This window comes from Gorilla gorilla, chromosome 20 (assembly GCF_029281585.2).
Source record: "Gorilla gorilla gorilla isolate KB3781 chromosome 20, NHGRI_mGorGor1-v2.1_pri, whole genome shotgun sequence".
NCBI classification, from domain to species: domain Eukaryota; kingdom Metazoa; phylum Chordata; class Mammalia; order Primates; family Hominidae; genus Gorilla; species Gorilla gorilla.
This window is the reverse complement of record NC_073244.2, coordinates 13710060-13840667: the sequence shown is the minus strand read 5'-3', so window position 1 is coordinate 13840667 and position 130608 is coordinate 13710060. Positions and strand designations below refer to the sequence as shown.

Here is a 130608-nt window from a genome sequence, read left to right as displayed (position 1 = left end):
AAAAGGCTCAACCCAAAAGAAACCATTTCTTAAAAAAAAATTTTACATAGATCAGTTGTATTTCTATTTAGCAAAAATGAGTGCTCTGCTTTTATTTGGGAATTTCGATGAAAAAGCGTTCAGAGTAGATAATGTTCATTTATCAAAAATCTGGTTTGGGAAATACCAAAGAGGCTTTGATTGAATTCCCTTTTGACCCGTGTGTAACTTCCTCTGGTAGTTAGACCCCAGGCAGCTCCGAATTTGTGAACCTGCTTCCTGATGAATTCTCCCTTGTTCCCCCTTGGCTCTGCCATTATTTCGTTTTCAGTGTAATTTGCCAAGCCGCAGTTTTCTGTGCTGGCTGTGCCTCTAGTCGCAGCTCTGTGACTGATTCCCTCCCGGGTGCTGAGTCCCCTCCCCGGCCACCATCCTGTGTGAATATCCTGAAATTCATGGGCTTCCTCGGGAGCCCGCCCGCAGGTGGTGCTGGGTGGGTTCCGCCACCTTCTCCTGGAAGGTGAGCCTTTTCCTGGCCAAGGGCAGCTGCCTTAACCTCTGAGAGTCTGCGCTTGGCCTTAGTCCTGGAGACCTAGCCTCCAGGGACTGAACCGTGCTGCTGCTGGGAGCCAAGACCGGCCCTTTGGAGCCGGCAGCCCAGGGGTCCCTGCTGGATCAGAGAAATAGAAGCACCCGAAGATTGTTAGTGGCAATTCCTTGACCCGGTTTGCTTCCAAATGAAGGCCATTTGTCCACCAGGCATTGAAAAGACATGACTTACCCAGTCCGGCATCGGACTTGAAAAATCGAAATTGACATCACTCAGCTGTTACATTTCACATCCGATTCAGCCCCCTTTTATTTCCATGTGCTTTTTGCAGCCTTCCTGTGTTGGATGAAAGAGAATAAGAATTCAGCTGACAGGAGGCCTCTATCCTGTCCCTCCACCCCACCCTCCACCTCAATCCCCTCCCATCTTCCCCAGACCTACCTCACCTACTAGGACCTGAGGCAGCTCCTTAGCAGAGACCCCTGGGGTTTAGCAGACTCTGGGGGTCAGGGGTTCCTGTCCCCAAACTTCGCAAGACAGCCCTGAAGTCACAAGTGCTTTCTTTTGAGTGGCATTGGCAATTGGCGTGTAACGATGGCAGTAGAATCTGAATCTCGGATCCCAGGCAGGGTTCACATTTCCAAACCTTTTTGATTTCCCCTGACCTCTAATGGCTGGATCCTATTTTTCTACAACCTTTCAGTGACATCGTTCAGGTTTCTTTCTTGGCCATTTAAAAAAACAAATTTTTTTTTTCTCACTTGTAAGTCACCGCCAGTATCTAAGTTAGGCTAACGGAGACTTTGACAGGACTGGATTTTTCTTCCACCAGAAGAGAAGGCTTTTCCGTTGGTTTGGGGCCACCTCTTTGACCATGACCATGTGATGTTCCGTTTACAGTGACTTGCTTTGGGGGAGGGGAGGCTCTCTTAACCGATTCCCATGTTGTACAGTAGATGGTTAGACCTTTTGTATATTAGTGTGTTTTAAGTTATTGATTTGTTTTATATAAAATAATTTATTTTTCAGGTACCATTTTTCATTTTAACTTTGTTTTTACATGGGTTTGTTTTCAATAAAGTCTGACACTGGTGTCCAAAAGTCAACAATAAAATGAATCCCATTGTGTTCTTTTGAAGATGCCTATGTAACTTTTAAGCTTTTTAAATTATTTTCAGAAAAAAAAAAGAAAAGCCCTTATCAGTTTTCCATCAGCCCATTGCCTTTTTATTTTTTTTTTAATCCTTGTGAATAAATGTTCTTTAGTGTTTTAGGAGGAAAAAGCAAACCTAGATTTTGATAACCCAGAAGACTTCAGATTAATAAAGAAGCTTTGAAAGAAGACCATTTTTCAAAATTTTAGTGAAGTGTGAATATTTTTTGTCAATGGCTTTCTCAAAGAGAATGAAACTTTTGCACCATTTTCAGAGTTTTTATAGAGATGCCAAATTGATATATTTACATGTAATGGAAACATGAAAAAGTTTTATTAAACAATTGTTCATAGCTGTGTAGACATTTTAATTCAGTTTCCAAAGCTCTCAAAAAAGCGTATTTTTGAAGTACGGAGTGATGCGGTTTGGGGCGTGGCTTACAGTTCCAACGACTCAATTGTCCGGATACTCAGTTCTTTCTACAGGTATCAGGTTCGTGTTAAACGCTGTATGTTAACTATGACTGGAATTCTGTGATATTTTGGTAATAAATGAAGTGGGATCATTGCGATGTGCTGGTGTAGGGGTGATGGTGTATGACTTGTGAGCAGCCCAGTAATAGAGTGACAGGGGATGGGGACCTCTTCCTTCCGAGGTAAGCCTGTGCCAGGTCCCGGGAGCCCACGAGGGGACACCCAGTTCGGGTGTGCCCTGTGCTGGCTGACACACGGCCCTTCAGCTCCCACCCAGATGCCCCTCTTCTCCAGGTCCACAGGTCAGTGGGCCCACCGAGTGCCCCCTGGGTATGGCCCCCCTCCATCTGCTTCCCACACCAGTGCTCCCCCAACAGTGACCTGGGGATCCTGCCTCTTCCCTCGTCTGTATGTGGAACCATAGTCACTCCCGAGCCCTGGGGCCATCCTGAGCGTCCCCTCCGTGAGACTGATCTCCTTTGTCTCCTTTGGGATGGGAATGGTTAGGGGTCTCAAGGTCAGAGAGTCCAGGTTCAAATCCTGGCTCTGACACCACTCCCCAGCGTGCCACCCAGGGGAAAGTCCCTGGCTCTCTGAGTCTCTGCTGTACCCTCTGTGAAATGGGTCCACGCTGCCCACCCCCTCCAGATCCTCAGGAAAATGAGATCAAGTAGGGATGGTGACAGTTGCTACCAAGAATCAGCCAAGGACTGGATGGTCGCGCCCAGCACCCAGAGAGCTGAGCTAACATGGGCCCGCAGCCCGGTCTCTCGGAAAGCATTTACGGAGCCCGTTTTCAAGTTGCTAGTTTCTCTATTGCTTGTGTGTCTTGTGGGTCTGTGTTCATCACCTTCTCTTCCAGACGTGACTAAATGATCCCTCGGCTTCCAGGAAAAACCCATGTTGTCTGACACTACCTGGGGCCAAAGGACCAGGGCTGTGCTCCAGCCAGAGCCCTGACAGCGCTCGGGGCCATCCCTCAGGTGTTCAGACCCCAGGGGCCGACAGCTGGGGCTCCTGCGGCCTCTGGGCAGCTCCACTGGCTCAGGCTAATGGATCTCCTGACCGCCCCACCTGTGAACCCAGGAGAACGGGTCCGGGCGTCTGCGCCTCCCAAACTTAAGAATGCATCTGCCTCCCATGGGGAAGCATCATTTCAAAGCAGATTCGGCTTCTGCAGGTCTGGTGTGGGCCTGGGAATCTGCATTTCTTTCTTTCTTTTTTTTTTTTTTTTTTTTTAAGACAGAGTCTCGCTCTGTTGCCCAGGCTGGAGTGCACTGCCGCGATCTCGGCTCACTACAACCTCCGCCTTCTGGGCTCAAGCAATTCTGCTTCAGCCACCCGAGCAACTGGGATTACAGGCCCATGCCACCTGGCTAATTTTTGTATTTTTAGTAGAGATGGGGTTTCACCATGTTGGCCAGGCTGGCCTCAAACTCCTGACCTCAGGTGATCTGCCCTCCTCAGCCTCCCAAAGTGCTGGGAGTACAGGCGTGAGCCACGGCGCCTGGCCTGAGAACCTGTATTTCTCCCTGGTGACGCCAGTGTCAGAGACTCACCTTGAGAAGCAAGAAGTTTAGAAGAGTCCCTTGTGTGGGACGAACCTTAATGAAACCTGACAGCCCCCATCTCCACCTCTGCTCCAGGGATGGCTTCCATCCCTGCCTCACCCCAGAATTCAGAGCCCAAGAGGCCCAGCGAGGCGCCTGTGCATGGCAGGCGACAGTTGCGTTCCACCAGACCTCTCCAGACCCCTGCCTCTGTGGGGGCTAGTTTCATTGCTCCCTTCAAGGTCAAGGGTCTGAGGCATGCATCCTTTTGTCCTTGGGTTTTGCGTGTGTGTGTTTCAATCTCAGTAATTTCTTAGCACACTTTAAAAGGATTTCTGGAAGAGAAGGAGAAACAGATGCCTGCGTTGTCCGGAGAACCACGGTTTGTGTTTAGTCATGCGAGAGCCAAGCTGTGACATGAGGGGTGGGGGGGAGCGCAGCGAATCTCACCCTCTGCTGTCCCTGATCCTCTGCCACAACAACTTCAAGAAGCCTTTTTTTTTTTTTTTTTTTGAGATGGAGTCTTGCCCTGTCGCCCAGGCTGGACTTCAGTGGCGCGATCTCGACTCACTGCAACCTCCACCTCCCCAGTTCAAGCAATTCTCCTGCCTCAGCCTCCCGAGTAGCTGGGATTACAGGCGCACACCACCACGCCCGGCTAATTGTTTGTATTTTTAGTAGAGATGGGGTTCACCATATTGGCCAGGCTGGTCCCAAACTCCTGATCTCAGGTGATTGTCCCACCTCGGCCTCCCAAAGTGCTGGGATCACAGGTGTGAGCCACCCACCTCGCCTGGCCAGGAAACCATCTTGACGTCCCACAGCAGCCCTGTGGACGAGGGAGCGTTGGTCCCAGGTTAAGGGCTTAAACATGTTCTACTCCACCCAGAAGGGCCCACCCACTGGGCAGCAGGGAGAACAGACTGGGCACGCCTGCCCCACACAGTAGGGGTGCTGAATGCCGGGACGCTCTGGGCAGCAGGGGCACGGCCCTTAAGGGAGTGACGTTGGAACAGGAAGGACGCAATAGTGAATGTTAGCTTTTTGCGTTACACAGTACTTTACCGTTCATGCACCTATTTCACAGATGACACAGCAGAACTTGGCGGATTGGAAAACACGCTGTGCTGGTGATTATTTTCTTAGTTTGGCGTAGAGCATCCTGGCTTTTGGCCGCCCCCTTAGTTTTGTGCCTCTGAACTATCTGTTTCAGGGTTTAGACATGGATGGGAAGTTGAGGGTGGGCAGGAGGCTGAGTACTGCCTGCATGACCTGCAGGGGTAGACAGGGCTCAGGGGCTCAGGATCAGACACCAGGGGGCCTGGACACCCCCCATGCTCTCACCACAGGCCTTGCGGCCACCGCCAACCAAGCAAGGAAATCCACCCCCCCCCCCCCTCCCCGAGCTCCTCCAAGGAGAAGAGACGGCTCCTGATCCCCGCCTCACCCCAGAATTCAGAGCCCGAGAGGCCCAGCCCCGAGCCAGGGCCCTGTGTGTTGTGGGGGACGTTCGAGTTCCACCAGTCCCCTCTGGACCCCTGCCTCTTGGGGGGGCTATTTCCATTGCTCCCTTCAAGGTCAAGGGTCTGAGGCCTGCATCCTTTTTCCCCTGGGCTTTGTGTATGTGTTTCAACCTCAGTAATTTCTTAGCACAATTTAAAAGGATTTCTGGAAGAGAAGGAGAAACCTAGACACCTGCGTTGTCCGGAGAACCACGGTTTGTGTTTAGTAATAGCCGAGTTCTGACATGAGAGTGTTTTCGCTGGAGGGCAAGGGGCAGGGAGAGCGCGGGTTCCCTCCCACCTCAGGGGGCGAGGGGCGGGGAGAGCGCGGTTTCCCTCCCACCTCAGTGTCCTCAGAGCCTGAGGAGTTCTCAGCAACCTGTCCTGAGAACTGGTATGAGGAGGGAGGATCGCCTGAGCTCAGGAGTTCAAAACCAGCCTGGGCAACATCATGAGAGCCTATCTCTACAAAAAATGTAAAAATGAGGCCGGTTCACACCTGTAATCCCAGCACTTTGGGAGGCTGAAGTGGGCAGATCACCCGAGGTCAGGAGTTCGAGACCAGCCTGCCCAACATGGTAAAACCCCATCTCTACTAAAAATACAAAAATTAGCTGGGCATGGTGGTGTGTGCCTGTAGTCCCAGCTACTTGGGAGGCTGAGGCAGGAGAATCGCTTAAACCTGGGAGGTGGAGGGTGCAGTGAGCCCAGATCATGTCACTGCACTCCAGCCTGGGTGACAGAGCAAGACGCTATTAAAAAAAAAAAAAAAAAAAAAAGCTGGGCACAGTGGCTCACGCCTGTAATCCCAGCACTTTGGGAGGCTGAGATGGGCAGATCACCTGAGGTCAGGAGTTCAAGACCAGCCTGGCCAACATAGTGAAACCCCGTCTCTACTAAAAATACAAAAATTAGCTGAGCGTGGTGGCGGGCGCCTGAAACCCCAGCTACCCAGGAGGCTGAGGCAGGAGAATCGCTTGAACTCGGGAGGCAGAGGTTGCAGTGAGTCGAGTTCACGCCATTGCATTCCAGCCTGGGCAACAAGAACGAGACTCTCTCTCAAAGAAAGAAAAAAAAAAAAGGCCGGGAGTGGTGACATGCACCTGTATTCCCAGCTACTTGGGAGGCTGAGGTAACAGGATCACTTGAGCCCAGGAGTTCGAGGCTGCAATGAGCTAGAAAAGAAAAAAAGAAAGGAAAGGAAAAATGTGCAGGGCCTGTTGGTCGAAGATGACTAAGAATTTCAAAATTGTTACTGGGCGTGGTGGCTCACGCCTGTAATCCCAGCACTTTGGGAGGCCAAGGCAGGTGGATCATGAGGTCGGGAGTTCAAGACCAGCCTGACCAACATGGTGAAACCTGGTCTCTACTAAAAATACAAAGATTTAGCTGGGCGTGGTGGTGTGCGCCTGTAATCCCAGCTACTCGGGAGGCTGAGGCAGGAGAATCACTTGAACCTGAGAGGCAGAGGTTGCAGTGAGCCAAGATCGCACCACTGCACTCCAGCCTGGGTGCCAGAGCAAAATTCCGTCTCAAAAAAAAAAAAAAGAAAAAAAGAATTTCAAAATGGCAACAGAAAGCAACACAAGCCGGGGGCCCTTGAGCACCTGCCAACCTCCCCTGCACTCCCTCCGCCTCCAGGGCAGCCTCCTCCCCGCAGGGTCCCTCCCGGTAGCTGCTGAAGGCCCTGGCTGGGGAATTCTCTCCCAAATACCTGATGCAATCGAGTCTCCGCTCAGAATTTTTCAGTTCATCTTAGGACTTCTTGTAGACCGTGGCCTTTCACCTTCATTGCAAGGATGGCATTTTGTCTGTTTGGTTTTCTTACGGTGAGGGATGTTAATGCTGGGGGATGGTGAGGGAAGAGGAAGAGGAGGACAGGGAGGAGGGGGAGGAGAGGAAGGAGAGGGGAGGGGGAGGAGAGAAGGAGGAGGAGAGGGAGGAGGGGGATGAGAGGAAGGAGGGGGAGGAGGAGAGGAGGGGGAGGAGGAGGGGGAAGGAGGAGAGGGAGGAGGGGGATGAGAGGAAGGAGGGGGAGGAGGAGAGGAGGGGAGGGGAGGGGGAGGAGGAGGGGGAAGGAGGAGAGGGAGGAGGGGGATGAGAGGAAGGAGGGGGAGGAGGAGGAGAGGAGGGGAGGGGAGGGGGAGGAGGAGGGGGAAGGAGGAGAGGGAGGAAGAGGAGAAGGAGGAGGAGGAGAGGAGGGGGAGGAGGAGGAGAGGAGGGGGAAGGAGGTGAGGGAGGAAGAATAGGAGAGAGAGGAGGAGAGAGAGAAGGGGGAGGAGGAGAAGGAGAGGGAGGAGGAGGTGGAGGAGGAGAGGTAGGAGGAATGGAATGGCAGCCAGCCGAGGGCCCGTGGAGTGAGTGGGGCATGGGTAAGGAGAGGAAATTGCAGCTGAGAGAGCCAGCGCATGGAGGGAGGAGAGGAAGCAGGCCTGGGCAAGGCCACTGAATCAGGCTCCTTTCCAGTTGACGGAACCCAGGATAAGAGATTGGGGGAAGGGTGCACCTAGGAAGGGGCAGTTGACAAGGGGAGGTATGACAGGACAGGCCCCAGTGCCAGTTTCTATCAAGTCAAGCCTCATGGAGACAGGCCTGCGGGTCCTCAGCGAAAGCCACGGATCCCCCAACCCACAGCCCATGGCCGGCCACTGGCCAGCGTCAAAGAGCTGGGGATGTCGAGACCGTGGAAATAGCCTGTAATGGACCTGGGACCTCTCAGGAGAGATGCCCGAACTGCCCCGGTAGGGCCAAGGGCCTCCGGAAAGTCGGGAATCCAGGCAGGAGGAAATGATGCCTTGGCCACAGCCAGTTTTGAATTTTTTTAGAGACAGTGTCTCACACTGTGTCACCCAGGCTAGAGTGGACATCATCATAGCTTACTGCAGCCTTGACTTCCCGGGCTCAAGCGAGCCTCCTACCTCAGCCTCCTGAGTACGTGGGACTACAGGTATATGCCACCACACCCTGCTATTTATTTTATTTTATTTTATTATTGTATTTTATTTTAATTCTTTTTTTTTTTTGACATGCAGTCTCACTCTGTTGCCCAGGCTGGAATGCAGTGTCACAAACTCGGCTTACTGCAACCTCCGCCACCTGGGTTCAAGCAGTTCTCTGCCTCAGCCTCCTGAGGAGCTGGGACTACAGGCACCCACCACCACGCCCAGCTAATTTTTGTATTTTTAGTAGAGACGGGGTTTCACCATCTTGGCCAGGCTGGTCTTGAACTCCTGACCTCGTGATCCACCTGCCTCGGCCTCCCAAAGTGCTGGGATTATAGGCGTGAGCCACCGTGCCGGGCTTCTATTTTAATTTTTGAGACAGGGTCTCACTCTGTCGCCTAGGCTGGAGTGCGGTGGTGCAATCACAGCTCACTGTAGCCTCGAACGCCTGGGCTCAATCACTCCTCCCACTTCAGCTTCCTGAGTAGCTGGGACCACAGGCATGTGCCACCATGCCCAGGTGACAGATTCTCTTTTACATGCTAGCTGCGTGGCCCTGGGCAACCCCCTTCCGCTCTGGAAGCCTTGGGTGCTGCATCGCTTTGGTATAAGAGAGCTAATGATAGCCCCTGCCTCCCAGGGTTACCGGGTTGGTGTTAAATAAGATACGGCCTCCGATGGCCAGGAACACACTTTGGCACAGAGGAGACAGGCACTAGTGCCAGCAGCTATAATTATACCTCGAGAAGGAGAACCGGAGATGGAGGAGTCCGCTGGGTAGAAGGTACAGAAGTGGAAAGGAAGCCAGACAGAAGGCAGACAGATGGCAGAGGCCTGCACGCAACAGCCAATGCGAGTGGGTGGGGCTGGGAGCCAGAGGGAAGAGGCTGAGGGGCACCTGCATTGGTTTGCTCGGCCTGCAGGTAACAGAGCACCCAGACCGCGTGGCTTAAGTAGTAGAAATGCATTGCCTCACAGTCCTGGAGGCTGGAAGTTTGAGATCAAGGTGACAGCAGGGTCTCTTTCTTCTGAGGCCTGTCTCCTTGGCTTGCAGATGGCCGTCTTCTCGTGTCTTCCCACAGTCATCCCTCTGTGTGTATCTGTGTCCTAATCTCCACTTCCTTTTTTGCAGAGGGGACAAAGTCTCACTCTGTCACCCAAGCTGGAGTGCAGTGGCGTGATCTTGGCTCACTGCAACCTACATATCCCAGGTTCAAGTGATTCTCCTGCCTCAGCCTCCAGAATAGCTGGGACTACAGGCGCCCACCACCACGCCTGGGTAATTTTTGTACTTTTAGTAGAGATGGGGTTTCACTATGTTGGCCAGGCTGGTCTTGTACTCCTGACCTTGTGATCCGCCCACCTCAGCCTCCCAAAGTGCTGGGATTACAAGTTTGAGCCACCGCACCTGGCTGATCTCTGCTTCGTTTGTTCATTTGTTTGTTTTGTTTGTTTTTGAGATGGAGTTTTCCTCTTGTTACCCAAGCTGGAGTGCAATGGCACGATCTCAGCTCACTGCAACCTCCGCCTCCTGGGTTCAAGCAGTTCTCCTGCCTCAGTCTCCTGAGTAGCTGGGATTACAGGCGTGAGCCACCACGCCCAGCTAATTTTGTATTTTTAGTAGAGACAGGGTTTCTCCGTGTTGCTCAGGCTGGTCTCGAACTCCCAACCTCAGTGATACGCCCGCCTCAGCCTCCCAAAGTGCTGGGATTGCAGATGTAAGCCACCACACCCGGCCCAATCTCTGCTTCTTGTAAGGACACCGGTTATGCTGGATTAGGGCTCATACCCTAATAACCTCATTGTAATGTATTTATTTATTTATTTATACTTTTATTTTATTTATTTATTTTTTACTTGAGACAGAGTCTCACTCTGTTACCCAGGCTGGAGTGCAGTGGTGCGATCTTGGCTCACTGCAAGCTCCGCCTCCCGGGTTCATGCCATTCTGCTGCCTCAGCCTCCCGAGTAGCTGGGACTACAGGTGCCCGCCACTACGCCCAGCTAATTTTTTGTGTTTTTAGTAGAGACGGGGTTTCACCGTGTTAGCCACGATGGTCTTGATCTCCTGACCTCATGATCCACCCGCCTTGGCCTCCCAAAGTGCTGGGATTACAGGCGTGAGCCACTGTGCCTGGCCTCTATTTTTGTTTTTTGAGACGGAGTCTCTCTCTGTTGCTGAGGCTGGAGTGCAGTGGTGCGATCTAAGCTTACTGCAACCTCCGCTTTCCAGGTTCAAGTGATTCGCCTGACTCAGCCTCCCGAGTAGCTGGGACTACGGACACCCGCCACCACACCCAGCTAATTTTTGTATTTTTAGTAGAGACACGTTTTAACCATGTTGGCCAGGCTGGCCTTGAACTCCTGACGTCAAGCGATCCACCCACCTTAGTCTCCCAAAGTGCTGGGATTACAGGCGAGAGCCACCACACCTGGCCCCATTGTACTTTAGTTACCTGGAGTGCAGTGGTGCAATCACTGCAGCCTCTCACTCCTGGGCTCAAGCAATCCTCCCACCTCAGCCTCCTGAGTAGCTGGGACCAACAGCCACTCTCTACCACACCTGGCTAATTTTTTTGTGTTTTTTTTTTTTTGTAGAGACGGAGTTTCACCGTGTTGCCCAGGCTATTCTCGAACTCCTGGGTTCAAGCAATCCTCCCAAAGTACTGGGATTACAGGTGTGAGCCACCGTGCCCTGCCTATTTTTAATTTTAGTGGGTACGTAGTAGGTGTATATACTTATGGTCTACAGGACATATGTTGATACAGGCATACGATGTATAATAATCACATCACAGTAGCCGGGCACGGTGGCTCACGCCTGTAATCCCAGCACTTTGGGAGGCCAAGGTGGGTGGATCACCCGAGGTCAGGAGTTCAAGACCAGCCTGACCAACATGGTGAAACCCCATCTCTACTAAAAATACAAAAATTAGCCAGGCGTGGTGGTGGTTGCCCGTAATCCCAGTTACTCGGGAGGCTGAGGCAGGAGAATCGCTGGAACCCGGGAGAAGGAGGTTGTAGTAAGCCGAGATCGTGCCACTGCTCTCCAGCCTGGGCAACAGAATGAGGCTCCGTGTCAACGACAACAAAAACAAAAATTTTGCTAAGAGAGTAGATCTCACATTAAGTGTGCTTTGGTTTTTTGTTTTTGTTTAAGACAGGGGTCTCCATCCTCTGGGCCACAGACTGGTACCTGTCTGTGGCCTGTTAGGAACTGGGCCGCAGAGCAGGAGGTGAGCAGGCAGGCAGCAAAACTTCATCTGTATTTACAGCCGCTCCCCATCACTGGAGCCTCCTGTAAGATCAGCAGCGGCATTAGATTCTCATAGGAGTGCAAACTGTTAGGAATAACGCTTAAAATTTTAAGGAAATTGAACACTTGAACGAAGAATTTTTAGCAAAGTAATTTATTTTTGTGCAGGGGGATGTTTTTTTGGCCAGTTGTTATGAGTATACTTGAACAAAGGGGCACAAGAGCCTTTATTTTTGATGCAAGTTTTGTTTTTGTACCCTTTTTTATTGGCTGGGGTCGGGTTGTATAATTTAAACTAATTTTGGTTGGCTAAACATTTGATCTTTTTTTTTTTTTTTTTTTTTCTGAGACGGAGTCTTGCTCTGTCGCCCAGGCTGGAGTGCAGTGGCGCGATCTTGGCTCACTGCAAGCTCTGCCCGCCGGGTTCACGCCATTCTCCTGCCTCAGCCTCCTGAGTAGCTGGGACCACAGGCGCCTGCCACCACGCCTGGCTAAGTTTTGTATTTTTAGTAGAGACGGGGTTTCACCATGTTAGCCAGGATGGTCTTGATCTCCTGACCTCGTGATCCGCCCGCCTCAGCCTCCCAAAGTGCTGGGATTACAGGCGTGAGCCACCGCGCCTAGCCAATATTTTTAAAATTTTTTTGAGATGGAGTCGGAGTCTCACTCTGTCACCCAGGCTGGAGAGCAGTGGCAGGATCCTGGGTCACTGCAACCTCTACCTCCTGGGCTCAAGTGATTCTTCTGCCTCAGCCTCCTGAGTGGCTGGGTTACAGATGTGTGCCACCATGCCTGGCTAATTTTTGTTTTTGTTTTTGTTTTGTTTTGTTTTGTTTGTAGAGACGCAGTTTCACCGTGTTGGCTAGACTGGTCTCGAACTCCTGACCACAGATGATCCGCCCACCTTGGCCTCCCAAAGTGCAGAGATTACAGGTGTGAGCCACCGCACCCAGCCCCGTATACTATTCTTGCAATTTTTTTTTTTGTAGCTTTGAAATTTTGCAAAATAAAAAGTTGGGGAAAACAAACAAAGCACTCTCGCTCCTTCCCATATGTTCTTCCAGCTGCCATCATTTCACCTTCTGTGCACAGTGAATATTCCTGGGAAGAGTCTGTGTTCTGTGTCCCAGTATTCTCAACCACTGCTGTGCTGGTGAAATGTTTAATAACTGGCTCACCAGAGAAACAAACCAACCAAAGAGCTCCTGACTTGGAATGTCTGCCAATTCCTGTGGTGTAAATACTCCCACCACTTGTGGCTGATCTGCTTGTAGGTGATTTCAAGCTACAAAGATGGCATCATCAAACAGAACTGGTACACAATGCAGTGACTCACATAATATAGTATTTCCAGCACGCAGACATCATATATGTAAATAACCCCAAGATAAGCCAGGTGCAGTGGCTCATGCCTGTAACCTCAGCACTTTGGGAGGCCGAGGTGGGAGGATCAAGTGAGCCCAGGGGTTTGAGACCAGCCTAGGCAACATAGCAAGACTCTGTCTCTACAAAAAGATTATTTATTTATTTATTTGAGACAGAGTCTCACTCTGTCACTCAGGCTAGAATGCAGTGGTGCAATCTTGGCTCACTGCAACCTCTGCCTCCCAGGTTCAAGCAATTCTCCTCAGCCTCCCTCCTGAGTAGCTGGGATTACAGGCATGCACCACCACATCTGGCTAATTTTTGTATTTTTAATAGAGACAGGGTTTCACCATATTGGCTGGGCTGGTCTCAAACTCCTGGCCTAAAGTGATCCACCCACCTCGGCCTCCCAAAGTGCTGGGATTATAGGTGTGAGCCACTGCACCCAGCCTGTCTCTACAGAAAATTTTAAAAAGTAGCCAGGCTCTGTGGCTTGTGCTGGTCATCCCAGCACTTTGGGAGGTCAAGGTGGGAGGATCGCTTGAGCCCAGGAGTTCGAGATCAGCCGGTACAACATAGAGAGACCCTGTCTCTACAAAAAAATACAAAAATCAGCTGGGCGTGATGGTGCATGTCTGTAGTCCCAGCTACTCGGGAGGCTGAGGTGGGAGGATCACTTGAGCCTGGAAGGTCGAGGCTATAGTGAGCCGTGCTGGTGCCACTGCACTCCTACCTGGGCGATAGAGTGAGACTGTCTCAAAACAAAAACAAAAACCCTCAAGAGCACAGATAGTAGTAACATGTAGCAGCATAATTAGGAAGTGATGAATTTTGCATATTTATTACTTTTGTTCTAATATAATCTATTTGATCTTAAGTTTATACAATTAATTGTTTACACATTGGCCACGTTTAACAAGAGGCTTTGAATTCTTGAAGATGTGCCGGCTGGCTCTTGCGAGTCAGTGCAAGCTGGCCCCAGCATGCCTCTGTAAAACCATCTCCACTCACTGAAATCTGGCTTCCAGGCCCACCACTCACCCAAAACCCCTCCTGCTTATCTCACCAATGACCTCCATATTGCAAAATGCAATGGCGGTGGCTACATTTCTGTCCTTGCCTTGCCTGAACTGTGCAGCACTCGCCTCTGCTGTTTCCATCTGCCTTCTCCAAGTTCCTCCAGATTGTCTTCCTTCTTTTTTTTTTTTTGATGGAGTCTTGCTGTGTCCCCCAGGCTGGAGTGCAGTGGTGCAATCTCAGCTCTCTGTAACCTCCACCTCCCGGGTCCAAGCGATTCTCCTGCCTCAGCTTCCCAAGTAGTTGGGACTACAGGCACATGCCAGCACGCCCGGCTAATTTTTTGTATTTTTAGTAGAGATGGGGGTTCACCATGTTAGCCAGGATGGTCTTGATCCCCTGACCTCATGATTTGCCCATCTCGGCCTCCCACAGTGCTGGGCGCAGTGGCACACGCCTGTAATCCCAGCACTTTGGGAGGCCGAGGCAGGTGGATCACGAGGTCAGGACTCGAGACTAGCACGGCCAAGATGGTGAAACCCCGTCTCTACTAACAATACAAAAATTAGCCGGGCATGGTGGCGGGCGCCTGTAGTCCCAGCTACTCGGGAGGCTGAGGCAGGAGAATGGCGTGAACCCGGGAGGTGGAGCTTGCAGTGAGCCGAGATCACGCCACTGCACTCCAGCCTGGGTGACAGAGTGAGACTCAGTCTCAAAACAACGACAACAGATGGAGGTCTCGAGTGGGCACGGTGGCTCACACCTGTAATCCCAGCATTTTGGGAGGCTGAGGTGGGAGGATCACCTGAGGTTCAGGAGTTTGAGACCAGCTGACCAATATGCAGAAACCCCGTCTCTACTAAAAACACAAAATTAGCTGGGCGTGGTGGCACATGCCTGTAATCCCAGCTACTCGGGAGGCTGAGGCAGGAGAATCACTTGAACCTGGGAAGCAGAGGCTGCGGTGAGCCAAGGTCGCACCCTTGCACTTCAGCCTGTGCAACAAGAGTAAAACTCCATCTCAAAAAAAAAAAAAGGCCGGGTGCGGTGGCTCACGCCTGTAATCCCAGCACTTTGGGAGGCCGAGGCAAGCGGATCACGAGGTCAGGAAATCGAGTCCATCCTGGCTAACATGGCGAAACCCTGTCTGTACTAAAAATACAAAAAATTAGCCGGGTGTGGTGGCGGGCACGTGTAGTCCCAGCTACTCGGGAGGCTAAGGCAGGAGAATGGTGTGAACCTGGGAGGCGGAGCTTGCAGTGAGCCAAGATCGTGCCACTGCACTCCAGCCTGGGCGACAGAGCAAGACTCTGTCTCAAAACAACAAAAAAAAAAGATGGAGGTCTCATGCTGTCACCCGGGGTGGAGTGCAGTGGCGTGACCATAGCTCACTGCAGCCTCTAACTAATGGGCTCAAGAGATCCTCCCACCTCAGCCTCCTAAGTAGCCGGAATGCCAGGCGAGAGACACCATGCTTGGCTTATTTTTTTATTTTTGTAAAGATGGGGTCTCGTTATGTTGCCCAGACTGGTCTGTAACTCCTGGGCTCAAATGATGCTCCTGCCTCAGGCTCCTGAGTTGCTGGGATAATAGGACTGAGCCACGGATCCTGGCTTAAAGGAGTCTTCTATCTCCACTTTATCTTTGGGTCTTTGACATGCTTATATGACACACTGCCTCTGAGTGTCCCATGCTGTAGTTTTCTTTCTTTCCTTTCTCTCTCTCTCTTTCTTCTTTTTTTTTTTTTTTTTTTTTTGACACAAGGTCTCTCTCTGTTGCCCAGGTAGTGTAGTGTAGTGTAGTGGCACGATCACGGCTCACTACAGCCTTAACTTCCCAGGCCTCAACGATCCTCCCATCTCAGCCTCCTGAGTAGCTGGGACTACAAGCACGTGCTACCACGCCAAGCTAATGTTTTGTATTTGTTGTAAAGAAGAGGTCTTCACTATGTTGCCCAGGCTGGTCTCAAACTCTTGGGCTGGAGAGATCCTCCCGCCTCAGTGTCCCAAAGTGCTGGGATTATAGGCATGAGCCACCGCACCCGGCCAAACTCCGTACTTTCAACCACAACTAAGAATCCATATTTCTAGCCCAGACCTTATTCTTAGCAACACACCTGTGTACACCAACCGCTTAACTAGTTTGCTCCTCTTGGCATCAAGACATCTCGAACAAAGCCAGAGTGGAAGCCCTCATCTCTTACCCCCACCTCGAGGGGGAGCTCCTGAGATGGAGAACACAAGTCTATCCAGCGCAGAAGCCAGGAATGCATGCTCTCCGGGGCCAAGCTGCCTCCCTTTGAAATAATGAAGTCCCATAAACCCATATCACAGGTTAACAATGCAAAAAGACCGGGTGCGGTAGCTCACGCCTGTAATCCCAGTGACTCAGAGGCTGAGGCAGGAGGATCGCTTGAGCTTGGGAATTGGAGGCTGCAGTGAGCTAGATTACGACACTGCACTCTAGCCTGGGTGACAGAGCAAACCTCTGGCTCTAAAAAAAAAAAAGGATCCAATAAGACAAACAGCAACAGCAACATACATTAGCTCTCCCAGGGGACCAACCCTCCTCCTCATACCCGGATTGCATGGCCATGTTAAAATACCGCCACTTGGCGGCGGCATTCTTCGAATGGAAAATAGCATCTGGGGTGCTGAAATGACAAAGGCCTGGGCTTCTTCAGGTCAGAGTGTCAATTCACACTGAATCGAAGTAGGACTGGACCACAGTCAGCCCGCTCTCAGCTTCCTCTTCTTATTCGGGGTCAAAACCAACAGGCATCTTCCCAAAGCGCCGCACAAGAGTGGGCTCCTTTGCTTTCTCGGAGCGACTCACTTGCTGGTCTCTCAGCCATTGTCAATCAATCAGTCATTGCAGGGACAGCCATAGACAATTACTCTGGAGCTGGTCCGCCGGTCAATCAGAATCCTATCGAATCCATCCTTGTGGTCGGTGGATCCACGTGCCTGTACCTCCTGCGCCCGGCGTGTTCTGTAGCCGAATCACCGCAGGTGACGGAATCCACGCCCCTGGGCTCCGCCCCCTCGTAGTCGCGCCCAATCACAGATCTGACCCTCCCAGGAGTGCCCTCCCCCGGGCCACATCCAGTCACGGGCCCCGTCCTTCCAAAACACTGCCCTATCAGAGGTTAAGCTCTCTAGGAATTCCCTACCCTTTTAATGCCCCGCCCTATGACGGACCCAATCGGAGGGCTTTCCCTCTCCGAAACCCCGCTCCTGGACCGGCTTTTCTCAGGCTTGCGCCGCTCTAGGCCGAAGCGGCGGATGACGCAACCGGGCCGCGCCGCGAGAAGGTCACACGATTCTCCAACATGGCGGCGGCGGCCCTGCGGAGTGGCTGGTGCCGCTGTCCACGGGTGAGCGGCGGTGCGGCGCTGGCAGGGCGAGCTTAGGGGTCTTCTGGGCCTTCGGCCACCAAGGCTTTCTTCTCAGACCCTTGGCCTTCGCGACCCTTGCTTGGGCTCCGTAGAAAGCTTGGGGTTAGATCTTTGGGTAGCAGAGGCCAGGACAGGGGGCACAGAGCGTGGCCTGAGGGCGGGGACCGAGCTTACCGGGCAGGGGGCGGCGATGCGCGGAGCCTGGGAGGGAGCTGATCACTCTTCGCCCTCTGATCAGACTCCACGTATACAGGAGAGTGAATGGTAGCCGGGGCGGCGGCGTCCCGTGGAAAAAAGTAGAGGGGAAGGCAAAAAAACGTGAAATTCACAGCTCGCGGTTAAATGCCAAGTTCTCTACCAAGAGCATTTCTTGTCTCGTTTCTTCTAACGTTCATTGTGGATGTGCGAGAGGTGGTTCGCGCCCTGGCAGGCTCTTGGGTCCACAGGGCAGTGGCAGTCAAGACGTGTAAGGCGCACTCAGAAAGTAGTACTTCATATTGCTCGTGCTCTTCGTTTTTTCGTTTTTCTTTTTTTTTTTGAGACAGAGTTTCGCTCTTGTCGCCCAGTCTGGAGTGCAATGGCGCGATCTCGGCTCACTGCAACTTCTGCCTCCTTCTGCCTCCGGGTTCAAGCGATTCTCCTGCCTCAGCCTCAGGTGGATCACCTGAGGTCAGGAGTTCGAGATCCACTGGCCAACATGGTGAAATCCCATCTCTACTAAAACCCCATCTGTACTAAAAATACAAAAAAATTAGCCGGGCATGGTGGCGTGCTCCTGTAATCCCAACTACTTGGGAGGCTGAGGCAGGAGAATCACTTGAACCCGGCAGGCGGAGGTTGCAGTGAGCCGAGATCCTGCCACTTTACTCCAGCCTGGGCGACAGAGGGAGACTCCGTCTCAAAAAAAAAAAAAAAAAAAAAGTTATCCTCAAGTAAATACAGGAGATAGTAGGCACCTGTGTAAGTTTGGGATGTTGCATAGGGTTCTCAGAGGTAGGAGGCAGAGAACAGAGAGAAAAACGACCCAGGAAATGTGGAAATGGTGGAGAAGTTGTACCTGGTCTTTTGACATCAACACGCCAGGTTCTGTGCTGGGTGACAGGGTGCCGAGTTGAACAGGACCTGCATAGAGCTTTTTTTTTTCCCCCCCAATTTTTTATGGAGGCAGGGTCTAGCTATGTTGCCCAGGCTGGTCTCAAACTCCTGAGCTCAAACGATCCTTCCGCCTCAGCCTCCCAAAGTATCGGGATTACAGGCATGAGCCACCAGCTCAGTGCCTGCACAGAACTTAAGGCAAGATCTCGGCTCACTGCACCCTCCACCTCCCGGGTTTAAGCAATACTCCTGCCTCAGCCTCCCGAGTAGCTGGGACTACAGGTGTGTGCCACCACGCCCGGCTAATTTTTGTATTTTTGGTAGAGACGGGATTTCACCATGTTGGCCAGGCTGATCTCGAACTCCTGACCGGGTGATCCTCCCACCTCAGCCTCCCAACGTGTTGGGATTACAGGCGTGAGCCACCGCGCCCAGCCAGCAAGTGCCTTTTACATGAGGTCAGCCCAGTCTTTGCCCAGAGTGACTCCCCTAAATTACTCTGTTGATAGCCCAACCCTTGAGGGGGACATTGTAGGTTTATTCCAGAGTTGTCCCTGGGGCAACACATTATCGATGTTTGTGTCTGAAAAATCCAGTTCTCTCATCTTTGGAGGCTGGCAGAAATGGGGTGGGCTGGCAAGAGAAGACTGCTTGCCACTAGTGTAGAAGCTTAGAGTGCCTACTTTCAGACTAAGGGATTAAATTGTACATTTAGCCTTCTTCCCCCCATGGGTTGGCATTTCCTGGGACCTGTCCATTTTCCCCCCAGTTTCAGGGGCACGAGGATAGATGTAGGCCCTGGAGGTACAGACACAGCATTTTCTCTTTCCACCAGCTTCTACTTGCTTCTCAGACTTTGGGAAGATTACAGAGTGCCCGGCATGCATCAGGCATAAGATACAAATTGGCCAATGAGGCCAGGTGCAGTGGCTCATGCCTGTAATCCCAGCACTTTGGAAAACCGGGGGAGGGGTGGATCACCTGAGGTCAGGAGTTCGAGACCAGCCTGGCCAACATGGCAAAACCCCTTCTCTCCTAAAAATACAAATATTAGCCGGATGTGATGGCGCATACCTGTAATTCCAGCTACTCGGGAGACTGAGGCAGGAGAATCGCTTGAACCCGGGAGGCAGAGGTTGCAGGGAGCTGAGATCGCAGCACTGCACTCCAGCCTGAGACTCCGTCTCAAAAAAAAAAAAAAAATGGCCAGTGAGTTGCAGGTGACCCTGCTGTTTTGTGTGTGGTCTGCTTACTTCTCAGTCAACCTCTTGTTAGAATGGATCTTTCTCTTCTCTCCCCCCAATTAGAGATGCCTCGGCAGTGGAATTCAATTTCTTTCCAGCCACAACCTACCCCATGGGTCGACCTATCAGATGCGCCGGCCGGGCGGAGAGCTGCCACTGGTGAGTGACTCAGGATGCTCGGGCCAGCAGACACAGGGGAGGCCCGAAAATTCAGATCCCATTGGCAGGAGGGAGGGGTGGGGCTGTAGAGGTGGCTCACACCATCTCAGTGGTGGGCCTTCTGTGTCCGGGGCTTTCAGAATGACAGATCCCAGCGTGCCTGGCCTTCTTGGTCCCAGAAACACTTGACCTGCCTCTTGCTTGATGTCGTAAGGGGATAAGGTGCTGTCAGAGTAGCCCTTTATGTTGGCTCTAATGCTTGGAAGAGACCCCTGTATTGAACTGAATTCTACTTCCCTGTGACCTCTGCCCGTGGGTACCTCACCAAGCATGGCTATTTCCTTTTCTAGAAGATAGCCCTTTGATCATTGGTACAGAGTCACCTTGTCACAACCAGACCTCAGTTTCTCCTGGTCATTCCTCTTCAACTGTGCTTCTGTTGGTGTCTCAGCATCGTGAGGACAGAAGCCCAAAACCTGACTCCCTTCCCCAGACCTGTACATTCGGGCAGCGCGTACATTCTGTCTCCCTCTCCCTCTGCGCCCAGAGCCTCAGCTCAGCTGCCTCCTTGCAGGCAGCTACCTACCTCTCCAGTCCTGTCCTGGGGCCATCGTGGGTGTGGGACAGGACCTGTGACTCTTTCCCTTTCTTGTCTAGTCCCCCGCCACACACTCACTCCCATGGTTTGTAGCCCAAGAGTCTCTGGTAGGGCTGCGATAAGGTTGTGTGATCCTGGATGATTTTACTTAGAACCTGGGTTTCCCTTGGAGAAAGGCTGGCCAGGGTGGCATCTGAATGGGACTGCAGCCTGCTGACAGGAGGCCTGGCCACCTGTCCTGGGGAGCAGCACTGGGCTTTTTTTTTTTTTTTTTTTTTTTAAGATAGGGTCTCACTCTGTGGCCCAGGCTGGGGTGCAGTGGCACTATCACGGCTCACTGCAGCCTTGAACTCCTGGGCTTAAGCGATCCTCCCACCTCAGCCTTCTGAGTAGCTGGGACCACAGGTGTGTGACTCCACGGGGCCTGAGCACCAGGCTGGATGCAGCTTTCTCTTGTAGCTTCACAGGAGCCAGGGAGGGGGATCCCACCTGGAGCTGGTATACCCAACACAGCTGTGGAAAAGTTGACCACAGACGGCCCCTTCTGCCTGATTGGATTATTGTATGATCATTCATTAAACTGTTTCTCTGTTGTTTTTTTGAAACAGAGTCTCACTCTGTCACCCAGGCTGGAGTACAGGGGTGAGATACCGCTCACTGCAACCTCCACTTCCCGAGTTCAAGCAGTTCTCCTGCCTCTGCCTCAGCAGCTGGGACTACAGGCACGTGCCATCACACCTGGCTAATTTTTGTATTTTTAGTAGAGACAAGGTTTCACCATGTTGGCCAGGCTTGTCTCGGACTCCTGGCCTCAAGTGATCCGCCCACCTTGGTCTCCCAAAGTGCTAGGATTACAGATATGAGCCACTGTGCCCAGCCTGCTTTTTTTTTTTTTTTTTTTTTTGAGATGGAGTCTCATTCCATCACCCAGGCTGGAGTGCAGTGGCACGATCTTGGCTCACTGCAACCTCCAGCTCCTGGGTTCAAGTGATTCTCCTGCCTCAGCCTCCTGAGTAGCTGGCATTACAGGCACCCACCACCACGCCCAGCTAATTTTTGTATTTTTAGTAGAGACGGGGTTTCACTATGTTGGTCAGGCTGGTCTGGAACTCCTGACCTCAGGTGATCCACCCACCTTGGCCTCCCAAAGTGCTGAGATTACAGGCAGGAGCCACTGCACCCGGCCTTGTTTTGCTTTCACAAGGCTTTATCTTTTGAGCAGTTTTAGGTTTACAGAAAAATCCAACAGAATGTCCAAAGAGTTGCCATGCCCCTCCTCTCCCATCCGGCACACAGTTTTCTATTCTTCACGTCTTGCATTAGTGTGGTGCATCTGTTACGATTGACTGGATGTTGATACATTATTATTAATAAATGCATGGTTTACCTTCCGGTTCCCTCTTGGTGGTGTACATTCTCTGTGATTACAGTATCATAAGAGTAGTTTCACTGCCCTAACATTTTTCTGTGTTCCCGTTACTCATCTCACCCTCTTCCTACCAACCCCTGGCAACCACTGATCTTTTACTGTCTCCTTAGTTTTGCCTTTTCCAGAATGTTCCATAGTTGGAATCAGACAGTATGTAGCCTTTTCAGATTGGCTTCTTTCACTTAGTGCAATATACATTTAAGGTTCCTCTGTGTCTTTTCACAGCTTGAGAGCATATTTCTTGTTTGTTTTTTAAATTATTTTATTTTATTTTATTTGAGATGGAGTCTCGCTCTGTCACCCAGACTGGAGTGCTGTGGCATAATCTTGGCTCACTGCAGCCTCTTCCTCCTGGGTTCAAGCAATTCTTGTGCCTCAGCCTTCTGAGTAGCTGGGACTAAAGCACACACCACCATGCCCAGCTAACTTTTGCATTTTTAGTAGAGATGAGGTTTCACCATTTTGGCCAGGCTGGTCTCGAACTCCTGACCTCAGGTGATCTGCCCGCCTCAGCCTCCCAAAGTACTGGGATTACAGGCGTGAACCACCGCGCCTGGCCTGTTTTTTAAATAGGGTGCTGTGTTGCCGAGGTTGGTCTCAAAACTCATGACCTCAAGCAATCCTCCCTCCTCAGCCTCCTAAAGTGGCTGAGAGCTCATTTTTTTTCAGCACTGAATAATATTCTGTTGTCTGGATATACCACACTTTTATCACATGCTGTTTCTTTGTTTTTTATTATTATTATAAAAGAGATAGCTAATCATCATTAAATGTATATCAACAGAAAAGAGAACATTTAAAAAAATCCCTGAGTCCCTCTGTGGGGCATTTCATTCTATGTTCTACTATGTTCTTTAAATTTTTTTTCTTGTACATTCTTTCTAGTCCAAATCATATTCTTCTGGAAACAGAAAAGGCTTTCTGTCCGGCTTGCTAGATAATGTCAAACAAGAATTAGCCAAAAACAAAGAAATGAAAGAAAGTATAAAAAAATTCCGTGATGAGGCCAGAAGGCTAGAAGAATCAGACGTGCTCCAGGAGGCCAGAAGGAAATACGTGAGTTTCTTTGCTGCTTTTTTTTCCCCCGCCCAGGCTGGAGTGTAGTGGTGCGATCTTGGCTCACTGCAACCTCCGCCTCCCAGGTTCAAGTGATTCCCCTGCCTCAGCCTCCCGAGTAGCTGGGCTTACAGGCACGCGCCACCACGCCCAGCTAATTTTTGTATTTTTAGTAGAGACGGGGTTTCACCATGTTGGCCAGGCTGGTCTCAAACTCCTGACCTCAAGTGATCCGCCCGCCTCAGCCTTCCAAAGTGCTGGGATTACAGGCGTGAGCCACTGCGTTGGGCCCCTTTGCTTCTTACCTTTCTTGGTTGACGTGTTTGTTTCCAGGGCCAGGGTTTCTCCAGGCCAGGGACAGCCAGAGGAGCTCAGGGCTGGACGGTTGGGGGCAGGGTGGCTCGTGAGGAAGTGAGGTCACTGCTCTGATGCACTAATGAGAGGGAGCCAGGGGACAGGTACCGGTCTCCAGGCCTCTGGGTTCTGCCATGAGACCATGCAGTGTTCTGTGCAGCTTGAAGCATGGTCCCCAGACCAGCAGCAGTGGCTGCTCCTAGGAGTGGATGAGCAATGCAGAGAGGCTCACACCCTCCCAAACTGCCAGGCCAGCGCCCGCATCTTCACAGGCCCCCAGGCAATGCATGCACACCAGCTATGGGATGCAGCACTCCTGAGAGCTCCCAGCTGTAGCCCTCTGAGTGGAGCCTGGTGGAAACTGGGTGATGGTGCTGGTATTTTATTTTATTTTATTTTATTTTATTTTATTTTATGAGATGGAGTCTTGCTCTGTCATCCAGGCCGGAGTGCAGTGGCGTGACCTTGGCTCACTGCAACCTCCAGCTCCTGATTCTCCTGCCTCAGCCTCCCGGACAGCTGGGATTACAGGCGCCCGCCACCACACCCAGCTGATTTGTTGTTGTTTTTTGAAGCAGAGTCTTACTCCATTGCCCAGGCTGGAGTGCAGTGGTACGATTTTGGCTCAACACAACCTCTGCCTCCTAGGCTCAAGCGATTCTCCTGCCTCAGCCTCCCGAGTAGCTGGGATTACAGACACACACCACTACTGCCCAGCTAATTTTTGTATTTTTAGTAAAGACAGGGTTTCACCATGTTGGCCAGGCTGGCCTTGAACTCCTGACCTCAAATGATCCACCTGCCTTGGCCTTCCAAAGTGCTGAGATTATAGGCGTAAGCCACTGCGCCCAGCCCTATATTTCTTTTTATAGAGACGGGGTTTCACCATGTTGGCCAGGCTGGTCTCAAACTCCTGGCCTCAAGTGATCTGCCCGTCTCAGCTTCCCAAAGTGCTGGGATTACAGGTGTGAGCCACTGCTCCCAGCCTGTCATTATCAATTGTCACTTCTCTTCTTGAGCAGCTGCCAAGCCCTGGCTTCTGGGAATGGCTCTGCATTCCTTTATTTGTAAGGGCCCTGCGAGGCAGTTACAGTGTCCCCATCTTACCAATGAGCAGCTGAGCCTCAGAGATGCAGGCACCTGCCACGGGTCCCTTGGATTTTGGTTTGGTTTGGTTTCATTTGTGTTTTTTTGTTTGTTTGTTTTTTGTTTTTCTCTTTTGAGATGGAGTCTTGCTCTGTCAGCCAGGCCGGAGTGCAATGGTGCGATCTCGGCTCACTGCAACCTCTGTCTCCATGGGTTCAAGCGATTCTCCTGCCTCAGCCTTCCAAATAGCTGGAATTACAGGCGCCCGCCACCACTCCAGGCTAATTTTTGTATTTTTAGTGGAGATGGGGTTTCATCACTTTGGCCAGGCTGGTGTTGAACTCCTGACCTCAGGTGATCCATCCGCCTTGGCCTCCCAGAGTGCTGGGATTACAGGCATGAGCCACCGTGCCCAGCCTAGTTTGGTTTTTTGAGACAGGGTCTTGCTCTGTCACCCTGGCTGGAGTGCAGTGGTGTGATCACAGCTTACTGCAGTCTTGACCTTCCCATGTTCAGGTGATTCTCCCACCTTAGCCTCCTGAGTAGCTGTGACTAAAGGCATGGGATACCACGCCTGGCTAATTTTTTTATATTTCTAGAGACAGGGTCTCACCATGTTGCCTGTGCTGGTCTCGAACTCTCTGGGCTCAAGCGATCCTCCCATCTCAGCTTCCCAAAGAGCTGGGACTACAGCTCACATGTCCAGCCCCTCTTTATCATTAATGCAGGGGTCATCTGAAGACACAGCAGGCTGAGTTTGGAGTGGGATGGATGGAGCGGGAGACATAAGACCAAGCTGTGGTGGCTGGAGGCTGGATGAGGAGCACAGTGATGACAGGCAAGGCCACCTCCTACCACCCGGTGAAAGGCGAAGGCTGGGCCTCCTGTTCTCAGGAGGTAGCTGCCAAGCGGGGACCCGAGTCTGCCGGCCTTCTGAGGAAGGAGCTCACCGCTGCTGAGACCCTCAATCCAAGCCATGTGGGCAGCCGGGGGCCCTGGAGGCAGCGCATGCTGGCAGGTGTGGGGAGGGAGGGCTGCGGAGAAGATGCTTCTTGGACCTTTGGCTGTAAGAGAAATGTCACTGCCATGTCAGAACATACAGACTTAAAGACACAACGGTTGGCCAGGCACAGTGGCTCACACCTGTAATCCCAGCACTTTGGGAGGCCGAGGCGGGTGGATCACTTGAGGTCAGAAGTTTGAGACCAGCCTGGCCAACGCGGTAAAACCCTGTCTCTACTGAAAATACAAAAATTAGCCAGGCATGGTGGTGGGCCCTGTAGTCCCAGCTACTCGAGAGGCTGGGGCAGGAAAATCGCTTGAACCTGGGAGGAGGAAGTTGCAGTGAGCTGAGATCGTGCCACTGCACTCCAGCCTGGGCAACGGAGACATTGTCTCAAAAAAAAAAAAAAAGGACACGACGCTCTTTACCTAGAAAACCATCGAGTCAGAAACCGTGCGGACGAGCGAGGTGCTACGGAAGAAGCTTGGGGAGCTGACGGGCACCGTGAAGGAGGTAACAGTTCCACGCCCGCCTGGAGCCGCCGGGGCCATCAAAGTCCCCTGGCCGCCGGAGGCTGGAGGAAGAGTCGGCTTCTGGGTGGGGGTGGCTTGGCAGCAGTGGGTGGCATGGGGCGTGCTGCCACCCTCGGGAAGGTTTCAGGAGTTCCCGGCACATGCAGGGTGAGGTCAGACTGGCAACCTTGCATGACCGTTGACCCAGGGAGTCAGCAGCAGTAAGTGCTGCTAGCCAGGACTCGAGGAGAAAATGAAAATGTTTTTCCTGCCTAAAAATAGGAGGGGAGGGGCCGCTTCCACCCCCTCCCGAGGGTAGAGGCGGGAGGCAGGATTCCTGGGGTGCTGCGGGCTCTCCTCGGTTGTCTGTTCTGTCCAGCTTTGTGCAGCATGGGGCACCCTCACCGCCGTTCTTTCCCCGGGGTCCCCTCCTTGGGAATCCTTGCTGCCAGGCAGTTCCTGGGTCTCCAGAAGACTCCTGCCCATTTTGGAAAGGGGCCAGTGGATCCAGCGTCTCACCCAGAGCCCAGGGCCAGCATCCCGGAAGCCGTGGCGGTGTGCTCGTGGCTCTGGGGGTGCCGGTGTGCTCATGGCTCTGGGGGTGGCGGTGTGCTCGTGGCTCTGGGGGTGCCGGTGTGCTCGTGGCTCTGGGGGTGCCGGTGTGCTCGTGGCTCTGGGGGTGCCGGTGTGCTCGTGGCTCTGGGGGTGCCGGTGTGCTCGTGGCTCTGGGGGTGGCGGTGTGCTCGTGGCTCTGGGGGTGCCGGTGTGCTCGTGGCTCTGGGGGTGCCGGTGTGCTCGTGGCTCTGGGGGTAGCGGTGTGCTCATGGCTCTGGGGGTGCCGCATACCACATGAGCACAGAAGGCCTCTGCCGGCCTGGGGGAGTCAGATCCGCCCTTCTCTCCGGCAGGAATTCATTCCTCCTGCCCAGTCCCCCGGCCGCCACGGCCGGTGCCAACGCCCCCTCTCTGTGTCTGTCTCAGTAGAGCCTTCACGAAGTCAGTAAAAGTGATCTCGGCCGGAAAATCAAGGAGGGCGTGGAGGAAGCAGCCAAGACGGCCAAGCAGTCGGCCGAGTCGGTATCCAAAGGCGGGGAGAAGCTGGGCAGGACAGCGGCCTTCAGAGCCCTCTCCCAGGTGAGCCCAGTCCTGGGCTAGGGCGTGCAGCCTGGGGCGGCCGAACCCAGACACCCACCCCAGCCCCGCTGTGCCTCCCTCGCAGGGGGTGGAGTCCGTGAAGAAGGAAATTGACGACAGCGTCCTGGGACAGACCGGGCCCTACCGGAGGCCCCAGCGACTCCGGAAGAGAACGGAGTTTGCGGGAGATAAGTTCAAGGAGGAGAAAGTGTTTGAGCCAAACGAGTAGGTACCAGCCCGTGGCCCTCGCTGCCCCCATTTTGGGCAGCTTTCACTGCTGTCTATTTCGGGAGCCCACCAATGGTTCCCTCCTGAGTCCGTTTCTTGAGTTTGCCTTCTGCCCAAGATTCCTGGCTCCCTCGAATTTGAGGGTGAGAGGCGAGTGTGGGGTCCTCAGAGCCCCTAGGTTTGAGGTCTCAGCTGCCTGCTGTCCTCTGCTGCCCCTGCCTGCAGCCGCAGGAGGGCACAGGGTGGCCCCGGGGCTGCCGCTCACCTCAGGGCCCACCCTCTTCCCCAGGGAGGCCCTGGGGGTCGTGCTGCACAAGGACTCCAAGTGGTACCAGCAGTGGAAGGACTTCAAGGAGAACAACGTGGTGTTTAACCGTGAGTGAAGGTGTCTTGGAGGGCAGGTGACTCTGTCCCGGGCAGTTGGTGGACCGCAAGGTGATCTCCCTGCATTGGGCACAAGACAGCCCCGTTTTGCAGAGGAGGAGATCGGGGTCAGAGTGGGCCGGTCACTTCTTTGCGGTCACACGTTGGTGCGGCTGTAGATTCTGCCGCCAGAAGCCAGGTGCTCCCTCATAAGCACAGTCAGGGCCCCGAAACGAGCCGCAGGCCCCTGTCCCTTGTCCTGTGAGGACTGCTAGAGGCCTGTGTTTCCTTTGTAGTGAAAGCAACAGCCAGCGGGGTGGCGGCCCATAACTTATACAGCCCCACTAGGGCCGCAGCTGAGGGGCCTCTGCGCCTGGCCAGGTAGGTGGTCAGGCAGCGGTCCCCAAGCACAGATGAGGATGCAGGTCCACAGCCGTCCCCTCCCTGACCCCACCCGTGTCAGGGTGGATCCCGCAGGGGTCACAGGGAGCCCCTGGAAGCTGTGAGGGAGGGTTATGTTTCTGGAAGGGGCCCCTTCTCCAGCATCTGCCCCATCTTCCACAGGGTTCTTCGAGATGAAGATGAAGTATGACGAAAGCGACAACGCGTTCATCCGGGCATCCCGGGCCCTTACGGACAAGGTCACCGACTTGCTGGGTGAGTGAGTCATCCCTGGACCTCGCAGGCTGGTGGTGGGGCGGGGTCCCCGGCCTTCCCCCCGAACTCCCGGCTCTGCTCCCTGCAGGGGGCCTGTTCTCCAAGACAGAGATGTCGGAGGTGCTCACGGAGATCCTCCGGGTGGACCCGGCCTTTGACAAGGACCGGTTTCTGAAACAGTGCGAGACCGACATCATCCCCAATGTCCTGGAGGTGGGTGCCACACCCCCAGGACCCCTCCCAGGTGGCAGGTCCTGGCTCCACCACCTCCCCTGCCCCAGCCGGCACCCTGGGTGCTGCCAGGGAACTCTGCTGCCGAGGCTGTTTTCTGAGGAGGCTGGTTGCACACGGGCTCCTGCCAGGCTGCAGCTGCCCCATGAGCTGTGCCCGAAGCCCTTCCTGGGCCTTACTGGCACCTCCGGTACCTCCAGATGCTGTTTCCCTCACTCCTCCTGCCTGAGGCTGTTGTTCCTTTGAGGTTGCTGGGAGCAGCTGCTGGAGGCTAGGGATTGTCTCAGGTGCCTGGAGCCCCTCACCCCTTGGGAGAAGTGGGCGTCTGTCTTCAGACATCAGAGCTGGCCCCAGGCCACGTCTGACCCAGAGCTGCAGCCGAGGGGGTTCCCTCACGGTGCTGTCCCTGGCAACTAGACCCTCGTTGGGCTTATAGATGAGGGTATCTTGCTCAAGGTCATGCTGCAGCCTGCCCCCTACAAGCCTCTCCCTGAGGTTGGTGGCCTCTTGTCTTCCCTGCTGCCTCTGCCTCTCTGCAGCCCCCAGGATGCAGGAGGAGCCTGGACACCTTCAGCCCAGTCGGGCCAGGCCTCTGGAAGGCCCTTCATGGGACTCTCCATCCTTGGCCCCGCCGGCCTCCGCCCAATGTCCTCTTCCTCCTCCAGTTTCCAGTATCCTTCCCGCCACTTCGGGCAGGGCTGGGAGGCGGTGCAGATGGGCGCCATGCCCCAAAACAGCAGCCTGAGCACCGCAGTGCCTTCCGGGATGGGTGATGGGTGCCAAGTGTTCTGGCCACCCACCCCCTGCCGCTCACAGCTTTCACCACCAGCATCCGGCTCCTTCCCGCTCTTCTCCCCGCTCCAGGCACCTCCCTCCCCCTCATCGGATCCGGCCCAGGCTCCAGGATCCTGTGGAAGCAGCTCCCAGCCCAGGCATACCCCCTGCAGCCCACCCCTCCCTCTCGCTGCCCCCAGCAGTTAGGAGGCAGCCGGTCCCATGGTGGGCCTTGCAGTCCGAAATGTGGTCCCCTGGGGGGACAGAGGACATGGGCTCACTGCGGGAGCCGGAGTTGGGTCCTCATCTCCCTGGCTTGGATTCCTGACCAGGCTGAAAGCTGGGTCCCCAGCCACCTTTCTCTTCCTCCACCAGGTTCCAGGGGGGTCCCCCTGTGGGGTGCCTCCTGGGTGGTCGCCCGCAGGCTGTCCTCCGCCTGTGCCCAGGCCAGAGCCAGGCACTGACACCAGCAGGGACGGGCCTGGGGAGGGACACCCAGTGCCACAGCTCCACCCGCGCCCCACAGGTGGCAGCCGGGGGTGTCTGAGGAAACTCCCCACCCCGCACCACTGGAGAATGTTCCTAGGACCTCGCCTGCTGCCTGAAAAGCCCACTCTCGTTCTGGTGCTTATTTTCCCTTCCTTTTTAGGCCATGATTTCTGGAGAGCTTGACATTCTCAAAGACTGGTGCTATGAAGCTGTGAGTACTTCCTTTTTTTTTTTTTTTTTTTTTTTTTTTAAGGCCTAAAAAATCACCATGGAGAAGTTCCACTTCGGTGGCTCGGTTGGGGTAGCTCCCAACAGGCAGGACCTGGGCTCCTGGTGGGGGAATCCTCACGTCTCACCCTCCGAGAGCCTGACATCCCCCCCTACCCCTTTCCATTCCTCAGCGTGTGACACATCTGGGCTCTCAGGCTGGACACCGGGTCACCCGCCAGTCCTTTGCTCCCAGACTGTAAACTTTGTTAGGGAGATTCCTTCTCTGGGCTGGTGTCTAAGAGATGGCTGGTTGGGGGTGTCCCCTGGGCCCGTGAGAGATCACAAAGCTGCCAATTTTACTGGGCCTTTTTTTTCCCTCCAATCTTAAAATAATTTTGGTTAGGTCTGGGCGCAGTGGCCTATGCCTTCAATCCCAGCAGCCCAAGGCGGGAGATTGCTTGAGCCCAGGCATTCAAGACTAGCCTGGGAAACATAGCAAGATCCCGTCTCTACAAAAAAATTTAAAATGAGCCAAGTGGCAGGGTGCGGTGGCTCATGCCTGTAATCCCAGCACTTTGGGATGCCAAGGCAGGCGATTGCCTGAGCTCAAGAGTTCGAGACCAGCCTGGGCAACATGATGAAACCCCATCTCTACTAAAATAAAAAGTTAGCCAGGCATGCTGGTGCATGTCTGTAATCCCAGCTACTGGGGAGGCTGAGGCAGTAGAATTGCTTAAATCCGGGAGGCGGAGGTTACAGTGAGCTGAGGTCGCGCCACTGTACTTCAGCCTGGGCAACAGAGCAAGATTCTGTCTCCAAAAAAAAAAAAAAAAAAATGAGCCAAGCGTGGAGGCAGGCACCTGTTGTCCCAGCTATTAGGGAGGCTGAGGTGGGAGGATCACTTGAGCTCAGGAGGTCAAGGCTGCAGTGAGTCATCGCACCACAGCACTCCAGCCTGGGTGACAGATCAAGACACTGTCACTAAGGAAATAATAGGTCAGGCACGGTGGCTCATGCCTGTAATCCCAGCACTTTGGGAGGCTGAGGTGGGCATATCACCTGAGGTCAGGAGTTTGAGACCAGTCTGGCCAACATGGTGAAACCCCGTCTCTACTAAAAATACAAAAATTAGCCAGGCCTGGTGGTGGGCGCCTGTAATCCCAGCTACTCGGGAGGCTGAGGCAGGAGAATCGCTTGAACCCAGGAGGCAGAGGTTGCAGTGAGCCAAGATTGCACCACTGCACTCCAGCCTGGGCAACAGAGCGAGACTGTCTTAAAAAAAAAGAAATAATAATTTAGGGAAGGAGAGTCCCAGGAGAGGTGATTGCAGCCATGAAGTAAAATGAGGTGTCTGGGGGCCAACTGCCCTATTTCAGGTGGCTGCAGTGGCCTGGGGTGCAGGCTGGGACCGGGGGTCAGGGAGAGTGTGGGTCTCCCACATGACTTGGGGGGCTGGGAGTCAAGTGGGGTTTGAAGGTGTCACCCACCCCACTTCCCAGGCCAGAGCAGAGTCCCTGTGCTCACCTCCCACGGGTCGTGAGAATGAAGTGTGATCACAGAAACCAGGGCAGTGCTGGCCCCTGGCCAGAGGGAACCCACAGAGGTAACCCTGGTAACCAAACAGCCCCTGGAAGAGTTGGGGGAGCTTTCATCGGTGACCCAGGGCCGCCACCTATGGGGCATGGATGGGGTTGCGGCACTGGGTGCCCCTCCCCAGGCCCTGGGAGCCTCTAGCTGTCCTCACGACATGATCCTGAAACATAGATCCAAACAAAACATCGATAGTCTTCCCACACCAGGACGGAGCTGTGTCCTGATGAGGTCTCGACTGCTTCTCAGAGTCAAGGCTTGGGGTTCGGGGGCCACCAGCAGCACCGCGTACCTGGGGTCTGGTCTAGCTGTCTGCCCCATCCCTGGCAGCCTCCCTGTCCCTGCCTGAGTCCATCCCTGTGGGGCTCCCAGCTCTCATCTCCTCAGGCCACCTCATCTCACCCTATTCGCTCCCCGACCTGTGTGTTTCTTTCCCCCGGCTTCTTCGTATTAAGCGATCCAGAATCGTTCTTGGCTAATTCTATTCTGCACCCAGCTCATAAACAACTTGGAAAAAGCAGAGGAGAAGATGTCAGATTTTCTTTTTAAATACTCCCCTGCATGGTGACTAATCCAGCAGGCATTTATGAGTTTCAATGTGGATTTTTTTTTTTTTTTTTTGGTTTTTTGTTTTGTTTTTACCTTGGGACCATTACGCCACAGCTGACTCGCTTTGCCAGGGAGCTGCTGGTGCCCTGGAAACACAGCTGAAGTTCCAGCCACGTCCACAGAAGTGTTTTTAAAATGTCACCTTTAAGAAACCGAACAAGTAGGATTGGCTCTGTTTTTTTTTTTTCTCTCCCCTCCGCGGATCAGTCATTTCCATAAAAAGTAGATGCTATCAGAACATCTTTTCTCTTATGGTTTCATGCCAAGCCCAGAGAAACCTCCAGTGAAAACGTGTCTCGGGGGCTGTTTCCTGTGCCTGGCACAGGCGCAGGGGGTTGAGGGTGACACTGGGGGCTGGTCAGTGACAGAGGCAGCCTCAGGCTGAGGGACAGATCCTAGAAGAGGCGTTTGATCTCAGGCCAAGATTCAGAGTGCGGCGAATATGGAAGTATTAAAGATCAGCCAAGGGGCTGCCAGCTTAGCCCTGGGAATAGATTTGGGATTTTGTTCCAAGAGAATCACCCACTTTGCTGATTAATCCTGTTTTCATTGGGTCATCTGGATAGAGTGTTGTTCCCAGGAGAGGGAAGCGTGTGATCTGGGCCAATAAGTGGGTGGCACCTGCCTCCCCACTTGGACCTGGGTTCTTGGCCTCTGCCATTGCTGGCTGGCGGCAGGGCACCTGGGCACCAGGGTGTGTGGGCAGCAGCTCTGTGTGGCGTGGTGCCCGCCCTGGGTGGCATCACGCAGGCGTGTCGGCCTCTCATTGCAGACTTACAGCCAGCTGGCCCACCCCATCCAGCAGGCCAAGGCGCTGGGTCTCCAGTTCCATTCTCGCATCCTAGACATTGACAACGTCGACGTAAGCACCTCGCAGTGGGGGCCTGGGCCACCATCGGGGGTGGGAACTATGGCCCAGACAGGGCTCAGGAGGTGGCCTTGCCAGGGGCTGGGGGCCATGGGCTGATCCAAGAGGTCTTGGGCTTGTCCAAGGGGAGGTTCTCGAGGGAGGCCTGGTCCTGGCCTGAGAGGCAAGGCCCACAGGGAGGGACCGGTGCTGGGCCTGGTGCTGGAGCCTTCTCCCAGCAGGGCCTAGGCGCAGGGGTTTCACCTCCAGGGGAGCAGCCGGGCCGTCCTCTGAGGCACACCCCCCCTCTTGGCCCCTCTGCAGCTGGCCATGGGCAAGATGATGGAGCAGGGGCCGGTGCTGATCATCACCTTCCAGGCACAGCTGGTGATGGTGGTCAGGAACCCCAAAGGCGAGGTGGTGGAGGGCGACCCGGTGAGTGAGGGAGTGGGATGGGGCAGGCACACGACACCGCCTGTCCCCAAGATCTGTGTGTGGCCACCTGGCAGAGACCCCAGCTCAGAGCCCTGAAGCTCTGGGACTGGGTGGGGATGTGGAGAAACCTCTGGGCCAGAGTTTGGGGTTGAGGGAGGTCGGAGACCAGCAGACCTGTCTGTTTTTACCAAGGCCTGAGTGGTTCCTGAGTCTAGGCAATTGTGCTGGCCTCTGCTCCCAGCCCCTGGGGAAGTTGTCGGTGGCTCCTGCCCCACAGAGCCTGGCCCCCCCCAGAGCTGCCTGGGTCACCTCAACCCTCTCAACAGTGCCCTTCCCACCCCACCCTGCAGGACAAGGTGCTGCGGATGCTGTACGTGTGGGCGCTCTGCCGAGACCAGGACGAGCTCAACCCCTACGCGGCCTGGCGGCTCCTGGACATCTCGGCCTCCAGCACCGAGCAGATTCTCTGAGTGTGGTGCCGGAGCCAGGGAGCCCCGGGCTGGGTCATCAGGCACAGAGGCACCGCAACACCACCTGCGGCAACTCCAGACCTCTGGGAACAAGACTGCGGGCTCTGCCCCCAGCTCTGCCAGGACGGCTGCAAGACCAGCTGGCCCGGGAGGGGACAACGGGCTGTTGCGGGTGCGCGGCAGCTGGAGACACTCCCCCCAGGGCCAAACCCTGCCCTGTTGCTCTGCCCTGCAGGGGTCCCGGCGCCTGGTCACCTGGGGTGCACACAGGTCACACAGTGCCAAGAGGCCCCAGGGCCCAGGGATTCCCCCCACAGCAGGGTGGGACCCGGGACCCGCGGCTCAGTGGTCCGCTAGCCACGTCAGCCAAGCCACTTTAGGTCCATTTTTTTATTTTAACAGTGCTGTTCCATCTTGTGCATAAGCCTGAGATTCGGAAAGAATAAAACACCGAATTGCAGAAGAGCAGCTACGGAGTCTTAAGTGTCTTCTCTGGCGCGGGAGTGGCCGAGGCGATGGTGGGGGTGGGAGCGGGCGGCTGCTCTGGGAGGCGGTCAAGGTCGAGTGAGGAACTGCAGCCGCAGTGGGTGGACGCCTTGCCCAGGGCTGGACCCTGAGTTGGAAGACGAGGCCAGTGACAGACAAAACTAGGGGGACTTACTCATCCCAGTGACCTGCCTGAGCTCTCTGAGAATTGAGGTCCCCAGGGCCGGGGGAGCTTGAGTGCCCATATGAGTGTTTTAGGGACACAGGTCCCCCCACAAACAGGGAGTTTCGAGTGGGGTCTATCGCGGAGGAGAATGCGGGCACAGGGCAGGCTGGGGGGCCCGAAGTGCCAGGGGAGGTGGGAGTGGCAGCTGCCCACTCCCCGGCGAGGTCGTGGGTGCTCGCGGGTCCTAGAGGCTGGGGTTCCGTCCTCCCGCAGGCCCGGGCGGGGTCGCTGGCTCGCGCGCCGCTCCCTGCGCAGCCTCCGCCCCCTGCAGCCCCGCCCCCCGCGGCGGCCCCGCCCCCGTCGCCATAGGAACAGCCGCGGCGGCCCGGCTCGCGCGCTGCTTGCCTGCCTCGGTCTCCGCCGCTCCAGGGGCGGGTGGGGTGGGCTGAGCCGGAGCCCGGGCCGCCGCCGCCGCCGGGGAGAGGCCGAACGCGGAGCCGGCGCGGGTCCCGGAGAGAGCGCGGCCGCCGGGCGGTCGGTCCCCGTCCGGGTCGAAGCCAGGGTGAGGGGCGCGCCGGGGCGGGGGCGGTGGGGGAGGGGGTCCCAGGCCGCCAAGAACAAAGGGAGCGGGGGCAGGGGCCGCGGGGACCGTCCCCACGCCGCGCGACCGGGCCGCGGCCGCGCTTTCGCACCTGTTGTGTGCGGCCCACGCCGGGCGCGGCTCCGTTTCCCGGCTCTCAGCGCCCCCACCTGCGCGCACGGCCAGAGTTGGGTCCCCGCGTGGTGGTGGCGGCGATCCGGCGGGCCGGGCATGGGCGTAGCCCGGGGACCGAGGCGCGGGCGGGGGATGGGGTCGGGCACGTTAAGGGGGGCGGCGGCGGCGGCAGGAGGGGGCGAAGCGGAGGAAGCGCGGGAGGGAGGTCGCAGCCTCATCCCCGGCGCCCGGGGCGGGTCCCCTCCTCCGCAGGGCGCGCGGCGATGTGAGCCATGAGCGCGACGTGGACGCTGTCGCCGGAGCCCCTGCCGCCGTCGACGGGGCCCCCGGTGGGCGCGGGCCTGGACGCGGAGCAGCGCACGGTGTTCGCCTTCGTGCTCTGCCTGCTCGTGGTGCTGGTGCTGTTGATGGTGCGCTGCGTGCGCATCCTGCTCGACCCCTACAGCCGCATGCCCGCCTCGTCCTGGACCGACCACAAGGAGGCGCTCGAGCGCGGGCAGTTCGACTACGCGTTGGTGTGAGGGGCGCGGCGCCCCCCAGCCGGCCCTGCGCGGGGTCTCAGAGAGCCGGCCCGGCGGGGGGCGCCGCGGGGCCAGGACTGCGCGCAGGATCCCGCCCCGGAGCCCCCAGCCCGGGGGAGAGGGGGAGGGAGTTGGGAGAAGCCAAGCCCCTCCCCCTCGAGACCCCTCCCATGTCCCTTCCTGACCTGGCCGGAGCCCCACCTCGTGCCTTTATCCGCCCTGTCCCTTCCTCTCTGCGCATCTCACCCGCCCGGCTGGCCCCCCACCCGACTCTGAATCCCGGGCGGGAGGAGGACCCCCGCACTGCCCCCTCCCCAGCGTGTAAGTGGCTCTGCTATTGTGCGTCCCTGGAAGTGGGGACCCCCTTGTCCCTCCTCCCTCCCCTGTTGTCTGGCCGTCGTCAACCCCACCTTGACTGAGTGTTGAGCCCGTCCTTGGGCTCTGGCCCTGCGGGGCAGGCTCTCCCGGCCCCACGGGGCGGACGCTGCATACCAATTTGCCCTGCACCGCCTGTCCCGGAGACGGAGCCCGAAGGCCTGCCATGGCGGCTGTGTCGAGGATGCGTGGCGCCTGCCGTGGCGGGACAGCGTGGGCAGGCTCATTCCTGCCCCCAACCCGGGCCCCAGGACAGGTCAGCGCGCCCTGCCCCGGTGCCCACCGCTGCCCCCCATCCGCCCTCCTGCCACTTGCCCCTGACCCCCCTGCCATGCCTCCCGCAGCCCTCCCATGCCGTTCCACTCCTCCCTGCCTCTGAGCCGAACATGATAATAAAAGCTATTATTGAGCGCTTACTGCATGCCAAGCAGCGTGCTGAGTTGGCACCTCCTGTTTATAGCCTATCTCCTCTTCGGGATCGTGAGAATGAGCCAGGCCCTGTTAGCATCCCTATTCTACAGGCCAGGAGACCAAGGGCCAGGCAGCTCCAGTGACTGACTTGCCCACAGTCACATGGCTAGAGTCTGGTAGGGCTGGAAGTGGAACCCAGGTCTGGCTTTTGCATGTTTTTAAAGCTTCTCAGGGCTGCAAAGACACCAAGATCACAAGCACCTTTCACCAGCTTTGGGGGGGGGGGGGGGGGCGCTGATGTGTAACCCCCAGCTGCCTCCCCTCCACACACAATTCTGTTGATCTGGGGAGGCGCTGGGGGTGGTGAGAGAGACTCAGCCCTGTGGGGAACTGGGAGGGGCACCCTCCGCCAGCCCTGGAGGGAGGCTCCGACGACCGACCGTACCTGCAGCCTAAGCCTCCTCCCCCTGCCCACCACCATTGGCAGCGTTTGTGGGTCTGGTGCGGTGGGGCGGTGACCACGGACGGAGTGGGCTGGCTGTGCTCCAAGGCCCTCCCAAGAGATGTGCACCCCAGGGGAGCCGTGTGCAGTGTGTGGGGGGAGGAATGAGCGTTTCTATAAAAGGAAGGCTGGGTGAACGCACAGGCTCCGAGAACGGAGAATTTACCGACTTGGATTACTAGCTGGGCGTGGGACGCGGTGCCGTGGGAGGACATCTGCTTCCCTCTCTCGGACCCGACCCTCAGTCCACACCCACAGGGCGGGTGAAGCTGACGGAGGGGGCCCCAAGCGGGGGCCCAGCACCCCCAGGGGTTTGAGGTCAGCCCTGACTCCAGCACCCCTCCCTCCCCGCCTTCTAGGGATCCTTGAGGTCCCAAAGCCACCCCAGGGGACACACTCCACTCCCACTAGCCTCCTGCCACTCGGGGCAGCCCACCCCTATCTTCCTCTAACTGCCCAGCCTGGGGCTCGACTCCTTCCACCGGGTCACCCCCACTCTCTGCTGCCTTCTCCCCGGGTCACCCCCACTCTCTGCTGCCTTCTCCCCTCCACCTGTGCGATGTGATTTTGCCCTACTCTGAAACCCATCCCTGACACCTGTCCCCAAGGTGCCCTGCCGGCTCTCCCCATCCACACTTGTCAGCTTCACAGTCACCAAGGGGCTCCTCACCCCAGGCCTCATCAGACCAGTCAGGTGGCAGCTCTCCTCCCTGGCACACACCGCCAGCCCTGTGACCCCCAAGTTCTGACACTTCAGGGCCCCCACTTCCATCTTTAAGTCACAGGCAAAAGAGAAAGAGAATAACTTTATTCATGGTCACAGAATACCCCCGGGAAGGGGAAGGACCTGGCAGCAGGGAGTAACCATAACTGGTCAGTTGAAGAAGGTGAGGATGCTGCCCCCGAGGTGTACATGAAGGAGGAAAATGTGCGAGGGCCTTTATGGTGGGCAGTGCCAGCTATGGCCCCCAGCAGACAACAAGGCACAGTGGGGCTTGGGGACTGGGGGAGGCCAGCCCTGTCCGCCTGTCCTTGACGTCAGGAGGCTTGTGAGTGGAGTCCTGCAACCCCCACCCAACCCCTGTACAACGGGGGTTCCATTTCTGAGACCCCCAAAGTATGGGGCATCTTAGAGGCCCACCCCACAGCTGAGCATCATCTCAAGGACCTTCCCCCATGACGGGATCCTCAGAAAGAGCCAGGGCCAGCCGAGCAGAACCGAGGGGCAGGGCGGGGGGCCTGGTGTGGCCTCCTGCCCGCCATGCCCCTCACCTGGCAGGGGTGGCTGCCCGACCCAGAAGCTCCAGGGGCACCAGGAACGGGTTCAGGGGACAGATCCCAGCTGCTTGCCAAGGTGATTTCAGTTCGCTGTGCTCGGCCTTCTCGGTGGCTGGGGGGGTCTCCTCTGGTGCCTTGGAGCCAGCCCCGGCCCCTTCTGGCACAGGCCCCAGGCTCCCTCCAGCGGGAATGGGCTGGGGGGCTGTCAGGCGTAGGTACGTCTCCATCATATGCTCAACCAGGGCTGTGCAGGGCAGGAGTGGCAGCTCCTCTGGAAGTGACATGAGCAGGTCGAGGACCACAGCGGACTCTAGTGATGGATGGGAGAGGGGTAAGGGGACACCCCTGCCTGCCGCCAGGGACCCCTGATCCCTCTGCTCTTGCCCCCTCCCTCACCCTTCTCACCAGCTGCTGAGAGCTCGGGGCTGCGGCCACTTCGGGAGACAGAGGACAAGTACTTGTAGATCTTCTCAAAGTCCACAGCAATGTCTTCTTCAGTGGAGGGACCAGCCGACGACTCAGAAGGTTTCTCAGGGGCAGGGTCAGGAGTCTTGGGTGCGGAGCTAGGTGCAGCAAGGGCAGAGCTAGGTATTTCAGGGGCAGGGTCTTCCTGTCCTCCAGGGGCGCTCAGGAGCAAAGGCTTTCCACGGGCCTGCGTGGGCTTGGGGGGCTTGGAGTGCAGGAGGGTGACCGGTTCCGTGGCCGCGATGGTGAGCACCTGGCAGGCAGAACAATCAGGGAGGAAGGGGAGCTGGGAAATCTCACCGTCTACACATTCCCCCATCCTCCCTGCCACCCTAAGATGCTTCTCAGACAAGAGATGGCCTCAGAGCCAGGGACACTGAGGCTCGAGGTGTCCAGTGACTGACGGAGTCCACAGAGCTGGCAAAAGGGCCCAGGACCCAGGTTCACATGATTTGGCCCATGTGACCCTGTCCTCTGGGACACCCTGACCTGCCTGGGGGAATGGCGGTACCTGCGAGAAAGCCACTGTCAGGGCTTCTTCCAGTGGCCCTGTTATCTTCTCAGCCAGATCCGTCCAGACCTGAGTGAAGCCAGAGGTACAGGGTCAGCCCAGGGATCAGCCTGCAAAGGCCCCCCAAGCCCTGCTCCTCCTGGGGATCCCCTAATCAGGTTATCCCCCGCAACTCCCACCTACCCACCAGGGACCTGCCCTGGACAGCCTCACCCTGTTCATCTGCCTCACCTCTATGGGGGCTGGGGGCTGTGCCTCCCGGCGCCTTGGTCCCTGAAGGCCGCCCGGATGCACCTTCTGAATGGCCTCCCGGGCCACGCGGCCCTTGAGCTGCTGGAGGAAGACCCGGATCTAGAAAGGAAAGAGGCGGCCGAATGAGGCTTCTATGAGCTCAGGGCTGCAGCAGAGAAGCCAAAGCCCAATCCCTTGCATGCTCTGGGCCCCGCTACTGCGCCTTAGTCTCCTGCTGGCCCGGTGTTACGAGTCCCAGTGACTGCCAAGGCCCCTACCCTACCCAGAGTGTGACCAGCTACCTAAGGAAGGTGTAAGGCCCAGGCCAGTTCCGGCTCCTTCACGCAGCCAGGGCCCAACCCTATGCTGACTACTACCCCGTTCAACTCCCTTCTTCGTCCCCTCTTCTCTATTCCCTCTCACTTCAAGCTCGTATCCTGTCCAACAGCATACGTTGCTTTTCGCCCGGCCTCGGCAGCATCTTACTCCCAGTTCATTCCGCCCGTTTAGCCCTCGCCCCACCCACGCATTACCCTGACGCTCGCCCCGCCTTTAAAGCTTGCCCTCATCCCGCCCACGCCCCCGCCACGCCTTACTCCCAAAAGGGCCCCGCCCTTAAGTCTTGCTATTAACCCGCCCACGCCCCGCCCCCAGGCTCGTCCTGCCCCTCAAACTCACCCACCCACTCTCCAACCCTCAGCGGCACGCACGCCCCGCCCCCGGCATCGCCCCGCCCCTCCGCTTCACTTATGCCCCGCCCAAGTCTAGCTCCCAAGCTCGCCCCGCCCCTAGGTCCTCTCTTCCCGTCCACGCCCCGCCCCTCAGCCCGCCCAGGCTCACCCACTAACGCCACGCCCCCGCTCGCTTACATTCCTGGCCCCGCCCCGCTGGCTCCTGCCGCAGCCCCGCCCACCCTCCGCCCCACCCCAGCCCCGCCTCCAGCCTGGCTCCGGTCCCGAGAACCGCATCTCACCTCAGCCTCGCTCCGGCCCCGCAGCTCCCGGGCCAGCTCGGCGGCGTCCGGCTCCGGCTGGCCCTGCCGCGCCTGCAGGAGTCGCACTAGCTGCCGCTTCTCGCGAGCGCTCCAGGTCGCGGGACCGGTCACCTCGCCCAGATAGCGCGCCGGGGCCGCTCGCCGCCTGGGAGGTGGCTTCATGCCGCTCAGAAAGAGGCAGGCGCCGTAAGGTCGCTTCTCCGATGGGCGGAGCTACGGGGGCCGCCGAGGTCAGAAAACACCGCGCGGAGGAGTACGCGCGTGGGGGCGTGGCTTCGCGTTTGGATGCCCGGGAACCCGCCCCAATGGAAGTGAAGGGGAGATCGGCACCGGAACTGGGGCGGGGCGAAGGAGACCCTCAGCCTGCACTTTATCTCATTCATGAAGTGGAGAGGACAGCTTGGATCCCAATGCCCTCCCTCTGTTGCTGGACTAACTCATGAAGCTACTGCTGTGTGCTTTGCTTCTCGCAGAGGGGTGGGTTCTGGCCGAAAGGTCAAGTCCGAAGATCCAGTCGTGGTCAAGAGCCTGGGCTCTGGGGTCAGACAGGCCTGGGGACTTTGGGCAAGTGATTTAGCCTTGCCGAGCCTCAGTTTCCTCCTCTGTAGACTAGGGCTGATAGTCCCACTCTTGTCTGTGTAAGGTAGAGTGGAGCTCGGGCAGGAGGGATTTAAGGAGCTCTAGACTAGACTGACAATCTAAGAGGAGGGCGAAGTCCAGACCAGGAGGGAACTGGAGCAGAGGCAGAAGGTCGAAGCCGAGCTAGGGCAGGGTCGGGGCGGGGGTAATGGAGAGCGGAGAAGGCCTGGCTTGAGAAAGATCGCAGGAGGCAGATGGGCAGGTGTCCGGGTAAGGAGAGGAGGGAGGGGGAGGGTTTATTTTAAACTTACGCTTGTGGGGTTGGGTGCCGCTTTTTTTTTTTTTTTAGACAGATTTTTGCTCTTGTTGCCCAGGCTGCAGTGCAATGGCGCGATCTCGGCTCACTGCAACCTCCGCCTCCTGGGTTCAAGCGATTCTCCTGCCTCAGCCTCCCCAGCAGCTGGGATTATAAGCACGCGCCACTACGCCCTGCTAGTTCTTTTTTTGTTATTTTTTTAGTAGGGACGGGGTTTCACCATGTCGGCCACGCTGGTCTGGAACTCCTGACCTCAAGTGATCCACCCACCTCGGCCTCCCAATGTGCTGGGATTACAGGCGGGAGCCACCGCGCCCGGCCGGGTGTCGCTTTCTGTTTGAGACAAAACGCCCTACAGTCTCCCATGGCCTGGGAGTGCACACGGGTATATGGGCATAGGGGCCCTGTCCCCAGGCTCCACCCCTCTAAGTCACGATTTCTCAGGAATACCCCCCAAGTCCTGCTCCCAGCTTTCTCCCCAAGCCTCCCCACCTATCCCCCACCCCGCACGTTGCGCGCTCACTGACTGCACCAGAACTTAGCCGGTCAGTCCAGAGGTTTATTTTGAGCACAGGTGGGAGGGACAGGGGGAGGAGAGAAGCGCAGGGGTCGTGGCCCCATCAGGTCCGAGGTCCAGGGAGGCGGGTCCGGTCCTGTTGGTCCTGGTCCCGAATTGGTAGCTGGGTGTATCTCCGGACCACGTTGGGGGCGCACCATCCCTGGGAGGGGTGGCTGAGGCTCAGCGAGGGAGGGGACGCTACGCGGGCCACTTCCCTTCCCAGCAGACCACTGGCCTCTTCCATCGGTCTGCATGCCGGGGTGAGAGTGGGAGCCGGGTCTGAATGCTGAGTTCTCCTCGCCTAATGCCTCTCCTCACCTAATGCCCCTGGCTCGACCCAAAGCCCGCGTCTGCCGCGGGTGACCCACTGCCTGAGTTCGAATCCAAGCTCCACCCAGTATTGTGACTTTTGACAAGTTACTTAATTCAGAGAATGCCTCCTCATTCTCGTCTCTAAAATGGGGATTATAATAGTGTCCGCCTGGAGGTTAAGGGGATTAAGTTAGTTCATAGGCGTAAAACATTTACAACAGTGCCTGGAGGCTGGGCGCAGTGGCTCACGCCTGTAATCTCAGCACTTTGGGAGGCCGAAGCGGTAGGATCACCTGAGGTCGGGCGTGCGAGACCAGCCTGACCAACATGGAGAAACCCCGTCTCTACTAAAAATACAAAATTAGCCGGGTGTGGTGGTGCATGCCTGTAATCCCAGCTACTCAGGAGGCTGAGGCAGGAGAATCGCTTGAACCCCGGAGGCAGAGGTTGCGGTGAGCCGAGATCGCGCCATTGCACTCCCGCCTGGGCAACAAGAGCGAAACTCCGTCTCCAAAAAAAAAAAAAAAAAAACCACAGTGCCTGGCACGAACTAAGCGCTAGGAAGCGTCATTGTCAGATCTCCTACCTCACCCAGCTCCCTCCACCTCCATACCTACCTTCCTCACTGGGACCTCCTGGGCTGGGGACCGCTGGGCGAGGCTCTTGCGGGCGGGCCAGGGGCGTGGGGCGCTGGAAGGGAGAGGCGAGCTGCAGAAGGGCTGCTGCGCGCCACGCCAGGCTAAAGGCGGCCCCTGGGGGCTGCTGCGGGCATCGCGGAGGCAGGCCTAGCTAGGGTTGATCAGGCCCCGCAGGCGGGATGGCGGCCGCCCCGGGTCCCGACGCGCGGGATTAGACTGGGGGCCCGGCTTGGCGGAGGTCGTCGGTACCTGAGTGCGCACAGACGAGGCCCAGCCCGGCGGCCAGCGCGGCGCCCAGCACGAAGGCTGCCAACACCAGCGCCACCACCGGCGCGGGTTCCAGGGCCGCGGGGGCCGGCGCGGGAGGCTCAGGGCGCACGGCGCGGCCGGGGACACTCTTGGGCGGCCCTGTGGGAAGTGCCACGCTGAGACTGGGTCCAGCTCCCAGGCGTCCTTCCCACCCGCTCTGCCGCCCCACGGCCCCATGCGGAAGGAGGACTGCGTGCTCACTGGGGGGCGGCCGCGGCACGGTGACCACGATAGGCTGCGTCAGCGTGTGCAGGTGGCGGCCGTCAGCAGCCAGGCCCTCGGCGCTGCCACTGCCAGTGTCGGCGCACGCCTCGTCCTGAGGCAGACACTGGGGGAGAGGAAGGTGGGGAAGAGACGGGGACATCAGGGCACCGGGATCGTGGCTCTGGTCCCCAGGGCCCCCAAGAGAGACCTGAGTCCAGCTCTCCACCACAGCCAAGATGGGACCCCTGGAAATCCGGCCCCTTAGGGTGCCCTGAGCCCAGCCCCTACGCATACAAGTGGCTAGCCGCCCAGCCCCTAAGGACCCCAAATCCCAGCCCCACAAGATCGCATGGTCCGCGTCTCCCAGCACCTAGCATGTGAGGCCCAGCACCAGGTTCCCAGAAATGTGTCCCCTTAGTGGCCTTCTGCATCCAATCCCCAGCCCTGAAGGATTCCAGAGCTGTCCATGGGGGAACCCAGTGTCCACACTGTCCCCGGAGAAACTCTGTCGGCAGAGATGGACCCTTGCGCCCCACCTCCCCCAAACCCCAGATCCTCAGACCCCGAGAGTATCCTCTTTCCACTGCCAGAGTCGCTCGTGCCCAGCCCCCGAAGGGCCCCGGCGCCCGGATTCCAGGCTCTGCGCCCGCGCACCCGCGATGGCGGCGGCGCCGGCGTCAGAGGCGCAGGCGCCCGGCGGACTCCCCGGAGGCGGCGGCAGCGGCTCAGCTGGCAGTGCAGGAACTGCACCGAGGCGTTGAAGACCGGGCGCAGGCGGAAGCTGAAACGCGCGGGGCGGGTGGCACCCGGGCTCGGCGGCGGCGGTGGCGGGAAGGCGACAGAGGTGTCGGCGGGGCAGCCCTCGCGCAGCAGAGCCAGGGCGGGCCCCGGGGCCGGGCGTGAGGACGGCGTCACTGAGCAGCGGTGCAGGGCCAGGCCCCAGCGCGGAGAGGGACGGGCCAAGGCCGCCTGGGGGACGGAGGCGCCATCAGGGATCGCCCGTCCCCACCGGCCCTCATCCGCCCCTGGTGTCCCCGGGGTCCCCACCTGCACGAACACGCGGCTGTCGGCCGGGACCTCGAGCGGACCCGCGCGGCGAGGAAAGACGTCCTCTGTGTCGGACAGTTTCAGGCTGAAGAGGGGTCTGCGCAGCCAGGGGCCGGGCGCCGCGGGGAACGGGGGAGCTGGCGGGGCGGGGAAGGGCGGCCCAGAGGAGAGAAAACGCGCGCTGCCCTTTAGGCCTCCGGGAAAAGTGACCCGACCACCTCGCCCCCGCCGCCGCCTTTGGAAAAGGGATGCGGTTGCGGCGGCCGATTCACCCATGATGGGCTCCGCGCCACGTTTCCCCCTGACGGTGATGTGCCCCCTGGCGACCCCTGGGACCCGCACAGCCCAGCAGCTGAGCCGGTTGCAGAGCCATGCGCCCCTAGAGAAGCCTCCGAAGCTGGCGAAGGCCTCCCTGGGGCGGAAGAGAAGCGGTGAGGAGCACCCGATGGTGGGGTCCGGCTGGGTGAAGTCAGAGCTCCCCCACCTTCCCCAGGGCTGCTCTTGGGGACGCAGCAGGACCGGCGGCTCCCCTTTCTAAGGGGAGATAGGTGCTGTCACCAACGAGGAAGGGAAGTGAAGAGGATACCCTCCCTAGAGGCTCTCCTGGGCACAGCCAAAGCTCAGCCAGGCCACCAAGATCTGAGACGCTTCCACTTGTCCAGGCTGAGGCAGCCATGGGATCCCCTCCCCTCTCCGTGCCCCTAAACACACGCTGATGTCTGCCTTCAGGAGGTGCTGAGCGGGGTCCTGGTAAAACGGATAATCTCCAAATACGAAAGACTGCCTGCACATCCATTTTTCTTGTTTTCTGAGACAGGGTCTCCCTCTGTCGCCCAGGCTGGAGTGCAGTGGTGCGAATACAGCTCACTGCAGCCTCCACCTCCTGGGCTCCAGCCATCCTCCTGCCTCTCGAGTAGCTATGACCACAGCCACTCGCCACCACGGCCATACGGGGTCTATGTTGCCCAGGCTAGTCTGGAACTCCTGGCTTCAAGCGATCCTCTCACCTCAGCCTAAGTGCTGGGATTACAGGCATGAGCCCCCTTGTCCATCCCCACACCACACCCACTTCTGAAGAGCACCTGGGTAGACTGGCCCCCTCCCACAACTCTGGCCCTCTCCGTGGCTGCAGGGAGCTTTGCCGAAGTGGGGATGTGAGCCACCCTTGGGATGGGGGACAGAGACCCCACCCCACTCCCCTGCCCTGTCCCCACCCCTGTGGGGACCACCACCAAAGGTCTAGTTGAAAGACAGTGACATCGGTGGGGCGCGGTGGCTCACACCTGTAATCCCAGCACTTTGAGAGGTTCGAGGCGGGCGGATCGCCTGAGGCCAGGAGTTCGAGACCAGCCTGGCCAACATGGGGAAACGCTGTCTCTACTAAAAATACAACAATTAGCCAGGCGTGGTGGTGCGCGCCTGTAGTCCCAGCTACTCAGGAGGCTGAGGCAGGAGAATCGCTTGAACCGGGGAGGCGGAGGTTGCAGTGAGCGGAGATTGCGCCACTGCACTCCAGCCTGCGTGGCAGAGCAAGACTCCATCTCAAAAAAAAATAAAGAGGGTGACACAGGGATAGAAGCATGACAGACCCGTCACCTCCCTGCCCATACATACCAGGTGGCCCGCTGGGCAAGGTGGTGATCCCTGGGAGCAGGGCCAGCAGCAGCACGGTGCCCAGCATGCTGGACCAGCTGAGGTCGGAGTGTTTGGGGCCAGAGCAGACACCAGCTGGGCTGCACCCAGTTCCTGCATGTGGGCAGGCGGCCCTGTCCTTGGCAAGGAGGGAGGCAGGGAGCGGGGGTGGCAGACTGAGGGGCTGACACCAGAGCCAATGCCCAAGGCCTGAGGGGATTAAGGGATCCTCTGCTGCCCGACCTGTGGCCAATGGGGGCAGGGGGTCCCTCACACCAGCTGCTTAATACCCATCGGCAAGTCACTACAAACACCTCCCGTCTAGCTCCCCTCAATGCAGAGACCTCCCCCCGCAACCACCCCCTTCCCAGCTCGCCCTGCCAGGCCCATGACACACCACAGACTCGGTGGAAGAAAAGGAAGGGGTTTATTCTCAAGCGTCTAAGGGTTTACAAACGAGGGCATTTTGTTTTAAAAAGGGGCAGGGCGACACTGGCGGCCTGAGGAGGGGTCCATTGGCTGGTGGGCTGGCCCGAGCCACCCTCAGGCCCCTGCCAACCCGGTCCGCCCTCTGCCTGGTCCAGAGGGATGGCTGGTGACGAGGGGGGAGGTCTTGGGAGAGGCTGGGAGGCAGGAGAGACTCCCCCAGGGCTCCCCACTTAACACTGAAGGGGGTGGCGGTGGGCGGACACACACTTATAAAACAGAAAATAAAGTTAAATAAAAATAAAACCAGGCAGCCCGGCCTCGGGCCTGTGCTGGCCCTGGGACCAGCCATGCAACCTTCCGGCAATCGCAGAGGCCCCCATGGCTGGATGCAGGGGAGGAAAGGGCCAGGCCTGTTGGCACCCCCACCCAGCAGACCCCTGGCCCCTGACAAAGGGGCCAAGGGGCAAGAGAAGGTGGCTTTCCTCCCTGGGGGCAGAGAGAAGATGACATCTATGACTTTTTAAACATGCGGCGTTTTGTGAATATCATGATAATAACAAGAGTCAACAGGCTAAGTGAGAGGAGAGGGATGCTACGCCTACGCTGCCCTCACCACGGCCAGCCGGCTTCTGCGCCTTTGGTGTTGGTTTTTCTTTGTGATTTTACGGGGTTTTGTGTTTTTTTTTTCTTGTTTTTTGTTTTGTTATTTTTTCTTGTCCACTTGATTTGCATGCAACACCCACAAAAAGGAAACACACCCCCTCCTGCTCTGGCCACCCCAGCAGGCTCCGGGGGGCACCTGGCCTGGGTCCCCGGTGCACTCACCCGGTCCTTCCCAGTCCTGGACCTCAACGTGGACTGGGCCAGGAGTGGGTGAGTGGAGGGACGGCCAGGGGCACGATGGGAGTGACTGCCTCGCACCCCCACCCTCAGCCCGGCCCCCACCCCTGCTGGAGCTTGTCGCACGTCCTCAAACCCCCACATCCACTCCCTCTGCCCTCCATCCCTGACTCCCTCCGGACCCCTCCCTTGGCCCCGCTCCGTCACCGATTCCCTCCGGTCACCTGCTCTGCACCATGCCCCAAGACCACCTTCCCTGAAGGCCATCCTGCGCGGCCAGGGCCCCACTGACCCCTCCGCATCCCCTGAGGTCTTCAACTCACCCCAAGCTGTGGCCCCCGGAGACCCCAGAGCAGCGGCCCCAGCCCAGCTCCCCAGTGCCCGAGGGCGGTTGGGGCCCCACCACAAGCAGCTAATCGTGACTTTGGTAAAAGTTTCTGAAGGTACCGACAACCCCACGAGAACAAGCTCTCCTCCGCCTCCACCCCAAACACCCCACCAAGTACAATAAAATACAATAAACTCCAAAAAGGACCCCCTGAGATCAAAGAGAGAGAGAGAGAGAGAGAGAGCGCAAGAGCGCAGCCCCGTCCAGCCGCAGTGGCAATGCCCACACCGCCTGGCTGGGGGCCACTGACTCATTGCGCCATGGGAGACCTATGCAGACCCAGGGGACCCGTCAGGAGGTGGCTGGGCCCAGGCTCAGGCCAGAAGAGAGACAGAGGCAGGGAGGGTGACGGGAGAGCCAGACAAGGACAGAGAGGTAGAGCAGGGGACAGAGGGCGACGGAAGAGGAACGGGCGCGTGGGAGTGGCGAAGGACACAGCACGCTGGGAGCGTGCATGGTGGCTGCGGGACTCCGGGGCTCTCTCTTGGCCCCTGGGGGCCACCCCGGCCCAGAGGCTGCGGCTGAATGAACAGCGACTCTGCTCGCCGCCTGCTGTCTTCCGTTCACAGTGTCTGTCGGGGGACGCACACGGCCGGCTGACCCCGGGGTGGGAAGGGCGGGGGCTTGGTAGGCCCGGGGCGGGGGGTGGGTGGGCACCCCCCACTCTCTGTCCTCAGCCCTCGGTGGCCGTCCAGGTCCCAGGTCTCCCCTGGCAGGCAGCTGGGTGGCCAAGTGGGGAGGGGGGCCTGTGGCCATGCCCCTGGCCCCCTGTGGGGCTGGCCGCCACCAAGTAGCTACCTGAAGAAGGGCAGGTGGGGCTGGCTCAGGACGCCGCTAGTCCGCGGTGACTCAGTCTTCGCCATGACATCCTTGAACCAGGACGCCACGTCCACCTCCAGCGTCTCGTAGCGCTTGATGAAGCTGTGTTCCTGTGGGCCCGAGGGGGTGGGGCTTAGGAGGAGAGGGTCTTCCCTCCTGGCCTGGCGCCTCCGCAGGGACAGGACGGGGACCGGGAGGGCTCAGGTACTCACAAGTAGCTTATTATACTTTGGTCTCTTCCTGTGATCTTTAGTAAGGCTAGAGCAAGAGAAGGGAAGACAGATGTGAGAGCGAGGGAGGAGGGGATGCCGGCCCCACCCCTGTGCTCAGGCCCTCCCCAAGGGGCCAGGGGTCCCCAAGATGTGTGTGGGGGAAGGAGCTGTGGATGTCCTCAGGACCCCGGCTGACAGCGGGGAGCAACTGTGAGTCCCAGAGCCTCCTGGCCTGGGGCCAGGTGGCAAGGGCCTGGCTTGGGGGGCCAGAGCTGGCTGAGGTCCCCCAGAAAGGTGGGTGGGGCTCCCCAAGAGAATCGAACATGGCCCTCCTGAACTTGTAGCTGTGCTTGTTGCAGAAGCGTGCTCACAATCTCCAACAGCCACCCTGCCAAATGCCACAGGGCTGGCTGTCCCCTCAGGCTAGGTCCAAACCCAGCTCATGGCTCCCCGGGCACCAGCTCCAGCTCCTGTCGCAGCCGCCAGCCAGGAGCCCACCCACAGTCGCATCCGCCCATCCCAGGGTGCGGCCTCCATTCCCCTCCTGCCGTTGCCTCCCCAGCTGCCCAGAGCAGCGGGCTGTCCCTGACCTCCCAAGTGGAGGGAGGTTCTCACCAGTCTTTGACGAAGGACTGGAAGTCCCCCGAGAAGCCCATGTGTCCGGGCAGAAGCGGGGGCTCTTCCTGTAGGACTTTGGTGAGGACCTCAAAGTCCGTCTTGCAGTTCTTGTAGGGAAACTGTCCTGTTGCCAGCTCCACCTGGGAGGGAGACGGGCAGGGCTGGACCAGCCGGGACAGGTTTATGTTCTCCTCCCTCCGAGTCCCCCAGAAGCCCTCACTCCTGGCTGGAGGACAGGGGCAGGGCCCCAACTCACCAACGAGATGCCCAGGCTCCATACGTCGGCCCGGATGTCATAGTCCGGCTTGGTGGGGTCCGGGGGGTCAATGCGCTCGGGCTGCAGGGGGAGGAGGAGAAGATGTATCTCCAAGGCTGGGGCCGGCCTCCCAGCCCCCACCCCCTCCCCCGCTGGGGGGCCCCCACTCACTGCCATGTAGGCGGCGCAGCCGGCGCTCCGCGTCTTGGCTTTGGAGTCCACCAGGCGGCCGCTGATGCCGAAGTCGCAGAGCTTGATCTGGCCCCGCTCGTCCAGCAGGATGTTGGAGGGCTTGACGTCGCGGTGGATGACACCGTGCTTCTCCTTCAGGTAGTACAGCGCCTTCACAATCTGCAGGCACGCGGAGGGGGGTGCATGTGGCAGGGGGCACAGACCCAAGGCCACCTGCCCGGTGCACGCCCCACCTGGCCACTTACCGCCTCTGTCATCTTGCCCAGTGCACACCCCGCCTGGTCACTCACCGCCACTGTCATCTTGCCCAGAATGCGCTCGGGGATGGGGCCCTGCATCCGCTTCTTGAGCTTTTCAGCGCAGGTGCCCATGAGCTCCATGGCGATGAAGACGTCCGTCTGCAGGAAGAGGGGGCACCCGGGGGAGCTGTGTCTTCCGGCCCACCCCCCAGAGGCTCTGCTCCCTAGGAAGGGGCAGGGGTGAGGGAGGAGGAGATGCTGCAGGGCGCGGCCGGGGACTCACGTTGGTGATGAACGTCCCAAAGCACTGCACGATGTAGGGGCAGTCGTGGCTCTTGAGCACCACATCCAGGTCCATGAGGATGCGCTTGTTCTCCTCCTTGTTCCCCGAGCGCCGCATTTGCTGCACAGGCAGGGACAGGAGGGAGCCTTAGCACCGGCCTGGGGTGTGGGGCGCAGCCGGGGTAGCCGCCAAGGCTCACCTTAACGGCAATGACGTGGCCGGTCTTCCGGAAGCGCATCTTCCACACCTGGCCGCAGGTGCCGCTGCCCATCTCGCCCAAGTTCTCCAGGTCGTTGATTTCTGCCTGGTAGCGCTGGGAGGAGAGGGAGGGTTGGAGGGTCCCTGGGGCCTCTGCCACCGCCCCCTGCCCCCCACTGGCGCCCCCAGGATGGGTCCAGCCTGGCTGGGCCTCCTCCCTCTCCCCGCCATAGTGAAGGTGGTACCTGGCCCCCGATGGTCAGGTAGCCCGTCTGCTTCATGATCTCCTGCAGCTTCTGGTCAATCTCAATGCTGGGGACATGGAGCAGGTGCCGGTGGAGGTGGGTCCTGACCTTAGGTTGGCCACCCCAGCCTCCCATACCGGGGTTCCCACCGGTTTAACCACCCTCCTCCCAGGGCTGGCATGGTGGCCCCTCAATGCTGCTTCCCACCCAACCCTGCTGGGCCCCTGGCTCACCTCTCCATGCTGCGGGGTGTGAACAGGGTTGACGGGAGCCCCAGCATGTGGCGGGGCCGGGCGGGGGGCGTGGGGTGCTGCGGGGAGCTCTCTGAGGATGGCGAGCGGCTGCCCCCATCGTTGGCCAGCGGGAGCTGCAGGGCTAGGGGGGTGAGAACCAGTGGCAGGGAGGGGGGTCAGCGCCCAGCTGGTCTCAGCTCCACATCTGGCACTCCAGGGAGGGGTCGGGACCCTCACCTTCCCCTCCTGGGTTTCCCGAGCTAGGCTGGCACAGCCTCCTGCCCTGCTGGGCTGGAGGAGCTGGGGTCTCCCTCCCACCCCAGACTGTTCTTAGGGTCCCTTGTCTCATCCCCTGACCTGGAAAGAGATGGAGGAAGCTGGCAGGGGAGAGGGAGCCCTAACTCTATGCTGACGGAGAAACGAGATGGGGACCTGAGGTGTCCCTCGGCCAGGGGGCCTCCCTGACAGGTGTGTGCACTTCCTCCCACTTCTGCCCAGGAAGCAGGCCCAGGGCCACAGCGCCCACAGGATGGATAGGCGAGGGCGGAGTGCCTGCCAGGGCTGGCCCAGGCTGTGGCTCTGCTGGTAGCACTGAAGTTGGCTCCCAGACAAGAGCGAGCAGGGCCACACTGGGGAGGCAGCGGGCACGAGACCCAGGCTTCAGGCTGCCTTGCCCTATCTTCTGTTCCGGGGTCAGGGAGGGCCCCCCTCGGGCCAGTGGGCTGACATGAGGGCCTCCCGGCCTGGCCTGCAGAGCTGGGGCCCATGGGGGCAGGACAGGACCTCAGGGGGCCTGCATCCTCTGGGAGGAGAGCTCGGGGGCACAGCTCCTGCAGGGGCTGGCGGGACCAGGTGGGGCCAATGCTGGGCCAGGCGGGGGTTGGCTCATCCAGCAGCCTGCATGCGGGCAGCTCGGGCATGCTACAGCGGGTGGGCAGGCGGCGGGCAGGCAGCAGGCACCCTGGGGTGGGCAGGCGGCATTAGGGGTGGGAGGGCAGGAGACAGACAGACAGGAGCCAAGACTAGGGCCCAGGTGCCCAGAGGAGGCGCTGCAGAGACAGGCCAGAGAGGGGCCTGGGACAGGAGGGCAGCTTCCCGGAGGAGCTAGGGTCTCCCTGGCTGGGCTGGAAACGGGGTGCAGGCACAGAGGCCAGGATGCTAACGTGGCCTCCAGAGGAGCCAATCCTGACACCTCACATTCTAGAGGCCCTGACAACGGCTACACACACCTACCAAGGTGCCCCTCCCACAGGAGCTGGGGCCTGCTGCTCTCCAAAGCCCTCAGCGAACAAGCCCGTCTCCCTCTCTCTTCCTCCTGCCTCGTCCACCTTTTCTCCCCACAGTTCCGCAGGCTCCTGGTGACTGGTGCCCAGGAACTAATATGAACAGACAAACCCACTCCATGCTGGCAGCTAAACCCCGTCCCTCCCGTGTGCCCGGGACCCTGATCTCAGCCAGTAGGAGGGGCAGGAAGACGCTGACCTCAGTCCCAATGCAGGAGGCCCAGCATCGCCCCTATCTGGTCCTGCCAGCCCCTGCAGGAGCTGTGCCCCCTAGCTCCCCTCCTGGAGGACCAGGCAGGAGCAGGGGAAGGGCTCTGGGGACCTTGGGACACAGCCAGGCCCAGCGTTCATGACTGGCCTAGAAGCCTCACCTCCCGTGCCCCTCCCGCTGTCCTGGCCACTGCCGCCTCTGCAGCACCACGTCACCTCCCACTGGTTTTTTTTTTTTTTTTTTTTGAGATAGGTTCTCGCTCTGTCACCCAGGCTGGAGTGCAGTGGCGTGATCTCAACTCACTGCAACATCCCCCTCCCAGGTTCAAGTGATTCTCCTGCCTCAGCCTCCTGAGTAGCTGGGATTATATGTACACGCCACCACACCCAGGTAATTTTTGTCTTTTTAGTAGAGATGGGGTCTCGCTATGTTGGCCAGGCTTCTCCCTCTGCTTCTTCAGGTCCCTGCGCCTCTGCTCTGTCCATGGCCCGAGCCACAGCCCCAATCCCCTTCTGGCTCCCGAGGGCCTGTGCTCCCCCCCACCCAGCCCCCAACCCCTGTGCACCTGGCATCTCTTGAGACACTGCCTAGTTCCCGCCCTCAGAGAGTATCCGAGTCCCGCTCACACCCTGCACTCAGGGGGTGAGGACCACAGCCTTTGAGGAGTCCTGTGGGCCCCCTCCCTGACAGAGCCCACCAGGCCTTCTGAGGGTGGCCCCAGAGCCTGGGGAGGAGGCTGCTGGACCACAGACTGGAGCATGGGGGGATGGAAGGGAGGGCTCAGGTAGGCACTCGGGGAAGGAGGTACACAAAGGCCCTGAGAACAGAGGCCACAGAGGTGGTGATGGCCACATGGCAGCTCAGGAGGGTGGAGTGAGAACAAGAGGGTGAGGATGAGAAAGAGAACGGATGAGAGCGAGCGAGCGGCTGGAGGGCATGTGTGTGCCGACAGGAGCCACAGGTGAGCCGGCTGCCATGTCAACATGCACGCACACGCCGTGCAAGTGCACGCACGCACAACACACACCCGGGACGTGCCGTGGACCCAACACCCATGCAGCCGGGACAGAGTCCCCCTTGCCCTTGGACACACATACTCACAACCACTCACAGGGCCAGGCACCCCACCTACTCTCTCTCCCAACACAGGCGTGGGGCACAGCCTGCATGCCCAACACAGGCTGGCGCTGTGCTCAGAGCCCTGGCGGCCCTGTCTTCTCTCCCCCCCAACTCCTTCAAGACGCTTTTTAAATTTTTTTTTTTTTTTTTGAGACGGAGTCTTGCTCTGTTGCCCAGGCTGGAATGCAGTGGCGCGATCTCAGCTCACTGCAACCTCCACCTAATCTTTTCTGTTTTTTTTTTTTTGAGATGGAGTTTTGCTCTTGTTGCCCAGGCTGAAGTGCAATGGTGCGATCTCAGCTCACTGCAACCTCCGCCTCCCGGGTTCAAGCGGTTCTCCTGCCTCAGCCTCCCGAGTAGCTAGGATTACAGCCTCCCGAGTAGCTGGGATTACAGGCATGTGCCACCATGCCTGGCTAATTTTGTATTTTTAGTGGAGACGGGGTTTCTCTATGTTGGTCAGGCTGGTCTCGAACTCCCGACCTCAGGTGAGCCACCCGCCTCGGTCTCCCAAAGTGCTGGAATTACAGGCATGAGTCACTGTGCCTGGCCTAATCTCTAGTATTTTTAATGCAGACAGGGTTTCACCATGTTGGCCAAGGCTGGTCTTGAACTCCTGACCTCAAGTGATCCGCCCTCCTTGGCCTCCCAAAGTACTGAAATTACAGGTATGAGCCACTGCACCTGGCCCAGTTTTTAAATTTTTGAGACAGGATCTCGCTGTCACCCAGGCTGGGGTGCAGTGGTGTGATCATGGCTCCCTGTAGCCTCAACCTCCCGGGCTCAGGTGACCCTCCTGCCTCAACCTCCCCGAGTGTTGGGATTACAGGTGTGAGCCACCGTGCCTGGCCTCCCCAGAGGCTTTGTTCAATTCCCACCATCTCCAGAGGTTCCCCCAGGCTGGCCCCCTGCAGGGCCGCTCACCCAGCTAGAATGTTCTCTCTGGTGGGAATGTGCTCCTTGTCCAGTGGGCCCCCCTATTGCAGCCCCCCGCTACAGAGGAGAGGGGCTCCATCTGTTCTATTCACTGCTGTGTCCCTGGCGCCCAGGGCTGGTATGGAACCCGGGGGGGTGCTATGTGTTCACCTAGTTGTTGAGAGAGATCCATAGGCACAGGCCACCCACCAGGCCCAACTTTATCGTTCTCTCAGTTACACACACACGGGCATGCACCCCCCCACCCGGAGGCCACAGACTCCTATTCAGTGGGGGAGCCCACCTCCTCCTCCAGGGAGTCCAAAGTGGAACTGGGAGGAAGGGAGGGGGAGGAGGAGGGAGGACACAGAGGAGGCCGGGCTGGGCTGACCGCTGCTTGAGTGGAGTGAGAGAGAAAGTGAGAGTGAGGGGAAGGGACATGGGGACACACACAGAGCATGGGGGCTGGGGGACGCCATTCTGCGGCCGGGGCAGCGGTTAGGTCAACGGTGCAGATGTCCAAGCAGCGATGATAAAAAGGCTGGTACCTGCTCGTTGGGACGGGGCAGGAGCAGGGCTTAGAGTGATCACAATAACTGGATGGGGAAAAGGAAGAAAAAAAACAACACCACGATAAATCACAACAGAAACGACCGATTCGTCCAAAAGAAAAGAAATCAAATCATAAACAAGGAGGAGGGGGAGGCACCGAACTGCAGAGATGGCTAGGAACCGACAGAGATGGGGAGGGTGGGGAGGATGGGATGGAGCTGACACAGACACAGACGCCTGGAGGGGACTCCTCGGGGGCCTGCCTGCCACCAGCCTCCTAGCTCTGCATGGGAATGGCCACCCGTGAAGGCACCCGGGATCCTGGACTCAACCCTGTCTCATCCACTCAGGGGCCAGGGAGGGTGGCCCCCAGGGGCTAGCAGGGACCCGTGTCTTGGCTGGGTTTCTTGTCCCAGGCAGTGTCCTGCACCAGAATCCCCACCTCCATGATTTCTCTGGACCCCCAAGAGACTCCCCAAGGAGGAACCCACGCTGACTCAGGTCAGGAGAGGGAGGGACAGGAGAGTGTCAGGCTGTGAAGGTCAGGCTGGGTGACGAGGGAATGGGTGGGGTGCCCAGATACAGGGGGTACCTTTGTCGCCTGCCATAATGACTCCATAGAGAGAACTAAATAAACTACGAAGGTCACATCAGAGGAGACAAGAGAGAATTTTACTGGGTCAAGAAAGACACAAAAAGGATCACGGGTCGGGGGTGGTGTTCACAGGGTTTGAAAATCTGATTCCCTCCAGGCCAGAGGATTTAGAGACCAGGCTCTTGGGGAAAAAGCCGGGACACTAGATATGGTCAGTGTTCCCAGGCCAGGTGTGTGTGGAGCAAGAGGTACTGATCTAGGATGACAAGGTGTCAGGGAGGTAGGTACCGAGATGGTGGGACTGATCAGAAAGCAGGGGGATGTATGCTGGGTGGGGGGGAGCAGGCCTAGAGTCACACTGGCCTCAGGTGTCCCCAGGTCAGGTGGGTGTGGGTGTGAAGGGAAGGGGAGCCATCACTTGAACACAGGTGACAAAGTCACCGGGCTGGCTGGGGGTCGATGTGCATTTCTGGAGGTCAGACACCACACGCTCACCAAGATGGTGGCAGTGAAACTGGTCACAGGGATTTGAGGGGCCTGGTGTATGTGGGAGAGGGTCTGCTGAGCCCAATGCCATGGTCACTGTCGCCAAGAGGGGGAGAAGGGACCCCCTCCCGTCCCCCCACCCCAGACACGGTCACAGGGAGAGCGAGAGGGAGAATCCCCGGGTCAGAAAAGATGGGGAGGGGCTCTATGTGATCAAGTAACCTCAGGTGTCCCCGAGCCAGGCGTGCGCGTGTGCGAAGATCGTCGCTGCACGGGGCTGACAAGCCCCCAGGCCGGGGGAGGGGGGCGCCAGACAGTCCCTGAGATGACGAGAGTGGTAGCATCAGGTCAAAAGGGACGTGTGTGTGTTTTCGGGGCGACCTGGATGTGGTCACTGTCGCGTGGAGTCGGGGAAGCCCGACCCAGAGGATCACGGCGATGGGGGCGGGTCATTAGCTGGGGGCCTCGCCTGGGTCCGGGAACTGGGCTCCCAGGCCCTGAGGGTGCGAACCCCCCGGAGCTCGCCGGCTCCACGCCCCCCGGGTCACCGTGACCCTCGCCCCGCGAGCCCGCAGCGGGAGGGCGGAGAGGAGCGCGAGCGCCCCGGAAGCGGGGGCGGGGCCTTGTGACGGGGGCGGGGCCTCCCGCGGCGCGCGCCCCGCCCCGCCCGCCCGCCCCCTCCCCCACGCCGCCGTGCTTACTGGGCCTGGGCCGCTGGGGGCTGATATCCAGGTTGAGGTCGATCCTCCGCCGGGCCTCCCGGTTCTCCTGCTTCAGCTTTGCTTCCAGGCGGGACAGCTTCTGCTCCAGGGAGGACGCCGCCATCTTCCCCGCCGCCACCGCCGCCGCGCACCGCCCGGCCGCCCGTCAGTCCGGCAGACAAACACCGCACTGCGCCTGCGCCCGGATGACCCCGTCGAGCCGCCGTCTCGCCCTGCACCGCGCATGCCCGCGGCGAGCACCCGCCCCTCTCCGCGTGCGAACCTCCGCGCGTGCGTGCTTCGGCTCAGCCCGAAGGATGACGCCACCTAGAGCTCGAGGCAGGCAACGTGCAACCCCCGCCTTCGTCGCCGCCACCACCGTAGTGCGCATGCGCCAATTCACGATCGCTCCTGAGAGAGGCGCTGCGAGGAAACACCATTCTTCTGAGGACGGTGGGCGGGGAAAGCGGCGCGCATGCTTAGCGAGGCGAAGCCGTGTTCGCGCGCGTGGCTTTTGCGCATGCGCATTCCTGGAACCTCGTTCCCAAAGCGACAGTCGATCCCTGCTCTCCACGGCGGTGCAGCCTCGGCCTCTTCGCTTTTCACGGTCGGCTTGGGCGTCCCTTCGGAATGCCTTCCTCACTGATGGTGCTTTATTAGGATTCCTCTTGTGCTTAATTACCTCCTAGCCTCCTGCTGGCAGCGGGGTGCCGCCTCCTCACCGTAATTAGACTCCGTCGAGAGCCCTTTCCCTTCTTGCCAGCCCCAGCAGGCTCAGAGTTGGCCGAAGCCAGGGGGGAGGGGACGGCCATGGGAACCCAGCGGTGTGACCCCTGCCCTCGGCGACGGGGCCAAGGTCAAGGCCAGAGTTGTTGGCCAGACCCACATGGAGCCTCAAGACGCCCCCCTTATCTCTCTCGCACCCGGAACGTGAGCCCAGCGCCTGGACGTGCAGAATTCCTATCTGAGGAGGGGCCCTGGGGTTAGGTGCCAGTGCTTGGGCCCCCGGCAGCCTAAACCACTCCTTTATGTGGTACGACGGGTGCTGGGGAAATGTCCCATCTGGAACCCAGGGATCCCCCCAAGAGTGGCTTCCCTCTGCTCTTAGATGAGAGAAGGAAGTTCTGATTTTGCGGACACCTGGGAGGTGGCCAGGGCCAGGCAGGCTCTGCCAAGTGCCCTTCCAGCTTCTGGTCCAACGAGGGAACACTTTGGGATGAGAGTTACAGGCTTGTCGGAACTCCTCTGGTGACGACTTGTGGGTGGAACACACGCAAGTGTAGAGTTATAGCTGAGGTCTTTACCTTTCCGTCTTCCAGGCAGCCTTCTGTGCCTCTGCTCTGAGAACATGAGACTCATCCTTGATTCTGGCACACGGGTGTTACTTGGTCACATGAAATAAAAGGTTACGGGCATGGTGGTTCACGCCTGTAATCCCAGCACTTTGGGAGGCCGAGGCGGATGGATCACGAAGTCAGGAGAGGACCAGCCTGGCCAAGATGGTGAAACCCCGTGTCTACTAGAAATACGAAAATTAGCCGGGCATGGTGGCAGGCGCCTGTGATTCCAGCTACTTGGGAGGCTGAGGCAGAGAATCGCTTGAACCCAGGAGGCGGAGGTTGCAGTGAGCCAAGATTGCGCCACTGCACTCCAGCCTGGGTGACAGAGCCAGACTCCGTCTCAAAAAAAAAAAAAGAAAGAAAGAAAAACAGGGTCTTGTTCTGTTGCTCAGGCTGGAGTGGAGTGGTGTGATCACAGCTCTCTGCAGCTCAACCTCCTGGGTCCTGGGCTCAAGCAATCCTCCTGCCTCTGCTTGCCTAGTAGCTGGGACCTCAGGCACACATCAGCACACCTGGCCAACTTTTTTTTGTATGTTTTTGTAGAGATGAGATCTCACTATGTTGCCCAGTTTGGTCTCAAACTCTTGAGCTCAAGCGATCCTCCCACCTGAGCCTCCCAAAGCGCTGGGATTACAAGCATGAGCCACTATGTCTGGCCCTAATGGACGGTGTTAGACAATGACAGGAGTGCACATAAGAGATCAAAACTAGAACTTGCATAATTAGTATTATTTATTAAGCACCCAGGGAACAGTCAAGACCAAAGTCCCTGCTTGTCCTTGGAAAAATGTCACCTCTATAGCAGGTGTCCTAACCCTGGAGTCCACCCACCTTAGGAAGTCCTTGAATAGCTCTCTGGGGGAAATCTATCAGCTGCCTGAAGAGCTTTGTGTGTGTTTGTACACCAGCATTTTCCTGAGGAAGGAGGTGCCTGGCTTCATCAGTTTCTCAAAGGGTCTAGGACCTCAAAAGGGATCAGAATCTAGATATTTGGATACCCTATTTTTTTTTTTTTTTTTTTTGGCAGAGGTGGGGTCTCGCTATGTTACCCAGGCTGATCTCGAACTCCTGAGCTCAACCATCCTCCTGCACTGGCCTCTCAAACAGCTGGGATTATAGTCATGAGCCACAGCGCCCGGCCCTGATACCTTTACATCAGCATTTCCCAACATACCGTCTCAGGGCCACTTACCTGCACCAGAACTACCTGGAATATTTAGGAACAGACTCCTGGCCCCCAACCAAATCTCCTGAGTCAGTGTTTCAGGGGAGGGGACTGGGATATTTTGTTTTGCACTGACTCCCTAGGTGATTTTGATGCTTAGCCAAATGAGAACCATTGTTCTGAGCTAACATATATAACACAGCAAACAACTGTGTCTTGTGTCCTCTCCTTGGGAGAGAACCCCAGAAGTAAGTTGCTTTGTTGCATGGGGAGGGGGAGTGTTGGAAATCCCACTGGGATGTGTCGTTTCCCCCATATGTGGCACTAATTGAGCTGGAATATCCAGGGAGAGGCAGCAGTTCTAGGGATGGGAGCAAGGCCAGCCAGCCTGCCAGAGACACAGGTGTGGTTTTGGTCGGAGAATGCCATGACTGAGTTAATCCCTCCATACCAGGTTCCACCCCAACTCCATAACATCCTGTTTGTCTCCCCAGACAAACCAGCCCAGATACTCCTGGGCCCCAGAAAGATGACACAGCTGCCCCCCCCATCTCCTGGCCTGGACCCACTTGCTTCCTGTCTTGGAAGACAGTGGTTGAGATTCCAGGGCAGAAGCATTTTTAGGCTCTACCTAAAACGGCCCCACCCCAGCTTCATTCCTCCTCCATCTTGTCCCGCACTTCTGCCGGCAGACCCTGGTAAAGCGTGTCTTCCACCAGGAGCCCCGCCTTCTTGAGCCCCCCACAGTTGCCAAGTTCTTCTGGCAGCGCCTCTAAGCGGTTGCCCTTGAGCTCCAGACGGCTGAGGGCCCTGAGGGCACCCACGTGGGGCGAGAGCTGGCTCAGCTGGTTGTCGCCCAGAAGCAACGTCCGCAGCTTGCGGCAGAAGAAGAGCTCTTCGGGCAGGGCCTCCAGGGCATTGTAGGAGAGGGCTAGGTGCTGTAGGTTCTGCAGGAGGCCCACCTCGGGTGGCAGGGAGTGTAGCCCGTTGTGGGACACATCCAGCAGACGGAGGCCTGAGCACAGGCCAAGCTGGGAGGGCAGGGTCTCCAGCTTGTTGTAGCTCAGGTAGAGCTGCTCCAGGCTCCTGAGCTTCCGCACGTGCTCAGGGACGTAGGCGATCTGGTTGTGCCACAGCCTGAGCGTGACCAGCTTCCGGCAGTGCTGGAAGCTGAGGATTTCCTCGATGGAGCGCAGGTGGTTGTCCTTGAGGTCAAGTTCCTGCAGCGCACCCAGGCTGAACACTGCATGGGGGATGCGCTCCAGCCCACAGGCCACCAGCTCCAGCTCCCGCAATGCCGCCAGCTTCTTGAGGCTGTTCAGGGCAACCAGACGGGCCCCATCATTGTGCAGGCTGAGCCTCTGCAGGTGGCCGGCAACGTCGGTCACACTGGCTGGCACCTTCCCGGCGTTGCTCCGGAGGGACAACACCTTGAGCTGCTTCAGCTCCCGGAGGCTCTCCAGGGTGGCCGCCCGAGCTAGCTCCTGGGGGAAAAGCCCCTCCAGGTGCAGCTCCTCCAAGCCCCGCAGCCCAAACACCCAAAGCGGCACCTCGCGGAGCTCCTCGCATTTGACGCGCATCACCTTCAGGTGGTCCCGCAGGAAGACCTGCAAGGAGAAGGGTAGCCTGGCGGGCGAGTGGAGCAAGCTGAGCTCCTGCAAGTGCACCAGCTGCGACAGCCCCGGGGGGAAGGTGATATCGCAGATGGCCTCCAGCCGGAGTGACTCCACCTCACTGAGCTCAAAGACGGTGTCGGGCAGACCGGGAAGCATGCAGAGGGCCAGCTCCAGCCGGCCCACGGCATTGCGCTGCAGCTTCTGTCGAAGCTTCTCGGGCGTCCACTCGTGGTTGAGATTGAGCTGCTTTAGACGGCTTTCGCTGACCTCGGACAGGAAGACGGCGAAGCGCTTGGAGTAGAGGGAGTCGTACTGATCGATGAGGTGCAGCATGAAGGCGAAGTCATTCTTGACGTCAGGAATGTCCCCCATGCCAGTCTCCTCCCGCACGGAACGGAAGGAGTACTCCTTGAGGGGCCGGTGGAAGAGCCAGTAGAGCGTGTAGATGCAGGTAAGTCCGTAGATGCACACAAAGGAGATGTAACAGAAGGCCAGCTTGGAGAAGAGGTGGGCCTTGGTGTGGTTGCAGCAGAAGCTGGCGTAGCCCGTGACCTCTGACGTTTCCACCCTACAGGCCACCAGGAAACTGATCTTCTTCACATAGACCAGGTTGTAGACCAGGATGGCCAGGAACTTACATACTTTCAGCACCGTCTGTCGGATGTACATGGTGTACAGGATGTCGCCCTCTTCCACGTGCATGCGGAACTTCTTCACCTTCTCAAACAGGGCTTTGGCTTGCTCACCCTCCTTCTTGTCCAGCAGGGTGACAACTGGAGGCTCGGTCACCACCTTCTCCGGTTCCGCCAGCACTTTCTCCTTCTCACCCTCCCCTGCCTTCCCCGGCCCGGTCCCTGCCGTGGCCACTATGGTGGCCGCGGCCCGTCCAGTGGCTGCTGGGCCCTTCTGATTCTCCCCGGAGACCTCGGATAGGGCCCTGGTGGTCCATGGAGAGTCGAAACACTTGCCCAGGATGGAGATGAAGTGTTCAATCTTGGAGCTGGTGCCAGGGAACTTGAACCAGAAACTGGTGCAGACCATGAAGATGAGTGTGTGAATGACCACGAGGTAAGGGAAGTACTTGGCATACCAGTGCAGGGCCGTCTCATAGCACAGCTGGTTAATAAAGCTGTATTGCTGCAGGTCCAAATTGTTCTTAAGGCCTTTAACCTCCTGAAGGGCCCCAATCTGCTCAGGGATCCCCCGAGGCAGCAATTGCTGGCACGGGGCCTCTGATAAGTTCTCCTGGAGCTCATGATTGGGTAGACAGATGATCTTGTCCTGTGTCACCTGAGGAGCAAAAGAGAATGAGGGCTGTAATCCCAGCACTTTGGGAGGCCAAGGCGAGTGGATCACTTGAGGTCAGGAGTTCGAGACCAGCCTGGCCAACGTGGTGAAACCCTGTCTCTACTAAAAATACAAAATTAGCCGGGCATGGTGGTGGGCACCTGTAATCCCAGCTACTTGGGAGGCTGAGGCAGGAGAATCGCTTGAACCCGGAAGATGGAGGTTGCAGTGAGCCGAGATCGCGCCATTGTACTCCAGCCTGGGTGACAGAGTGAGCCTCTGTCTCAAAAATAAATTAATTTAAAAAAGAGAGAAAATGAGGGGGATGGGGAAAAAGCAGGCTGAAGGTGGGAGACCCCCTGCACCCCCCATCTCTGACTGTTGCCAGCCAGCTGTGATTTTGGAAGAGTTTTGCTAAACCTCTAAGCACTGTTGTTGTTGTTTTTTTTGGTTTTTTTTTTTTTGGTTTTTTTTTTTTTGAGACAAGAGCCTCGCTCTGTCAGGCTGCGTGCAGTGGTGCAATCTTGGCTCACTGCAACCTTCCCCTCCTAGTTCAAGCAATTCTCCTGCCTCAGCCTGCTGAGTAGCCGGGGCTACAAGCACGCACTACCACACCTAGCTAATTTTTGTATTTTTAGTAGAGATGGGGTTTCACCATGTTGGCCAGGCTGCTGTTGAACTCCTGGCCTCAAGTGATCCCCTGCCTCAGCCTCCCAAAGTGCTGGGATTACAGGAATGAGCCACCGCAACTGACAAAGTACTGGTCTTTGAGAAAAGGAGCTGGGTTGAATCGTGTCGCCACAAAAGATGTTGAAGTCCCAACTCCGAATCCTTAGAATGTGGTATTATTTGAGCTGCGTCAGGCAGCTCCTGTTTGGTAATAGGGTCTTTGCAGAGGTAGTCAAGTTAAGACAAAGCCAGTAGGGTGGGCCCAGTATGACTGCGCCTTAGAGAAAGGGGAAACATAGACACAGAGACAGACACAAAGACAGAAGATGACGTGAGGATACAGGGAGAGGCTGGGTGTGGTGGCTCAGGCTTGTAATCCCAGTGATTTGGGAGGCAGTGGGGCGGGGGGGGGGGCCAAGCGGGGGTGGTAGAGGAGGATTGCTTGAGGCCAGGAGTACAAGGTTACAGTGAGCTATGATTGTGCCACTGCACTCCAGCCTAGGTGACAGAGCTTGCTTAAAAAAAAAAAAAACTGTCTCAGCCAGGCGCAGTGGCTCATGCCTCTAATCCCAGCACTTTGGGAGACAGAGGCAGGCTGATCCTGATCACGAGGTCAGGAGTTCAAGACCAGCCTGGCCAACATACTGAAACCACATCTCTACTAAAAATACAAAAAAATATTAGCCGGGCGTGGTGGCACACTCCTGTAATCCCAGCTACTTGGGAGGCTAAGCCAGGAGAATTGTTTGAACCCGGGAGGCGGAGGTTGCAGTGAGCCGAGATCGCACCACTGCATGCCAGCCTGGGCGACAGAGGGAGACTCTGTCTAAAAAAAAAAAAAAAAAAGAAAAATACTGGGAGAATGTCATCTACAAGCCAAGGAACTCTTGGAGCTGCAAAAATCTAGGAGGGAGGCTTGGAAGATTCTCCCTCACTGACAACTGACGCCTTGATCTCAGACTTCTGGCCTCCAGAACCAGACCCAGAAGAGGAAACATTTCTGGTTATTTAAGCCACTCAATCCCTGCTACTTTGTTACAGCAGAAGTAACAAACTCATATAGCAACTGCAGTCCTTTCCAGATTCTAGGGATAAAATTGAACATTATGAAAATATGGGGCCGGGCACAGTGGCTCACACCTGTAATCCCAGCACTTTGGGAGGCCAAGGTGGGAGGATGGCTTGAGGCCAGGAGTCCGAGACCAGCCTGGGCAACATAGCAAGACCCCTGTGTCAACAAGAAATTTAAAAATTAGCTGGACGTGGTGGTGTGTGCCTGTAATCCCAGCTACTCTGGAGGCTGAGGCGGGAAGATCGCTTGAGCCCAGGAGTTCAAGGCTGCAGTGAGCTGTGATCATGCCACTGCACTCCAACCTGGATGACAGAATGAGACCGTGTTTCTTTATTTTAATTTTCAATTATTTTATTTTATTTTATTTTAAGATGGAGTCTCATTCTGTCGCCCAGGCTGGAGTGCAGTGGCGTGATCTCGGCTCACTGCAACCTCCACCTCCCAGGTTCAAGCAATTTTCCTGCCTCAGCCTTCCAAGTAGCTGGGATTACAGGTGTCCACCACCATGCCTGGCTAATATTTGTGTCTTTAGTAAGGACGGGTTTTCACCGTGTTGGCCAGGCTGGTCTCAAACTTCTGGCCTTAAGTGATACTCCCACCTTGGCCTCCCAAAGTGCTGGGATTACAGGTGTGAGCCACCATGCCCGGCCCCTGTCTCTTTTTAGCCAAAAAAAAAAAAAAAAAAAAAAAAAAGGGTCAGGTGCAGTGCCTCACGGCTGTAATCCCAACACTTTGGGAGGCCCAGGCAGGCAGGTCACTTGAGGTCAGGAGTTTGAGACCAGCCTGGCTAACATGGTGAAACCCCATCTCAACTAAAAAAACTACCAAAATTAGCCAAGCGTGGTGGTGGGTGCCTGTAATCCCACCTACTCAGGAGGCTGAGGCAGGAGAACCGCTTGTACCCGGGAGGCGGATGTTGCAGGGAGCTGAGATCATGCCACTGTACTCTAGCCTGGGTGACAGAGTGAGACTCCGTCTCAAAAAAGAAAAAAAAGATATGGAATGGCATAGCAATGTGGGGACTCCGGTGCTCCTGGCTATGGAGGTAAGGAAGATAAGGGGTCTGGATTGGCCTTTGAGTGGGGCTCTGTCTTCAGTTTCCTCTCTTTCTTGGGTGATGAGAAGGCTTCCCGACTTCCCCAGACACCTGCCCCGCCCCTCTGGTCACGCCCCCTTGCCAGGGGAGGGCCTCACCTGGAGGGTGCAGCCAAAGACCCCAATCATGAGCATGGCCACGGTGAGGTACTCGGCCAGCACGTCCCACCAGGGTTTGAGCACCTTGAACGCAGGCTGCTGTTCCGTGAACTGCTTGAACTCGGCCACTGGGATCATGCTGCCTGTGGGACGGGACGAGACGGGGGGTGTAGAGAGAGACCCTCAGGATGGGAGGCTCTGCAGGGGGTCCTCCGAGGAGCCGGACACAGGCAGGCCTGTCCTCCTCATCTGCCCATGACCCTCCCTGCCCAAACTTGTCCAAACCGCCGAAGTGTGTGCCCCCACTTCCCTCTTAGCCTGGCCTCAGTCACCCTCCATGCAGACGTCACCACCTGCCCAGAACCAAGCGGCCACTGTTCCCCTCTGGGCACCCCTGCACCTGATCTGACTTGTCTGACCTCGAAGAGCACAGGAGGGATAGTCCACAGGGCTGCCGCCCTCCAGCCTCCTCGGGTGGCCCCCTCCCCAAAACCAGGCATCCCTCTCCCACCCCTGACACCAAGGCCTGAAAACATCTGCCTCAATGCTCCCTGACCGCAGACACTCAGTGTCTGGGCCAGCCCTGGCTCTCACCGCCACCAGGCCTGAAAGCGTTCCAAGGCTCAGGACTTCCGGGGTGTAGGCCCCTCCACCCCCTCCAGGGGCACTCTGGGCACCACCTCCAACCTCTAACCGGAAAAGCCGGCTGGAGCCTGGCTCTGGTTACCAGGGCCCCAGGGGCAGGGACTGCCAAGCTGAAGGCTAGTCAGCCCTGGGGGTAGGAGGTGACCAGGACACCTGAGTTTCTAAAGGGGCTACAGCCCAGAATCACAGGCAGAAACCAGAGACCTGGGCTCTGAGAGGGGGCAATGGGGTGTCCGGATGTCCGAGGAGGAAGGAGGATTTGCAAATGGAAAGTTGTCAGGTGACATCTGCGACCAGGCTAGGGCTGTGCTGTCAGGCTCCTGGCCGGCCCACTCTGTCTGTTCCCAGGGTCTCCTTTTAGACCAAGCTATCATTATTGCAGATACAGACAGGCCAGCCACAAATCACACTGGGGCGTGGGGCACGAGCTGAGATGTCACTCTCCCAGGCAGGTACCTACATCCCCAGAGGCTGGAGGTGGAACAAGGAAGGTGGGGAACCTTAAACCAGCCCACTTCTGCCAACATCCAAGTTCCCCCCAGTCCTGGGAGCCTCCTGTCCTTGTCCAGATAGATAATCTGTAACTGGGGCTGGGTGCGGTGGCTCATGCCTGTAATCCCAGCACTATGGGAAGCTGAGGCAGGTGGATCACTTGAGGTTAGGAGTTCGAGACCAGTGTGGCCAACATGGTGAAACCCAGAGTCTACTAAAAATACACAAAAAATTAACCAGGTGTGGTGACGCACACCTGTAATCCTAGCTACTCTGGAGGCTGAGGTGGGAGGGTCTTGATCCGGGGAGGCAGAGGTGGCAGTGAACCGAGACCGTGCCACTGCACTCCAGCCTGGGTGACAGAGTGAGACTCCATCTCAAACAAACAAAACAAAAGACAAAGATAATCTGTAACGGGACAGGAGTTGGGCCAGGAAGGAGGGCATCTGCCCATCAGGGAGTTATCTCTGGCTTCCCGTCCATCTCCCCAGGAAGAATCCAGGGAAACCCTGGTCCCCTGACCCACGACTCAGCCAATGGTTCTGACACGTCTGAGCCTCCCTTTTCAGTTTGTGTCCCCCCCATATTTTGGGGTGACTCCTGGGTTAAAACAAGGTAGGATACAGGCTCTACCCACCAAGCTAAAGGCCAAGCAGTCCTGAAAGACCACATCCTTTTACCCCCTCAGAGGCCCCCACTTCAGTCTGGGGAATCAGATAGGCAGGCAAGGGTGTGGGTACAGCCTGCCCACACTGGGACTCACCATGCAAGTGTAAAATGTCATCGGTTGGGCCAGGCGCAGTGGCTCACGTCTGCAATCCCAGCACTTTGGGAGGCCGAGGCAGGCGGATCACAAGGTCAGGAGTTCGAAACCAGCCTGGCCAGCATGGTGAAACCCCGTCTCTTCTAAAGATACAAAAATTAGCCGGGCATGGTGGCATGAACCTGTAGTCCCAGCTAGGCAGGAGAATCGCTTGAACCCGGGAGGCGGAGGTTGTGGTGAGCTGAGATCGTGCCACTGCAATCTAGCCTGGGAGATGGAGCGAGACTCTGTCTCAAAAAAAAAAAAAAAAGTCATGGGTTCCCTGACTCAGGCAGTGACTCACCCAGACCCAGATCCATGCAAGGGGGTGCCCAAAGCACAGGGTCCTTCGCACCATGGCCTGGCCCTTGTGCTCATTCACACTCCCTGCCCTAAGCAAAAAGCCAAGTATACTTTGGGAGGCCGAGGTGGGCGGATCACTTGAGGTTAGGAGTTCAAGACCAGCCTGGCCAACATGGTGAAACTGCGTCTCTATTAAAAATACAAAAATTAGCCAGGTGCGGTGGCTCGCGCCTGTAATCCCAGCACTTTGGGAGGCCGAGGCAGGCAAATCACAAGGTCAGGAGTTAGAGACCAGCCAGGCCAACGTGGTGAAACCCCGTCTCTACTAAAAATACAAAAAATTAGCTGGGCGTGGTGGCAGGTGCCCGTAATCCCAGCTACTAGGGAGGCTGAGGCAAGAGGATCGCTTGAACCTGGGAGGCAGAGGTTGCAGTGAGCTGAGATTGCGCCACTGCACTCTAGCCCAGACAACAGTGCGAGACCCTGTCTCAAAACTAAAATAAAATAAAAATAAAAATACAAAACAGCCAGTCATGGTGGAGGGTGCCTGTAGTCCCGGTTACTCGGGAGGCTGAGGCACGAAAACCCCTTGAACCCGGGAGGCGGAGGTTGCAGTCAGCGAAGATTGCACCACTGCATTCCAGCCTGGGTGACAGAGCAAGACCCTGTCTCTAAAAAAGAGAAGAGAAGAGAAAAGAAACCCGACTACAAATATCCCAGTCTGCCTGGGTCACCAGTATCTAATCTGGTAGAAACATACCAGGACAGCTCAACTGTCCCCAGGGGATGAATATGTACATTGCACCCACCAAAATGGACGCTTGGGGTCATTTTGGGTCATGCATATTTGTGCACGAGGGTATAAAGTCCAAGTACACACACTGAGCTTCGGAGGGACCCAGGACCAGGGACCCTCACATCCTGTTTTGGTTCCGGCCATCCATTGAGTCCTCGAAGGATCCTGCAGGGACACTGCTCAGTTGCTTTACCTAAGAACGCTGACCCCAGGCTGGGTGCAGTGGCTCAGGCCTGTAATTCCAGCACTTTGGGAGGCTGAGGCAGGAGGATTGCTTGAGCCCAGGAGTTTGAACAGCCAGGACAACATAGACCCCATTTCTACAAAAAAATCTAAAAATTTGGGCCGGGTGTGGTGGCTCACACCTGTAATCCCAGCACTTTGGGAGGCCGAGGCGGGCGGATCACGAGGTCAGGAGATTGAGACCATCCTGGCTAATGCGGCGAAACCCCATCTCTACTAAAAATACAAAAAATTAGCCAGGCATAGTGGCAGACGCCTGTAGTCCCAGCTACTTGGGAGGCTGAGGCAGGAGAATGGCGTGAACCTGGGAGGCAGAGCCTGCAGTGAGCCAAGATTGCACAACTGTACTCCAGCCTGGGTGACAGAGCGAGACTCCGTCTCAAAAAAAAAAAAAAAAAAAAAAAAATCTAAAATCTTGCCAGGTGTGGTGGTGCATGCCTGTAGTCCCAGCTACTTGGAAGACTGAGGTGGGAGGATTGCTTGAACCCAGGAGTTAGAGGCTGCAGTGAGCCATGAACCAGCCTGGGCAAGACCCTATCTCAAACACACAAGCAAAACACTACTGACTGGGGCCGGGCGCGGTGGCTCTCGCCTGTAATCCCAGCACTTTGGGAGACCAAGGTAGGCGGATAATTTGAGGTCAGGAGTTCCAGACCAGCCTGGCCAACATGGTGAAACCCTGTCTCTACTAAAAATACAAAAACAATTAGCCAGGCGTGGTGGTGGATGCCTGTAATCCCAGCTACTCGGGAGAGTGAGGCAGGAGAATTGCTTAAACTCGGGAGACAGAAGCTGCAGTGAGCCAAGATCTTGCCACTGCACTCCAGCCTGGGCGACAGAGCGAGACTCCGTCTCAAAAAAACAAAACAAAACAAAAACTCCTGACTCTGGGGGCTGCAGAAGAAATCACACAACACACACACACACACACACACACACACACGCACCCGAGCAGGGACCAACTTCCTGTCCTTGCCACCCTGGTGTAAGCTCCACCAATAGCCATCCCAGGTGCACAATCGCAGACAAGAAGGCAGCAACACTCAGGGGACCGGGGGGCAGCCGCAGGGGCTATCATTATCTGTCTCCATGACTCAAACTTGATCCTCACAAACCTGCCATTAAATTTCCACAGACATAAAATAGGCCCCCACTTTGTCTGAGCAGGGCTGGTGGGAAGGTCCAGGAACAGGGGCTTGAAGAATTGGGGCAGAGCCAGGGAAAATAAAACGATGGGACGTATACGCTCAGCTTCCTCCACCAGACACTGAATGCCTCATTTTATCCCAACCCAGGCAGCGTGGATGTCAGAGACTTTGCTTTCCAGACTCAGGGGAGAGAAATAACTTGCTCAAGCTTCTACAGTTCTAAGTGGCATTCGAAGCCTGACCCATCCAACCTCCAGGTGCTGCCTGTAGGATTGCAACTGCTCTGTTCCCTCTTGGGAGACAGCCTCTAATTAAAATGCAGCATCTTGCCGGGCACGGTGGCTCACGCCTGTAATCCCAACACTTTGGGAGGCCAAGGTAGGCAGATCATTTGAGGTCAGGAGTTTGAGACCAGGCTAGCCCAACATGGTAAAACCCCATGTCTACTAAAAATACAAAATTAGCTGGAGTGGTGGTGGGCACCTATAATCCCAGCTAATGGGGAAGCTGAAGCAGGAGAATCTCTTTTTTTTTTTTGAGACAGAGTCTCACTCTGTCGCCCAGGCAGGAGTGCAGTGGTGTGATCTCAGCTCACTGCAAGCTCCGCCTCCCAGGTTCACACCATTCTCCTGCTTCAGCCTCCCGAGTAGCTGGGACTACAGGCGCCCGCCACCTCATCCGGCTAATTTTTTGTATTTTTAGTAGAGACGGGGTTTCACTGTATTAGCCAGGATGGTCTCGATCTCCTGATCTCGTGATCTGCCCGCCTCGGCCTCCCAAAGTGCTGGGATTACAGGCGTGCGCCACCGTGCCCGGCTGAAGCAGGAGAATCTCTTGAACCCAGGAGGTGGAAGTTGCAGTGAGCCGTGATTGCGCCACTGCACTCCAGCCTGGGCAACAGAGCAAGACTCTATCTCAAAAAACAAACAACAAAAAAAACCCACAGCATCTTTGCCAAAAGCACGTAAGAGCAGTGTTGCATTGTGGCAGGCCAGGATGGAAGGCTTTCCAGCCTGAGACCGTGTGGCTCCCACCAGCCCTGGCTCCATCCACCCATGCCTCACCCCCTCCTCCCTCCCAGGTCCTCCTCAAGCCACTTGCCTCCAAAAAATGTGGTGATGAGTTCTTGCTGGGGGAAGGGTGGGAGAGTGAGACCCTCCACACCCACAGCCCATGCTAAGAGGCAGGGAAGAAGCAAGAAACATCCAGCAGTTTTCAGCCCTAAGAGGGGTTTTGTAGAAAACAAGGCCCAACCTTTTTTTTTTTTTTTTTAAGACATAGAGTCCTGACAGACACAGTGGATCATGCCTATAATCCCAGCACTTTGAGAGGTTGAGGCAGGTGGATCACGAGGTCAAGAGATCAAGACCATCCTGGCCAACATGATGAAACCCCATCTCTAAAAATACAAAGATTAGCTGGGTATGGTGCTGCATGCTTGTAGTCCCAGCTACTCAGGAGGCTGAGGCAGGAAAATCGCTTGAACCTGGGAGGCGGAGGTTGCCGTGAGCCAAGATCGTGCCACTGCACTCCGGCCTGGCAACAGAGCAAGACTCTATCTTGAAAAAAAAAAAAAAAGAGAGAGAGAGAGATAGACTCTTGCTCTGTCACCCAGGCTGGAGTTCAGTGGCATGATCATAGCTCACAGTAGTCTCGAACTCCTGGGCTCAAGTGATCCTCCTGCCTCAGCCTCCCCAGTAGCTGGGACCACAGGTGCATGCTACCATGCCCAGCCAACTTTTAGATTTTTTGTAGAGATGGAGTCTCGCTATGTTGCCCAGGCTGGTCTTGAACTTCTGAGTCCAAGCAATCCTCCCACCTCAGCCTCCCAAAGTGCTGGGATTACAGGCGTGAGCCACTGTGCCTGGCCTCAATCTTTTTTTTTTTTTTTGAGATGGAGTGTCGCTCTGTTGCCCAGGCTGGAGTGCAGTGGCCCAATCTCAGCTCACTGCAACCTCCACCTCTTGGGTCCGAGCAATACTCAAGCCTCAGCCTCCCCAGTAGCTGGGACTACAGGGACACGCCACTAATTTTTGTATTTTTAGTAGAGATGGGGTTTCACCGTGTTAGCCAGGCTGGTCTCAAACACCTGACCTCAGGTGACCTGCCCACCTCGGCCTCCCAAAGTGCTGGGATTATAGACGTAAGCCACGGTGTCCGGCTGAGCCTCAACCATTTATGCAAGGGAGAAACTGAGGGTCTAGGGTGGGGGAGGGTGGCATCTTTGTAGCCCGTCCTGGGTCAGGCCCCAGGCCTGCGGATTCCCAGCCGAGTGGTTTTCCAAGCCGCCTCTGCCAGCAGACTTGAAGATCTGGGACATGTATAAGTTCAAGAGCACCAGAGGTCAGGCTTGGTTGAACCCACCCCAAGTGGTAGGTTCTGGGGCTCTGAGAGTCTCCCGGGATGAGTTGTCAATGTCTTCCCAGATGCCAAGGGGAGGGGAAAGTGGTTGAGACCCCCAAAGTCAAGTTTATCTTCAGCCTGTTTATCTTCACTCTGAGACTTGGCCGCGTCTGCCTGGCTCCCAGGACGGGCACCTCGTGGGCCAGGTTTCCCTTTGCACTGGCCGGCACCCCCACCCCAGCTCCTGGTGTGTCGGGACGGCCTGCCCCGGCCACAGGGCCAGCGCACCTGGAGCGGCTCTGCCCCTTGTCCAGACCCGGGGACTCCCAGCCAGACCCCCACCCTGCCACCTCGTGGGGTGTCCAGAGGCAAAGAGCCACCTACTCACCGTTCCGGGAGGGACGCTGGGCCCAACTCCTGGGTCTCTGGGAGCGGAGCTGCCGCGACTCCCGCAGAGTTCCCGGGCGGGCCGCGAGGGTGAGTCAGGGCAGGCGGGGACAGGAGACCCGGAGCCGCCCCGCCCCGCCCCCGGACGGCTCGGCCCCGCCTCGCCGCAGGCGCGCCCAGGTCGACCCTACTCCAGGCGCCGCGCGTTCAGCAGGGTTGGGGGAAGACAGCCGTCCTAGGCTGCTTTGCCCTGGTGGGCTCGGGGCTGGCGGGAGATGCAGGGGTCTTAGAACTTTGCAACTCTGCAGTCTGGCTGGACCCTGGCAGCTGGGGAAACTGAGAGAGCTGGGGACCCTGAACTCCCAAAGCCGTTCTACGGCCACCTTTCTGGGAACCAGGTCTTACGGACCCTGTCGATAAAATGTGGAGGCCGGGCTCTGTGACTCACGCCTGTAATCCCAACACTTTGGGAGGCCGAGGCAGGAGGATACCTTGGGCCCAGGAGTTTGAAACCAGCCTGAGCAATATAGTGGGACCACATCTCTACAAAAAATTGTAAAACCTACAAAAACAAAATCTTAAAAATTAGTCAGGTGTGGTGGTGTGTGCCTGTAGTCCCAGCTACTCTGGAGGCCGAGGTGGAAGGATCACCTGAATCTGGGAAGTTGAGAGGCTGCAGCGAGCTACGATCATGCCACTGCACTCCAGCCTGGGCCACCAAGCAGGACCCTGTCTCCAAAAGAAAAAAAAGAAAAAGAAAAAGTGCAGAAGGGCTTCTTCTAACCCCCCAAGGCCCAGTCACCTGGCCTTAAAGCCCAGCCAAGGCACAGGTGACTGCAGTTTTCAGGTGCTGGGAGTGGAGTTGCGGGAGGAGAGGACAGGGGAGGGGACGGCTTCTCCTTTCAAGCTCTGGCCACGGGCAGGAACTGGGCTGAACCAACGGAAGTTGAGTAGAGTGGGGATGCTCTCCTGTCTGTCCCTGCCCAACACTGTGGTCTGCCCTCCAGGTGGGGAGTGGGGCACAAGCAGCTCCGAAGTCCTGGGGGGCCCAGCTTCTCTGCCTGCCCACCCCCACCCTGGCCGCCCCACTTGGGAGGCCTGAGCTGGGTCTTAGATGAGCAAATCTGTGGAGGTGGACCTTGATCTGTTCTCCATCTGAAAAACCTTGGAGGCCGGGTGCAGTGGCTCACGCCTGTAATCCCAGCTCTTTGGGAGGCTGAGGCGGGTGGATCACGAGGTCAGGAGATCGAGACCATCGTGGCTAACACAGTGAAACACCGTCTCTACAAAAATACAAAAAAATTAGCAGGGCGTGGTGGCGGGCGCCTGTAGTCCCAGCTACTCAGGAGGCTGAGGCAGGAGAATGGCGTGAACCCAGGAGGCAGAGCTTGCAGTGAGCCGAGATTGCACCACTGCACTCTGGCCTGGGCGAAGAGTGAGACTCCATCTCAAAAAAAAAAAATAAATAAAAAAATAAAAAAAATAAGAAAAGAAAAGAAAAGAAAAACCTTGGCTGTATCTATGGCCATACCACCCTACAAGCATCTGATCCTCGTCTCACCTCGGAAGCTAAGCAGTGTCGGACCTGGTTAGTACTTGGATGGGAGACCACCTAGGAGTACCGGGTGCTGTAGGCTTGGGCTGGGCACGGTGGCTTACACCTGTAATCTAGCACTTTCGGAGGCTGAGAAGGGTGGATCACCTGAGGTCAGGCGTTTGAGACCAGCCTGGCCAACATGGTGAAACCCTGTCTCTACTAAAAATACAAAAATTAGCTGGGTGTGGTGGCTTGTGCTACTTGGGAGGCTGAGACAAGAGAATCGCTTGAGCCTGGGAGGTGGAGGTTACAGTGAACTGAGATTGCACCACCGCACTCCAGCCTGGGCGACAGAACAGGACTCCATCTCAAAACAAAACAAAACAAAACAAAACAAAACCATCCATGGAAATGTTCCTACCTGGACTTAGGGTGGGAGAGGGAGAGTTCTCCCTGACAGGGTAAAAGAAGCCTTGACTTGGCCGGGCGCGGTGGCTCATGCCTAGAATCTCAGCACTTTGGGAGGCTGACTCGTGTGATTCACCTGAGGTCAGGAGTTCGAGACCAGCCTGGCCAACATGGTGAAACCCCATCTCTACTAAAAATACAAAACATTAGCCGGGCGTGGTGGCACAAGCCTGTAATCCCAGCTACTTGGGAGGCTGAGGCAGGAGAATCGCTTGAACCCAGGAGGTGGATGTTGCCGTGAGCCGAGATCGTGCCACTGCCCTCCAGCCTGGGCAACAAGAGCAAAACTCCGTCTCAAAAGAAAAAAGAAAAAAAAAAAGCGCTGACATTGACCAGGTCTGGGCCTGAGACTGGAAACCTCTAGGGTTGGAAACTTGTAAGTCAGGGACCCTCTGGGCACCGCCACAGGGAGTCCAAAGACAAAACTTCCTTTTGGATTTAGTAGAGCTTTAAGAGCACCTGTTGTCTGTCGGCACCTGCAGCTTCCTTGCAGGACAAGACCAGCAAGGCTCTCTACTCTCTGAGAGCTTCTGTCCTAGTGGGTGGGAGAGATACACTAAGTAAACTAATAAAGGAGACCAGGTGGGGTGGCTCACGCCTTAAATCCCAGCAGTTTAGGAGGCTGACCAAGGTGGGTGGATCGCTTGAGCCCAGGAGTCTGAGGTCAGCCTGAGCAACATAGTGAGATCCCATCTCTACAAAAAATAAATAAAAATGATAGAAGAATTAGTCAGGCACAGTGGCACGCACCTGTAATCCCAGCTACTCGGGAGGCTGACGGAGGAGAATCGATTGAACCCAGGAGGCGGAGGTTGCGGTGAGCCGAAATTGCACCACTGCACTCCAGCCTGGGCAACAGAGCGAGACTCCGTCTCAAAAATAAGTAAATAAGTAAATAAAAATGAGCTGGGTGTGATGGTGTGCACCTGTGGTCCCAGCTACTTGAGAGGCTGAGACAGGAGGATCACTTGAGCCTGGGAGTTGGAGGCTACAGTGAGCCATGATTGCACCACTGCACTCCAGCCTGGGTGGCAGCTCAGAACCTGGCTTTTAAAAACAAAACAAAACAAAAGACAAACGAAAGAACAAGGTAATGCCAGTTTGTGACAAATGTTGTATATATAACAAAGCAAGGTGAAGCGGTAGCAAGGGACAAGGGGTTCCTTGAAGACCTCTTTGAGGAAGGGACCTGTGAGAAAGGTTGTCTCTCCTTTGGAGTGACTCTTCCTGTCTTCCTTCCTTCCTTCCTTCCTTCTTTCCTTCCTTCCTTTCTTCTTTCTTTCCTTCTTTCTTTCATGGAGTTTCGCTGTTGTTGCCCAGGCTGGAGTGCAATGGCGTGATCGCTGCTCACCACAACTTCCGCCTCCAGGGTTCAAGCAATTCCCAGCCTCAGCCTCCCGAGTAGCTGGGATTACAGGCATGCGCCACCACTCGGCTAATTTTGTATTTTTGGTAGAGATGGAGTTTCTCCACGTTGGTCAGGCTGGTCTCGAACTCCCGACCTCAGGTGATCTGCCTGTCTCGGCCTCCCAAAGTGCTGGGATTACAGGCGTGAGCCATCGCACCTGGCCTTCTTTTTCATTCTTTATTTTTTTGAGATGGAGTCCTTGCCCAGGCTGCAGTGCAATGGCACGATCTGGGCTCACTGCAACCTTCGCCTCCTGGGTTCAAGCAATTTTCCTAACTCAGCCTCCAGAGTGGCTGGGATTACAGGCGCCCACCACTGTGCGTGGCTAATTTTTGTATTTTTAGTAGAGACGGGGTTTTGCCATGCTGGCCAGGCTGGTATTGAACTCCTGCCTCAGCCTCCCAAAGTGTTGTGATTACAGGTGTGAGCCACTGCACTAGGCCTTCGCCTTCGCCTTCTCTTTCTCCTCCCCCTCCCCCTCTCCCTCCTCCCTCCTCCCCTCCCCCTTCCCCTCCCCATCTTCCTCCTCCCTCTCCTCCCTCTCCCCCTCCCATCTTCCCCCTCCCCCCTCCCCCTCCTCCTCCCTCTCCTCGTCCTTGCCTTCCTTCTCCTCCCCCTCCTCCTCCCCCTCCTCTCTCCTTCCTTCCTTCCTTCCTTTTTCTTTTCTTTCTTTCCTTTCCTTTCTCTTTGCCCCTCGTCCTCCTCCCTCTTTCCCCTCCTTCTCCTCCTCCACTTCCTGTTCTCCTCCTCCTTCTTCTCCTTTCTTCTTTTTTTTCTCCCTCTGTTGCCCAGGCTGGCATGCAGTGGCATGATCCTAGCTCACTGCAGCCTTGAACTCCTGGGCTCAGGTGATCCTCCTGCCTCACCCTCCCTCCCAAGTAGCTAGGTCCACAGGCATGCACCACCACATCTGCTGAATTATTTATTTATTTATTTTATTTTTTTGTAGAGACAGAGTCTTACTATGTTGCCCAGGCTGGTCTGAAACTCCTGGGTCCAAGCAGATCCTACCGTCTTGGCCTCCCAAAGTGCTGGGATTATAGGCATGAGGCACCATGCCTGGCCTACTTCCTGTCTTCTGAGAGGTTTTTTGGGATCTGTGCCCTGGGGATGTTTGCAACCACATGCTGAAATAAGCTTTTTTTTTTGAGAGATGGAGTCTCGCTCTGTCTCCCAGGCTGGAGTGCAGTGGTGCAGTCTCAGCTCACTGCAACCTCCACTGGGTTCAAGTGAGTCTCCCAGCCTGCTGAGTAGCTGGGATTACAGGCACATGCCACCACACCTGGCTAATTTTTGTATTTTTAGTAGAGATGGGGTTTTGCCATGTTGGCCGGGCTGGTCTCAAACTCCTGACCTCAGGTGATCCGCCTGCCTCGGCCTCCCAAAGTGCTGGGATTACAGGTGTGAGCCACCGTGCCCGGCCTAGCATCTTTTTTATTTTATTTTTTGAGACAGAGTCTCGCTCTGTTGCCCAGGCTGGAGTGCAGTGGTGTTAGCTCACTGCAACCTCCGCCTCCCGGGTTCAAGCCGTTCTCCTGCCTCAGCCTCCTGAGTAGCTGGGATTACAGGGTCGAGGAAATTGAAGTATTTCTCCACCAGCTCCTGTCTGTCCCTGCCTAAGGGTGGCTCCAGAGAAGGGAGGTGGAGAGGTGTTAACTCTCTGGCACTTCTGAGTTCCCTGCCCACAGGGACTGTGAGTGCTCAGGGATATAGACAGGGTGGTATGGTACCTGCTGTAGATATAGATTTACCTGCCGCAGGTACAGATGCACCTGCCGCAGGTATAGATGCTGAGTGGGATGGTTGAGTCATAGCACACCAATACTTAATCCTTTCCAATTATTTATCAGAAAGGCTGCCCACTTTACATTCCCATTGCTACTGTGTGAGTCTTTCCACATGATAATATCTAGCTTTAAAAAAATATGGGCCAGTCACGGTGGCTCATGCGTGTAATCCCAGCACTTCGGGAGGCTGAGGCAGGAGGATCGCTTGAGCCCAGGGGTTTGAGACCAGCTTGGGCAGCAGTGAGACCTGAGACCCCGTCTCTACAAAAAAAAAAAAAAAGTAGCCAGGCACAGTGGCGCATGCCTGTGGTTCCAGCTATTTGGGAGACTGAGGTGGGAGAAATGCTTAAGCCCAGGAAGTTGAGGCTACAGTGAGCTACTATTGCACCACTGTACTCCAGCCTGAGCAACAGAGTGAGGCATCGTCTCTAAGAAAGAAGATATATTTTTTCAATTGGCTTTTAAGGTTTCTCCTGAAATTAAAAGGAAAAAAGAAAAAAATTTAAATTTTGGTCCAATATAATATAAAATTGACCAGTTTAATTTTTTTTTTAATTTTGGAGATGAGGTCTTGCTCTGTCACCCAGACTGGAGTGCCATGGTTTCATCATAGCTCACTGTAGCCTCGAACCCTTGGGCTCAGGTGATCCTCCCCACTTCCGCCTCCCATTCAGCTGGGACTACAGGTGTGTGCCACTGCACCCAGCTATTTTTTAGATTTTTTTTTTTTTTTTTTTTGTAGAGACGGGGTCTCGATATATTGCCCAGGCTGGTCCTGAACTTCTGGTCTCGGGCGATCCTCTGGCCTTAGCCTCCCAAAGTGATGGGATTACAGGCGTGAGCCACTGTGCCCAGCCATTGTAACCATTTTTAAGTGTGCACCTCAGTGGCATTAAGCATATTCACGTGGTTGTACAACCATCACCAACATCCATCTCCCAAACTTTCTCATCTTCTCAAATTGAAACTCTGTCCCCATGAAGCACTAACTCCCCACCTCCCTCCCATAGCCCCTGGCACCCACCATTCTACTTTCTGTCTCCCATGAATCTGACTCCTCTAGGGACCTCCTACAAGTGGAATCACACAGGATTTTTTCTTTTGTGTCTGGCTTATTCCCCTGAGCATGATGTCCTCATGGTTCATCGATGTCACAGCATGCATCAGAATTTTCTGCCTTTTCAGGGCTGCATAATATTCCATTGCATGGATGAACCACATTTTATCTATTTACCCCTCTGCTGGTGGACACTTGGGGGTTGCTTCCACCTTTTGGTTCTTGTGAATACTACTGCTATGAACACGAGTGTACAAATATTTCTTTCTTTTCTTTATTTCTTTTCTTTTTTTTTTTTTTTTTGAGATGGAATCTCACTCTGTCACCCTGGCTGGAGTGCAGTGGTGTGATCTCGGCTCATTGCAACCTCCACCTCCCGGGTTCAAGTGATTCTCCTGCCTCAGCCTCCCAAGTAGCTGGGATTACAGGCATGCACCACCACGCCTAGCTAATTTTTCTATTTCTAGTGGAGACGGGGTTTTGTCATGTTGGCCAGGCTGGTCTTGAACTCCTGAGCTCAAGTGATCTGCCTGCTTCAGCCTCCCTAAGTGCTGGGATTACAAGCATGAGCTACTGCACTGGGTTTAGCTGTACCAGTTTACATTCCCATCAACAGGACACCTGTGTTCCAATTTCTCCACGTCGCCCCTCAGTACTTGTTATTTACTATCCAGCTTCTAAGATTTTGGAATGTGAGTTAGCTATTACTTTGTAACAAATTACCCCAAAATTTACTAGCTTTAAAAAAGTATGTATTGGTTGGGCTGCAGTGGCTCACGCCTGTAATCCCAGCACTTTGGGAGGTCAAGGTGGGTGGATCACTTGAGGCCAGGAGTTCAAGACCAGCCTGGCCAACATGGCGAAACCCCGTCTCAACTAAAAATACAAAATTAGGGGCTGGGCGCGGTGGCTCACGCCTGTAATACCAACACTTTGGGAGGCTGAGGCGAGTGGATTACGTGAGGTCAGGAGTTCAAGACCAGCCTGGCCAACAGGGTGAAAACTTGTCTCTACTAAAAATACAAACAATTAGCTGGGCGTGCTGGTGGGCACCTGTAATCCCAGCTACTCAGGAGGCTGAGGCAGGAGAATCGCTTGAACCCAGGAGGTGGAGGTTGCAGTGAGCTGAGATCAAACCACTGCACTCCAGCCTGGGCAACAGAGCAGGACTCCATCCAAACAAACAAACGAACAAACAAAACCAACAAAAAACAAAACAAAACAAAACAGCCCCTCACTGTTTAAAATATATATATAGCTGGGCGCGGTGGCTCATGCCTGTAATCCCAGCACTTTGGGAGGCCGAGGTGGGCGAGTCACAAGGTCAGGAGATTGAGACCATCCTGGCTAACACGGTGAAACCCCATCTCTACTAAAAATACAAAAAATTAGCCGGGCATGGTGGCGGGCACCTGTAGTCCCAGCTACTCGGGAGGCTGAGGCAGGAGAATGGCGTGAACCTGGGAAGCAGAGCTTGCAGTGAGCTGAGATCGCGCCACTGCACTCCAGCCTGGGAGATAGAGCGAGACTCAGTCTAAAAAAAAAAAAAAAAAATATATATATATATATATATGGAGTGGGGGTGGCCGAGGGGGAAGAGTGTGTGTCTGCGGGAGAAAGAGGAGAATTGCCCAAGCGGCCTCGGAAGCCCCAGGGAGTGGAGGCTCCCGCCATGGAGCCATGTGGTGTATGTGTGGTAACACCACGTCTACGCCTCTCTCACTGATGCTGCCGCCGTGTCTGGAGCTGAGCGGGAAACAGCCGCGGTTAGTTTTTTACATGGACTTGGAGACACAGGGCACAGCTGGGCTGACGCCCTCTCCACCGTCCGGCTCCCTCACGTCAAGTCCATCTGTCCCCATGCGCCTAGGATCCCTGTGACTCTCAACATGAAGATGGTGACACCCTCCTGATTTGACCTGATGGGGCTGAGTCCAGATGCCCCAGAGGACGAGGCTGGCATCAAGAAGGCAGCAGAGAACATCAAGGCACTGATTGAGCATGAAATGAAGAACGGGATCCCTGCCAATCGAATCGTCCTGGGAGGCTTTTCACAGGGCGGGGCCCTGTCCCTCTACACGGCCCTCACCTGCCCCCACCCGCTGGCTGGTATCGTAGCATTGAGCTGCTGGCTGCCTCTGCACTGGGCCTTCCCCCAGGCAGCTAAAGGCAGTGGCAAGGACCTGACCATCCTCCAGTGCCATGGGGAGCTGGACCCCATGGTGCCCGTACGGTTTGGGACCCTGACGGCTGAGAAGCTCTGGTCTGTTGTCACACCTGCCAGGGTCCAGTTCAAGACATACTCGGGTGTCATGCACAGCTGCTGTCCTCAGGAGATGGCAGCTGTGAAGGAATTTTTTGAGAAGTTGCTGCCTTCTGTCTAACTAGTCGCTGGCCCCAGTGCGGTGCCCCAGCTCATGGGGGACTCAGCAAGCAAGCGTGGCACCATCTTGGATCTGAGCCAGTCGAGCCCCTGTCCCCACCCTCCCTGGCCTGTCCTTTTCCCACAGGCCTCTGGGGCAGGTGGCAAGGCCTGGCCGGGCCTTCCTTCCTGGCCTCAGCCACCTGGCTCTGTCTGCAGCAGGGGCAGCCTGCTTTCTTATCCCATTTCCCCAGAGGTGGGCCCCCCTGGCAGCAGTATTGGAGGGGCTACAGGAAGCTAGAGAAAGGGGCCCAGCTGCTGACGCACTCACTCAGGACCTCACTCACTAGCCCCGCTTTGGGCCCCCTCCTGTGACCTCAGGGTTTGGCCCATGGGGCCCTTCCAGGCCCCTGCTCTAATTGATTCTGCCCAGATAATCGTGTGTCTCCTGCCTCCACTCAGCTACTTCTCAGTCATGAAGGTGGCCATGGCCCTGAGGTCCCCTTGCTGCTGTGGGCTCCCTGTCCCTGGGCAGGAGTGCTGGTGAAGAGGTGGAGCCTTTTGAGGGGGGCCTTCCCTCAGCTGTTTCCCTAAACTGGGGGGCTGGGCCCTGCCTCCCCGTTACCCTCCTTCCCTGCAGGCCTGGAGCCTGTAGGGCTGGACTGAGGTTCAGGTCTCCCCCAAGCTGTCTCACTCCGACTTTGTCCCCACTCTAGAGCAGGGAAGGGGTGGGGGAGGAGTTGTGTCTCATCTTCTGTCTCCATGTGGTTTTTGGGTGCTTTTCTTGTTGTGTCCTGGATTCTGATAAAATTAAAGAAATTGCTTCCTCAAAAAAAAAAAAAAAAAAAAAATATATATATATATATATATATATATATATATGTCCAGGTGCAGGTGCAGTGGCTCACGCCTGTAATCCCAGCACTTTGGGAGGCCGAGGTGGGTGGATCACCTGAAGTCAGGAGTTCGAGACCATCCTGACCAACATGGAGAAACCCCACCTCTACTAAAAATACAAAATTAGCCGGGCATGGTGGCGCATGCCTGTAATCCCAGCTACTCGGGAGGCTGAGGCAGGAGAATCGCTTGAACCTGGGAGGCAGAGGTTGCGGTGAGCTGATATCGCACCGTTGCACTCCAGCCTGGGCAACAAGAGTGAAACTCCACCTCAAAAATAAATTAATTAATTAAAAATTAGGGCCAAGATCACGCCATTGCACTCCAGCCTGGGTGACAGAGTGAGACTCTGTCTTTAAAAATATATATATATATATGTGTATATATATGTATATATGTATATATATGTATATATGTATATATATGTATATATGTATATATATGTATATATGTATATGTGTATACATATACACACACACATATACATATATATTTGTGATTTATTTATTTTTCTTTTAGAGATGGGGTCTCCTTATATTTCCCTAGCTGGCCTCAAACTCCTGGGCTCAAGGGGATCCTCCTGTCTTAGCCTCTCCAGTAGCTGGGACTACAGTCGCCTGGCCCTCACCTGAGAGTCACAAGCCTAAGAGTGGCTACGCTGGGCAGTTCATTCAATGTCCCTCCCCCACCTGTTCCAAGCAACCACTGATGTGCTGTCTGTCACTACAGATTAGTCGCATTTTCTGGAATGTTCTATAAATGGAATCATACAGTGCGTGCTTTTTGTAGCTTCTTTTGTTCGGCATGCTTTTGAGAGATTAGTCCCTGTTTTGAGAGTAGCAGTCGTCTGTTCCTTTCTGTTGCCAAGTTTCATTCCATTGTAGGGGACACTTTGATTCATGTTACTCATCCCTCTTGTTGATGGAGGTTTTGGGAGTGTTTTTATAAGAGGGCAGAGTCCAGATCCCAATTAATTACAGGGTGGGTTTTGTGTACCCTGGAGGAACCCTTGCATCATAGTCAGAAGGCAGGAGAAGCTGAGTGAGGTGGCTCCTGCCTGTAATCCCAGCAGTTTGGGAGGCTGAGGTGGGAGAATCACTTGAGCCCAGGAGTTCAAGACCAGCCTGGGTAACAGCGAGACTCTGTTTGTACAAAAAATTTAAAAATTAGCCTGATATGGTGGGGTAGGCTTTAGTCCCAGCTACTTGTTTTTTTGTTGTTGTTTTTGTTTTTGTTTGTTTTTTTGAGACGGAGTCTTGCTCTGTCGCCCAGGCTGGAATGCAATGGTGTGATCTCGGCTCACTGCACCCTCTGCCTCCCAGGTTCAAGCGATTCTCCTACCTCAGCTTCCCGAGTAGTTGGGATTACAGGTGCATGGCCACCATGCCTGGCTAATTTGTGTATTTTTAGTAGAGATGGGGTTTCACCATGTTGGCCAGGCTGGTCTTGAACTCCTGACCTCAAGTGATCTGAGTTTTGTTTTTTATTTTTATTTTTTATTATTTTGAGATGGAGTTTCTCCGTCACCCAGGCTGGAGTGCAGTGGCATGATCTCGGCTCACTGCAACTTCCGCCTCCTGGGTTCAAGCGATTCTCGTGCCTCAGTCTCCTGAGTAGCTGGGACTATAGGCACCACACCCAGCTAATTTTTTGTATTTTTAGTAGAGACAGAGTTTCACCGTGTTGGCTAGGCTGGTCTCGAACTCTTGTCTTCAAATTATCCACCCACCTCGGCTGATAGTCCCAGCTACTTGGGAGGCTGAGGTGGGAGGATCACTGGAGCCTGGGAGGTCAAGGCTGCAGTGAGCTGTGAAGCCGTGACCATCGTGCCACTGCACTCCAGCCTGGGTGACAGAGTGAGATCCTGTCTCAAAAATAAATAAATAGGAGGGCAGGGATCTGTGTAGGTGGATGTGATTTGGAAGGAGGCACTGGGTGTGGGTGGGTAGACAGGGAACCAGGCTGGTGTCATGCCACAAGGGGTTCACACGGGTGATCATTGCTAGACTGAGGGAGAAGATAAGGCCTAGGATGATCCAATCTGGAGGCCAAAGCATGGCATTCAACTCTGCCATTTTTCTCTGCCTTCCATTTCTGCCACCTCAAATGGGTGCAACGTCCCTACCCCCCAACCCCAGTTCACCCGATGCCAAGTTGCATTATCTGTTTCCTGTGCATGGAGGCCCCCCGATTTCCAGGAGGGAGTGAACTGTGCATATGAGCTTGTGATGGGGTTGGCAATGGGGCACAGGGCGCTGGTTTCCTGGAATGGGGTAAAAAGTGGCTGTAAGTCTGGAGGGATGCGACATCCAAGCAGAAAGCTCATGGAGGCCATATGAGGGGGGACTTGGCCGACAGAGGTGACAAAGCCAGACTCTTTTTTTGTGTATGTGTGACAGAGTCTCGCACTGTCGCCCAGGCTGGAATACAGTGGCACGATTTCGGCTCACTGCAAGCTCTGCCTCCCGGGTTGACGCCATTCTCAGCCATACTCAGGCCATACTCAGCCTCCCGAGTAGCTGGGACTACAGGCGCCCGCCACCACGCCCATTTAATTTTTTGTATTTTTAGTAGAGACGGGGTTTCACCGTGTTAGCCAGGATGGTCTCGATCTCCTGACCTTGTGATCCGCCCACCTCGGCCTCCCAAAGTACTGGGATTACAGGCCTGAGCCACCATGCCTGGCCCAGACTCCTCTTATAAGGAGAGGGAGCTGAGGAATGGCCGTTTCCATCCTCAGGCTCCCACCCTCTTCATGCCACAGTCCTGGAGCACAGCTCTCCACCGAGGCCCCTGCCCTGGCTGAAGTCAGCAACAGCACACTTCCCACTCGCTCCGGCTGGGCTGGGACCCTTGTAAAGGATCTTCTGCGTCCTTCATGAACTTGTGTTTTTGTCTTTTTGTTTGTTTGTTTTTGTTTTTGAGACAGAGTCTCACTCTGTCGCCCAGGCTGGAGTGCAGTGGCGCAATCTCGGCTCACTGTAACCTCCGCCTCCCGGGTTCAAGCGATTCTTCTGCCTCAGCCTCCCAAGTAGCTGGGATTACAGGTGCTCGCCAGCATACCCGGCTAATTTTTGTATTTTTTGGTAGAGACAGGGTTTCGCCATGTTGGCCAGACTGGTCTCGAACTCCTGAGCTCAAGTGATCCGCCCGCCTCAGCCTTCCAAAGCAGTGGCATTACAGGTGTGAGCCACCGCGCCCGGCCTTATGCACTTGTTTTGACACCTGCTAGGTCGACAGAACCTTGTCCCCCGGAAGCTCAGCTCTGCCAGGAAGCCTGGGCTGACTTGACATCCCGTTAGCTGGGAGGGTGTGGAGGGTGGGCGTGCTCTACCCTGCAGACGGCTGGGTCACCTCTCACAGAATATACTGTGTCTCCTGTCGCTCTCCCTCCTATTCGTTTCTTTCTCTTCCCCAAAATCTGGGGTCTACCTTGCATCCTGAAATTCCCAGGGCAGCATTCTCTTAGCAGTCCCTCGACCCCCCAACCAGATAAGGGGTTTCCTGGCGTTTGGGGAACACCTTCGGGTGTGGGGCGAAGGGCGGCTGCCCCCCAGAGACCCTGGGCGGCCTAGCTTTCGCAGACGCGAGGGACTGGATAGTGCCAGGGCCACCGAGCGGCCGGATTGGTGAGTGGGCCAGAGGCGCGGTGGTCCCGCCTCCTGGTTGCCAGGGCCCAGCCTATCCGCTTCCAGGCGGTCCTTGGTGCCAGGTGGTTGTGGTGGGGGTCGGGGCAGGTGTATGTGTTGGGGAGGACAGTGGAGGACCCCAGGGATTTGCTCCCCCAGTCCCAACCGTTGACTCTCTGGGTTCCTCAGGCGCAGCTGGGGAAACAGGCTTCCCCCGGACCGCAGAGAAGCCACCCCTCTCTCCAAAGCGCGCTTCTCCCCCATCCCCCTCGGCGCGCTTCCGCCGGCCGCGCTCCCGGGTCCGGATCCAGCGCGCGCCCCCGGCTCTCCCGCCCGCGGCCGAGGGGCGGGACCGGCTTGGCTCCCCCGGCGCCGCAGCCCGCAGCCCCCTCCCCTCGCCTCCTCGCCGCTGGCGGCCACCGCGTCGCTCCGGCCCGGGCCCCACCCCAGGCGACTCTGCGAGGAGCGGCCGGAGGCCGGAGGCGGAGGTGAGCGCGACGCGAGCAGGTGGAGAGGCTGGGCGCGGGCCAGGCCCGGCTGGGGGAGGGGTCGGGCCCGGGACGCGGCTCTTTGTCTCCCGGAGCCCGTTCGCGGGCAGCGGGGCCGCTCTGCCTCCCGGCAGGTGCAGGCATCCCTCGGGGAGGCCAGGGGAAGCCGATGGGGGCTGGCGGGGAGACCCGGGCGTGCGCTCCGGGTCTGGAGGGATGCGACATCCTGAGCCCGTGGCAGTCCCCTGCTCTCGAGGCTGGCGGTCTGAGTCCCTGAAGGGGCAAGGGGCAGGGGCGTGGAGATCGGTCCTGAATTGGAGCCGAGGCGGGGGAGGCGGTGGGCTGGGGCGGGCAGGGCCTCTTCGCTTTAGGGAAAAGCGGTGGGGGGTGGGACTTGGGGACAGCGAGGAGCAGTGGGGCTGGCGAGTGGGTGTAGGTGCGTGGGAGCCGAGCGGATGGAAGCCGAGGCCGAGGTTTGAGTGTCCATGGGTGGCGATGCTGCGAAAGGGCAGTGAGGTAGCAGGGTCCAGGTCTCTGGAGGCGGCGTAGCTGTCCAGAACCTGGGATGCGGACCGGTTTGTCTCTTCAGGTGCAAGATGGACAACAAGAGAGACAAGGCGAAGGCAGGGGCCGCCGCGCGGACGCCGGCTGCTCGCGCTCCTGGACTTCTGACCCCCAGGCCCCCAGGCTCTCCTCGACCCCCTCCCCCAGTAACTCCCGCAGCCCTCCGAGTTCTGGGAGCTGCGGGAGCAGTGGGGCGAAAGCCTCTGGCAGAGCGAGCGGGGGGCATCGGCGGGGCCACTATTCCCGAGTCTGCTCCCCGAGCGGGACCAACGCGGAGTGCTGGGACAAGTTCCCGAAACCCTGGTACCCCAGCCTCCTTCCTCAGCTCCGCCCCCATCTTCCCTCCCCCTTCCAATACCTGTCCAGTCTCACCTCCACTGCCACCTCTCCGGGGCACCTGTGACTCGGCCTTCTCCCCGCAGCCTCCAGGCCCCCAGCCTCTGGGAGAGGGGAGAGAGCTCCTTCTGCCAAGAACACCAGCCCAGGCCCTGTTTCTAGCCCAGGGCGTGCCAGCGGGACCACCAGGTAACCTGCTCCCTCTCCCCAAGTCTCCTAAGCCAGGGTTAGCGTCACAGAGTCTGGAACCTTTTATTTTACACGAGTTGGGGCGCGGGAGCACTTGCAGGTCACTGGGCACAAATTGGGTGAAAGCCATTATTGGTCCTCAGAGAGGGCACATGCCCATTTCACAGATGGGAAAATAGAGACTTGGGAAGCCAAACAAAGACCTAGGCCTGAGCGTGGCCCCTTCTGTCTCCAGGCCAGGCCCTCTTGGCCAGAAGGGACTCCGGATCTCAGCGGAGGAAACTGTTGCCAGAGGAAAAGCTACAGAGGCTCCCAAAAGGAGTGCCCTCAGCGCTGGGGCACGGAGAGGTACGTGACCTGGAGAAGAGTGGGGTTCCTGGGCAGCGAGGGGAGCCGCCTCAGAGGTATCGGTGACCCTTGGCCTTCTACTTTTTCTCCAGACACTTCCGGGCCTACCCCAGGAACCCCGTCCCCGGCCATGGCCCGTCGGTCCCGGGCTGCGGGCACCGAGGTGGGGCTTCCCCGGCCAGCTCCGAGTGCCCGGCCACGGCCCCCGACAGAGGGCCCCCGGAAATCAGTGAGCAGCGCCTCGGAGCACAGTACCACCGAGCCAAGCCCGGCTGCCAGGAGGCGGCCCAGCGCCGGTGGGGGTCTCCAGAGGCCGGCCTCGCGCTCCCTGAGCTCCAGCGCCACCCCTCTCTCCTCCCCAGCCCGTTCTGGGCCCTCAGCCCGCGGAACACCCAGGGCTCCTGCGCATCCCTCACAGCCCAAGCCGAAAGGACTGCAGGCTCTGCGACCCCCTCAGGTCACACCCCCAAGGAAGGACGCAGCCCCAGCACTAGGCCCGCTTTCTTCCTCTCCTTTGGCCACACCCTCTCCATCGGGTACCAAGGCAAGACCCGTACCGCCTCCCGACAACGCAGCCACTCCCCTGCCCGCCACGCTCCCTCCCTCTCCACCTGTAACGCCCCCTCCGCCAGCCGCTCTCCAAAGTCAGGCCCCGCCCACCCTGCCGGCCACGCCCCACTCGTCGAGCCTTACCTGCCTGTTGGCCACGCCCCTTCCTCTAGCCCCTCCTTCTCCCTCTGCTCCACCCTCTCTGCAGACCCTCCCCTCTCCACCAGCCACGCCCCCCTCGCAAGCCCCACCCACACAGCTGATTATGTCCTTTCCAGAAGCAGGCGTCTCTTCCCTGGCCACAGCCGCTTTTGTGGCTTCAGTCTCTGCATCAGTTTCATCCCCTCTGCAGAGTATGCCCCCCACCCAAGCTAATCCAGCGTTGCCCTCTCTTCCGATTCTCCTCTCTCCCTTGGCCACACCTCCTCTGTCAGCCATGTCTCCTCTACAAGGCCCTGTTTCTCCGGCAACATCTCTGGGGAATCCGGCTTTTCCCCTGGCCGCACTCCCTCAGCCAGCCCTTTCTGCTCTGACCACGCCCCCTCCGCAGGCCAGTCCTTCCCCGTCTCCGCCCTCTCTCCAGGCCACGCCCCACACTCTGGCCACTCTTTCTCTGCAGGACTCTCCTCTTCTGGCCACATTGCCTCTGCAGGCCTCTCCCTCTCCTTTGACCACAGTCTCTCTGCAGGATCCTCCTCTAGTTTCTCCCTCTCTTTTGGCCTCACCGCCTCTGCAGGCTCCGCCCCACCCACAGGCCCCACCTTCTATGACTACGCCCCCTATGCAGGCCCCGCCCTCTCTCCAGACCATTCCCCCAATACAGGTCCCACATTCTCTGACCTCACCGTCTCTGCAGGCACCTCCCTCTCCTCTGGCTTTGTCCTCTCTGCAGGCCACAGCTTCTTTGGGCTCACCCACTCTGCAGGCCACACATTCTTTCCTGACAATGTCCCCTAGGCAAACCCAAGCTTCTTTGACCTCACCTTCTCGGCCGGCCTCTACTACCCCTGATTCACCCCCTCTGCAGGCCCCTCTTTCCCCTCCTGCCTCACCCCCTCTGCAGGCCCCTCCTTCCCTTCCTGCCTCACCCCCTCTGCAGACTTCTCTCTCTCCTGCTGTCTCACCCCTAAACTCACCCCTGACCATACACCCTCTGCAGGCGCTATCTTCTCTGGCCTCCCACTCTCCTCAGGCACCTCTCTCTTCCCTGACCATGTCCCCTCTGGAGACCCAATCTTCCCTAGCCCCGCCCTCTCTGCAGACACCTCCTGCTTCCCTGACCACACCCCCTCTGGAGAACCTACCTTCTCTAGGCCCGCCTCCTCTGCAGACAGCTTCTGCTCCCCTGACCACACCCCCTCTGGAGAACCTACCTTCTCTAGCCCCGCCTCCTCTGCAGACAGCTTCTGCTTCCCTGACCACACCCCATCTGGAGACTCCACCTTGTCCAGCTCCATGCCCTCTGCAAGCACCACCTTTGCCATTGACCACGCCCCCTCCGGAGACGCCCTCTTCCATAGCCACGCCTCCTCCACAGGCCCCACTTGCTCTGGCCTCACCCCCTTTGCAGGGCCTGCCCTCTCCCCCTCTGTCTCCTTTGGCCACGCCCCCTCCACAGGCCCCACCTGCTGTGGCCTTGCCTCCTCTGCAGGCCCCTCCCTCTCCCCCTGCCTCACCCCCTCTGTCTCCTTTGGCCACACCCTCTCCACAGGCCCCAAATGCTCTGGCAGTGCACCTTCTGCAGGCCCCTTTCTCTCCCCCTCCCTCACCCCCAGTGCAGGCCCCTTTCTCTCTCCCTGCCTCACCCCCAGTGTCTCCTTCGGCCACGCCCCCTTCACAGGCCCCACCCTCTCTAGCCGCACCTCCTCTGCAGGTCCCACCCTCTCCCCCTGCCTCTCCCCCAATGTCTCCTTCAGCCACGCCCCCTCCACAGGCCCCACCCCCTCTCGCTGCGCCTCCTCTGCAGGTCCCACCCTCTCCCCCTGCCTCTCCCCCAGTGTCTCCTTCGGCTACGCCCCCTCCACGGGTCCCACTCCTTCTTGCCGCTCTTCCTCTGCAGGTCCTGCCCTCTCCCCCTGCCTCACTCCCAATGTCTCCTTTGGCCAAGCCCCCTCCACAGGCCCCACCTGCTCTGGCCACACCTCCTCTGCAGGCCCTTCCCTCTCCGCCTGCCTCACTCCCTGGGCAGGCCCCTTTCTCACCCTCTGCCTCACCCCCAGTGTCTCCTTTGGCCACGCCTCCTCCACAGGCCCCACCTGTTCTGGCAGCGCCCCTTCTGCAGGTCCCTCCCTCTCCCCCTGCCTCACCCACCCTGCAGGCCCCACGCCGCCCCCCGACCCCGGGTCCGGATACCTCCGTCTCGGGCCCACGGCTGACCCTGGCGTTGGCCCCCGGCCCGCCGCCGCCGCCCTCGCGCAGCCCGTCCAGCACGCTGAGCGGCCCGGACCTGGCCGGCCACAGCAGCAGCGCCACGAGCACGCCAGAGGAGCTGCGTGGCTACGACAGCGGGCCCGAGGGCGGCGCCGCAGCCTCCCCGCCCCCCGACGCAGAGCTCGCCGCTTGCCACCCGGCTGCCTGGAGTCGAGGCCCCGCTCCGCCGCTGGCTTTCCGCGGAGCCCCAGGTAAGGGGCACCCCAGACCCAGCCTGGCTGTGGGCGGGGTCGGAGGCGAGGCTTCGCAGCTCAGGGGCGGGACAGCTGGGTCCGGGGTGGAGCTTAGACAAGGAGGCGGGACCTTGAGGCAGGGGCGGGGCTTATCATCCCCACGGCCCACCTGGCGTCTCTCCCCGCAGGTGCGCCCCTGCCGTGGCCTCCCGCTACCGGACCGGGCTCTGCTGACGGTCTGTGCACCATCTACGAGACTGAAGGGCCCGAGTCAGCGACCCCCGCCCCAGGCGCACTGGATCCGGGGCCCAGTCCCGGCACGAGCGGTGGGAAGGCGGCGGCCGGGGCCGGGGCGGGGACATCCTCGCGGAGCCCGAAGCAGGCGCGCCTGGGCGAGCTGCCACTGGGGGCGCTGCAGGCGAGCGTCGTGCAGCACCTGCTGAGCCGGACGCTGCTGCTGGCGGCTGCCGAGGGTGCCGCGGGCGGCAGCGGCGGGGGCCCAGGAGGTGCGGAGGGTGGTGGCGTCACGGGGGGCGCCCGGGCTGCACTCAGCGACGCCGAACTCGGCCGCTGGGCCGAACTACTGTCTCCCCTGGACGAGTCCCGTGCCAGCATCACCTCGGTCACCAGCTTCTCTCCGGACGACGTGGCCTCCCCGCAGGGTGACTGGACCGTGGTGGAGGTGGAGACCTTCCACTGAGCCAGACCACAGCCCCGCCTGCTACACCCCACCCCTGCCTTAGGATCCGCCCCTCCGGGTACGCCGTTTGTTTTAGACCCCGCCTCCACTGCCCTGGAGCCCCGCTGGGTGGATTAGTCTTAGCTCCCTAGAGCCTGAGCCTTTGGCCTCGGAGGCTCGGGACCTACCCACAGCTTTGACCTAGGCCCGCCCCTCGAGCTCCGCCCCTTTAGCCTGGGACACGCCCCGTTTCCCCGAGTCCCGCCCCGTGTGCAGTGTATTGCCCACCCCGCACAGCCTGAGTTTGCAATAAAACTGGGACACTGGGACTTGCACACCTTCGCTGTCACAGAGAGGACTGGGGCTGGGGGCCTCCAGCAGGCTGAGCGGCGCGGGGGGCCAGGCCAGATAAGGCCTTGCTGGCGGCTGTGCGCGAACCGGTTGGAGCTCTGGATAAAGTGCGGTTTTCCCCTTCTGGGAGAGAAGGGGCAGGCCAGGTGGGGCTAGGGCGGGGCCATGCCGAGTCCCGGCCATCTGGTGCCGCGCACCCATCCACGTGTGTGAACTTGGGCCTCTTGGTATCCGACTTCTGGTGGAAACGTTCGGCGCAGGAGGGGCCTGGCAGGGGCTGTGCGCCCGAGTGGATGAGTCAGTGCGTGGCTGAGGTGAAGGAGCGACTGGAACGCTTTTCTATTCTATTCTAATTCTTTTTTTTTTTTTTTTGACGGAGTCTCGCTCTGTCTCCAGGCTGGAGTGCAATGGCGCGATCTCGGCTCACTGCAACCTTCACCTCCCGGGTTCAAGCGATTCTCCTGCCTCAGCCTCCCAAGTAGTTGGGACTACAGGCACATGCCACCACGCCCAGCTAATTTTTGTATTTTTAGTAGAGACAGGGTTTCACCATGTTGGCCAGGGTGGTCTGGATCTCTTGACCTCGTAATCTGCCCCCCTTGGCCTCCCAAAGTGCTGGGATTACAGGCATAAGCCACCGCGCCTGGCCTTTTTTTTTTTTTTTATTATTTTGAGACAGAATTTTGCTCTCTTTGCACAGGCTGGAGTGCAATAGTGCTATCTCGGCTCACTGCAACCTCTGCCTCCCGGGTTCAAGCAATTCTCCTGCCTCAGTCTTTCGAGTAGCTGGGATCACAGGTGCGCGCCACCACACCCGGCTAATTTTCGTATTTTTAGTAGAGACATGGTTTCACCATGTTGGCCAGGCTAGTCTTGAACTCCTGACCTCAGGTGATCTGCCCTCAGCCTCCCAAAGTGCTGGGATTACAGGCGTGAGCCACCGCACCTGGCCTGACACACTTTTCAAACTCGATGCGGGGAACTAGCACTCCTGGGGAACAGGTGGGAAGATTGGAGGGCACTGAGGCAAGGATGGGGGACCCCTTCCCATGGCCCTTTGGCTGGTGCAGGGTCCCGGGCCAACTGCCCCGGTAGGGGATTGCAGGAAGAAGTGGCCTCTCCCAGGGCTAGGTGGGAGATGGGGGAGTCCTCACACTGCACCCTGTCTCCAAGTGTCCTTAAAGTGCCACTTGGTGCATCCCACCCCCATGGCATCCTTGCCCTGTCCCCTTCCTCAGGCGTCCTTATCAGATTCCCAAACATCTTCACAGGCCCCTCCAATCAGAGTTTCCTGCCCTTCCTCCCCCAACGAACCCTAACCCTAACCCCCAGCTCTGGAGCCTTTCAAACCCTAGCCAGTCTCTCCCTGTTCCCAGTGCCCCTGCAGAGAGCTCCCCTGCTAGGCCTTTCCTCCCCCGGGTCTCCTGCATGGCACCAAGAATGATGGTGACATCCCCAAGCGGGTAAGAAGACAGGGTAGGATCTGGCCTTGGGCCCTCAGCCCTGCCTCTGCCCCTGGACCCAGTACCCTTATACCATCCTGTGACCAGGTTCCTGTCAGTCACAGACCAGCAAGTCCTGCCTGTCCCCATCCCAGACAAGGCACCTCCTAGCCTGGGGTCTGAGGAGAAATGGGCTCTGGCCTGGAGGGGCACTGCCACCTGCACCCCTGGGAGGTGGAGGAGGAGGACGCCAGCACAGTCCTTCGGTCAGAGTTTTGTGGCAAACCATAGAGGTGTCCTCTCAAGCTGGGCCCTGGTGGGGTTGGGGACCTGGGTGTCTTTGTTTCCAGACTCTGGGACAAGCCCAAGGCCGACTCCTGACATGCTGGGGAGCTGGGACTCAAGGCCAGCTGCCGGGAAGGACAGGGCAGAACCTCAGACAATTCCTCTGCGGTCATGCCCCGTCCTGGGCAGCCAGCGGGGGTGGAATTACCATGGAAGCAGGAGGCACGGACAGTGACTGTGAGGGTCCCCAGGGTTACATCTGCACCGTGTGTGGCCAGGAGAGCTGTGGCATGTGATACGACAGTACATGGGACTTGGCTGTCTCAGTACACAAGCAGTGTCATGTCCTTTGCTTGGCTGTCAGGCATGGGGGTAGGGAGCACGTTGTGGACCCACACTGGGTGCAGAGGGCAGGTCCTGGCTGGCATCTGCCTGAACCCAATTATGTTTCTGCCTCTAGGGGCTGCGCGCCATGTCTCACGCCTGTAATCCCAGCACTTTGGGAGGCCGAGGAGGGCAGATCACCTGAGGTCAGGAGTTTGAGACCAGCCTGGCCAATATGGTGAAACCCAGTCTCTACTTAAAAAAAAAATACAAAAATTGGACCGGGCGCAGTGGCTCATGCCTGTAATCCCAGCACTTTGGGAGGCGGGTGGATCACCTGAGGTCAGGGGTTCGAAACCATCCTGGCCAACATGGTGAAACCCCATCTTTACTAAAAATAATACAAAATTAGCCAGGTGTGGTGGCGCATGTCTGTAATCCCAGCTACTTGGGAGGCTGAAGCAGGAGAATTGCTTGAACCTGGGAGGCAGAGGTTGCAGTGAGCCAAAATCACACCATTGCACTCCAGCCTGGGCAACAAGAGTGAAACTCCGTCTAAAAAAAAAAAAAATTAGCCAGATGTGGTGGCGGGCGCCGGTAGTCCCAGCTACTCAGGAGGCTGAGGCAGGAGAATCACTTGAAACCGGCAGGCAGAGGTTGCAGTGAGCCGAGATCGTGCCACTGCACTCCAGCCTGGGTGACAGAGTGAGACTCCCTCTCAAAAAGCAAAATGAAACAAATTAGCCAGGCGTGGTCCTAGGTGCCTACAGTTTCAGCTACTCTAGAGGCTGAGGCAGGGGAATCACTGGAACCCAGGAGATGGACGTTTCAGTGAGTCGACTGCCTTGAGTTCCTCTAGGAAGCTTTGCTTTGCCACTCCTGGCTCTGTCCTCCACCCCGCCACCCACCGCCACCCAGCAGCTGGGACTCTGCCTCAGCTCTGTGGGGAACCCCACAAAGGACTCTTTCTGCCCCCTACTCACTGTCCTCCCTGCACTGTCCCCCTCACAGACTCTGTGGTCCATCTGATGGGGCTCTCTTACCTAAGCCCTCCATGGGCTCCCAATGGCCCCCAGTTCAAAGCCCAAACTCCCTCTCCTGACGTAAGCAGTCCCTTCTTGATCTGACCACGCCCAGGCTTTCCTGTTCCTCCTTCCTAGGTATGGTGTGCCTCCTGTTGGTCTCATCTTTATGCTTTTACCCCTGGAAGAGGCCCTGACACCACCTCCCCCAGAAAGCCTTCCCTGATCTCCCTGCACATTTGTCTATTGAGCACCTACCACATTAGTGCAGGCTCCCCCCTGCCCAGTGCCTGTCTCCTCTGCTCCACTGGAGACCCCCTCAGAGCCAGGCACAGGGCAGAGTACCCCACAATACCCCTGGAGGCGTGAGCAGAATGAATGCAACCAGGTCCTGTGCTTCCTGAAGCCCAGCGATTCGGCATGCCTCTCTCCTTCAGGGGAGGCCCATGTTGATTCACCCAGGTGGGAAATCATGCCCTGCCCCCAAACTGAATGCCCTTCTATTCTCTCCCACCCCCATTCTATGAGACTGTGGGGAGCTCCTGAGGGCAAGGACAGCCCCGCCTTCCCTCAGCACAGTTTTTGGTCCCTGGGCTGGGCACCCACCGCTGCTTGCGATTCTCCTTCCAGCCTGCAGGCCAGTCCGTGACTGTGTAAATACACTTTATTTTCCATCTTTCCCGCCTAGGCGACATGTGGAGTGAACAGGCAGTGTGCAAAATGGTGGCGGGCAGTGTAGGGGGCGTGTGGAGAGCCCCGTGGGTGCCTGCCCCGGTCCCCAGGCTTCATAACACTGAAAAGTGGGCAGCTAGGAAGCGGGGACGGAGCAGGGGTCCCCACCCAGGAAGCGCCAGGGAGATTGCTTGTGACGCTACTCTACTGGAGGCTCCAGGAGCACCGAGGGGGGCAGCCCCCAGGGTCATGAGGCCCGGGGAGCCGGGGGGAGGGACGAAGGGGCCTGGGGGCATCGTTGGATTTTGGCACCGTTCTCAGCTCTGATTCAGCAGAGACAACGGGACCACCAGGAGGAAGTGAGGGGAGGCCGCTCGCTGGGAAGCTCCTGCCTGGGGGCCTGGCCCTGGCTGAGGGTGGGGCTGGAAACACAGGAAGAAAGGGAAGTAGATGGAGACCGAGGACCCCCGTAGAGATACCCCTCCATCACTGGCCAGGATAGGGGGCGCGAGTGTCTCCCAGAGGAAGATGTGGGGCACTGGGGAGAGGGGTCTCTTCACTTCCTGGAAGCTGCTCTGGCCCCAGAGAAGCAGGGAGGCTTCCCGCTGGCCACTCAGTCCCCAGGCGCCCCGCACACAGTAGGGGGACTTTGGTTTCCGCTGCAGGGGCCACGGTGCCTGCGCCAGGCAGGAGAGGCCGGCCTGGCCATCTGTCCCCAGCGGCCTGACTCCCCTAGAGATGGCCAGGGGCTAGTTAAGGGTCACTTCATCCCGAGGAGTGTCGTGGGGTGCTGATGTCCAGCCCAGAGCTGGCGCTCTCCTTCCTCAGGCCTCGGCTACCTCCTGAGCGCTTCCCAGCAATGTCGCCCCTGTCCCAGAAGGAAGCCTGCTAGGAGGTGGGAGCTGCCTGCTCATTCAGTGCTGGGACCTCTGGGTCGTCTGTCCCCTGCCCTCTGCCCTCCTGTTAAGAGAGCAGTCAGCCCCTCCAGGCACCCCTGGAACGCCAGAGAGCCCGGAGGGGTACAGACCAAGATGGGTAAACACTGCTGGGGAAGGAGAGCCTGCCCCGGGGTCCTGAGGAGCCCAGGTCGGACCCTACCCTCTGCGCTGCCTCGCCGGGCCTCGCTTTAGGGGTGGCCGAGCCACAGAGGGCGCGTAGTTTGTCAAGTGCGGCAGGTGGGGAGCAGAACGCGGACTGCCCGGGCGCCCCCCGCGGCTGCGGCCTCCTGACTCCGGGCGCGCTGGGCACGGCCTCAGTTGTCCAGACCCTGGCTGTAGGGCGCGGCCAGCTCATCGGCGTCGCTGTCTGAGCTGCCCTCGCTGTCCTTGGCCGGCCGCTCCAGACGGCGGAAGAAGCGCGCATCGCGCGGGGACAGAGGGTACAATGCGTCCTGCAGGGCAGCGCCCACGCCTACGCCAAGTAGCTCCTCGTCCGACGACGGCAGCGAGTCCTCGTCCAAGTGCCGCGCCAGGCTCAGCCCGTCGAAAGCCAGCGGGTCCTCGAAGGGCGGCGGGCCCTTCAGCAGCCGCACCTGGGGCGGGGGACCGGCGCTGCAGGCGTGGACCGGCCTTCTGCCCCGCCCTCCCAGCCGCATCCTCCGCAAGGCACCGGCGCTCGGCTCGTCCCAGGCCGACGAAACCCAGGCCTGTCCCCGGCATCCCCGCGCCGGCTCACCTCGGCCTTCAGCTCCTCGATCTGGTCCTTGAGCTCGCGGATGTACTGCGATGAGTCCGAGTGGTTCAGCTGGCCCTGGATGCGGCCTTCCTCCCTCTGCGGGGTGCGCCAGGTCACGCGGGGCCAGTGCCATGCTGGGCCTGGGGTCCGGCCCCGCTCCTGCCCCGGGCCCTGCCCCCGCCCCTGCCCCGGGCCCTGCCCCCGCCCCCGCCCCCCCACCCCGGCCCCGCCGCTCACCTGGATCTCCAGCTCGGCAATGCGCTGCCGCATCTCGGCCACCGCAGCCATGCTGTCCGCCTCCCGCAGTCGCACAGCCATCACCTCCTCCTTGCTCTGGGGTCGGGGGATTGGGGGGAAAGGAGGGCGGGTCAGGGGGCGCGGCGCATCAGGGGGCGGGACCGCGGGCAGGGGCGAATGAGGAGGCGGGGCCGCCGGCGGAGGCGGGTCAGGAGGCAGGACCGCGGGCAAGGGAGGTGCGGACGGGGGCGGGTCAGGAGGCGTGGCCGCGGGCGGGGACGGATCAGGAGGCGGGACCGCGGGGGGTGGTCAGGAGGCGGGGCCTGATCAGGAGGCGGGGTCGCGGGCAGGAGCAGGTCAGGAGGCGGGGCCGCGGGCGGGGGCGGGAGGACCGCGGGCAGGGGCAGATCCGGAGGCAGGACGCCGGCAGAGGCGGATTGGGGGCGGGGCCTCATGTAGGGGTGCGTCCGGGGGCGGTGCCACTGGCAGGGCGGGGCCGCGGGGGTCTGCACCTTGCACTCTGCCTCCGCCTGCTTGCGGCGGCTTTCGCTGAGCTGCGTCTGCAGCCCCTTGTTCTGTGCAGCCAGGTACTGCAGCTTCTCCTGCAGCGCCGCGCGCTCCGCCTCCACGCGGTTCAGAAGGTTGCGGTGGATGTGGTCCTGGGATAGTGAGGAAGGGAGGACGGAGGACGGCGGCGGTCAGGGCCTAACTCAGGGGCTGGCCACGGACACCACGCCCCTTCTCCAACGAGCAGGCCCCCCGAGTCCACCTGCGTCTCAAGTTCCACCACGCGCTGCCGCAGCTCGCGGCCCTCGGCCAGGGCCTGGGCCTCGCGCAGACGCACGCTCATCAGCTCGTCCTGCAGCTCGCCCACGACCAGCTTCCGTGGGGACTCCTTCCAGCGGCCGCCGCGGGCCAGATGGGCCTGGGGGGTGAAGCCGAGAGGCCGGCGGTCAGCCTCCGCCCAAGAACACCGAGGGGACGGCCCTAGGGGGCGCTCTGCCCGCCGGCGCCCACCCGGCCCTCACCTGCCAGGTGTCCGAGAGCTCCTGCAGCTGCAGTTTAAGCTCTCGCGTCGAGGCCACCGCCTGGCCCTCCCGCACCTTGAGCGCCTTCAGCTCCTCTTGCAGCTGCGCCACATTGTTCTCGTCGGGCAGCGAGCTGTTCCTCTGCGGGGAGAGTGGGGTCAGGGCCTGGGGGAGCAGCGCAGCCGCATGGCCCTTCCTGCAGGACAAACGCCCCCAGCCACGTTTCCTCCTGAGCTCCGCCTTGGGCGGCTCAGATGGGGGAGGGCGACCCCCTTGACAAGGCCCACGGGGAGCGGACTCGCCTGTGGAACCCGGTTGGAGCTCCTCAGCTATAAAATGGGTGTAGTAACAGCACCTACTCTCACAGGGTGTCCTAGGGCAACCCCCATAAACGCCGCGCTGCACACACTGACTCCCCGAGGTCTGAGATCCATCCCCTCAGGGACATGATCAGGTGGAGGACCTGCCCCAGCAGAAACACCCTGTCTGCCCTCTGGCCCCCAGGCCAGGCCACACCAGGCCAGGCAGTCCCTCTCCCTGGGAACAGGCTGAGTGCCAGCCTTGGCCCTGTCCTGGTGTCCCAGGGCTCATTGATGGAGGATTTGTGCTCCAGGACCCACATCCAGCTTTCTGGATGAGGTCCGCACTGACCCGTGTTTGGGTCTAGGGCTGGGACAGATCTAGCAGCATGTCCTGGAGGCACACTTCCCTATGAAGTGGAGGGAGGCGGGAGCGGAGCCCAGCTCTTGGCTGGTGATGAGGGCCTGGAAGCAGATGGCCTCTCAGTCCTCCATTTGGGAGGACTCCCAAAATAGTGCAGGCTCGAGGGGGTGGGGAATGGCTCCTGCTGAATGTGTGAATGGGTCCCTGGGTGCTTTCCTTCCTCTGGGAGCTCCGTGGGAGAGTGGAGTCGATGCCAAGTCAGAGAGCAGTTGGGGAGGAACCCAGAAGCCCTGGGATGGTGTCTGCATGGGAATGTGTAGGGAGGCAGCCACAATGGGCCTGGGCCTTCCTTTCTCTCCTTCCTGTCCCCCTCCCCCATCCCCTTCTCTCCCCCCTTCCTTCCTGGAACCCAGTACTGGGGGAAACACACACAGGTGGGATGCGGGTATCCAGGAAGCTCATAGAAGCTGCCACGCTGCTGGAGTTTGCCTCATACAGGAGCGTGGGCATGCTGCGCGTGGGGTTGTGCTGTGTGTGTGCATATGTATGGTTGTGTGTGCACGGGGGTGGGGGATTCTGACCTGGGGTCACTCCCAAAGCTTATCCAGGACCCCTCCTGTGCCCCAGGGTCCCCCCGACACCTGCCCGTCTGCCTCCCCATTGCACCTTTTCCATGTCGAGAACCTTGTCCTGCATCTCCCGAAGGGCCCCCAGTGTCTCCGTCTCCCGCAGCCTCGACTGCTCCAGCTCGGTCTCCAGGTGGGACACGAAGTCTTCTGTGAGGCGGGGGTTCTCCTGGGGGAGGCAGAGAGCTGCGTGGGGCCCCAGGCCATGGCTAGGGGATGGGCAGCCTCCATGCCTGCTGGCTTCTCCCCCCCTCCCCAGAGCCCTTCAGCAGGGAGAGGGGCCCAGGCTTGGGGTGTCCTGGGCTGGACCCCCTGATGCTCAGGGCCTAGAGGTCCTGGCATCCATGCAGCTGGCCCGGTCCAGCTTCCTTCCTGGAAAGGCTGCACAGAGGGGACATTCTGAAAGGGGACTTGCCTTGGCCTTCGGATGCCCCGCAGGACCCCAGTGACTGGTTTTCCGGGATCACTGGTGAGGGTGGGAGATGGGTTCTTGCTGGGTGGTCACCGTTCCAGCCACATGGTGGGCGAGGCGGGGGGTGGGGGAAAAGCCTGGGGCTGTGCACCTGTCTCTCCACCTCTCTCCTCTGCATCCCACCCTCCATTTCAAATCAGGGAAGGATGAGGAAAGAGTTTGTGGGTATCACCCTCTTGCTCCATGCCCTGGCTTCTCAGAAGTTCCCCAGTGGGGGCCCCTGGAGTGATGGACACTGCCACCTGGACCTGAAAAAGGACACCTGGTCCCTGGGGTGGGAGCCGGGCTCCCTCTTACTGACCTTGTGGCCTGGCAGGGCAGTTCTCTGGGGGACTGCCTCAGCCCTCCCAGCCACCACACTCTTCCTGTGGGTCTCTGAGATCCATGTGTGACGGTGGCTCTGCCTCGGCCCAGACAGCCTCCAGGCCCCATGTGGCTCCTCTGGGCCACCTCATCTTGCCTGCAGTGGCCTCCCTTTGGGCCTGAGGAGGTGGCCTTGGGCCTCCCCGATCTCTGCATCCCCCCAAGGTTGGAGCTCAGGGGTGGCTGGTGGAGTCTCTCTAACGAGCCTGAAAGGCAGCCTCATGCAGTGGGTGGGATGAGCCCAGCCTCAGTTTCCCTAATGTCCATGCTACCTCAGAGCAAGGTGGGATAAGAGTGCTCACAGACTCTGAGGGCCACAACGCCAGCATCATATGGATGTGGTTCATGGGGACAAGTGAGAAACAGTGAAGCTCTCCTTCTCCCCAGGAGCAGTGGATCAGCTAGAATCCCCGGGCCAAGGCTTGAGCCACAGTCTCTGGGCCTGGGGGCGGAGGGGGCACCTCTGTATTGGATGGCTCTTCTTTCTCAAGCACTCCATGGTTTCTCCAACCTACACCCCACTGCCAGGCCCTGCTGGGTCAGGCCAGGATGGCAGCGGGACCTACAGCGTCGCTCCCTGCCCCTCCAGGGCATGTGTCCCTGTGGCCTGCAGGGCTTAGGGCTGCAGCCACTGGTGGTCCCTGTGATCAGGAAGGCCAACTGCTGAGTGCAGCTGCAGTTAAGTTTTTTTGTTTTTTTTTTTGAGATGGAGTCTTGCTCTGTCACCCAGGCTGGAGTGCGGTGGTGCCATCTTGGCTCACTGCAACCTCCACCTCCCAGGTTCAAGTGATTCTCCCGCCTCAGCCTCCTGAGTAGCTGGGACTACAGGTGCGCACCACCATACCCAGCTTATTTTTGTATTTTTATTAGAGATGGGGCTTCATCATGTTGGCCAGGCTGGTCTCGAACTCCTAACCTCAGGTGATCCACCTGCCTCAGCCTCCCAAAGTGCTGAGATTAAGGCGTAAGCCACTGCATCAGGTCGCAGTTAAGTTCTAAAAGCTTTCAGGAGAAGCAAATCTTGGGGTGGGGCCCCAGCTCATGGGCCTGCCCATCATGGGACCCAAAGTTCATGGCCCTCAAGACACTCAGGGTGCCCCCTCAGCCCCACCCTGCTGGCTCAGAGCTCCCCAAACAGTCCCGGACTGCCCTGCTCCCATTCTCCATGGCTGGCCCCCCAGGGACACCCAACAATCCTTCAGACCCTGGGGAGAGGCAAGAGCCTCCGTAAGGAGTCACAGCCCTGTCTGCTGCCTGTGACACAGAGGAAACCCTGCAGGGACAGCCCGGTCTTCAGAGGCCTCCGTGCTGAGGCTGGGGGTTGGGAAGTCAGATACTGCAGACACACTATGAGGTGGCAAGAAATGGATATCAGGATGTCTCAGAATGTGGAGCTGCTGGGGGAGAATCTGCGCTTGTCTCTGAGTTCCCCTTACCCCAGAAAGGAACAGGAGGGCCAGGTGCTGAGGCAAGGCAGATATGAGCCCTGAAAGAAAACCGTTGGGCGGGGGCGGGGGCGGGGGCGCGGGGCATGGCCCCGCCCACCAGCCCCGCACACCCACCCCTACCTGCTGCTCCTGTAGCTGCCGGATGGTGCTCTGTGCCTTCTGCAGGTCCTCGGCCGCCGAGCTGCACTGCTGCCGCACCACCGCCAGCTCCCGCTTGATGACGTAGTTCTCCTCTGCCTCCTGCGCCCGTGTCACTTGCCCCTGAGAACAGCGAGGACAGGGGGCAGGGGGAGGCCGTGACCCTCGGCTCCCACCCAAGGCCCTGCCTCCCGCCACAGGGGGAGGCCCAGAGAGTGGAGGTGGGGGGAAGTGAGGTGGGGGCCTCCCGTACTCAGAGCCTGGGATGAGCGTCCCACTGGGCCTGGGGACGTGGGTGGGTGACAGGCAGGAATAGGACACCTGGAGGAGCCTGGGAGGAACAGAGCTAGCCCTGGGCTTGGAAAGCTCCATCTCCTTCCCCACTCTGGCTCTCAGTCTCTGCCCCAGTTGGGATCCTTATCCAGGGGCACAGCGAGGCCACCTGTGCCTATTCATGCCAGACTCTGCCGGTGAGGGTGAGGATCTGGGGACAGCCGAGGCCCCGGCAGGACAGGGCTGGGCTCCCGGGGGCATTCACCTCTCCCAGTGGCATCTTCTCTAGTCCTGGGCTCTGGGGCCTCCACCTGCCTGGAGCTAAGACCCCCTTTTATCCCCCACCTCATCTTTGTCCCCTACCCAACTTGGGCCCCCCATTCCAGGCTCAAAGCCACCAGGTGGCAGGTGGCAGCTTCCAGATAAAGCCATTCAAGATGAGGTGGCAGCAGGAGCAGGTGAGCTAGAGAAGGTGGTAGCAGGCATTGCAGGTAGGAGCAGAGAGCAGCAGCGTGAGGGCCGGGCGTGTGTGTGCGCGTGTGTGTGTGCATGTGTTGTGCGTGTGTTGTGTGTGTGTGTGACCGCAGCACTGCACACACCAGGGCCTTATGTGAATATGGTTTTAGGTTCCCCAGCCCTCCTGGGTCCCCACCCTGTGTCGCCCGGAGGAAGCTTTCTGTACATGCATGTGGACATTCACATCCAAACGCACTCACAGCCCCTCCACACACACCCTTCTCCCCACTTCACATGCCCCGCCCCCCCGGGAAGCCTCTGTGTCCCCCAGAAGCGGTCCCCAGCTGCTCCATGCATGGCGCCAGGCCTGCCCGCAGAATGGCAGGGAAGAGGCGGTTACTGGCTGTCATGTGCAGGGTGCAGGGAAGGGGCCAGGAAGGAATCCGGAGAGGGGATAAAAAGCTACAGTACCTGGATTAACCTATCAGCCAGAGCAGCGCTCTCCTACCCGGCGAAGGGGGTTCCCAGCGACAGGGGGAGGAGGCAGAGCGGAAGGCGCGGGGACAGGAGAGGGGAGACAGACAAGAACCACTTGTCACTAACGCAGTGGACTATCTCTAGAAGCGGGGGAGAGAGGAGGGAAGACCAGAGAACCAGCAGGAGAGGACCCGGAGGAAGACCAAAGCTAGAGCCAGCTCCATCCTGGAGAGGGGTTTGGTGTGAGCGGGGAGGTCGGGGGTGCCCGCGGCTGTGGGGGAGGCCGCAGGGCTGGGAAACCCACTGTCCCACCCTCCAGGGTCAGCCGGGCCGCTGCTGGCTGGAAAAACTGTGGGGGGCAGGGGGACTTTTGGCTTCGTGCGGACCTCCTGGGGAGTGGGAGAGGAGGGGTGCATTGTAATTTTAAGGCAGAACAAGGCTTTGGGGCGAGGGCAACCAAATCCGGCTGCCGACCCACTTCCTGTGGCCAGTGGAGGGTCAAGTGAGGACGAGTGAGGAGCAGGAACTGGGGGCTCCCGGGGCTGGGGCTCAGTGAGCCCCCGATTCCACCCCCATCTTTAGCATGTTGGGGAGCAGAGTCCGGGCTGTGGCTCCCCACCATGGCGCCACGCTTCTCCTCCACTGGGTTTCCTTTCCTTTCTTTTGAGGGCAAGACTTCCAAATTACAGGGTGGGGTGGCTTGTGGCCCAATTACGGGGCTCGTCCATCAAAGTGGCAGTTCTCCCTCCTCCTCACCCCTCCCCGTCTGTGCAGCCAGGGAGGGCGCAGAACACAAATGGATTCCTGTGGCTGCAGGCCACTGGGTTGTAACTCGCCCCCACTCCAGGATTAATCACCATACGAGTTGCCCCCAGTTGCAGGGCACTCCAAATCGGGTTCAGGTCGGGTCCTGGGGCAGGAAGGTAGGGCTGCTTAGTCCTCCAGAGAGGAGAAGACTTGGAGGAGTCCACCCCAGGTTAGCGACCATGCCCCGCATGGTGGGTCACACCCCACGGCGACCATGTCCTCACGGTGGCCACGCCCCTCACCTTCTCTAGGGTTTCAATCCGCTGTTTCAGGAGCCGGTTCTCTGTCCGAAGTCTCTATGGGGGTGGGGGGAGATCACGTCATAGCCCGCCCCCCACGCCTGTCTACATGCACCCCTCATTTGCCCACTGCCGGGGTCAGTCCCCTTAGGGCCAGGCCACTTTTCCGGGCAGGGCACAGCCAGTATCTTACATTCTGGGTCAGCGATTTCAGAAAACAGGGCCAATTCCTGTTCAGACTGGCTTGATTACAAGAAAATAAAAAGTTTTAAAACAAACCTGGGTTCAGTAAAAATAACGTCAGTGCCTTCGTGGCTGTGTGTGTGTTTGGGGGTCAGTCAGTACCCACACCCCCTCAGAAGACTCCATCCCACACGTGGGTCAGTCTGCCCAGGGTTGTGCGGGAATCAGTGGGGGAAGCAGCTGTCGAGCAGCCACCACCCACCCCTCGCTGCTTTGCCCCAAGCACCCGGGTTCAATTCCGGGGGCAGGCTCCTCTTTGAGTCTGGGTCCAGCGTGCTGATCACGCATCCTTTCTCGACAACTACATTCCCATGACCTGCTGAGAGCAACCTGTCCCCAGTGGTTTTCTCTGTTCCCTGGCTGGGGTTTCGAAGACGTCTCCCTTGCTCCTGCCTTCCATTCTGTGCTGATGGATTTTGGCTAGATATTTGCGGTTTTAGGCCAGGTGTAGTGGCTCACGCCTGTAATCCCAGCACTTTGGGAGGCCAAGGCAGGCAGATCACCTGAGGTCAGGAGTTCGAGACCAGCCTCTACTAAAAACACAAAGATTAGCCAGGCGTGGTGGTGCATGCCTGTAATCCCAGCTACTGGGGAGGCTGAGGCAGGAGAATCACTTGAACCCGGTAGCAGGGGTTGCAGTAAGCCAAGATCACCTCACTGCACTGCAGCCTGGGTGACAGAGCAAGACTCCATCTCCAAAAAAAAAAAAAAGAAAAAGAAAAAGACATTTGCACTTTAGGTTCCCCCAGGACACTCTGGGGAGCAGGTGAGGTTTGCAAACGAGTTGAATCTCGACTGTACCTGCGCTCCCTTGCTTGATACTAAGGTGGTACAGAAATTGTTTGGATTGGCAGGTGAGTGAGGGTCCTGCCACACTGCAGGTCACACAGAATATTTCCTGGGTTTCTTCTGGGGAGAAAAGGTGATGGAAATACCTAGAACATTCCCAGGAAGCAAATGCAGTCAGACAGAACCGCAGACTTGACAGTCATTGATACATGTCATGTGGGGAAACTGAGTCAGAGTGGGGCGGGGCATTGCCCTAGTCCCTCAGTTCAGCTGGGTCAGAGCTATTTCAGGTCTCTGGTTCTCATAGCAATCTGGAGCCCTGATCCCTGGCCCCTGGGTTTCCCTATCATCTCTCTCGCTTCAACCCATCACAGCACCAAGCACAGCCATCCTTGCAGGAGCTGGACACACCTTTTGTATTTATTTCTATATTTTTGTAGAGACGGGGTATTGCTATGTTGCCCAGACTGGTCTCCAACTCCTGGCCTCAAGCCACCCTCCCACCTCAGCCTCCCAAAGTGTTGGGATTATAGGTGTGAGCCACTGTGCCGCTGGAGCTGGAATTGAATCCTTGTCTGTTGGACTCCAGTGTTAGCCACTGTGTGGCTCTGCCCCTGAAGAGCATGGAGCCAGGCTGTGTTGGGTTTGTGTCTGTGTCCCTTCCTATCACTGGGGCGCCCTCAGTCTCAGCTGTGACTTTGGCACACAGCAGGTGCTCAATAAATGTTTTTTTTCTTTTCTTTCCTTTTTTTTTTTTTTTTTGAGACAGAGTCTCACTCTGTCACCCAGGCTGGAGTGCAACGGTACAATCTTGGCTCACTGTAACCTCCGCCTCCTGGGTTCAAGTGATTTTCCTGCCTCAGCCTCCCGAGTAGCCGGGATTACAGGTGTGTGCCACCACACCCAGCTAATTTTTGTATTTTTAATAGAGACGGGATTTCACTGCATTAGCCAGGCTGGTCTCGAACTCCTGACCTCAAGTGATCCACCTGCCTCCGCCTCCCAAAGTGCTGGGATTACCTGCATGAGCCATCGCGCCCGGCAATAAATGCTTGTTGAGTAAATAACTAAAATCACGTGTAAAGGGAAGAATGCGCAAGGAAGGAGAGAGAAGCTTTGCACACTCAGGAAACCCCCTGACCTGGCAGGGCTGGCGGGCCAGTTGCCCCAGGAACCAGGGGCCCCGGGTGAGTGCCCACACCCTGCCCTACACACCCTGGTGTCTGGGCCCTGCGTGCTCCATCTTTCCCCAGAGGGCGGTCCCCTTGCGGGGTCCTCCACTGCAACCTTCTTGAAATTCCTCCAGCCCCCAAGGCACGCTGCTGCCCTGGGCCTTTAGCCCTCGACACCCTGGGCCCGGAGCCTCTGCCCAGGTCAGCCTTGCCTACCGCGTGCACATCCTTGTCCAGAGCATTTAGAGTCCGCACTCTAGTTCAGTGGTTTATTGATTGCTTCCCCATGACGCTGGGCGGCCCAGCGGGGCAGGGACCTTGACTGTCTTGGTTACCGAGGCGTCAGGCGGGGGAGGCGCTCACAGCTGGCCTAACAGGTGAAGGACCGCGCAGGTGGGCGGAGGCCTGTCCGCCAAGGACGGCCGGGTCCGCCTGTGCGCTGGGAAGGCTCGCCCCCTAGCGGCCGATCTTTAGAGTACGGAGGGCAGCCCCCAAAGGCCTCCCATCCCTGTCCCCGCCCCCGGGCCCCTGGACTCACTTTGATCTCGATCTGCTCCTCCATCTCCTTGCTCTTCATGGCTGCGTACTCCTTCTCCAGCCTGCAGATCGGGAGGGCCCCGTGGTTACTGTCATGCCCTCGGGGGTCCCCCCTTCCTACCAGTACCCTGGTTGCCCAGCAGGCACCAACCTCTTCATCTTCTTGGGGTTGTACTTGACCTGGTAGGCTTTGAGGACCAGCTTGTCCGGGCAGCTGTCGAACTGGTGGGGGATCACTCTCTGGAAGTACTGTGGGGACACAGCCGGTCACCAGGTCACCAACATGCAGGCCCTGACCACCAGGGGCCGCCCGAGCCCTGTTGCCCTGGAGGGGGGCAGGAACGGGTCTGCCCGGGGTGTCGCCATGTCCTCAACGCCGTGTCCTCAGTGTTTGTGGAGCAACGGAAAGACTGAGCGTGAGGGGAGGGAATGGGGGACTGCCTGCAGCCAAAGCCTTAGTTTCCAGAAGAAAAGCTGGCAGATGCTGGATGTGGTGGCTCATGCATGCTTTTAAATCCCAATGATTTAAAAGCCTGAGGCGGGAGAAATAAATAGCTTGAGCCCAGGAGTTTGAGACCAGTGTGGGCAACATAGTGAGACCCCATTTCTGAAAAAAAAAAAAAAAATAGCCGGACATGGTGATGTGCACCTCTGGTTCCAGCTACTCAGGAAGCTGAGGCGGGAGGATCGCTTCAGCCCAGGAGGTGGAGGCTGCGGTGAGCTAGGACTGCGCCACTGTACTCCAGCCTGGGCCACAGAGCAACTCCGACTTAAAAAAAAAAAAGAAAAAGGAAAAAGAAAAAAAGAAAAGCAGGCCAAGGAGGCTCTCCTGGGAGTGAAGGCTGAGGGTCGGGGGGTCTGACACAGGGGACCTTCGTGGGGGAAGGAGGATGGGTATGCCGGGGGCCTCGGGCCTGTGCAAAGGGTTAAGGTAAGCCCAGGGGGGACACAGCTCCTGCACCCGGCCCAGCTGGCCCCCTCTGGTAGCTGTGGACAATGCCTGCCCGTGTTCACGGACACAACCGTGGCCTTTGTGCATTTTTCCCTGAAGCACCAGCTGGAGGACGCGGGGAGGGGGCAGGGGCCCGCACAGCACAGAAGTGGCGGTGGGAGGCAGGCTGGGCGGCAGCAGGGCCTCCAGGCAGGCCAGGCTGGGGCGGGGCAAGGCGTGAGGTGGCCTAGACCCACAGACTCCCTCCTGTGCCCTCACCAGGCTGGGCGGCAGGGTGGGGATGCCCTCATGGTCAGCCAGAGTCATGATCTGCCATCAGGCTTTGGGGCATCTGCGGGGTTGGGGACAGGAGGTGGGCAGTGGGGCTCCCAGGGCTCAGCCTGGGCCTCCTATCTCCCTGCGGCCAGGCTGCTGGCCCCTGACTGTGTCTGGCAGAGCCTAGAGGGTCCTCTGGTCCCTTAGGGAGACCTCAGGGGGAACAGAGTGGATGGGAACAGATCAGGGATGTCAGGCACACCACCTTCCACCCTCGAAGCCGGGCCCTCTCTGTCACTTGTGAGGGCATCCTGTGACTCGAAGCCCCTGATTGGGGGCAGCCCCGCCGGCCCTGGCCCTCCCGGCCCACCTGGGACATCCCCTCCATGTCCAGCTGCATCAGCTCCGCCTGGTTCACCTGCAGCAGGGCGAGGCCCACTCGGAACACGATCTCCAGCCCCTGCAAAGGCGGCAAAGGCAGTGGGAGGTGGAGGGCAGGGAGGCTCCTGTTCCAGCCACCCCCAAGGGGCTGTCTTCCCTCCCCAGGCACCGTCGGTCCTCACCTCATACATGAAGATGTCGAAGACCCGGGTGGCGACGGGGAGTGGGAAGGTGGTCAGGAACAGTGTGAGGAACCAGGACGAGGCGTACATGGATGTGTGGAAGCTTTGGGAACGGAAGTGGGTGTTGAGGTCTGGGAGCTGCTCCTGCAGGGGTGGGAGGCCGGGTGGGCACAGTGAGGGGGACGCCCTCCCACCGGGGGGTGCTGGGCCTCAGTGTCCCCGCCTCCAGGGAGCCTTCCTGGACCTGCGCTGGGCAGCCCGAGGCTCCCTTCCTGGTGCTCCCTCAGCACTCTGTCTGGGGGAGGCCGAAGCACCCCAGAGCTTTGAGCAGCATGGGGTGGGGGCCAGGCAGGGATGGCAAGATCTGTAGCCGCCTGTGTTGGGGGCCCACCCTGGGTAGGTGATGCGCCCGTGGCAGCTCATGGGGTCCTCACGACAGCCTGAGAGGGTGTGTCTGAGGCTGGGGGAGTTGGGTCACTCCCCACAGACACCCTGAGACCCAGAGGTGGAGCATGGGCAGGTGGCAGCCTCTGGCCCTGGGGGGAGCTCCCCCTTCACCTTGTTACGTGACCTGCCAGCCACTGTACCTCCCTTGGACCCCAGCATAAAGCTTTGTGCAAGCTGTGTTGGATTGGCCTGAACTCTAGACAGCCAGAAAGTGGCAGACGGCTGGGGAAACTGAGGCCGGAGAAGGCGTTAGGATCCTGGGCTTCCTTCCAGCGCCAGGGGCTCTCTGCGCCCTGAGTTTGCAAGCTTGGCTGTGGGAGGGCTCTGCTACCCAGCCTGGGGTGGGGTGGTGCCTTCTCTGCAGCCCAGGCCTCCTGCTTGTGGCACTACCAGGCCCCCTTAGGCTACAGCACCGACCATGATCCAGGCCCAGGGAGTGGGGCTGTCACATCCAGGGATGACTGCACAGCCCCACCTGCCATGGCAGCTGAGGCAGGCCGGTGTGTGTGTGTGTGTGTGTGTGTGTGTGTGTGTGTGTGTGTGTGTGTGTGTGTGTGTGTGTGTGTGTATGCATGCGGGTGTGTGTATGTCCGCAAACGGCCTTGGCGGCTCTGCCTGCCAGCCAGGAGCAGGCCCTGCGGGGGCTGCTATTTATAAACAGACGTCTGCGGCTCTCCGGTAATCAGGCAGGCAGACAACACTCCCTCCTTCCACCACACTCTGGAGCAGACAGGGAGGTGGCTGTGGCTGTGTCCGATGTGAGCCTGCCCCACCCCTCTGCCTCAGTAGCCCTGGGAGCCCCCCTTCAGTGGTGGCTCTCCTGTCCCTCCAAGCATCCTTCAGGGCAGTGCTGCATGGGGAGAGGAGTGCCTTTTGGAGTTGGAACGTCCAGGTGTGATTTCACAGGCTTGGAATTTTCAGTCCAAGAGATGCCCGGGTATGGTCTAGGGTGCCAGCCCTGCCCTCCTGCGGTCCTGCTCCCTTGCAGCCCTGCCCACCTGTGGCCCTGCCCTCCTGCAGCCCTGCTTTCCTGTGGCCCTGGCCACCTGTGGCCCTGCTCACCTGCAGCATGTACTCGAACTGATAGATGCAGAGCCCGAGCTCGGCCATGCTGGGTTTGAAGAGCTCCCGCAGCCGGTACTCCTGCATCAGCCGCACGAACACACAGAAGGCCTCCTCCTCAGGCATCTAGGGGGGACGGGCAGGTGGGGGGGCTCAGGGCAGCCGGGAGGGGCGTCTCGCTGCTCATCAGGGCCCTGGGGTACAGGGGCCAATGTCCATGTCGGTACCTGGCTCCCTAGACTCTCATGACACACTGTTGGTCCCTGTGTCCTCACAAGCTGTTTTACTGATGGAAGACCTGAGGCTGAGGTCACCTGCCAAGGGCCACTCGGCAGGAAACAGGGGAGCTGGACCTGAACCCAGGGCTGGCCACTGCCAGCATCCCCCTGGTTAGGACACCTCCTGTCCCAGCTGCGTCCTCTCTCCCTGTCCTAAGCCCCTCGGTTTCTCTGGAGGAGACCCCCAAGCCCCATAAACACCACACTGGATGGCTTAAGTCCCCAGCCTGAGTTTCCTGTCCAACCCTGAGATGTGGCAGAGAGAGACAGCCTATCCCTCCAAACCCTGTCTCTGTCCTGGATGGTACAGCGGACAGGACCCAACCAGACAGGTGCCACTCACTGGGCCTTGGCCTGGCGATTGGCAGAGGTCACGGGTATGGATGGAGAGGGAGGATCTACCCCTAGCAAGATGCTGGGTGGAGGACACGCCACTTCTGTCCATCTCTTGGGGGCCGAGCCCAGGGTGGGCTGTCGTCTGGCAGGAGCCCAGCCACCCCCCAGCCACCTACCTGCATGAGGAGCAGGCCCACGATGAAGGCGCTTCCCTGGCAGTAGCCCACCTCCCGGTCTACCAGCGAGTATGCCTAGAAGGGAACAAGTCCTGAGAGCAGGGTCCCGCCCTCCAGCACAGCCGGTGAACTGGGGAACTGCTCCTTCCTTTGGGACCGAGGGAGTGGGGAGCCCTGGGCCTCACCTTCATGACATTGAAGAGGACCTCCTGGCCCAGGCTGTCCTGGCCCTTGAAGAACTCGTGTTCCGGGTAGGTGCGGGCGATGTCCCTGCGGATCAGCTTCTCGCATGGCGAGGACATCTTGAGCAGCTCGGAGTACTGGTTCTTGACGGGCATGTCCGTGGCGCTGCACAGGAGCTGCCACACGATGGCCCGGAAGTGGTGGGGGATGCCCTTGCGGATCAGCTCCTGGCCACGGGAGCAGGAAGCCGGGGCTGGACTCGGTCCCAGTGCAGCCTCCCCGTGGCCACCCAGCCCAGCTCCTCAGGCGTGGCTCATCCAGGCCTCAAGCATGGCACAGAACTCATGGTCCCCAATCCTTTTTTTACCCCCTTTTTTCAGAGACAGGGTCTCGCTCTGTCACCCAGGCTGGAGTGCAGTGGTGCGATCATAGCTCCCTGCAGCCTTGAACTCCTGGGCTCAAGCGATCCTCCTGCCTCAGCTTCCTAAGTAGCTGGGACTACAGTTGTGCACCACCACGCCTGGCTAATTTTTAAACTTTTTTGTTTTTTGAGATGGAGTCTCGCTCTGTTGCCCACGCTGGAGTGCAGTGGCGTGATCTTGGCTCACTGCTACCTCTTGCCTCCCAGGTTCAAGTGATTCTCCTGCCTCAGCCTCCCAAGTAGCTGGGATTACAGGTGCACGCCACCATGCCCAGCTAATTTTTGTATTTTTAGTAGAGTCGGAGTTTCGCCATGTTGGCCAGGCTGGTCTTGAACTCCTGACCTTAGGTGATCTGCCTGCCTCGACCTTCCAACGTACTGGGATTACAGGCGTGAGCCACTGCGCCCGGCCTACCTGGCTAATTTTTAAACTTTTTATAGAGTCGGAGTCTCATTACGTTGCCCAGGCTGGCCTCGAACTCCTGGCCTCAAGCGATCCTCCCACCTTGGCCGCCCAAAGTGCTGAGATTCCAGGCGTGAGCCACCACACCCCCATCCTTCATGAGCACTACAGGGCAGCAAGCACATGGGCACTCGAGGGTGCAGGGCCTGTCCAGCACCACCCTGACTCACTCTCTCCTGTCCCTGTGCTCTGGCAGGACACCCTGAAAGTGCCTGCACATCTCCACTGTTGCCGCTGTGCCCAGGCTGGGGCCCCGCAGACCCTGGTGCTGCCTGGTGGCTGAGTGACTGCACCACCTGCCCACGCTGTCGGCCCAGCCCCGCCTGCCTGGCCGCCCCCCACCTTGAGCAGCTTCTCCTTCCTGCGCCGCCACTCCTCCCACTCGTTGGCGATCCGGCCCCACAGGATCCACGTGTCCTCCTCCAGGTGGCTCAGGTTGGAGGAGGCCGAGGAGCTGGACACTAGCGAGGAGCCACTGTTCCGCCGCGAGCCATTCATGGAGCGCATGGACTTGGAGTCGGCCTCCAGGAGCCTGGGCAGGAAGGGCCGGCAGAGGGGAACCAGTGACTCCCTGGGGACAGGGATCCTTGGCGAGCCCAGCCCATCCTCCTGGGGGTCTCAGAGGACACCAGGGATTAGGTCCCTCTTGTTCTTTTTTTTTTTTTCTTTTTTGAGATGGAGTCTTGCTCTGTTGCCTAGGCTGGAGTGCAGTGGTGTGATCTCAGCTCACTGCAACCTCTGCCTCCTGGTTCAAGCAATTCTCCTGCTTCAGCCTCCCGAGTAGCTGGGATTACAGGTGCATGCCACCACACCCGGCTAACTTTATATTTGTAGTAGATATGGGGTTTCACCATGTTGGTCGGGCTGGTCTCGAACTCCTGACCTCAGGTGATCCACCTGCCTCAGCCTCCTAAACTGCTGGGATTACAGGCGTGAGCCACTGCCCTCAGCGCCCCCTTTTTTTTGAGACGGAGTTTTGCTCTTGTTGCCCAGACTGGAGTGCAGTGGCGTGATCTTGGCTCACTGCAGCGTCCACCTCCCGGGTTCAAGCGATTCTCCTGCCTCAGGCTCCCAAGTAGCTGAGATTACAGGCACCCACCACCACGCCCAGCTAATTTTTGTGTTTTTAGTACAGACAGGATTTCACCATGTTGGCCAGGCTGGTCTCAAACGCCTGACCTCAAGTGATCCGTCTGCCTCGGCCTCCCAAAGTGTTCGGTGGTGTGAGCCACCACGTCCAGCCTAAAACCTGCATTTTAAATGGGGGTAGGGTCAGAGGAAGAAAGCAGGAAGGCCCGAATCGACTCTTCCTCCAGTCCTGGCTCCATTAACCGCGGCGGATTCACAGATTCACTTGACCTCTCAAACCTTCGGTCTCATCTGAACAGGGTGGGGACACATATATTCAGCCAGGGTTGGGAGGATGAAAGGAGGTGTCCCTCATCCAGCATCTGGAGGTGGCTGTCACATTGCACACACTGGGCCTGGCTCTGAATGTGAGGGCACCTGGGAACTCCTGTGGGGGCCCAGACTGCACCCCAAGATTTCACCCTATCCCCCAGCCCCCAACTCACCGGTTCTGCTCTTCGAGCTTGGCCAGCAGCTCCAGCTCATCGGGGCTGAGGTTCTCGGAGTCAGAGGTCGGGGAGCAGGTGGGGGCCGACAGGGCCTCCTGGGATGAGGAGTCGGGGCTCAGAGTGGGGCTCGCCATGGTGGGTGGGCTTGTTAGCCGTGAGCGGGGTTGGTTCACAGCTCTGTCTGGGGGCCAGAGACATGCGTGGTCGGCATTGGGTGGGTGCCCACTCCATCCTGCCTGCCCACCCTCGGGACATTTCCTCACCCTGGGCTTCCTGCCTCTGGTCCACCCCGTCCGCGCACCCCTCATCCCCATGCGCCCCAGCCCAGCTGACAGCCATGCTGCCCCTTCTGTTCGAGACCCTGGCGATTGGGATCCCTGCCTGTGTCATCAGGCTGGATGTCTGGATGGAGATGGGAGGACTGTTGCCAGGATGTGAGCCGTCCTGCTGTCCCTGGGCATGAAGGCCAAGGCTCAACTCGACGCCCCTGAGGCTGGAGCAGGGCCCGGAGCAGAGGCTCCCTGTCACTCGGGGCTCCATGGACCCTGCTGGGACCTCGGGGTGCAGGAGCCCCCTGCTTTGCTGGCCCTTCCTAACAGCTTTGTCCCCGTCCCCGCCACGGCCTGCCCTGGGAGCCCCATATCAGTGTCTGACTTTCCCCATCTCATCAACCAAAGTGGGCTGCTGGCACGGCCAAGAGCAATTACTCTCGACTGTTAATTGTCTGGCGCTGCCAATGGCCAGAAGAGTCGACTCCCCTTGGGTTGGGAAGCCAGGGACGTGGCAGAGTGCTGGAAATCTGTGCCCTGGCAGACACAGAGCCAGAGCTGTGGGCTCCGATCCGTATCCAGATCTTGGCCTGCCACGTGCCGGGTGAGTCCCAGGCACATCTCTCCTATCTTTTTGCCGTGTCATCTGGCCCGACCCTTCTGGGGGCTTCAAGGACACTGGCCTCTCGCCTTCTGCCAGCCTGGTGGAGGCAGATCAACGCCATGTCAAAAACAAAGGTACTGGGCTCAAATGGATCTGCGTCTGAAGCATGGCTCCCCTCGACCAGCTGTGTGACCTTGGGCCAGTCACACACCCAGAGAGACCTTGGGTGTCTCTGAGCCTCCGTACACTGAGATCATACAGGACCTAGCCTCAAGGGTGGCTGTGGAAACTGAGCACATGACTGCACATAACGTGGTCAGAACAGAGCCTGACACTCAGTGATGGCCCCACGGACATCGGCTATCACTGTCCATCCTGGAGCCAGGGCTCCTGGGTTCTGCTGTGGCCTGTGTGGGGACTGATGGCCAGGGGACCCCTAGCAGGGGGCCCTAGAGGAAAGGGACGGCTATGGGAGTGGAGGCAGTGGCTGGGGATGGTGTTCCTTCATGCTTCTTCCTGGTGAGCCCAGGCTCACCTCCAGCGTCTGAGAAGATGGGGATACCTAGGGTCCTGATGGCAGGAAGGAAACCCTGCTCCTGCCTCCTTATTTGCACGGCTCCTCATGCCCGCCCACTGCCCGGCACGCTCTGTAGCAGGAGTCTGCCGTGTGCCACTTGACCCCACCTGACCTGGCTGACAGCTCCACCTACAGAGAGGGCCTCGCTGGGTCCTTGGAGTGGGGATATCTGGATCCCCAGGCAGCAGGGGGACATTGGCGGGATCATAGCAGACCACTCTATACCTGCCTGACTACCGTTGGGTCACTGGGCACCTTCCCACAGCCCAAACTCAGCCCCCAACCAACCCCTGAGGGCCTACAGGTTGGATGGACTTGACCCTGGCCACCCCAGTCCTCCTGGAATGGGGTTGGGGGAGGTGCGCCATTCTTTTTTCACTGTATGGGGACCCAGAACCCTCTTTCTCCAGGCCTCTGTGGCTCCCCAAGGCTGCTGGTTCTACCTTGGGCCCTCAAGCGTTCCCCTAGTCTGCCGGGTGCTGAGGGTTTTGGATTTTGGGGAGTGGAAGAAACTCTCATTGCCAAGTGGGCCGGGGCCACCTGCCCTAAAGACCAAGCTGCTGGGCACCACCTAATCAGGAGTTAATCATTCCCGAGGCAGGGACAGTGGGGGCCACTTTGGGGCCTCCCACAGAGTCAAAGTCTGCCCGGACAGAGACGGGGGCTGTGGACAAGAAGTGCTGATCAGAAGGATCTCTCTGGGCAGGGAGGGGCTGGGAGGGTAGCTTCAGAGCTGGGAGAATGGGGAGGAGGTGGTGGAGGCGAGGCTGGAGCCTCGGAACCACAGATGGAGTTGGGGAGCAGTGAGAGCTTCAGAACCGAGGAAACCCAAGCTCAGGGCATCAGCCCCACCCAATCTCTGCCCGAGCCTCGGTTTCTTTTCTTTCTTTCTTTCTTTTTTTTTTTTTTTTGAGACGGAGTCTCGCTCTGTTGCCCAGGCTGGAGTGCAATGGTGTGATCTTGGCTCACTGCAACCTCTACCTCCCGGGTTCACGCGATTCTCCTGCTTGATTACAGGTGCGTGCCACCACGCCCAGCTAATTTGTGTATTTTTAGTAGAGACGGGGTTTCACCATGTTGGTCAGGCTGGTCTCGAACTCCTGACCTCGTAATCCATCGGCCTCGGCCTCCCAAAGTGCTGGGATTACAGATGTGAGCCACCGCGCCCAGCCGAGCCTCAGTTTCTGATTTTAAAAATCCCCCAAACCCGTGAGCCGTCCACCAGCAGAGGTTGTTCAGCTATTTATCACGAATGTGTGTGTATTTCATACAGGAAGTGAAATGTATTAAATACACAGGGCTGAAACTTGCAGTCTGAGAGGCAGGAACCTTCTGATCCCACCGGAACTTTGTCTCCACTCATTCCCAGACTCTCTCAGTGGAAACCATCCTCCTGAAGCGTGTGTGCACGCACAACACACATGCACTCTCACACACACTCTTCACAGCCACCCCACTCCCTCACGCATGTACACACATTCACACCCACCCCCACTCACATACAAACTCTCACACATACACATGCAAACACTTGGATACACACACCCATGCCTAGTCTCACACACACACTCATACACCTATACACACACATGCACACACTCGACACACACCCTCATGCCTATTCACACACACACGTATACACACACACTTGACACACCCATGCCTATTCTCACACACTCACACACCTATACACACATGCACACACTCGACACACCCATGCCTATTCTCACACACTCATACACCTATACACATGCACACACTTGACACACCCATTCCTATTCTCACACACACTCACACACCTATACACGCACACACACACTCAATACACCCATGCCTATTCTCACACTCACACACCTATACACACATGCACACACTCGACACACCCATGCCTATTCTCACTCACACACCTATACACACACATGCACACTAGACACACCCATGCCTATTCTCACACTCACACACATGCACACACGACACACACACCCATGCCTATTCCCACACACACCTATACACACATGCACACACTCGACACAGACACTCATGCCTATTCTCACACACACACCCCTATACACACACATGCACATACTCAACACACACACCCATGCCTATTCGCTCACACACCTATACACACACATGCACATGACACACACCCATGCCTATTCTCACACACACACCTATACACACACATGCACATACTCGACACACAGCCATGCCTATTCTCTCACACACACGCTCACACACCTATACACACATGCACACACTCAACACACATGTGCTCATCCATAGTCACACGTTTACACATATGCACACATTCGGATACATGCACACCCAGTACCTTCACACACACATGCACACACTCAATACACACATACCCATGCACATTCACACATACACATGGACACACTCAGATACACACACACCTATACACTTCACACACACATGCGCACACTCGATATACACATGCTTATGCATATTTGCACGCACACACACTCATACACACACCCAGTACCTTCACACACACGCACACAATACACACATACTTGTGCACATCCACACACACTTGATACACAATTTGCACACACATCCATGCACACACTTGATACATAAACACCCACACACATTCACACATTTTCACACACACACACTTGACACACACCCATGCACATTCACACACACTTGATACATGCACACTTACACAATTCACACACACATACACTTGATACACCCCCACACAATTCACACAGACATGCACACACTTGATACACACACTTTCACACATCCCCACACACATGCACACTTGATACACACACATTCACACATTCTCACAGACATGCACACACATGCACACATATGCACGCACTTGATACACACATTCACACGTCCCCACACACATGCACACACTTGATACACATTCACACACATATGCACACACTTGATACACATTCACACACACATGCACACACTTCATACATACATTCATACATTCTCACACACGCACACACTGGATACATACCCATGCACATTCATACACATGTACACATGCACACACTTGATGCACACACACCTATGCATATTCACACACTCACACATATACATGCACACACAACACACACACCCATGCACATTCACACACACACAGTACACACCTCATACACATGCACATGACATACATTCACACACGCAGGCATACACACATACTCTTTCACACTTCTCAACACAAAACATACCCATTGACACACACTCTTGCACCCACACTCAGGCACACACACATTCATTCCCACCCGTCTACACACACGCGCTCACACACTTCCTGCACTGAGCAGCGCTCACCCCCTGGGAACAGAGCAGGTTTGGGGTGGAGGTGGGCTGCTGTCCTGATTCTGTGGGCGGCCCTGCACCCCTCCCACCATGCCATGACCCTCGCTGGCTCAATCACTCCTTCCTGGTGCTGACTGAGGGCCACCTGAGGGCCGGCCACTGTCTAGGCAGGAGACATGGTAGGGAGCGAGGCAGGGGAGGCCCCATCTCCATCTCCCTATGCTGGATGGGCACGGGCCTTGGAAACCCACCCACTGGCCTCTGGGTCTGGGGTCCCAGCCTCTCCATGTTCTTAATTTCAATGCTTCACCCTCAACTGCTCCTCAGCCATCTGAAGGGGGGTCCTGGACCCTGTCCCTGCCAGCACCCACTCAAGCCACACCTCCACAGGGCCACCTACAGCTTAGGAAGCTGAGCCAGGCCAGAGCACTGGAAAGGGGCTGTGTTTGGGGGTTGTGGGGGGCGTGGGGACGGAAAGTGCTGGAATGCTGGTCATCTTCGACTTCCGTTTCGCTTTCCCTCTCGGGGGCACTGCCGCGCACGCTTCCTCCTTCCCTAAGCCCCCTCCCACCTGGCTGATGAGGACTGGGCTCCTGGCTTCCTTCCTGCCTCTCTGGCCAGGACTTCTCATTCTCCCACGTGGCATCTCTTCCTCCCCGGGTCCCTCCTTGGCCTTGATCTTGATGCCCTTGGGGATCTCATTCTTGGGGCTTAAATGACCAAATGTATGTCACCAGCTTTTCCTTTCTCTCAAGAACTGGCCAAAGTTGCCCAAGTTGCCAGAACAGCTCCATCAGCCCCCAGCCCACCCACCATTCCATGTTCTGTGTTTCCCCCGCAGAGGCAGGAATCACCTGCGCCCTCTTGGAGTGTCCGGGGCAGAGACCAAGAAACAATCACCCAGGCCCTCCTTCACAGATTGAGATAAACGCTTGCAGTAAACAATACGGTAGGATGGAGAACAGTCAGGCGGTTCCTCAAAGACTTAAACACACTGTCACCACGCCACCTGGCAGATCCACTCCTAGGGCTCAACGCAAGAGAACGGCAAACATCTGTTCACAGCAGCATTGTTCACAACAGCCAAAAAGCAGAAACAATCCACATGTCCATCAATAGGTGAATGGATCAACAAAACATGGTCCACCCAGACAGTGGAATATTACTTAGCCATGAAAAGGAGTGAAGCACCGAGACAGGCCACATCATGGATGAACCTTGAAAACAAGGCGCTCAGTGAGAGACGCCAGACACCAAAGGCCACACACTGTGTGACTCCCTTTATACGGAATGTCCAGAATAGGCAATCCATAGAGGCAGAAAGTGGATTTGTGGTCACCAGGGGCCAGGGGGAGGGAGGAATGGGGAGAAACTGCTTATGGGTATAGGTTTCTTTTTGGGGTGATAGAAATGTTCCAGAATTAGATAGTGGTGATGGTTGCACAACACAATTGGAATAAATGCCACCAAACTGTAAGCTTTAATGGGGTGATTCTTTTTTTTTGAGATGGAGTTTTGCTCTTGTTGCCCAGGCTGGAGTGCAATGGCATGATCTTGGCTCACCGCAACCTCCACCTCCCGGGTTCAAGCAATTCTCCTGCCTCAGCCTCCCGAGTAGCTGGGATTATAGGCATGTGCCGCCATGCCCGGCTAATTTTGTATTTTTAGTAGAGACAGGGTTTTGCCATGTTGGCCAGGCTCGTCTTGAACTCCTGACCTCAAGTGATTCACTCGTCTGGGCCTCTCAAAGTGCTGGGATTACAGGCATGAGCCACTGCCCGTGGCCTAGGTTTGCATTTTAGAAAGACCCTTCTGGCCCCTCATGCGGAGATGCTCTTCAAATTCAATGCTTTCCTGACAGAAGCAGGCCCCTTGTCCTACTGCGGGTACATCTATCTGGGTCCCCGGTGCCACCTGCCACCTCCACCCACCCACTCTGGCCAGGCCTGGGTGTTCCCCTCCTCCCTTCTCATGTTCTAGAGCTCAGCCAAGACTACCACCCACACCCCACACCTCACTCCCAACTGGCCTCTGCTCTCCAGGCTGGAAGCTGCTGTCTTTTTGTTGTTGTTGTTGTTGTTGTTGCTGCTGCTTTTAGAGACAAGGTCTTGCTCTGTTTCCCAGGCTGGAGTGCAGTGGTGCGAGATCCTGGACTCAAGTGATCCTCCCACCTCAGCCTCCTGAGTATCTGGGACCACAGATATTCGCCACCATGCCTTGCCAATTTTTCTATTTTTTTGTAGACATGGGGTCTCACTATGTTGCCCAGGCTGCTCTTGAACTCCTGGCTTCAAGTGATGCTCCTGCCTCAGCCTCCCAGAGTGCTGGGATCACAGGTGTGAGCCACCGTGCCCCACCAAAGCTGCTGTCTTGATGGCGCCTTCCACGTCCATTGAACTTTCTGTCCTTTCTTATGTTCTGTCCATGGGGCCACCAGAACCATACAGAACTGCAGCTCTCGCCACGTCATTGCCTGCCTAAGACCCTTTAGCAGCTCCCAATGGTGAGATGGAGCCCAGATGTCTTTGCAAGATGTGCATGCCCTTCCCAGCCTCGCCTCTTTCTGCATCCCTGCCTGGCACACTCAGCCCTCCAGGCACGTGGGTCTCCTGGTGTCTGCCAGTGTCTGTGCATACTCTGTTCCCTCTGACTGGAAGGGCATTCTCCAAGACCCGGTTTGGATTTTTTTTTTTTTAGATGGATGGAGTCTTGCTCTGTCGCCCAGGCTGGAGTGCAGTGGCGCGATCTCGGCTCACTGCAAGCTCCGCCTCCTGGGTTCATGCCATTCTCCTGCCTCAGCCTCCTGAGTAGCTGGGACTACAGGCACCCGCCGCCACGCCTCGCTAATTTTTTGTGTTTTTTAGTAGAGATGGGGTTTCACTGTGTTACCCAGGATGGTCTTGATCTCCTGACCTTGTGATCTGCCCGCATTGGCCTCCCAAAGTTCTGAGATTACAGGCGTGAGCCACCGTGCCTGGCCAAGGATTTTTTTTTTTTCTTTTTAGAGACAGGGTTTTGCTCTGTCTCCCAGGCTGGAGTGCACTGGTATGATCATAGCTCACTGTTCACTGCAGACTTGACCTCCTGGGTTCAAGTAATCTTCCTGCCTCGGCTCCTCAAAGTGCTGGGACTGTGCCTGGCCGGTTTGGCCATTCTTTCTGTGAAACCTTCTCTGTCAACCTCCCTTCTTCCAGCATCCTGGCTTGCTTTTCCCCCTCTCTCTCCCTGAAAACATCCACCCCTCTGCCTACAACCAAGCCCAATGCACATTCTATGGCAATTATTTCTATACCTGCCTGCCTGCCTGCCCTATGGGTCATGCACGATTTGAGGACAAGAGCCTCTCTTCTTAATTCTCTATTCCAAGCCCCTAATGCACTATCTGGCATTCAGTACATGCTCAACAAACGTTTGTTGAATAAATGAAGATGAAACTTTCCATGTCGCTTAGGCAGGTGATCAAGGTCAACATCAACAGTGATAAGTCACGTGGCTAACACGTACCCTTGATAGGATGTGACAGGAAGGACCCTTCACCCCTGTGGTCTTCCTCCCCAAGACCCCAGTCTAACCATGAGAAACACCAGAGAGGCTGGGCATGGTGGCTGACACCTGTAATCCCAGCACTTTGGGAGGCCAAGGCCAGCGGATCACTTGAGGTCAGGAGTTTGAGACCAGCCTGGCCAACATGATGAAACCCTGTCTCTACCAAAGATACAAAAAAATTTGCTGGGCGTGGTGGCACATGCCTGTAATCTGAGCTACTCAGGAGGCTGAGGCAGGGGAATGGCTTGAACCCAGGAGGCGGAAGTTGCAGTGAGCCGAGATTGCACCACTACTGCACTCCAGCCTGGGTGACAGAGCGAGACTCCGTCTCAAAAAAAAAAAAAAAAAAAAAAAAAAACCAAAAAAAACCCCCAAAACAAAACAAAACAAAACACACCAGACAGATCAGTATTAGAGGACATTCTACACAACACCTACTCCGCCTTCCTCAAAACTGTCAAGGTTGGCCGGGCATGGGGGCTCACACCTGTAATCCCAGCACTTCGGGAGGCTGAGGCAGGCAGATCGCCTGAGGTCAGGGGTTTGAGACCAGCCTAACCAACATGGAGAAACCCTGTCTCTACTAAAAATACAAAATTAGCCGGGCGTGGTGGCACATGCCTGCAATCCCAGCTACTTGGGAGGCTGAGGCAGGAGAATCGCTTGAACCCAGGAGGCAGAGGTTGTGGTGAGCCGAGACTGCACCACAATTGCACTCCACCCTGGGCAACAAGAGCGAAACTCCATCTCAAAAAACAAAAAACAAAAACCAAACCAAACCAAACAAACAAAAACAACGTCAAGGTCACGAAAAGCAAGGAAAGTCTGAGAAACTGTCACAGCTCAGAGGAGGTTAGGGAGACATGACGACTAAATGTCATGTGGGATCCTGGGATGGAAAAAGGTTACTGGGAAAAAACAAAGGAAATCTGAATGAAAGGTGGACTTTAGTTAATAATAATATATCAATACTGGCCCATTAACTACAACAAATGTATCATATGAATGGAAGACATTAACTATAGAGGAGACTGGGTATGGGGCGTATGGACACTGTATCGTCTTCTCAATTGTTCCATAAATCTCAAAGTGTTCTACAAAATAGTCTTATTTTATTTTGTTTTATTTATTTTTTATTTTTTGAGAAGCAGTTTCACTCCTGTTGCCCAGGCTGGAGTGCAGTGGTGTGATCTTGGCTCACTGCAACCTCCACCTCCCAGGTTCAAGTGATTCTCCTGCCTCGGCCTCCCAAGTAGCTGGGATTACAGGTGCGCACCACCACGCCTGGCTAATTTCTGTATTTTTAGTAGAGGTGGGGTTTCACCATGTTGGCCAGGCTGGTTTTGAACTCCTGACCTCAGGTGATCCACCCGCCTCAGCCTCCCAAAGTGCTGGGATTTCAGGCGTGAGCCACCACAACTGGCCATTTTATTTTATTTTTGAGACAGGGGTCTCACTCTGCTGCCCAGGCTGGTCTTGAACTCCTGGCCACAGGGGATCCTCCTGCCTCAGCCCAAGTCTATTTTAAAAATAATAATAAAGGCTGGGTGCGGTGGCTCATGTCTGTAATCCCAGCACTTTGGGAGGCTGAGGGGGGCAGATCACTTGAGGTCAGGAGTTTGAGACCAGCCTGGCCAACATGGTGAAACCCTGTCTCTATTAAAAATACACACACACACACAAAATTAGCTAGGTGTAGTGGTGCATGGCTATAATCCCAGCTACTCCTGAGGCTGAACCCAGGAGGCAGAGGTTGCAGTGAGCTGAAATTACGCCACTGCACTCCAGCCTGGATGACAGAGTGAGAGACTCCGTCTAAAAAAAAAATGAAAAAAATAAAAATAGAAATTTCTGTACAGTGTAAGCAGAAAAGCCAATGACGGTTTTAACACACAAGTGCCATATGGCACAGAGTCCCTTGACTAGGCTGAGGAGGAAGAAGGATTTGAACTTGGATTTCTGACTGTATAGCCTTTGCCCTAAATCCACCCGCTGTGCTGCAGCTCTGTCTGTATTCTTTTACTTTGGGAATGATACACGTATGTGAAACCCCAAGTGCAGGGGTTACTCAGTGAAAACAGTCATTATTTTTCAATGGCGAGAGAGGGCGAGCACATATGATGCATCTTTCAGTCTGTGGCATTTTCAGAGACAGCAATGAAGACCCCGAGTTTCCTTTCCATTTGTTTCCCTTCCTCCCCTACCCCCCATTTCCTTCTTTTTTTATTTTCTGAGACAGAGTCTTGCTCTGTAGCCCAGGCTGGAGTGCAGTTGCACAATCTTGGCTCACTGCAACCTCCGCCTCCTGGGTTCAAGCACTTCTCCTGCCTCAGCCTCCTGAGTAGCTGGGATTACAGGTGCGCGCCACCATACCTGGCTAATTTTTGTATTTTTAGTAGAGACAGGGTTTCGCCATGTTGGCCAGGTTGGTCTTGAACTCCTAACCTCAGGTGATCCTCCCGCCTCGGCCTCCCAAAGTACCGAGATCACAGGTGTGAGCCACCACGCCCAGCCCTACCCCCCATTTCTGATTCCTCCACGTCTAATGATTACCAGGGACACAGACTCATTTCGGAATCTAAAGCCCAAGATGCCACGTGACCCCGATTTGTCTAGCCCGACAGACTGCTGCTGTCTTGGCTGGCTCTGACCTCTGGGGAAATGGCCCAACCTAGCACCTTAGGTCCTCTCGTCCTTGGCAAGGGGTGGGCGGACAACTGACAGGTGAGCTGCCCCTTGGATAACAAGAACAGCGGCTTGAATTCAGAGGTCCCTGCCTGATCTCTTCTTGCGCCCAGTCTAGCTGCTCCTCCACATGGTTCTGGAAGTTTCCATATCCCTGGCCTTGGAATGTAGGTTGTTATCCCAGATCTCTTGGCTCCAGGTGAGAACTTCAGAGCTTGCAGCCTGGGTTCAAATCCTTCCGCTACCTCTTTCTTTTCTTTTTATTCTTTTTTCTTTGAAACCGAGTCTACCTCTGTCACCCAGGCTGGAGTGCAATGGCACGATCTTGGCTCACTGCAGCCTCTGCCTCCTGAGTTCAAGCAATTCTCCTGCCTCAGCCTCCTGAGTAGCTGGGATTACAGATGCCCGCCACTATACCTGGCTAATTTTTGTATTTTTAGTAGAGACGGGGTTTCACTGTGTTAACCAAGCTGGTCTCGAACTCCTGACCTCAGGTGATGCACCCGCCTCAGCCTCCCAAAGTACTGGGATTATAGATGTGAGCCACCGCTCCTGGCCTCCTCTACCACTTTCTATCTTTGTGACCTTGGGTATGATGTATTTTGCCTCAAATTTTTTTTGTTTATTTTTATTTTATTTTTAGAGACAGGGTCTTGTTTTGTCACCCAGGCTGCAGTATAGTGGTACAATCATAGCCAACTGCAGCCTCCAACTCCTGAGCTCAAGTGATTCTCCTGCCTCAGCCTCCCAAGTAGCTGGGACTACAGACATTTGCCACTATGTCCAGCTAATTTTGTTATTATTATTATTATTATTATTGCAGAGAGAGAGTCTCACTATGTTGCCCAGGTTGGTCTCAAACTCCTGGCCTCAAGTTATCTCCCTGACTCGGCCTCTCAAAGTGCTGGGATTATAGGCGTGAGCCACTGCACCTGGCCTGCCTCAGTTTCATTATCTGAAAACAGGGCTAATGACAGTATCTACCCCACAGTTTTTGTTGGAAGGAATCAATGAGCTTAAACCTGTCATGTGCTTAGGACAAGCCTGACATGTGATATTTATTCCCTTCTGGATGAAAAGTTCTACTAGGGCAGGGGCTGGGGCTGTCTAGCCCACTATTGGATCTTCAGAGTCTAGTAGGCATCCCATATTTGTGGGATAAATAAACTTCCCCTCTTCAACAGGCCCTCCCTTTCTGTGGTGATCCTGTTTAAAGATTAAACACAGTAAAACTAGAATAATCTTTATTGATAACAATAGCAGCAACAGCAGCACACACCTTTGGCTAAAATCTGAGAAGTGAACCATTCTGACCTGCAGGATCCTTTCTGACCTAAAAAAAAATTTTCTTTCTTGTCATCTGACCAGATTACTTTTGGCTATTATAATAGGTTCCCTTCTGGCAAATCCCTCATTTTTCTTTTTTTAAAAAATTTTAAAATTTGTATTTATTTCTTTGAGATGGAGTCTCACTCTGTTGCCCAGGCTGGCATGCAGTGGTGCGTTCTTGGCTCACTGCAAGCTCTGCCTCCCAGGTTCAAGTGAGCTGGTGCTACAGGTGTGCACCACCATACCTGGCTATTTTTTTTGTATTTTTAATAGAGACGGGGTTTCACCATGTTGGCCAGGCCGGTCTCGAACTCCTGACCTCAGGTGATCCACCCGCCTCGGCCTCCCAAAGTGCTGGGATTACAGGCGTGAGCCACCGTGCCGGGCCTCGGATTTCAATGAAACACTCTCACAAGCATATCACGGCATGCTGAGAAATGAATGAAAGTGCAGGTGAGTCATGCCAATGAGGCCTTCCAAATCTCCCTCAAAAGGGTAAGTCTCTTCCCTAACCCTGATGAATTGAGTTAGTTCTCCCTGACCCTGATGAGCTGAGTTAGTTCTCCTAAACTCACCTCCTTCCTTCTATTGCCCAGGCTGCTAGCATGTGTGTGCTGCAGTCTTCCCTGGGAAGGGCGGCTTTGCTGCCTTTCCAAGTTCTCCCAACTAGGGATCCCCTTTACTGGGGAGCCCCCCACCATGTGTGCCAAGTGTACAGATGGCACTGGGGACACAAGGGCTTGTAGTAAGACGCCTATCAAAGGAAGTACAGGGACACGCCTCCCTGAGCGCACCACGCTTGCTCCTGCCTCTTGGGCGTGTGTCCAAGCACTTCTGCTGCCTGGAACACCCTTCCCTGCCACGCCTGCCTGTGACCTGGTCCATACGTCATCCCTGCTGTGCCTTCCCCAACACCCCAGGGATGCATCAGGCTTTTTTTCCGGGCTCCCATTGCAGCCTGCTGTACATAATTCTGTCTCATGCTCCCCGCAGCAGGCCTCAGGCCAGGATGGCAAGGGCGCATGCTGCAATCCTGGTTCCTCCGAGTTTTGGGGAGGATTAAATGAGATAATATGTCAATGGTGCTTGGCATGGTGCTGAGCATGTGGCGGGGGCCGCCGCATGCCAGTGAGAGGACTTTAGACGCAGAGCAGGGACCACATTGTACACATCTTACATTCCTTCACACCCCAACATCTGACTCCAGGCCCAGGGCTTCCCTGTAACAACTGGCATCTCTATTCTGCAAGAGGAAATTGAAATATACATTCCTTCTCATCCCGGTGCCCCTCTCAAAGCTCACAAACAAAGATGCAGCTCCACGAGCCCAGTCTCAGGTAAAACTGCGTTCGTATCACTGACAAGCCCTCCTCGTGGTTTCCTATAGAGTTCACAGTCATCCCGGGAAGCCTTCATACCCCACTGTCTCTGCACAAAATTCCACCCTGGGGAGGCTGTAGAGTTTAGTTTCCTGTGCGTGAGAGATACCACGTGACCTTCAGGAGTCTTTTCCTCCACGCCTTCCTTCAGCAAGTGGACAGAACAAACCTCTTCCTACCCGGTGTCAGAGGTCTATGTGGGGCATCAGAGATCTATGTGGGGCCTCAGCATGGCTATCCGACAGCCCCTCATGCCCACCCTGTTCCCCGTGTCCTCCTGGGAAGACCCTGTGTATAACCACAAGTCCTGCAACAGGCCATCTCTCATCTCCATTCTTCCAGCTCTGATTCGAGCCGGCTCCCTGCAATACAGCTCAGCCCTAGGAAGATGGCCACTTTCCAATGAAGTGTCAACTAAGACCCCAGCAGGGACCTGTGTGGCCAGTGATTCACAGGAGCCCATAGGACTCCCCTCCGAGACCTTACTGTCCCCTTCCACACGGCACTGGGGGAACACACAGGGCCACACCCTAGCCTCCCTGCAGTTCCAAGTTCTGTTCTAAAAATTTAGCCGCTCTCCCCGCACCCCAGTTTCTGATGGGGAAGTTGAGGTACTGAGCCGCAATGAGCTTTTTCCCGGATGGTCCACAATCCGCTAGTGAATATCCACTAGGAAGCCTGGGCCTTTTATCTCAGGGTTTCCGAGCACGGTTATGTTGTCAGAAGGACCCCAGACGCACAGTGCCCAGGCTGCGTGGGGACTGGACTGGCCCGGCTCCTCGCCCCCTGCAGTCCTGGCCACAGTGTCGCGCCAGCATCTCCTCTCCTGTCTCGTCTCATCCCTGTGCCAAGGCCAAGCCACCTGCGATCCCTTCCAAACCACCCTCCACTGACCACAGAAGCCCAGAGGAACCTACAGGTTGGACCCTGAGGCCAGAGCTGGGAGTGGGGAGGGCGGTGGGATGGATGGGAAGAGCCACATAAGACGGAAAGACACAGGGACACGGGTCCTCTAGCTCAATCACATCCCGGCCGAGGGGGAATAAAACGAAGCAGACAACTCATTCATGTTCCACTCGAGCCTCTTCAGCACATTTTTCCCTTCTGAAAATATTCCTTAACAAAGAGCTGCCTGCTTCTGGCAGGCCCCGACCCAGGTCTCAAATGCCAAGATAGAAGGAAGCTGTTTTGTTTTGGCCAAACACACTAGTTGTGGGTGAAAGAACTCACTCGGGCTGTCAGGCGCCAGCTCTGAGGAGCAACCTGGACCGCCCTGCTGGCTCTAGCATTTGAGGCCAGTAGGCGTGATGGGGTCAGGAGGCTGGGGGCAGACTTCAGGACGGAAGCCAGGAGCTGTGAATCCTCTCCCTTCCCGCCAGGGGGTGGCATAAATCAGGGGGCGGGCAGTGGTTCCTTCGGGACACTAGTGTAGGAGAGAAAGTGAGCGTCCTTCCCTTTGAAAGGGCACAGCAGGGAAGGATGGATAACTTGGCAGAGGCCTGGGGCAGGTTCCCACAAGGGCAGGTGCTGGGGGATTCTGGGGCCCTGTCACCCTCTGGGGCTCCAGTGTGGGCGCTGGTTTGGTGGAGGGGCAGGTTGGCTTCCTGGGGCACGGCAGGCACCTCATTGTCTCTGGAGTCTCTGCTTGAGCTGGGGGAGCTGTCGGGGACTCTGGGAGGACCTGGACAGGTGGGATCTGAGGAGGGGTGCAGAAGTGTTGAGTGGGTGGGGGCAGGGGCAGATATGCCTGGGGTCTGTGTTGGAGCTCTTAAGTTTTTCTGTGTGTGCTGGGGGATCTAAGTGACCCTGTGTGTGTGTGTGTGTGTCTGTGTGTGTGTGTTTGGGGTTTTCAGAAAGATGGGTGGCTCTGGATGGGGAGTGAGGTGGTTCAGAATATCCAACGGGAGGTCTTCAGCATGGGTGGATTTTTCAGGATCCAGGAGCCAGGATCCAGATGGGGCAGGATCAGTGGAGCTACCACAGTGTGCCGGGTGGACGCCGGGGAGTGGTGTTTAGGGGTGCCCTTGGGCATGTGGCAGCTGGGATGGGAGATGGGCTAGCAGGCTGAGCTGAGGGCTGTGGGCAGGGGTAGGAAATCCGACTTACAGAGGGCAGAGAGGGGTCCTGTGGGGTCAGCATGGGGGGCGGGTAGGGCCCTGAGGCTGGTCTCCTTGGGGAGAGGTGGGGGCAGTTCTGGGCCCAAGATAGGAGGACGTGAAGTGAGGGGGTGCGGGGAGGGGGTGGCAAGTGTTGTCCAAAAGGGAGGGGGTCCTGAGAGATCAGGGCAGAAGGTGGACGGGGGTTCTTGGGCTTGGGGGGCGCTTCTGAGGGGCTGATCGGCGGAGTGGGGGGATGGGGAGCCCTGAGGGGGTTCCCGGAGAGGAGTCCTGAGGGTCACTGCAAAGGGTGGACGGGGGTCCTGGGCCTGCGGGGTCCTCACGGGGAGGGGACGGAGTGGGGGAGGGGGATCCTGCAGGAGCTCCCGGGGAGGGGTCGGGAGGGATCGGCAACGAGGGTGGGCAGGGGCCAGGGTCCCCCGAGGGTCCCGGGTTGGGGATGCCGAGGCTCCCAGCGCGGGTTCCGGGGCACGACGGCCCGAGTTGCCGTCCTGCCGGTTCCCCGCGGGCCGCATCACGGAGCCGCCGGCCTGAGCAGGCGCCCGGGAGGCCCGGCCCGCGCCGCCCTACCTGCGCCGAGCGCGCCGCCATCGCCGTGCCGAGCCTCGCCGCCCCGGGCTGAGCCGCCGGATCCCAGCCGCGCCGTTCGCCCCGCAGCCCCGGCCCGGCCCCCTCAGCCGCCCCCCGGGACCGCGGCCGCCGCCGGCTCCGCCGCTGCCATTTCACCCGCTGACAGGAGCCGCTGCCCCGCCCCCGAGGCCCCATCCGCCAATTCGCCGCCCCCAGGCGCCCTGGCTCCGCCCACCAGCCAGGAGTGACGGGGTGTCTGACCAATCCGTGGCCATTCCGTGAGGCGGGCCCTGGCTACGTTCAGAAGGTTGCGGCCTCTGAGGAGAGAGCGAATTGAAATGAGGGAAGCGATGAAGGACAGGTAGTTTTGCGTATCGGAATGAGGAATCCTATTGATCAACACCTGATAAGACCAATAGCAAGGAAAGTGGGGGTGTGTCCGTGAGGAAAGGCTGCGGCCTTGAGGAACACCAGGCAGACGCGGCCAAGCGTTTGGCACTAAGCCCCGCCCAGAGCCGGGCTTTCTGCCCAATAACG

The 130608-nt window shown here is 57.5% G+C and overlaps 8 protein-coding genes and 2 pseudogenes across 24 annotated transcripts; 5 read left to right on the top strand and 5 right to left on the bottom strand.

Moving 5' to 3' along the window:
• The first annotated feature begins 16971 nt into the window (after positions 1 to 16971).
• On the top strand, positions 16972 to 34226 carry TIMM44 (translocase of inner mitochondrial membrane 44). Its single transcript, XM_004059906.4, has 13 exons — positions 16972 to 17164; positions 19588 to 19683; positions 22596 to 22766; positions 25642 to 25722; positions 26706 to 26855; positions 26941 to 27080; positions 27373 to 27458; positions 28011 to 28103; positions 28192 to 28316; positions 29758 to 29808; positions 32779 to 32868; positions 33178 to 33288; positions 33639 to 34226. Exons 1-13 carry the CDS (start codon positions 17120 to 17122, stop codon positions 33756 to 33758), a joined length of 1359 nt encoding a protein of 452 aa, XP_004059954.1. The 5' UTR covers positions 16972 to 17119; the 3' UTR covers positions 33759 to 34226.
• A 608-nt stretch (positions 34227 to 34834) lies between these two features.
• Positions 34835 to 36448, top strand: CTXN1 (cortexin 1). The gene is made up of 2 exons (XM_031004229.3): positions 34835 to 34972; positions 35378 to 36448. Exon 2 carries the CDS (start codon positions 35398 to 35400, stop codon positions 35644 to 35646), a length of 249 nt encoding a protein of 82 aa, XP_030860089.1. The 5' UTR covers positions 34835 to 34972; positions 35378 to 35397; the 3' UTR covers positions 35647 to 36448.
• A 1279-nt stretch (positions 36449 to 37727) lies between these two features.
• On the bottom strand, positions 37728 to 40663 carry SNAPC2 (small nuclear RNA activating complex polypeptide 2). Of its 2 annotated transcripts, none has more exons than XM_004059907.5 (5): positions 40393 to 40663; positions 39420 to 39539; positions 39189 to 39257; positions 38618 to 38930; positions 37728 to 38522 (listed from the first exon to the last, which is right to left on the bottom strand). In XM_004059907.5, exons 1-5 carry the CDS (start codon positions 40573 to 40575, stop codon positions 38203 to 38205), a joined length of 1005 nt encoding a protein of 334 aa, XP_004059955.2. In that variant the 5' UTR covers positions 40576 to 40663; the 3' UTR covers positions 37728 to 38202. The 2 variants fall into 2 exon arrangements, with proteins under 2 accessions (XP_004059955.2, XP_055227463.1); XM_055371488.2 differs by having other exon boundaries at positions 37728 to 38483; positions 40393 to 40635.
• A 1190-nt stretch (positions 40664 to 41853) lies between these two features.
• On the bottom strand, positions 41854 to 46336 carry TGFBR3L (transforming growth factor beta receptor 3 like). Of its 7 annotated transcripts, XM_063700930.1 has the most exons (7): positions 45992 to 46336; positions 44378 to 44514; positions 43985 to 44299; positions 43328 to 43454; positions 43067 to 43225; positions 42797 to 42869; positions 41854 to 42115 (listed from the first exon to the last, which is right to left on the bottom strand). In XM_063700930.1, exons 1-6 carry the CDS (start codon positions 46056 to 46058, stop codon positions 42802 to 42804), a joined length of 873 nt encoding a protein of 290 aa, XP_063557000.1. In that variant the 5' UTR covers positions 46059 to 46336; the 3' UTR covers positions 41854 to 42115; positions 42797 to 42801. The 7 variants fall into 7 exon arrangements, with proteins under 7 accessions (XP_063557000.1, XP_018871378.1, XP_018871376.1 ...); XM_019015833.3 differs by lacking the exon at positions 45992 to 46336 and having other exon boundaries at positions 44378 to 45478; XM_019015831.3 differs by lacking the exon at positions 45992 to 46336 and having other exon boundaries at positions 43985 to 45480.
• An 81-nt stretch (positions 46337 to 46417) lies between these two features.
• Positions 46418 to 58041, bottom strand: MAP2K7 (mitogen-activated protein kinase kinase 7). Of its 4 annotated transcripts, none has more exons than XM_019015828.3 (12): positions 56824 to 58041; positions 55038 to 55085; positions 50962 to 51103; positions 50729 to 50795; positions 50485 to 50598; positions 50286 to 50405; positions 50054 to 50161; positions 49743 to 49922; positions 49572 to 49652; positions 49313 to 49476; positions 48698 to 48743; positions 46418 to 48595 (listed from the first exon to the last, which is right to left on the bottom strand). In XM_019015828.3, exons 1-12 carry the CDS (start codon positions 56945 to 56947, stop codon positions 48461 to 48463), a joined length of 1329 nt encoding a protein of 442 aa, XP_018871373.1. In that variant the 5' UTR covers positions 56948 to 58041; the 3' UTR covers positions 46418 to 48460. The 4 variants fall into 4 exon arrangements, with proteins under 4 accessions (XP_018871373.1, XP_018871374.1, XP_004059952.1 ...); XM_019015829.4 differs by having other exon boundaries at positions 49313 to 49455; positions 56824 to 57064; XM_004059904.4 differs by lacking the exon at positions 55038 to 55085 and having other exon boundaries at positions 49313 to 49455; positions 56824 to 57070.
• An 840-nt stretch (positions 58042 to 58881) lies between these two features.
• Positions 58882 to 72457, bottom strand: LRRC8E (leucine rich repeat containing 8 VRAC subunit E). Of its 3 annotated transcripts, none has more exons than XM_063700924.1 (4): positions 72327 to 72457; positions 67067 to 67353; positions 65167 to 65309; positions 58882 to 62234 (listed from the first exon to the last, which is right to left on the bottom strand). In XM_063700924.1, the coding sequence occupies exons 3-4, from the start codon at positions 65302 to 65304 to the stop codon at positions 59982 to 59984; spliced, it is 2391 nt and encodes a 796-aa protein (XP_063556994.1). In that variant the 5' UTR covers positions 65305 to 65309; positions 67067 to 67353; positions 72327 to 72457; the 3' UTR covers positions 58882 to 59981. The 3 variants fall into 3 exon arrangements, with proteins under 3 accessions (XP_063556994.1, XP_063556996.1, XP_063556995.1); XM_063700926.1 differs by having other exon boundaries at positions 67067 to 67209; XM_063700925.1 differs by lacking the exon at positions 67067 to 67353 and having other exon boundaries at positions 72327 to 72437.
• A 1385-nt stretch (positions 72458 to 73842) lies between these two features.
• Positions 73843 to 73962, top strand: LOC115931664 (uncharacterized; annotated as a pseudogene).
• Positions 73963 to 80271: 6309 nt separating this feature from the next.
• On the top strand, positions 80272 to 81071 carry LOC115931594 (acyl-protein thioesterase 2-like; annotated as a pseudogene).
• A 4479-nt stretch (positions 81072 to 85550) lies between these two features.
• PRR36 (proline rich 36) lies at positions 85551 to 91561 on the top strand. 2 transcript variants are annotated; one of them, XM_031004191.3, is made up of 6 exons: positions 85551 to 85958; positions 86548 to 86825; positions 86945 to 87047; positions 87283 to 87395; positions 87488 to 90565; positions 90736 to 91561. In XM_031004191.3, the coding sequence occupies exons 2-6, from the start codon at positions 86555 to 86557 to the stop codon at positions 91245 to 91247; spliced, it is 4077 nt and encodes a 1358-aa protein (XP_030860051.2). In that variant the 5' UTR covers positions 85551 to 85958; positions 86548 to 86554; the 3' UTR covers positions 91248 to 91561. The 2 variants fall into 2 exon arrangements, with proteins under 2 accessions (XP_030860051.2, XP_055227459.1); XM_055371484.2 differs by lacking the exon at positions 85551 to 85958 and adding an exon at positions 86034 to 86092.
• Positions 91562 to 95296: 3735 nt separating this feature from the next.
• EVI5L (ecotropic viral integration site 5 like) lies at positions 95297 to 130260 on the bottom strand. 4 transcript variants are annotated; one of them, XM_031004205.3, is made up of 20 exons: positions 130072 to 130260; positions 113675 to 113854; positions 112443 to 112632; positions 111219 to 111443; positions 111034 to 111108; positions 110244 to 110369; positions 108735 to 108878; positions 108542 to 108631; positions 107116 to 107213; positions 106966 to 107026; positions 104227 to 104280; positions 103172 to 103204; positions 101954 to 102094; positions 99591 to 99719; positions 98262 to 98402; positions 98003 to 98158; positions 97746 to 97892; positions 97234 to 97329; positions 96997 to 97092; positions 95297 to 96853 (listed from the first exon to the last, which is right to left on the bottom strand). In XM_031004205.3, the coding sequence occupies exons 2-20, from the start codon at positions 113809 to 113811 to the stop codon at positions 96575 to 96577; spliced, it is 2418 nt and encodes an 805-aa protein (XP_030860065.1). In that variant the 5' UTR covers positions 113812 to 113854; positions 130072 to 130260; the 3' UTR covers positions 95297 to 96574. The 4 variants fall into 4 exon arrangements, with proteins under 4 accessions (XP_030860065.1, XP_030860064.1, XP_055227458.1 ...); XM_031004204.3 differs by having other exon boundaries at positions 113675 to 113858; positions 130072 to 130259; XM_055371483.2 differs by lacking the exon at positions 130072 to 130260 and adding an exon at positions 128615 to 128638 and having other exon boundaries at positions 113675 to 113858.
• Positions 130261 to 130608: the final 348 nt, after the last annotated feature.

Bases quoted from the DNA above. Each gene is read 5' to 3' on its own strand.
- MAP2K7 (XM_019015828.3), bottom strand. From the start codon at position 56,947: ATGGCGGCGTCCTCCCTGGAGCAGAAGCTGTCCCGCCTGGAAGCAAAG. The intron at 51,104-55,037 runs GTACCAGCCTTT...TCACCCCCCTAG, and splicing joins TGCCCCGTCCCAACGAGCAG to CCCTGCAGCTCCCGCTGGCC. The intron at 49,477-49,571 runs GTGAGTTGGGGC...CGGCTGGTCCAG, and splicing joins GGAGCCTGGGCATCTCGTTG to CCCTGCCCGTCTCCCTCCCA.
- TGFBR3L (XM_055371486.2), bottom strand. From the start codon at position 44,653: ATGGGTGAATCGGCCGCCGCAACCGCATCCCTTTTCCAAAGGCGGCGG. The intron at 43,455-43,984 runs GTGCGCGGGCGC...CCTCTCCCCCAG, and splicing joins CGGCGCCGCCGCCATCGCGG to TGTCTGCCTCAGGACGAGGC. The intron at 42,028-43,066 runs GTACCGACGACC...CACCCCTCCCAG, and splicing joins CCTCGTCTGTGCGCACTCAG to GGATGGTGCGCCCCCAACGT.
- PRR36 (XM_031004191.3), top strand. From the start codon at position 86,555: ATGGACAACAAGAGAGACAAGGCGAAGGCAGGGGCCGCCGCGCGGACG. The intron at 87,048-87,282 runs GTAACCTGCTCC...TTCTGTCTCCAG, and splicing joins CGTGCCAGCGGGACCACCAG to GCCAGGCCCTCTTGGCCAGA. The intron at 90,566-90,735 runs GTAAGGGGCACC...CTCTCCCCGCAG, and splicing joins GGCTTTCCGCGGAGCCCCAG to GTGCGCCCCTGCCGTGGCCT.
- SNAPC2 (XM_004059907.5), bottom strand. From the start codon at position 40,575: ATGAAGCCACCTCCCAGGCGGCGAGCGGCCCCGGCGCGCTATCTGGGC. The intron at 38,931-39,188 runs GTACCGCCATTC...TCTGCCTGCCAG, and splicing joins TGACAGTGGCTTTCTCGCAG to GTGCTCACCATCGCGGCCAC. The intron at 38,523-38,617 runs GTGAGAAGGGTG...ATCCATCACTAG, and splicing joins CCCCGAGCTCTCAGCAGCTG to AGTCCGCTGTGGTCCTCGAC.
- EVI5L (XM_031004205.3), bottom strand. From the start codon at position 113,811: ATGGCGAGCCCCACTCTGAGCCCCGACTCCTCATCCCAGGAGGCCCTG. The intron at 108,879-110,243 runs GTGAGCAGGGCC...CCACCCCTGCAG, and splicing joins AGTTCGAGTACATGCTGCAG to GAGCAGCTCCCAGACCTCAA. The intron at 102,095-103,171 runs GTACTGTAGCTT...CGCTGTTCTCAG, and splicing joins TGGCTGATAGGTTAATCCAG to GGGCAAGTGACACGGGCGCA.
- CTXN1 (XM_031004229.3), top strand. From the start codon at position 35,398: ATGAGCGCGACGTGGACGCTGTCGCCGGAGCCCCTGCCGCCGTCGACG.
- LRRC8E (XM_063700924.1), bottom strand. From the start codon at position 65,304: ATGATCCCAGTGGCCGAGTTCAAGCAGTTCACGGAACAGCAGCCTGCG. The intron at 62,235-65,166 runs GTGAGGCCCTCC...TTTGCTCCTCAG, and splicing joins TCTTTGGCTGCACCCTCCAG to GTGACACAGGACAAGATCAT.
- TIMM44 (XM_004059906.4), top strand. From the start codon at position 17,120: ATGGCGGCGGCGGCCCTGCGGAGTGGCTGGTGCCGCTGTCCACGG. The intron at 26,856-26,940 runs GTGAGCCCAGTC...CCTCCCTCGCAG, and splicing joins CCTTCAGAGCCCTCTCCCAG to GGGGTGGAGTCCGTGAAGAA. The intron at 33,289-33,638 runs GTGAGTGAGGGA...CCCACCCTGCAG, and splicing joins AGGTGGTGGAGGGCGACCCG to GACAAGGTGCTGCGGATGCT.